At 38.0% G+C, this 144179-nt stretch overlaps 1 long non-coding RNA gene across 2 annotated transcripts; it reads left to right on the forward strand.

Annotated features, from left to right (window-relative positions):
• The first annotated feature begins 23181 nt into the window (after nucleotides 1-23181).
• On the forward strand, nucleotides 23182-98437 carry LOC140696599 (uncharacterized). Of its 2 annotated transcripts, XR_012073096.1 has the most exons (7): nucleotides 23182-23339; nucleotides 35953-36008; nucleotides 68572-68743; nucleotides 68922-69066; nucleotides 91437-91505; nucleotides 97328-97453; nucleotides 98226-98437. It is a non-coding gene; the product is annotated as an uncharacterized lncRNA (long non-coding RNA). The 2 variants fall into 2 exon arrangements; XR_012073097.1 differs by lacking the exon at nucleotides 68922-69066.
• Nucleotides 98438-144179: the final 45742 nt, after the last annotated feature.

Consider the following 144179-nt stretch of genomic DNA (forward strand, 5'->3'; position numbering starts at 1 on the left):
CAATCACATTTATATATATGCTACAGATTAGCTTAAACAGGATTTTTGACTTTTAGGTGATTCCAGCTTATATTCCTTAGATTTTAAAATATCTTCATAATTACTTGCCTCCTGATATATTAAAAACCCTTGTACATTGAAGAGATTAAATGTTACTGTGCTTTTAAAGAGATTAGGCTCTCTCTGAGAGAGAACAAAATGGAGCAATTGGAAAACCGAAGCTTATCGCCCTGCCTGAATCCTATCCCTGTACAAAGAAAAGGGAGGCATACAGAACAGTTCAGTGACCATGCCCCTAATGGCATTTTCTTGCTTTCAGTCATATTGGAAAATAGAACTTGTTTTTTGAATACCCACGTTTAGTTTTAGTGAGTTTGAGTCTAATGTGGAGTGTCTCTCAGAACGTACCTCCAGATTAGATTTACTAGCACAGAACTCAAGGCCTGAGAAGGAACAGGCTGATCTTTGGTGCACCTCAAACTTGAAGGAGGCAGAGAAGTCTCCCTTCACAGGCCACTACTATAGCAATGGCTTGGTTGCCATTCGCCTTTTACAAACCAGGATCTTAACAACAAAACCCTTTGTATTCCTTTAGTGTGCTACAGTCTTCTCCTTAAGGGCAGTGAGCATCTCACAGCGCATATTTGTAAGATTGATACATTTTCTTGTGTCGGTCCTTCTCAAATCCAGTCTTTTAGCTCTCTTCACAAAACCCAATAAAATCGCTTTCTTGGGTTAAGAATTTTTAGAAGAAAAAGGAGCGACTCAAATTAAAAACCTAACCATCACACCGTTTTTAAATTGTACATCCTCCTTTGATGACATTATTCTTTTCATTCCTACCCCCTTTTTCATGATATAGTAAAATAAACACGCAAACCCTCCAAATTGGTTGGAGTTCCAGAAAAGAAGGAATATTCTAAAACATATAACACTGTAGCAAAGGCAGTTAATGGTCCACTTATACAAATTTTTGTCTTTTCTGTGGTAGTAGAATCTCTAATTTTTGTCTGGGAACATGGCTACTCAGAACAAAGATTATTTCCCCCGCCCTGCTTTCATCTAAAAGTGGCTATATGGCTAAGTTCTGGCCAGTGAGAGGTTGTGGAAATGTCTTGTGGCAGCATCTGGGAACCTTTCTTAAAAGAAGCTAGTGTGCATCTTTTGTTCTTTCCTCTTTATCCCTTACTATCGTCTGGATGGAATTCACACATCATGCCTGGACCTGATACAGTCAAGAAAGAACGTTGGTAATGGCACCCGTTTCTCTGAAGATCCCTTTTTTGAACTGCCTGCTTCTATAATTCCACATGAGTTAAAAATCAACTTTTATGTTATTTCAACTACTGTTTTTCAGGTGCTTTTTACTTGCAGCCAAACCTACCTCTAACTAGTGTATTTAGTATTTCTTATCTTTATTGGAAAGCTTTCTCCAAGGGGTATTAATTACAATAATTATTTATTTCAGTTACTGTAATTTGCAAGCTAAAAGGTCAACAGATATTTGAAATGTCAATATTTTTATTTTTGTGCACCAGTAAGAAAATTTGTGCATTCTACACTCAAAATGTATTTGTATGTAAATTTTTATCTTTAAGATAATCTTGACAAATAATCAATTCTTCCTTCCTCTGAAATATCACTATTGATTTACAGATGACCACACTGATACAGATTATCATTGTGAATCTCATAATACCTCACCCCAACTTTATGGTCCAATTCTTCTGTGTCTGTATTACTATTTTTTGAAACATCCAAAAAATGATTGTGTGGTTTCTTGTTCCATGTGTAAGGAACTTGGAAGTCACCATCCTAACAATAAATAAAAAGCTGAACAGACTAAAAAATCAACAACTCTTTTTGTATTCATGAGAGAGATGAAGACCAGGACAAACCACTGATCCTGATGTCAAAGAGAAAGATGGGTGAACACAGGGAGTCATGGCTAACCAGGGCAGAGACTCAGTAGAAACAGCTGTGGGAACGACTGCTAGGATAGGAGAATGTGAATTGTGATTGATACCTTGCTACAGACTCAGTGTGGACAAGTCTGACAGTTAAAAACTCCAGGGGGACCCAGTCCTAGAGTGAGGTCCCACAATATTGTGAGATTTACCTCTAGGAGTTTAAAAGGTTTCCCATGGTAACTATCAGAGAAGAATCCTCTTGAGCTTCTCACGGGGTGAAGGGAAGAGGAACCATTTTGGAATATGCCACAGCATGCTTTTTTCTTAAAAAGTCTGCTCTCATGAGAAACTAGTTACCAGAGCCTAACCTGCTGGGTATTCTAGTAGCCAAGCAAACTGGAAAAGGGAAATATCCAACTCCAGCCCACTCTAGCCCACTCCAGCCATCTCTTCACAACTGAGGAGTTGAGGGGAACCCTGAGAAACACTTGTGAAGTTCACAGTCTTGAGGCACAGGCTCACTAAAAGACTGAGACCTAATTATAGGACTATAAAACACTTCATCTCCCCACATCTCAACTAAAGGCCTATTTATAGCAGCTTTCTTTTTTATCTGATACATTATGTCTGGCTATCAAGAAAAAATTACAAAGCATATCAAAAGGCAAAGAACACAATTTGAAGAGACAGAAAAAACAGAACCAGGGATACTGGAATTATCAGACTGAAAATTTAAACTACTGTGATTAACATGCTAAGGACTCTAATAGATAAAGTAGAAGGCATTCAAGAACAGATGGGCAAGGTAAGCAGAGAGATAGGAAATCCTAAGAAAGCACCAAAAAAGAAATGCTGTAGATAAAAAACTACCATAACAGAAATATAGAATGTCATTGATGAACTTATTAATAGATAGGACACAGCCGAGGAAAGAATCTCTAAGTTTGGGGGTATCTCAATAGAAACTTCCAAAACTGAAAAGCAAAGAGAACAAAGACTGAAGAAAAACTGGAATATTGAAGGACCGTGGAACAACTCTAAAGGGTGTAACATAGGTGTAATGGGAACAGCAGAAGGAGAAGAAAGAGACAAGAAATGTTTGAAACAATAATGACTTAGAAGTTCCCCCCAATTAATGTCAGATGCCAAACCATGGATCCAGGCAGCTCAGAGAACACCAAACAAGATGAATGTCCAAAAATACACCTAGCCATATCATTTTCAAAATACAGTAAATCAGAGATAAAGAAAAAATACTAAAAGAAGCTAGAGAAAAAAACACCTTACCTACAACAGAACAAAGATAAGAATTACATTCAACTTCTCTTCAAAACCATGCAGGCAAGAAGGGAGTGGGGTGAAATATGTAGTGTTGAGAGAAAAAAATCACCAACCTAGATTTTGTATCCTGTGATATTATCCTTCAAAACTGAAAGAGAAGTAGAGACTTTCTCAGACAAACAAAAATGGAGGGAATTTGTTGCCAGTGGACCTGCCTTACAGTAAATGTTAAGAGTAGCTCTTTAAAGAGAAGGAAAATAATATAGGTCAGAAACTTGGTTACATATAAAGAAAAGAGGAGCATCAAAGAAGGAATAAGTAAAGGTAAAATAAAAACTATTGTTTTTCTTATTAGTTGATCTAATAGATAACGATTTGTTCAAACTAATAATAACAAAATGTATTCAATTATGTATGCTTACATATATGTCACATGTATGTGTATATATTTAAGCAGAGAAATACTTAGGTGTAAATCTAACAGCATATGTACAAGATCTATATGAGGAATACCAGAAAACTCTGATGAATGAAATAAAGGAACTAAATAAATGGAGAGACATTTCATGTTCATGGATAGGTAGAGTCAATATCATCAAGATGTCAGTTCTACCAAACTTAAAAATCTATAGATTCAATGCAGTCCTAATCAAAATTTCAGCAAGTTATTTCATAGATATCAACAAACTGATCCTAAAGTTTATATGGGGAGGCAAAAAGACCATTCTACTCTTTTTCTATGAGTTCAACTTCTCTTTTCAGAGTCCACATATGAGTGATATCATGCAGTATTTGTCTTTCTCTGTCTGACTTATTTCACTTAGCATTATGCCCTCCAGGTTCATTTATGTAGTTGCGAGCAAATGGAAGGATTTCCTTCTTTTTAAGGCTGAATAATATTCCTCTGTGTGTGTGTTTGACATTTCCTTTATCTGTTTATCCATTGACAATTAGTTGTTTCCATACTGTATCTACTGTGAATAATGCTGCAATGCACACGAGAATTCAGATCTCAGTTTGAGATAATGATTTTGTTTTCTTTGGATAATTACCCAAAAGTGGGATTGAAAGCAGGATGCATGATGCCTCCAGCTTTGTTCTTTCTCAAGACTGCTTTGGTTATTTGGGGTCTTCTGTGGTACCACACAAATTTTAGGATTATTTGTTCTATTTCTTTGAAAAGTGCCGTTGGAATTTTGATAGGGATGCATTGAGTCTGTAAACTGCTTTGGGTAGTATGGACATTTTAACAATATTAATTCTTCCAATCCATGAGCATAAAATATCTTTCCATTTATTTTTATCTTCATTTTCTTTCAACCATAGTTTATAGTTTTTATTGCAAAGATTTCTCAACTCTTTTGTTAAATTTATTCCTGAATATTTTATTCTTTTAGATGCTATTGGAAATGTTACTGTTTTCTTATTTTCTCTTTTCAGTAGTTAATTGTTACTATATAGGAGCACAACTGATTTTTGTGTGTTGATTTTGTATCTTGCAACTTTGCTGAATTTTTCAATTGGTCCTAACAGTTTTTGGTAGATCTTTAGAGTTTTCTATTTATAATATCATATCAAAGTGACAGCTTTGCTTCTTCCTTTCTGATTTGGAGGACTTTTATTTATTTTTCTTGCTTAAGTGCTTTGACTAGACTTCCAGTACTCTGTTGAATAAAAGTGGTGAGAATGGGCATTCTTCTCTTGTTTCTAATCTTAGAAGAAACGTTTTCAGTTTTTAACCTTTGAGCATGATGTTAGCTGTGGGCGTGTCGTATATTGCTTCTACTGTGTTGAGATACTTCCTTCTATGCCAAATTTGTTCAGAGTTTTTATCATGAAAGGATGTGGAATTTTGACAAATGCTCTTTTCTGTATCTGTTGAGATGATCACATGAATTTTACTCTCTATTATGTTAATATGATGTCAGTATGATCATATTGATTGATTTTTGAATATTGAACCATCAGACAATGAAATATTATTTAGTGCTAGAAAGACATGAGCTATCAATCTATGAAAAGATGTGGAGAAACTATAAATGAGTATTACTAAGTGAAAGAAGTCAATCTGAGAAGGCTACATACTGTATGACTCCAGCTGTGTGACAGTCTTGTAAAGGCAAAAGAGACAGTAAAAAGATTAGTAGTTGCCAGGAGATGAAGAAAGTAGGGAGGAATGATTAGGCAGAACACAGATGATTTTTTAGGGCAGTGGAAATACTTGTTGTGATATTCTAATGATGGATACATGTCATTACATATTCATCTAAGCATATAGAATGTGCAACACCAAGAATGAACCCTATGATAAAGTACGAACTTTGGGTGACTGTGATGTGTCAGTGTAGGTTCATCAATTATAACAAATGTACCTTTTAGTGATGGATGTTGATAAAAGGGGAGGCTCTGCATGTGTTGAAGTAGGGGGTACATGGGAAAATCTCTCCATTCTGCTCAGTTTTGCTGTGAATCTAAAACTGCTCTTAAAAAAATAAGGTCTTTAAAAAATTATGATAAGAATGAAGATAGTTTGGAGTAGAAGGTTCTGGAACAAACAATGCTGTTTGAGTGCCTCTGCATGCAGTAATATTTTTACCCAGATGGTATATGGTTAAAAGTTATGGATCAAAAAAAAAAAAAAAACAGCCTAGAACTTAAAATATCGATTAGCAGGTGTTAGTGATGTAGGGAAGAATTACAGTCAAGAGCGACAAGCTGTCAGAAGGAGATATAATTGAGAAGTTTGGAAGGAACATATAGGTTGGCAGCAGCAGCAGAGTTTTATTCTAGCTCTTTGAGCTATTGCAAACCTGGCCTCCCACCCTCTCTATTTCAAAACAGGACCCCAGTGACTGTTCGAATCTCCTAATCCCTGTAATGTCTTGGAATAATAAAAGTGGTTTTTCTTAAAATCTAAATTCTTAACCTGTCATGGCTAGTCCTTTATGATATGATTCCTGCCCATTTTTCTACCACTGTCCCCCAGGCAACCCCATGCTGGCTGAATGTCCTCCAAATGAGCTCTTTCACATCTGAAGTCCTTGTGCAATTTTGTTCTTTCAGACTTGGATGCCCCACTCTTCCTTTTCTTCTGGTAGACACTCGCGACTCACAGCTCAAACATCATCTTGTGGATGAATGGCTTCTCCAGTCTCTCTTCTCCCTCCCCAGGCAGAGGGAAAAACTACCTTCTCTGTGTGCCCACAACACTAGGTATACACATCGTCTCTATTATAGCACTTACCACGTTTTATTATGATCAAGTGTGGGTTTGGCTTTCTCTCCCCCTATACAATGACTTATTTGGAAGCAGCAATAGTCTTATTCCAATACCCACTATGTTTTCTGTATTATCTCTATGGGCCCCGTTGCTGCAATACATGAAACATGACCCACTGGCAGAAACATACCACAGCAACCACATCATTTAATATTGCATTCCTTAAGCAATCTAATTCTGGGTAGAAAGTATTTGAGGAATAAGCCAGAAAATCTGGAAATGCTCTTCTTAGGGTATAATGTCACAAATCAAGGGGTCCGTTTAGGGTTGGATTTGACCAGATTCCTACCTCATATATTTTCTTTCAGATGCAAAAGCATATAGGGGAAAATGTTTGTGAATGTGTGTATTTCATATATTTCTGGTATCTCCCAAATATAACTACCTGGATATCACCAAGTCCTTAGCTTCTGCTGTCATTTTTGTCTTTACTATTCAAATAAAGTGGCTCTAACTGCCCTCTTCTTCCCCCGTATCTCTAGAGTATTGAGTCCCATATGTTTTTCCTGATTACCTCTGATTCTAATTTCTCATATTGCATTTCAATCTCTGATCTGAGTCACCTTCTGTATCCTTTTTTCACCCTCCTTTACCCACTCCCACCACATTCCTCCTTATGTTGGTATGACCTAGAGTCCTTCATTTTCCTAGTGAACCACTAGCATAGACTTGTGTGTAAATCAGGTTTTACTAAAGTTTGAGGGAAGTAGCATAGCATATCTTAAGTGGTAACTTCAAAGTTAATATTAGGCATCACTGTCATAAAATGTCATAAAGAATGTCAGCATTCTTTCTCCCAAGGGAATTCCTTACTAGCCTGAATTCCTTAGGCCAGAGCTTGTCCTCTTTTCTAGACTCCATTGTTTCCATTGAGATATTCCAGCTGCCAGTTCACAGTTTTCCAATCTACTTATATTTTGTACAGAGAAATTTAACTGTCTCTACACTCATTCAACCTCCAATATGCTTTCAGTCTACTTTTCATTTCTGAAAACTATTGGGAAACTTGGAAAAACAAAGAGTGATCATCTCAAGCACTCAGCAGCACAAAGAACATGCATAAACACTGAAATTTCAGTTTCTATTCTAATTAAGTTCTTAGGTAGAACTCCTTCTCTATCAGTACACTAAAGGGAGAAGGATTTTTCTCCTCCTGTTCAAAGTCCCCAGAGGGCATGATTCATACAAACAAATACACACACACACACAAATACATTACACACTGTAGGTACCAAAATATTTAGTCAGGTTCTTGCCTACGTAGTTTCCGAATGCTTAATGAAGTGATTCATAATCCACATTCTAGTCACATTTGACAAACTGATAGTCTCAGACTGGGGGGAAGGGTTTCTTAGCCAGGAGTCAGAGGCTGAGAATTTCCTTTGGCTTTCCAGAAAAGGTGTATACACCAAGCTATTCATGAGGGTATACAAGATCCATCTCTTTGTGTGGGCTTTGCAACAGCCTTGAGAATATTGTGTACATTCCCAAAGGCTTAGACCCAGCACAGCCTAGAATTGAGCACAAAGGCAATATTTTGTGCCCTGCTATTTTGTGCTAAAATAGTAGACTTTTCTGATCACTGAGGTACTACAAGACAAGCCGGCTCCATTTGGCTGCTTCTGTTGGAGAAACATTATGAGTATTATCTGACTCCTTGTTCCCATTGTCATTGTCTACACGGTACAAGGAAAGTGCAATCAAAGAGAAAAACAATGTTTTTGTGAACTCAGCATCTTAATAACACAGCTGATTTGACTGCTGTACAACAGGAATAAAGCTGAGTTAACAGAGCACTAATAAAGACTGGCCTGAGGCCTCTCTCCCTTGCTGATCCCTGTAACACATAAACATCAGCTATTTATTTAACATGTGTGAGCCAGCGTTATAAAGAGGACCAAGTAGGGACATGTGTACTAATACAACTCTCATAAATATCAAATCAGAAAACAAGCCAGTGAGCAAAACTAATAAGGGTAAGGAATAAGCATATCCTTACAGGTTTTTGCAGAAATATCTTATCAACTCTACAAGTTAATGTGTTATGCTGGAGCAGGAAGTGAGGAAAAAGTGGGGAAAATGCAACATATATTAACCTGACCATTGTTTCACATTTATGCAGCGATATGGAACTTAAAACTTAATTGCCCTAATATAAATCATTTCATTTATCCCATGCTATCTCCAATTCACAGTTGAGTAAACTAAGATTCAGAGAAGTTAGGTAATGTGACCAGGACCACATAGTTGGCAAGGGATAGAGTATGGACTCAGACATTGTGACCTCTATCTAGATTTTCTTCATGTGCATTTGCTGCTTCTGAAACCATGTTTACCCTGCACATAATAGAGAAAATTGTATTATTGTCATCTCATCTAATGCCAACAGTTTCCAGAAACCTCTGTGCTGAACCATATGCTCAGCTTTTAGTTAACCTTATTCCCATTCTTTCTTTCTTTTTTTTTTTGTTATATTTTTGCACATGTTTACAACTCATTACCAGGCATCTTGAATAGATGAAGAAGATTATGGTTTCAAAGAGGATAAATATTTGTTAATTCAGACCTGAGTTAGAATCACCCTAGGTAAAGTCATAGGCCAAATGTAAGCAATGCTAGGAAAAAGTAATCTCCCTGGTTGTGTGGCTTCCAAAAGGAGCAGAAGACACACTAGAGACAGGAGGTGCAGCCCTTATCAGAGCCCAGGTTTTCTGCCTTGTGAATAAACAGGAAAGAAGTTGTCCTCTTTTGCACTTAAATCTAGGAACACTTGGCATTCTTCTATATGTGGATGAAGTGGGAGGAGAAAAAGAATTCAGCTGTCTTCCTAAATCTCATATTTTAAGTGAAATTTTTGCAAAAGCAGTCATTTTGTAGATGATGTTCTTTGAACTTTGCATATATTCAGGATAGAGAGTACCCTTTTTGTTGCATAATTCCAGTTATTTTAAATATACTTCTATGGGGGAAAATAGTTCTGTGAAACCCAGAATCAACATGGCAAGAATTTGTCTCCATTATTCTCTTCTGAGCACATTTATTTTAAGATAAGTTAAATGTGGCAGTGTGGGGCTTCCTGTCTATTCTTTTTTAGCTTTGAGAGTAATAGCCCACAGCAATGATGCAGTAGAAATTGGTGGAATGGGAGGGAGAGAGAGAGAGATGAGGAAAAGATAAGGGCAAAGAGCAACTTGCTGACTTGACCACAAGTTACTGGAGCAGATTAAAGCTGAATACCCTGTGAGAGAGGAGTTGAAAGGAAGAAGCAGAGGGATTTTCTGGTGTTTATGTGATGAAAAGACTACTTGAGGCTAGCAAGGACCCTTCTTAACATCTTATTGGCTCAGAATATATTTATGGTTGTTTCCAATGAAGATGAATTTCTTTCTGATGATGGACTGAATTCATGCATTTTCCAAGCCTTCATTCAGTGTGACAGTAGGATTATGAGTGTAATGTTTGCACAGTTTTTAATTTATGAAATATTTATATTCGAGGAGGCATTTGAACCCAGTAGACTGATCACCCAAGTGAAATGCTAAGTACCTGGATTGTGGAGGTAAACTACCTACCGCGTATTGATGTGTCAGCTTCTCTTCCTTCCCTAGAAGTAAAACGAGTGTTGAATAGTCTCATTAGAACACTAAACATGTGCTTAGGTCACACAATAGCAGAAGCAAAATTCTTGGCTAGAGTCGGGTATTTGATGTTTTTAAAAGCATTAAAGGCCAACAGGTACGTGAAAAGATGCATCACTAATTACTAGAGAAATGAATGTCAAAACCATAGTGAGACACAATGAGATCCTATGAATATAAAAAAGCAAAAAGGCATACTATAAAAATTCTATGTCCTCAAATTTGATAGCCTAAATAAAATGGGCAAATTCCTTGAAAGACACAATCTGCCAAAACTCACACAAAAAGAGGTAAACAATCTGAATAGGTCTGTATCTATTAAAGAAATTGAATCAAAATTGATAACTTTCCAAAACATAAATCACCAGGCATAGATTAGTTCATTAGTGAATTCTACCAAAAATTAAATGAATAGATTATACTAATTCTATACAATCTCTTTCAGAGGACAGACACAGAAGGAATGCTTCCTAAATCATTCTATAAAGCTCCATTACCCTCATACCAAACCAAACAGACGTTACCAGAAAACTACAGACCTGTATTTCTCATGAACATACATTCAAAAATCCTCAAAAATATTAGCAAATCAATACACCAATGTATAAAAAGCTTCATATACTAAAACCAAGTAGGATTTACACCAGGTGTGCAACACTGGTTCAGTATTCAAAAATCAGTTAAGAATCCATCACATCAATAGACTAAAGAAAAAAAAGTATATAATCATATCAATAAATGCAGAAAAAAGCATTTGACAAAATCCAACACTCATTCATGATAAAAATTGTCAGTACACTAGGAATAAAATAGAACTTCATCAACTTGACAAATAATGTTTACAAAAAAACCTACAGTTAATACTCTTAATGGCAAGAAAGTTGAGCTTTCCCACTAATATCAGATACAAGGCAAGGATGTTTCCTCTCACAACTGCTTTTTAACATTATACTGGAAGTCCTTGCTAATGCATTAAGACAAGAAAAGGAAATAAAAGGTATACAGATTTGGAAGGAAAAATAAATCTGTCTGTGTTCACAAACAAGATTTTCTATGCAAAAAATCTGAAAGGATCAATTAAAAAAAACTCCTGAAAATAATAAGTGATTGCAGCAAGGGTGCAGATTACAAGGTTAATACACAAAAGTCAACTGCTTTCCTATAACCGGCAACGAATAAGTGGAATTTGAAATTAAATGCACAATACCATTTACATTAGCAGCTAAAAATGAAATACTTACGTAGAAATCTAACAAAATACGTATAAGATCTGTATGAGGAAAACTATCAGCTCTGATGAATGAAGTCAAGAAGAACTAAATAAATGGAGAGATATTTCATGCTAATGGATAGGAAGACTCAATATTGTCAAAATGTAACTTCCTCCCTACCTGATCAATAGCTTCAACACAGAATATATAATTATGGATTCCTCAGAATATATACAAAGATAAATTCAAAATGGATTAAAGATCTAAATGTAAGACTTGAAACCATAAGGTCCTGGAAGAAAACATAGGCATAAGACTCTAAGGCAAAATAAATAAAAGAAAAATAATCAGGTGGAACCTGAAACTAACACAGTATTGTAAATAAAGTATACTTCAATTTTTAAAAGTCTTTATTCTTAGGAAATATGTGATGAAATATTTAAAGATGTAGTGTCACAAAGTATAAAAATTACTTTTAAATGGTATGCAAATATATGAAGCAAATAAGACAAACCGTTAAATCATTTAACCAAATGGTGGGTATAGAGTGTTCATTGTGTCATTATTTTTACTATGTTTAAAAACTTTCATATTAAAACATTGATAGCAAAAGGGAACTGAGTTCTAATTCTGGATCCAAGGTAGATACATTCCCTCCTGAGCCTCAATTTCCTCATCTGTAAAGTGAGGGAATTGGACTTGCCTGCATCTGTGGTCCCTTCTAGTGTTCATAGTCTATAAATCAGGAAAAGCTAGTTGCCTTTGGATTGGATTTTATTTCTAATAACTGCCTTCTTCTGTGAAATCTGTCACTCCAGGATTTCAAGGGGTGAGTCATCAATCTGGGTGACTAAATCGGGGACCGTGTTCTCCCTCACAACTTCTTAGGCATCTCATCCAAAACAGAAGTCAGGGCAGAAAACTGTACTATGATTATAACCAATTCTACTTCCCATCATAGATATTTCCAATGGAGCTTCAGAAGTTATTTGAAAACCCAGGTCATTCTGTTTGCTTATTTTTTCCCCCATTGTTTTAAAAATAGTTTTAGGTGATCAGAAAAGTCACAAAGATAGTACGGAGGTTTCCCATATACTTTACATCTAATTTTGTCTATTTTTAATGAAGTACATTTGTTATAATAAATTAATGAATATTAATACGTTATTTTTACTTTATTCAGTTTTTCCTAGTTTTCACCTAGCTTATTTTTCTGTTCCAGGACACCACATTACATTTAGTCATCATGTCTCCTTAGGCTCCTCTCGACATTGACAGTTTCACAGAGTTTCTTTGTATTTGATGACTTTGGCTGTTTTGAGGAGTACTAGACAAGATGTCTCTTAACTGGGGTCTGTTCAGTGTTTTTCTCGTAGTTAGATGAGGATTATGGTTTTGAGGGAGGAAGAGCACAAAGGGAAAGTGCCACTCTCGTCACACTTTATCAAGGATGCATGCTATCAACATGAGTTGTATAGTTACTTTCCCCTCCCTGTGGTATATTTCAAATTGGTTACATTTACCCTCACACTGCCCAAAATACAAAGGGATTTTTTCCCCTGATTTTCACAGGAAGAACCTGGTGGGGTTTCTAGAGGTACAACCCATGAAAGTATGATCCCCCCCCAACTCCCATCACTGGGCCTCCTAGAATTTTTAAGTCTCAGCTGGTCCACATTCAGCCTCCAGAGAGTCAAGAAAGTTATCATTAAGTGTCCCTACCAGTTTATGGCTCTAGCGGCTTCTGCTCCAGGAAAGCAGATCGTGGCTGTGTCTTTCAGTATACACCTATCTCTCTAGATTTGGGGGTGACTTTTTGCCCTGCAACTTCAATTCCTTAATAGGTTCAAGAGAAGTCACGGATTTTCAGTTTGTACAGCTTTTACTTGCTGTAAGACTAGGAGTTAAGTCTTCTAGTCTCTTTTCATGTCGAAGTTGACCAGTTCACTCTATTTTAATGCAAGTTTATGCGGCACTGCACCTAACGGAAATAAAATTAGTGGTCTAAAACCCTTGCTTTAGCAGGCAAGTGATCTTTGAATTGAGTTATCCGCTAAGCTGGTTTCACTGTATGAAATTTAGAGTGCCTTGGAAACCAGCTTTCAACAAAGACGTATTCCTCTTGATTAATCATTCTGTTTAGAGTTAAAAAGATAAAAGCATCAGATTTTGGGTACAAAGATATAGATTTTGGGGTTCTAAAGTAAAAAATTACTAGACCATCTCTATGTCTCTGAGACTCAGTTTCCTCATTTGTTAAATTTCTTGGCTACAGGGACGTCATGTAATTTATCTTTTTATCTTAAGTGTCTGGCATAAAACCTGGCCCAGAATAGGCTTCCCTGAAAATTGAATTGAAATGCCTTCTCAATCAATCTCAGAGTGTTGTTATGAGGATTAAATAAAATAATGTACATGAAAGCTCTTTGCAAACTTCAGAGAGCCTTACAAATGCTGCGCCTTTATTTATTTATCAGTCATCAATCTTGAGTGCCTGTCTACATGTAAGAATTTCACATTTCTGTGGAGTTTTTTTTTTTTGACACAGTGCAGATAAGGAGGAAGTCACTATAAAGAGTTAATTTTTACTCAAATTGTGGGGTGATTTCTGCTATAGCAACAACAATATACATTCCTCAACTAGTCCAATTTTAAAACCTGGCAGTGTTTTGATATTTGACAGCTCTGCTGTCAAGTAATTCTGTTCTACAATTAATCATGCCATAACCATTTCTTCTACTACTGCCACAATATAATGGCATCATTGTCTATGCATACATAGTACACTTGTATACTGTTTAAAAGGAGGCAGAGCAAATGAACTTGAAAAATTTACTACTCTGTAGATCGCAGTTATATTGCCAAGATTTATTATTAAACCCATTCTATTTTAATGCTAATACTGCTCCAATCTGAGCTTAGATAAAACCAGTCAGACACTGCAGTTTTCTATTTCCTTGCTTGGGAAATCGAGATTCTGCTTTCTTTGAGATGTTTTGAGTGTCAGCTAGGTGCACTGTACCAACGGTTGAGATCTTTAATGACTGAATGTCAGCTCCCGGGTTTTGATTGCTGTTTTGTCTGGATCAGTGCTAGACGCAACTACTGCATCTACACCCTCTCCTCCCTCACTGTCAGTGACTTCCTGAGGCAGATGAGTTTGCCACAAATCAAGATGCTTGCAACAAACATCTCTATGAACCTGTTCCATCTCTCCTTGGCAACTTGCCACTTTGCCTCACTCTTAACATTGAAACCCCTGCTTTTACCAAATGTCTTGATTTCTTTGTAGATTAACTATTTCATGGGACTCTGAGCCCTCTACCAGAATCATGTGTTTCTCATTGGGAGGCATTTTACTTTTTAAGCAGTCTCAGGCAGTTTTAAATAAATACATCACTACTGTTTTCCATGAGGATCATTTCCTGTTTAGATGTCTAATTTGTCAAGAAATCAGATCACAAATCGCATGAAAGACAGTCTAGAAAGTACAGATTCATGTAAAATAGATTTAATCTTTTACCTTCAGAGGTAATTGAACTACTTACACTGATGATATTTTGTGACTTTCAAACTTTCATCTTTACGAACTTCCACGTGGAACTGTCTTGGCCAATACTTTTATGCAACTGCATAATCTCTGTAACAAGAATGCTGTGAATTGCTACTGAATTACTCAAGAAGAATGTGATGCAAACACAATCATATCCTCATTTTAAGGGTTAAAAAAACCATCAACAGAGAAGCGCACTTTATATGCATGCTGATGAATATCATAATAAGGTACCACACTCACTTAGGGAAGCAAGTGAATGTAATTACTGAGTAAACATAGTCCAGATCACACTGACTATGTGTGAGGAGGGAGGAGGTGGCAGTGCCTAAGATTGGATATACACTGTCAGAATTTTCAAGATCCTAATTTTATATTTTTCCTACTGATTCACAGTCTGATTTCAAGTCTGTTATGAGGTAGGTATTTTTTTTAATAAAAGAGATTATTTCATAATCTAGAAATGCCAGAAATATATGATATAATTTTCCACTAAGTGATTGCCAGCTCTGCATTTGTCAAGAAAAAAGTGAGTTCAGTTTCATGCATCAATCTGGCATGGTCAGAGAGGCTGTATGGTGTGGTAGCCTCATGAGATAATAATATTCCTGGGTCAGTCATTCTTGCTGTGGTCTGCAGGCCTGATGTCTAGTCCCTTCACACCCCTGTGCACAATTGCTCCTAAACCAGTGCTCCTAAAACCGATGTTTCTCTGGCTCCACCACTGAAGGAAAGAAAATGAAATTGCTCCCACTTTCAGTTTTGTTTTCCAATAGTAAAGATTAATTTTCATTGCTGTGCCCTCTCATTCAGTCCCTTTTGTCATCAGTAGCATTTAGTTGAGTGATAATTATACTCTGTAGTCACAGAACAGGGCAAATTGAAAAGCATCTTTCAAGAACCAAGTTTACACACATAGCATCATTAGTACTGATGTCCATCTATGTAAGATAATGCAATTTATTAAAATGCTGCCCCAACTTAGTAGTGGAGTCAAAGTCTTTGCATATGCCTTCCTAGCTACTCTTTCATCCAGAATGTGATGAATTACAGCTTTGAGAAATTAAATCAATGCTCGAGAGATGATTGTACACAAAATAGGTAATATTCAACTTTATCTTAGTCATGTAACTTCTCTGAGTCTGAATTTTCTCATCTGTAAAATGAGATGTCTAATATCTACCCTCTCTGGTAATAATAGCTATCATTTTTTGTACCTCTGCCTTTTGCTGGTCTCAGTGAGACAGTCCACAGTCATCACCATTATCCATTCCATTCTGTAAACTAATGTCCATTTTATAAGTAAAAATCTCAGGTAGAAGCTAAATAACTTGCTCTAAGTTACAGAACTAGGCAGTGGAAGGACTAGGATTTGAACCAGGGTCAGTCTGATGCCAAACCATCATTGCTATCCTATGGGATTATTAAAATATGAGGACATATCAAACAAAAATTCACATGCCATATGTAAGTGTCAAAAACATTCTATAAGGCAGTGTTTCTGAGATTTCAGTCATTTGCCCTCCACCATCATGTCTTTTGCTCAATTTACTTACTACATATGTGTGATGTATTTAATATTTTCTTTAAGTTGACTTGCTTTTTTATTATTATTTTTTTAATTTTGAAAGGAAGCATTATAACCCGGAAATGGAAAACCAGCATTAAGTCTGATTTTAACTCTGTTCCTGAGGTAGGTATTTTTGCCATGAATAAAAATACATTTCAGAAATAAATACAGTAAGACCAAAACAATATTATTAAAATTTGACTGAAATTTCATTGCCTGCCTGCTGAATGTTCTAGGCGTCAATGAGATCTGTTCTTTTTTTGTTAAAAGGAGATATCAGCAAAGGTTAGAAAAGTATTAAATCTAAGACTTTCTCCTAATATAATCAGAGTTGAAAGAGTATTGAAAAGGAACTACATCTCTCAATATGAATTCAGTATTATATAATGTCACGATTCTCTACCACCTAAACCACCTTGAATGTTGGCAGAGGAAGGTGTCCCATACTTGGGAAATGTAGCAGGGAGAAAAGCATCCAGAATAGTTTTAAACTTTTATATATCTGTCAATTTCAACCACCTTATTTTCCCTGTCTACCCAAAAACTTAAAGCTATTTTGTGCTCTTTCTCCACCGAAATTTAAGAACACCAGACAAGAAGAATACTGATTATAGTAGGACCTGGGTTCCTCCATGCTATCCTCTAGCATAGATGGTACCAAATGGCAGACATTGGCTGCTGTGGAGTTTTGTTCCCTTTTTGGCTGTCCCAGAGATTTCTGTGAATGATCTGATAATCCTTAATAGATCCCTTTCTGCTTAAACCAGCTGTGGTGAATTCTGTTATTTGCAAGTAAGAATCTTGCAGATCATTAAGTAGAGTAGAATATCCCATATATTTATAGAGAGTGTTATCTTCTTCTTCATACTCTAGAATGCCAAAACAGCATATTAATCCTTGAGAGTGAAATTTTAAAACTTCAATTGGATGGAGTGGGGATGAGCCATGAAATAATTTAACAATTTTTTTTACAAGACCACTTATGAACAGCAGACATTTAACCATCTATGGAGCAGCAAGTTCATGGAATAAAATGGGAGGAGGAAGATATGTAAAAAAATACTCCTTTAGGTGGCCCTAATTCAAATTATGAATAGTAAGGGAGAAAGGTAAATTTCTACATGTGAAATAATGTGTCTAAGGACTGGGTTTTCCTTGGTAGATTATAAGGAAACATAAGATTACAGCTACACCATGTGTAGGATAATGTGAGATGGGACAATAACGTGAAGTGAAGTAGGAAAATTCATACACTCTAATGTATGTGGGTTGACTTTCACATTAATATCTTTCAGATAGGCTTAAATCATATAGACTGAGGGAGTGTCTATCTCCCTTATACATAGTGCCTTTTAGAAACAGAAGCTTAAGGAAAGAAGGAAAAGACCTTTTCTCTAACACATACCAGTGAGACACAGGCCCATATTATTCCAAATCATTAAAATTTTAAAGGAATTAACAAATCTAAATTATCTCTTTTTTGCTCCATTAAGACTTGTGTTATCTTTCTGAGTTGTTCCTCTTTGTAAGCAATAATCCCTTTGGAAAACTTCTGCAAAATGAAATCTCTGTTGCTGAAAAGTCATAAGTCATCTCCTTCAACCGTATAGCTCAAATTCCATAAGCGAAAGGATCAACATTCAGAGAGAAGATTGGAATCAACAATTTCATCTGTTTCTCTCTACCTAAAGCTCTCTGCAACAGATCAATATTCTGTTACCTGGGTATACCAAAGTATTAATCTAATGCCCTGTCTACTATAAGTGGATTGAGAAATTCTTTGCTCCAAGAGGCCTTTCTTTCTTAGACATTGTTATTTCTCTGTTAGTAAATGTCATGAGTTATAGAATGCTTTCTACTTTTTAGAGTATTTGTTATTCTTTAGCTCACTGATTCTCAAACTCATGGTGGGAAGCCCAATAAATATCTTGCTTTCTGATTTTACAGATTAGCAAATTGGGGTGGCTTGCCCTGTTTCACAGAGCAAACTAGTGATAAGATCAAGTCTAAATCCATTTCTAGCTCAAGGTCCATTCTCTTTCTCCAATACCACATTGAGTGGTCTAGAAATTAAAAAAAAAATTTTTTTTCTTTCTGTTACTTATGCTGCTTTTTTCCTCTTAAGGCTTTTTATAATACTGTTTTCCTGTCCCAAAGAAGCAGCAGTCACAGTAGTGAGGCTGGCATAAATATTGTATATGTCTTCCCAGTAGCTCTAGTCTTTGAGACAGAAAAAAAAAATTGTCCCCTTAGTGCTTTGACCAGTAAGCAAACTTTTATTTCCATGAAATTAAATAGTTTAGGATTCTTAGCATGCTGAAGCATGGCTGAAGAAGCCAACTTGATATTTCAATTAACTAGTTATTCCTCTCTAGAAAACCCAGTCATTAGTAAAGAGAAGACTGGAGGTCAGAAAGAGTTAATATTGCTTCCAAAGGTGAATTTATAACCTAGAAGTAATTTAGGCAGCAAGAGAAAATGTCTCACTTCAAAGATGGGAATGCTGAACCATGCATACAAATGTGACTGCTAACTTGTGTGTGACTCAAAATCAGCAACCATAGATTCCAGAGGCTAAAAAGAACCTTGAGAAGCCATCTGGTCCACCTCCACTTTTGCGTACTTAAAAGTTTTCTCTTAAGTTAAAAATGTGGTACCTGAAGCCCAGAGATGTAAGTGACCTGGTAGCAGAAAGGCTGGTCTGAGAGAAAAGATGCCTAGAATCCAAGTCTCTAGTTTCCCAGTTGTAATTCATTTCTCTTTGCTATGGACTCCATGTCTTGGCCAGCCCAATTTGTTTCTAGAATGAGGGAATGAACAACATAGCAAATTAGTTAAATGGTCAACTAAGAAAAGGCCTCAAGGATCCATTAGATTTAGCCATGTAGAGTGACCTTAATAGTTGGGGAACAGAATCCAGAACAGACAATTAAAGACAACTTGTTAAAGACAGTGCCTCTCAAGACAAAGGAAGAAAGAGGGTTGGAAGAGAATGCAGTGTCCAGGGAGGATACTCTGAGGTTTTGTTTTATTTTTTAAGGAACAAAAGAAAGAAGACTTCCTTTAAGATTGAAGAGTCTACAGTATTTTGAAATGATACTGGGAAGAATCCAGTAAAGAGAAAAATGAAAAAATTAAAGACATGAGAAACAGGATAAATTAAGAGTTCTTGAGAAAGTGGTCATGTGTAAGGTCCAGGGAACACAAGAAAGCACAGAAGAAAGGATGTGTAATGCATTGCAATAGGAGGGAACAAGGGGGATTTAAAAACCTCACAGGTGGAGCTGTAGATCTGGTGGGTAGTATATTCAGCAACTACTGTTTAAAGGCTTCTAATTTTTCAATGATATAGGAGGCAAAGTCATAAGCTGAGAGTAGGGAAGAACATCCTGCTGGGGAGTGGTAAAAGATATGGGCAAGAGTAGAAAATTTGGGGGTGGTTGTTGAAGAGGGTAGTAGAGGTGTTGCCTAGCAGTGTTGGGAACCCAGTTTAAGTTGGGGACCATGAATATATAGTGATAACCTCAATTGCCTGAGTATATGCAAGGAGAGAAGGTATGGTGGAGCTCCTCAAATTGCTTTTTTTAAAGGTGAATGTGATGGAAGGAAACAGTATGGGAAATTATAATACATAAAAAAGTGTTTGAAGTAGAACATGGATGTGAGCTGTAGAGAGAGGGAAGTGAAGGCAAGAGGAGTTTGATAGATTAAGAGAGAGTATAGTTATCGAAGTTTGGGAAATCCTGATGAAGTGAAAGAACACTGGCAGAGGATGTACTTTACCAAACAAGCTGGAAGTTTAGGAAGTTGTCAGAAAGGGGAACGTTCAAATCAGTAATTTCAGAGGTGGAGCAGTAGTGATGACAAGTTTCATAGTGTGACTGAGGAAGAAGGGGCTGGAATGGAATGGAGGAGAGAGACATTGGAAACGAGGAGTTCAAAGGCTTAAGAAACAAGAGGTTGAGTGGGTAGCCTATGTGAAGGTAGACTTTGAGGAGATGAAGCGAAACTGTAGGTTTTCAGTGAGTAAGGATAAAGGAGGATGATCTGAGTATCATGGGAACAGGTGTGTGTTTGTTTGTTAGCAAAGGAGTGAAGTTGTAGTCTGGGGCAGAAAGGTATCAATGTAGTAAAGGCACTGAGGGAGAGAGCACTGGGTTTACCTCCTAACCCTGATGGAGGTGGTTTGTGAGAAGACAAGAAGTCTCAACCTGAGAGGAATCTCAGAAGGACAGTCAGGTTTTAAAGAAGATAGAAATATATCAAGGAGACTGAGATATGGGACAAGTTTTTATCATAAGGGGCTACTTGAGAGGACACAGTGAAAGGGGTTCAGATGGAGAGGAAGATAAGCGGGGTCAGAGGGGAAACCCATCAAGGTCCAGTGCAGACGAGGTTCTCTTATGGCTCCCTACCGGGAGCAGTTGACTAAGCCCTGCTCAGCAGCACTGGGCTCAGTCCCTATTTATCTCTGCTTCCTTCTCCATGTATTTGTAGCAATTACTTCATTCTTTCTTTATGTCAAATATTCCCCAAGAGAGGATCTTTCGGTTAGTTTCCGTCAGTCTGCATGGGCGGAGCTTTCAGGTCTGAGCACACCCACTGGCCAGGAGCCCATCCCCGGTTTCAGCCTGCAGAGTGCATGGTCACATGTACAAGCATGGGAGGTTATTTGACTTGAATCCCCTAGAAAGAAACTGAGGAACTGGAATCCTCACATTTTGTTGATGGGGTGTGAAAGATGGAAGAGCCCTTTTGAAAAACATTTTGGTAGTTTCTTAAAAAGTTAAATATAAAATTATCACACAATGCAATAGTTCTATTTCTAGGTACCTACCCAAAAGAAATGAAAATATGTTTACACAAAGACTTGCACGTGAATGTTCACAGTAGCATTATTTATAGTAGTCAAAAACTGGAAACAATCTATATGTCCATCGTCTGATGAATAGAGAAACAAAATGTGGTATATCTATATAATGAAATATGACTTAGCAGTGAAAAGGAACAAACTACTGGTCCATGCAACAAGAGTGAACCTCAGAAACATTATAAATCAAAGAACCATACACCAGAAATTGACACAACATTATAAACTGACTATATTTCAATAAATATATATACCAAAAAAATTGTAACATTAAAAAAAGAAATAAACCAGATATAAAAGACTATATATTTGATTATTCTACTTATATGAAGTTTCTAGAAAAGGTGAATCTATAGAGACAAAAAGCAGATCTATGATTGCCTGAGAGTGGGAGTGGGGATTGACTGCAAGTGTGTAGGAGGGAGCTTTCTAATGTGATGGAAATGTTCTAAAAGTGGATTGTGATGATGGTTGCACAACTGTATAAAGTTATTAGAGATCATTTATCTATATACTTAAAATGGGTAAATTTTACAGTATGTAAATTATACCTTAAGTAAAACTATTTTTTAAAATTTTTAGAATTTGTTTTAAAGGGTAAAAGATTTGAAGAGACAATTCATCAAAAAAGATACATAGGTGGCATTTAAATATATGAAAAATGCTCAGCATCATTAGTCATTAAGGAAATGCAAACCAAAACCACACAGGCCCATTGGAATGGCTTCGTTAAAAGACAAACAGTACCAAATGTAGTTGAGAAAGAACAGCAACTAGAACTTTTATACACTGCTGATGGGAATTAATGGCTCAGTCATTTTGGAAAGCAGTTCAGTAATTTCTTAAAAAGTTACACATAACATCTAGTGTACAATTCAACTTTCCCATTCCTTTGTATATACCCAAGAGAAACAAAAACGTAACATCCACACAAAAACTTGTCCACAAGTGTTCATAACAGCTTTGATTTTAATAGCCATAAGTGGGAACCATCCAAATATCCTGCAGTTAAGTGAAAGAATAAACAAATTATAGTATATCCATACAATGGAATATCTCAGCAATGGAAAAAAAAAAGACCTGTGGATGCAGACAATATATTTATGTGAATAAATCACAAAAGAGTTATGCTGAGACCCACAATAAATAGACAATAAAGGAGTACACACAGTATAACACCATTCCTATGAAAGCAGATCATTGTTTGCGTGAAATAGGGGTGGGAGATTAGCATGTGAAGGAAGAGATTACAAAAGGTTACATGGAAACTTCTGAGAGTGATGGGTACATTCATTATTTTGATTTTGATGATGGTTTTGTAGACGTAGTAATATTTTTAAACTCTTCAAATAGTTCGTTTAAATATATGAGGGTTGGTTTTTTTTTTTTTTGCATCAGTTATACCTCAAAACACTTATTTTAAAAGTACCAACCACCACTACCTTCCCCTTCCACAGCAGCGTCAGTATGTCATAAGGGAAAAGGGAAGGGTCCCTCGTCAAAGAGTCCTCTGCCCGAGTATTACTACAATACCTAAAAATCCACCATTGACTTTTTCATTCCCTCTGAGATCATGGCTGTCTCTCAAGGCAGGATTTTTCAAGCACAATTTGAAACCTAACTTGAACTATCTTAAATTAAAAGAGGAATTTTATTGACCAAACCAAAGACAGAATGGACTTGGGAATGGCCTCAGGAGTACATCCTGCACTCCGCTGCAGTCACTTACTGCCCCATTCCCTCTCACTCTCCCAGTCGCTCTCACTCTCTCAGTCTCTCTCTCTCTCTCTCACTTTTCTCTCTAAAATTCTGGAATGTACTGGTTTGGCTCTATTCTCTCAGACTGGCTGTCCCCAAGAGACCAGAACAATGGCCCCACTCAGCTCCAGCTTACCTTCTTAAAGGTTCACAGCCAAAGAAGAAAGGGGGCTTTCCTCACAAATCCAGCTCTTAAAAACAAAAACAAAAACCCAGCTTGGATTCCAGGCTTGTTCTAATGAGTGGGTAGGCTCACTATGATTGGGAGGTTAGTACTTGAAAATTTTTTACTGTATACCTGAGGCGGTTGGGAGTAATGGGAGGGTGAGTAAAAGTGAAGAGCTATATGCAGCAAATTTTCTATCTTGCCTTGCACCAGCCTGGATCCCAATCTCTGGCAAGATCAAAAACTGTTGTTTACTTGTTCTGTTTTGTTTTGGCTGGCTGTGGCACCAGGCATGGCTTCCTTTCTCAGAACTGCCTTAACAAGTAGGTGACACTGCCGATAGAGCCCTTGAGATCACCTCCCTGCACATCTAGAACTGTCTTAGGGCATTCTGGTCTTCTCACCTCAAAAACAGAAAACTACAGTAATGCTGATCCTTCTCAGCTTCCCACAAAACAGTGATTGTGATTTTTCATCTTCCAAAGAGATGTCTCATACTCTCCCCATTAAAGAAGCCAAGGGTGGTTGCTTGCAAAATGACTCAGGAAGGAAGTGAGTGTTGGCAGAGGCCGCTGGCTTTTTTGTCCTAGGAGTAGGTTCCCTTCCCCAGAGAAGGAGGTCAGTTCAATCTACTCATGTGGGTGAAGAACTAGTTAACAAATAGTTGGACGTACCCAGGCTGCATTGCCTAATAACAGTGAAAATGATGCAACCTAGTATCGTGTTACTAACAAGTATTGAGTTAGCAATGGGAAACTATTTAGGAAAATGCAAAAGTACAAAGATTTTTCATTTGACAGATGTCAAAACTTTTACATTTCAAGTTCTATTTGGTTTGGACAAGAGTCAAGTTGGAAATTGATGCTTTTTAAAATTTTTAATTTTATCCCATATTGCCATTAGAAGCACAAAAACTCCAACAATAATCTTTTCATATTTTATTTTAAAATATGCTTATTTACCTCCTAAAACAGTCATGAAAATGAAAGCCATTCCTGCCCTTGTCTAACCCCCCACTTCCAAAAGGACATTCTTTGTAAATTATTTTTCACTATTTTGAATTCACTTCAAAGAGTCTGGCTAATATTTAAAAGGTTTTTTCCAAAGTCTTAGACATTACCACATGCATAATTTTGATCTTCCCATAAGCATTACTATTGCAGGCCCATTGGGAATTCTGTTGGAAGATTTCAAGTTTCTCTTGTTCCATATCTACTGACATTTCTCAAAAACATCACACACACACACACACACACACACACACGAATTCCTGGCATAGCTATATAATTTCTAAACCTTGCAGCATTGAAAAGTACATTGCAAAATTTGGCTTTTAAAGCTTTAATGTTATCTAAACCACTATACCTGCAAAGGAGTGAATGGATGTAATTTACAAATGTAATAGAAAGATTTCCAGGAGAGTCATACATCTTTCCCAAATTCATAGACCGCCGCGGAGCCAGTACAAGCCTGAATTGTTTATTTGTTTTTGCTGTCATCATTATTGTTATCAGAAGAAAATATAGTTTTTAAATTTTTAGATAGTTTTATTTTCACCAAAGTCATATATCAAATAGTACTAAAAGACTGACAAGGAAAAAAAACAATCCCTTTCTTCAGTTCCCACACTTCCTAACTTCCCAGCTCAATTCAGGAGAGGCAGCCACTTTGTATTCTCTCAGCTATTCCATCAGAGAGTTACCTTCTTATTTCCAAATAATTGCATACTGCTACTCCTCAATTTTTTTTATTTTAGGCATTAACTTCCTCTTATTATAATCAGGATTTAACTCTCTTAACTGAATATGCAAATATTATTTCTTAAATTTTTTTTCCAAAAAACATCGTAATATCTTTCAACAGTTTATCTTGTTTCTGTTTTGTTTTCTTTTGTTTTTCCAAGTGACCTCTCTTATCAGATGTTCCTTTTCCTGGTGGCCTCCTCCTGGCACCCTCTGTCCTCTGGATGCATTTTGGACCTTTTGCTCCCTCTGCCTGCTGTTCAGCTGTCATCCTGAAACATCTCTTTCCTGTTCTCTTAAGTTTGATACACTGCTTTCTGGATCCCATGTCTCCCTCTTGCTTACTTTAGTACTTCTTTTAATTGGAACCTACCCAACTTCTCAAGAAAGGGATATGGGAAGTAAATTCTCTGAGTCTTAAAGTGTCAGGAAGTGTCCTTTGCTGCCCTCATACTTTATTAATAAGCTGGCTGGCTGTCGCATTCCAAGTTGAAGATCATGTTCTCTCAGGTTTTTGAAGTCTTTGCTCCATTATTGGCTAACATCCAGAGGTGGTGTTGTGAGGTCTAATTTGAATTTATTCTGCAAATATGTATTGATTGTCTGCAAAGTAACCAGCACTGCTGGAAATACAACACTGTGAAAGGAAACATCTCCCACCTTCATGGAGCTGACATTTCAGTGTTGAAAACAGAACCACCCACCCCTCTACACACACAAAAAACCAAGTAATACATAAATGAGATATTACAGATTATGAAAAGTCTGTGGAGAAAGTAAGATGGTATAAAGAGGTGGGAGTAGAGGTGCTGCTTTATGACAGTGGTCAGGGGAGGCTGGACTAGGGAGGCGCCATTTATGCTGAAAACAGGACTGTGACTGAAGGGTCTAGAAGTGGGTTAGTTAATTTGAAGTGGCCATGGTCACTGGACCCTGTTGAAAAGTAGTAAGAGGTGAGTAGGTCTGCTCCTGGTCTTAACCACATGAAGATTCTTACAGAATGTGAGGTTTTTCTTCATTGCATCAGAAAGCCACTGGAATGTTTTAAAATAAGGTAATAAAGCCGTCTGATTTAAGTTTTTCAAAAATCATTGCACTATATGAAAACTCTAAGAACAGAAGCAAAGAGACCAGTCATGAGGCTGTTTATTGCTCTAGTCTCCAGAAAAGGTGACAGTGGCTTGGGATGTGGGTATAGCAGTGGACGTATGAGCAGTGACCAGATTGGGGATGTATTTGAGGCACAAATCCAACAGGAAATTGGCAAACGGGCTGAGGGCCTTCAACTGCAAGTGTAATATTTATTTCTTTAAGAAATACATGCCAAGAGAATAGGCGAAAATGTTAATATATTTGTTAAGTCTGGGTTGCATGTGTTCATTGTATTCTCTGCAATTCCCTATTACCTATTTCATTTTCCCCCCTTCTTAATCATGGTATTAAAGAGCTAGCAAGAGCACCACGTTTGTGGAAAAGGCCTGCAGGCTTGTAACTTCCCTGCTAGGTGACTGAACAGAGGTCAGTACAGGCAGGTCTGCAGACTTTCAGCTGACCCTCTGCTCAGCCCTGCATCTCCTTTGTGAGCCCCAAGCCTCTTTCAGGATGTCTTGACTAGGGACAGACACAAATTTTGTGGAGCCTGAAGGTTTTACATGTGGGTCTTGAATGAAAAGAAGACCAAATTATGAATCCAGATTTAGTATGAAAGTATTTATAATGAGAAAAAGTTACAACAAATAGTACATTTGAAAAAGCTGACAAATTCTACAAATATCGCAAAATCTGAGAAAGAAATGATAGTTTTTATTAATTCACCGTGTAATACTTTTTCTCCTACATTTTTGCTAGACTCTTTGCCTTTTCATATAATAATCATACAATATCATTTCTGTACAGAGGCTGGGAAAATGATTCCTCTAACTGAAAATTTTTTTAAAAATATTGATAGCTGAGGGATGCTAATTTTTTAAAAAATATTGATAGCTTCACAATTCATTGGTGATGTCATGTAAATCCAGATTCCTGGCAAATTTGGAGAACCACCTATTATAATACACATAAGCTGAGAAATTTCAGGGCATTTCAAGGTGTCTTGTGTAATGAGTAGTCTGTAAAAATCTTTAAATTGATGCATTCATTAATGAGCTTGTCATTAGCATCTGCATCATGGTGGCATATTATGAATTCCATGTTATCTTTATAATGTCAATAATTCATGTAAAAGAGCCAGAAATTAAATTTTTCCAATGTGTTCACATGGTTCTCATCCAAAAGCCATTATTTCTATTTAAATTTTCTTCTCTCTGTCTCAATGAATTATTGCCTTAGTATAACCTGAAAATTACTTGCTTCAAGTTGCTTCTTTATCTCAGAATAATTTCTACCAATGTCAGTCATCATTGTTATTATTTTTGTTTCATACTCCTTTAAATGTCTATCTAAATTTTCTTTCAGTTTCTAAATAAATACCCATACTACATATTTGGTCTTATTCTCTAATGTATATGAGTTTCGACACTGGAGCCACTTGTTTTAGACCATTTTACCTTGAAGGCAGTCTGGTGCATTGGGATACCTAAATTGTGTGACTTCACACAAACATACTTGCTGTGTGGATGTGTTTGTGTTCACACATACAGGTATTCTGACTTATTCTATTTTGTGTAATTCACATAAAAATATGTGTGGTACATTTATAATTGTACACATTGCATTATCAAATATGTTTCTGATTAGACAGAATTTCCATTTTGATCAGACATTGATGGGAACCAAATCTTTTACTTACTATTTATAATTCTGATGTTTGGAAGAATTTTCCATAGACTAACTTGTTTATTCTCCATTATTTATTATTTCTTGTGCTGGGAACTTTAGGACACATTCATACCATTGTGTGACTTTTGTCCCTGCATCTTTGGGCCATAAATGCAGATTTAGTTGGTATGCTGGTTTGTAGCTGGTACAATGGATAGCCCCTTCTATACTGGAACAACTAACACTTTAACTATACACAGAAATGCTTGCAAACCAAATGAACATATCTCAGTGAATCCAAGTTAAATGCCTATCCAACTCAATTTTCCCATAGACATATGCCAGAAATGCCTGTAGCCACTCCAAAGTTGTCTGAAATGAAAGAAGAGTGTAATGGAGAGGAACTTAAATTGGAAAGAGATAGCAGTCTTCAATAATTGTAGTTAAAATATTTTAGTTTTGCAAAGTTTAAAAAATATACATGGCCATGTGAACACATTGCAGGGCTTCTTCCAGACCCTCTCTCTTAGAAGGGGCCCACACAGATAAGGAACTTTGAAGTTAAAGCTTTATTACCTTCCCAGTAAATCTGCCCCTGCTCTAGAGGATAAAGCTCTGGTATCTTTCTGTGTGGAGAGGGTGGGAGTGCATAAGAGAGCATCGATCTTATGTTCTGTGCAGGGGGACTGGTGTCAGGGGTGATGGTCTACTCATATAGTCTTTAACTCAGCTCCCATTTGCTCCATCTAGGGCCTCATCTTCTCCTCTGGTGCCTCCAAAGACTAACCTTCCCACTGGTTCTGCAGCACCAATCCATCTTCTTCATTCAGCCATCCTCTATGTTAGCACTATAAATCATGGCTCCTCTGCCTGCTCAGTCAGCTACCATGCTTCCATCTACTCCTTGACTGCTTTAAATCTCTCATGCACCCTGGGTGCTTCAGCAGGTGATAGGCTGCTCTAACAGGACTTAGGATCCCAGGCTGACCAAGCAGAATTGTTTATAGCCTAGTCCTAGAAGTCAGCAATTTTGTTCTGTTATGAATAGACATAATTAAATTGGTATAGATGAACTAGGTTACATAATGGATTAGGTTAGTATGTATGAACTAGAGGGAAAAGAGAGTAATTTGCAATCCCATTGCAAAATAATAAATTGAGAGTTTGAGATTTGCAGATATTAACTACTATGTATAAAATAGATAAACAAGTTTATACTGTTCAGTGTGGTTTACATTCCTACTAACAGAGCATATATAAGCAATATAAAAGGAATAAAAACTGTTTTTATAAAACAGAACACATTCCTCTGTGCCATATGATAGTCCAATCAGAAATATGAACTGAGAGAGAAAAGGAGTCCAGAATAAACTGAAGAAATGATGCTTAAAAAATTTAAATGTATATTGGAAGGGATAAATTGGGAGTTTGAGATTTGCAGATACTACCCACTATATATAAAATAGATTAAAAAAAAGCTTTGTTCTGTATACACAGGGAACTATATTCAATATCTTGTAGTAACCTATAATGAAAAATAATGTGAAAACAAATATATTTTTATATATGTATGCCTGAACTATTATGCTATACACCAGAAAATTATACACTGTAAACTGACTACTTCAATAAAAATAAATAAATAAAACAAAGTAAATTAAAAACAAAAATTCAACTTCATTAATGTTAAGTCTTCCTTTTTCTTAATCTTATGGGTTTATACTTTTCTTACTCCTTTTTTCCTTCCAGTTTTATTGAGATATAATTGACACACAGCACTGTATAAATTTAAGGTATACAGCATAATGATTTGAGTTACATATATCATGAAATGATTACCACAATCAATTTGGTGAACATCCATCATCTCATATAGATACAAAATTAAAGAAATAGAAAATGTTTTCTTGTGATGAGAGCTCTTAGGATTTGCTCTCTTAATTACTTTCATGTATAATATACAGCAGTGTTAATTATGTTTATTATGTTGTATATTACATCCCTAGAACTTACTTATCTATAAATAAGTTTGTACCTTTTGACTGCCTTCATCCAGTTTCCTGGCAGTCTCTCTGCCACCCGACTTCTGGTAACCACAAATCTGATCTTTTTCTATGCATTTGTTTGTTTTTGAAGTATAATTGACCTACAATAGTGTGTTATTCCTGTTACACAACATAGTGATTCAAACTTCTGTACATTTCAAAATGATCACTATGATAAGTACCATCTGTCACCATACAAAAATATTACATAATTATTGACTATATTCCCCACACTGTACATTTCATACACATGACTCATTATTTTGCAACTAGAATTTTGTACCTCTTAATCTCCCTGACGTATCTCTCCTCCCACTCATCTCCCCTCTGGCAACTACCTGTTTGTTCTGTGTATCTGTGAATCTATTTCTGTTTTGTTATGTTGCTCATTTGTTTTAGTTTTTAGATTCCACATATAAGTGAAATCATACAGCATTTGTCCTATACAGTATTTGTCCTCTGTCTGACTTATTTCACTTAGCGTAATACCCTCTAGGTCCACCAATGTTGTCACAAATGGCAAGATTTCATTATTCTTTATGGCTGAGTAATATTCCATTGTATATTCATACACCACATCTTCTTTACCCACTCATCTGTTGATGGACACTTATGTTGCTTCCATATCTTGGTTATTATAAATAATACTATATAAACGTAGGGTACATATATCTTTTCTAATTAGTGTTCTTGTTTTCTTTAGATAAATACCCAAGAGTAGAATTGCTGGAACATATGATAGTTCTATTTTTAGTTTTTTCAGGAGTCTCCATAGTGGCTGTACCAATTTACATTCCTACCAACAGGGCATGAGGGTTCCCTTTTCTCCACATCTTCTTCAACATAGGTTATTTCTTGTCTTTTTGATAGTAGCCATTCTGACAGGTGCAAAATGATATTTCATTGTGTTTTTGATTTGCATTTCCCTCATGATTAATGATGGTGAGCAACTTTTCATGTATCTGTTGGCTGTCTGTTTACCTTCTTTGGAAAAATGTCTATTCAGGTCTTTTGCCTATTTTTCAATTGGGTTGCTTGGAGTTTTTTTTTACATTGTGTTATGTCAGTTCTTTGTCTATTTTGGATACTAACCACTTATTGAATATATTATTTGCAAATAATCTTCTCCCATTCAGTAGGTGGTCTTTTTGTTTTGAAAGGTTTCTTCATTGTGCAAAAGCTTTTTAGTTTGATGTAACCCCCCATTTGCTTATTCTTGCTTTTCCCTTGCCTTAGGAGACATAATCAAAAAATATTATGAAGATGCATATCAAAGAGCATACTGCCTATGTTTTCTTTTATAAGTTTTATAGTTTCAGGTCTCACATTGAAGTCTTTAATCCATTTTGAATTTCTTTTTGTGCATGATATGAGGAGTAGTCCAGTTTGATTCTTTTGCATGTAGTTGTCCAGCTTTCCCAATATTATTTATTGGAGAGGCTATCTTTTCCCCATTGTATATTTTTGACTCCTTTGTCATACATTAATTGCCCATATAAGCATGGGTTCCTTTCTGGGCTCTCTACTCTGTTCCATTGATCTATGTGTCTGTTTTGGTGCCAGTACAATGCTGTTTTGATGACTATGACTTTGTAATATAGTTTGAAATCAGGAAACATGATACCTCCAGCTTTGTTTTTCTTTCTCAAGATTGTTTTGGCTATATGAGATCTTTTTGTGCTTCAATACAAATTTTAGAATTATGTGTTCTACTTCTGTAAAATATGCTTTTGGTATTTTGATAGGACTGGTGTTGAATCTATAGGTTGCCTTGGGTAGTATGGTCATTTTATCAATAATCAATTCTTCCATTCCATGAGCATGGTGTATCTTTCCACCTGTTTGTGACATCTTCAGTTTCTTTCATTGTCTTGTAATTTTCCAAGTACATGTCTTTCATTTCCTTAATTAGATTTATTCTTAAGTATTTTATTCTTTTTGATGTAATTGTAAGTGGGATTGTTTTCTTAATTTCTCTTTCTAATAGTTCGTTGTTAATATATAAAAATGCAACAGGTTTTTGTATATTAATTTTGTATCCTGCAACTTTACTGAATTCATTGATGAGTTCTGGCAGTTTTTGGTAGCATCTTTAGGATTTCCTATGTATAGTATCTTATCATCTTCAAAAGTAGTAGTTTTATTTCTTCCTTTCCAATTTGGATTTGCAAACTTCTTTTTCTTCTCTTATTGCTGTGGCTAGAAACTTCAATACTATATTGGATAAAAGTAGTGAGAGTGGACAGCCTTGTCTTATTCTTGATCTAGGAGAAAATGCATTCAGCTTTTTACCATTGAGTATGATGTTAGCTTGTCATATATGGCCTTTATTATGTTGAAGTATTTTCCCTTCAGACCCATTTTGTGGGGAGTTTTTGTTTATCATAAATGTTGAATTTTGTCAAAAGCTTGTTCTGCATCTATTGAGATCATGCAATTTTTATTCTTCAGTTTGTTAATGTGGTTTATCACATTGATTGATTTGTGGATATTAAACCATCCTTGCACCTCTAGGATAAATCCCATTTGATAATTGCATATCATCCTTTTAATGTATTGTTGAGTTCAGTTTGCTAATATTTTGTTGTGGATTTTTGCATTTATGTTCATCTGTGATATTGGCCTATAATTTCTCTTTTTTTTGTCTGGTTTTGGTTTTAGGGTGATGCTGGTCTCATTGAATGAGTTTGGAAGCATTCCTTCCTCTGAAATTTTTGGAATAGTTTAAGAATAGGTGTTAACTCTTCTCTAAATGTTTGGTAGAATTCACCTATGAAGCTGTCTGGTCCTGGATTTTTGTTTGTTGGAAGTTTTGTGTATGTGTGTGTGTGTATTTTTAATTACTAATTCCATGTCATTACTGGTAATTTACCTGCTTATATTTTCTATTTCTTATCTGGGGATTTTGTACATTTCAAAGAATTTGTCCATTTCTTCTAGGTTGTCCATTTTATTAGTGTATAATTGTTCATAATAATCTCATGATTGTTTGTATTTCTATGTTTCTTCTTCTTCTTTTTTTTTTTTTTATCATTTTAGAGAGGTGCTGGAGGAAAGGAAATTATCTTTCTTTGGGTTCTAAAAATCTTTATTATAATCATCTCTACTTCAAGTCCAAATCAAGTTTTCCAAATTTTCAAAGCCATGTTTTCTTCTTCATTTTGGTCACAGAAGAATTTATTCTAAATGCTATTTAGAGTCAGTCACACCCAAGAGAAGTTTTTGCTTGAAAATCTAAGAAGTCTTTATGGAATATGGGTTGGTCCTCAATTCTTAAGAAGCTCTTATTCAATAATCAGATATATCATCCCAGGGTCAAGTCTATGTTATTCTGCTGCTCGCTATCCATGGTGGTTTGTCCTACTATATCTGTTTTTCCATGAATTGCCTACAGCTCATACAGACTGGTCTGATTTTAAAATAGGAAATGAGAGACCTTCAAGTCTCAGGATTAGGACTTTGAGCCTTGTGGAAAACCAGAGGATTAATATGTACTAAGCAATTAGTTATCAGTTATATTTTTAGCTTTTGGTGAGCACAAGACTGAGAGGAAACAACAAGGTCATTTAGAAGCTCAGAACCTTTCTGGATGGTCTCTGGAAGGTTCTTAGATTTAATTGAAAAGAAGCAATATTTATTCTTTTACTTTTTGTACAGTATTAGTACAGTGGTTGTATTTCCTGACCACTATGAAAAGTATCAACACCTAAACATGCTTCTAAAAAATCTGTGACGGCCCATCCAATTGTTTGGAATTTGTTCTCAAGTTATTACTAGTCTGTAGGGTAAGCCAAATAGCACAAAGTTTCATTTCATCAGCCCAGGTATCATCACCTTGGATCAGCTGCATGTGTAAAACGTATAGTAGTCATCCTGATGTGTATATTTGATTTTCTAGGAACTGAAAAAAACTAATAATAAGAATTCTAACTCTCTGTGAATTCTTCCCTATTCAGAAAATGTGGCATGAAATTTACTTTGGTGTAAAATTTGGGCATGGACTTAACATCTCTGATGAACTATAATAACACCTTTTTCTGTAGAATTGTTCCTTAAATAAAGTGATAAAAATATAATGCCCATAGTTATAAAACTGTCTTAATAGATTTATTCAACAAATGTTTTTAAAAATCCATTATGTGCTAGAAATTATGTTGTAATCTCCATGAGATCAGAGACTTCATCTGTTTTGTCCACCATTGTATTTTCAGCACTGTGAACAGTACCAAGCCCAGAGAAGACCCACCATATGTAATTGTAGTTGATTAAGGAATCAGATATGTAACAGCTAATTGAGGAGACATAACAAATATAGTAACCTACCAGACAAACTAGATAGAGGTATAACTAGTGTATTAGTTTATTATTGCTACTATAACAAATTACCACAAATTTAAGTGACTTAAAACAATACAAATTTATTATCTTACATTTCAGAAGCTCAGTAGTCCAAATTCATTGTGTTGGCAGGGATTCCTTCTGGAGGCTGTAGAGGAGAATCTGTTTTCTTGCTTTTTTCAGCTTCTAAAGGCCACCTGCATTCCTCGTTTGGGGCCCCTTCATTCATCTCCAAAGCCAGCAGTGTAGCACCTTCAAATCTCTTCTCTTCTCTCTCTCTCTCTCTCTCTCTCCCTCCTCACCCCTCTTCTCTCTGCCCTCCCACTTCTCCTCTGATTGCATTGTCACATCTCCTCTCACTCTGACATTCCTGTTTCCCTCTTATAATGACCTCTTGTGTTTACCTTGAACATACCAGGTAATTCAAGTAATCATCCTATCTCAAAAATTTTAACTGAATCACACCTGCTAAGTCTCTTTCACCAGTAAGGTAACATATTTCAAAGGTCTTGGAATTAAAGTGTGGACATATGGGAGGTAATTTATTCTTTCCTTCACACCTAGGGTATACACGAGGAAGGGAGCTTCATTTCAATCTGGGGATATAGAAAACTTCTATAGAGAAGGTTATTGTTGTCCCAAGTCTAAGAACATGACCAGGTAATAAAGACTTTTATAGTCACAGAGAACAGCATGAGTATAAGTAAGAAGGCAGGAAACAGCAGGTTTTGCCTGATGACCTCAAGAGGTTTGGTAGGATTTGAGTGTGGATGAAGATGGATAATTAGGGAGCAAGCGTTGAACAGAAAAATAGCTGAAGAAGTCTGTCATGAGCATTTCATGAAGAGCATTGTAGGACTTGCTAAGGAGTTTGGACTTTATCCTCTACACAAGTTTAATCAATGAAAGATTTTAAATAGCTTAAAACATTTCAAAGGTTTCTCATTGTACTTGGGATAAAATTTAATATCCTTAACAGGGTGCCATGTTGGTCCCCTTTGGTAGTCTGTTAAAAATCTATGAACCCCTTCCCAGAATAATATTTTGACATACATAAAATTAAAGTACATAGGATTACAAATGAAATCAATTTTGTTGAAATGTAAAGTTCTACCTATCAGCCCATTGGCAGTCTGTGGATCCCAGGTTACAAGTCACTCAAGTATCTGGCTTCTGTTCTTTCTCTCTCTCTCTTTCTCTCTCTCCCCACCCCCCACCTCTCTCTCTCTCTTCTATGTTGAGCTCAAAACTCCAAGAACGACCTTTTCTCTGCTCCATTAAAGTGTGAAATTCCTCCTGCCTTGGGACATTGGCACATGCCATTCCTTTTGATTATTTCTCTTCTCCCCAACCCCTTCCCCACCCACACCTGGATAACTCCTATTTGGTTTGAATGTCACTTTACTGGGACAATTCACATGACCCTCAGACTAGATTAAGTCTTCCATTAGTATGTCATATCATTCAGTAATACTCTGTTACAAAACTAATAGTATTTTATAGTCATTTATGGGATTATTTACTAATGCCTGTCCCATTGGCCAAACAATAATTTTCATTGGACTATTATCTGCATTCACAATGCCTACCTCAGTGCCTGACACATTGTAGACACCTCATTTTTTTAATAAATTTTTAATTTTAAAACAGTTTTAAATTTACAGAAAAATTACAGAGAGAGAGTTATCATATAGCCAACATACATTTTCCTATTATTAATATCTTACATTAATATGGTTTGTTACAATAAATGAATAAATATTGATGTATTAAGTAAATTCCATACATTATTCAGCTTTTTCATTTTTATCTAATGCTGTTTTTCTGTTCCAGGATCTCATCCAGGATATCACATTTAATCATCATGTTTCCTTAGACTCCTCTTGACTGTGAGTATTTTATAGACTTTCCTTGCCTTTGATGACTTTGAGAATTTTGAGCAGTACAGGTCAGGTACTTTGTAGAATGTCTCTAATTGGGATTTGTCTGATGATTAAACTGGGGTTATGGGTTTAGGGGAGGAAAACCACAAAAGTAGAGTCATTTTAATCACATCATATCAAGGGTGCATGCTATCAACATGACTTACCACTGTTTGTGTTAATCTTGATCACCCAGGTGTCAGGTTTCTCCACTGTAAAGTTACTTTTTTTGTCCTTTGCATACTGTATTTTTGGGAGGGAGTCACTGCACAGCCCACATGTAAGGAGTAGGGATTTATATTCTAATTCTTTCAAGTTGGAATGTCTGCATAAACTACATGGGTTTTTTTCCGCATGAGACATGTATTATTCTTGCCCATTAATCTATTTATTCAATCATGTATTTATATCAGTATTAACTCATGGCATTTATTTTCTGTTTTGTGTTATAATTCAATACTACTTTACTTTTTACTCAAATTTTTCCAGCTTTGGTCATTGGGATCTTTTTGAGTTGGTTTCTGTGTCCCTCTGACAAACCCTTATTAGTATGTGTGTATGGGTGGGTGAGTGGGTGCACATGGGTGTTTTCCCCCTCATTTCTTTACTTTCTGGCATAACAAGATACTCAAAGCTCATCACGTATACTTCCTGCCCCAGTCCTAGAATTGGCTATTTTCCAAGAAGCCCTGGTTCCTTTTATTGGGAATCAGATTAGAAACCAAGATCTGAGCATTAGATATGCTTATTGCTACCGAGGGGTCATCGCTTCTCTGCTGACAGAGCAAGGAATACTTTTGCATACTAACCCATGTAATATATACGCTTTTCCATAAATATTTCTCTTTGTGACCATCTGGATATATATGGAACTAAACATGAGTTCATATTCATGTCTCCAACCCTGAATCCATTCCCACAGAACAATTCCAGCCTCCTCCCCTTGTTTATCTGTAACTTCACACTGCAACAGTGAGAAACCTGGCTCCAACCATGTGCCATTCATTTACTTATTTGTTTAATTCCATTATACATTATAGTAGTTTCAGAATTGTTAACCCATATGCCCATGGGAAACAACTTCATTAACTAGATTACAATACTTATGTACAGCTTCTTTCACCTTTAATCTTACAGATTTCAATCATTTCCAAAATTACTGAAGTCAGCACCTTTTTCCTTCACCCACTTCAGTGAGGTTGTTTCATATATTTGTAATACAGTTAGAGTCCTTTGCCACAGTCTACATCCCATTCTGGGACCTCCATGACCACCTAAATGACTTTTTAATTTGCATACATTAATATACACTCACTATAGAGTTCTGTGGCTTTTAACAAATGCATAGTGTCACGTGCCCATTACATCATTATACACACTGTTTTCACCATCCTAAAGTATCTCTTGTACTTCTCCTATTCAAGTCTTCCTTCTTCCCAACCCCTGAACTCCTGAGAAACACTTTCTGTTTACCATCTTTATGGTTTTGCCTTTTCCAGAATGTCATATGAATGAAATAATATAATATATAATTTTTTCAGAGTGGCTTTTTTCACTTAGCACAACACATTTAAGATTATCCGTGTCTTTGCAAGATTTAAAAGCTTGTTTCTCTTTATCTCTGAGTAGTATTTCGTGTATGGATGTACCACAGTTTATTCATCCATTCACCTGTTGAGAGGCATCTTGATTCCTTCCAGTTTTTGATAATTGTGAATAAAGCTGCCATAAACACTCTTGTGTAGGTTTTTATGTTGACCTGTGATTTCGAATCAGCTGGGTAAATACCTAAGGGCATAATTGCTAGATTGTATGGTAAGACTATGTTTAGCTTTGTGGGAAACTGCTAAACTGTCTTCCAAAGTGTCTTATACTTCAGTGCATTCTTTAATGAATTACAGAGAGGTCATTCTGGAGGCAGTGTGCAGATATCAGTAGAATTAAAAGCTAGAGGTTAAATTTAGTTAAAAGACTGCTGCAGTGGTTCTGGCCAGAGATAATGAATGTCTGGAAAAAAAGAGCATCTGGGAGGATAGAAGGTAGTTTCATGGCATGAAGAGATAAGGATATAGAGTCTATAGGATCTGGCCACTAACTAGATATGGGATTATGATGTTGGATGGTGGTTCCCAGGTTTCTAGTTCACAGTAAATGGGGATAGAGAAGAGGGGCACTTTGGGAAGACTGGGGATATTTTGATCACTTGAGTCCAAAGTGCCTATGAGACTTGCCAGGGGAATTGTCTAGAAGGCAGCTGTGTACATGAGCCTGAGCTGAGAAATAAAACCCATATACCAAGATAGAAAGAAATAAAATTACTCACAGTTATAAAGAGAGGCCTGTAGTAAATTCTAACTTAGTAAACTGTCAATTTTAGTTTAAGAATCACCATTTCCATTAAATTTAAATCTTTGCCATACAATGTATTTGTCTGTTAAGTGACAGAGGTTTTAAAATGAAGATAGATATCTGAATCTCCATCCTTGTATCCCTGGTTGCTAAATCATTCTACCTGCCAGCCTGTATAATTCAACCTCCATTCACCAACTGTATTCTGAATATTCACTTAGATTACCAATATTTTGTGTTTTAAAGCCAATAAAGAGTTCAGAGACCATCTAGTTCAACTACTTATTCTTGAATATGAACTTAATTGTGTATGTAGTTGAACCTAATCAATTTAATTATTATCATCTTACTATGCTTCCTTGTTTCTTATTAAATCAAGTATCTAGGATCTCTTAAAGAAAAAGCAACATTTACATTGCAATTCACAGGAATAAGTTATTCCAAACCCTGGAACAAAGGTAATGTTACATCTCTTCGTTTTTCTAAATCTAATCAAATCTAACACCAATTTTTTGCCCACCAAAATTGGCAGAAAGTCCAGTTCTAGCGTCAGTGGGTTTTGGGAACTCCTTCTCTTTCTTGGGCATATGAAGTCCTAGAAAATGGAAGCAGGACTTGGTCTCAGGTTTTGAATGCTGCTGCTATTGTACTTTGCAGAGGACCCCGAGAGCTAGAAAAAGATGGCTGCTCTTATAGTGGCTCTAGTCATTTATAGCAAGCTCACTTACTGGAGACTCTTACCAAGGCAGAGCCATTAATTCTCAAGGCTCACAGGCTCCTGCCCCTCCTGCATCTGGCCATCTCAGACAAGTGCCTTCCAGAAAGCTCTCTACCACTTTCCCCTTATCCCTTTTCCATTTCTAGGGAATGCAACTCCACTGGGCTTAAACCACTCCATTTTTTACCTTCAAAGTACAAACCTCCATCCCCTCGGTCCTTCTTGACAATCTATCTTAATTATCTGGATAAGCATAGACAAGGAATTGTCATTTCTGCTGGCCTGACCTTGAAATCAAATGAGAGGTAAGCTGACAAGATGTAAGACTAACAAGTTAGGGACTACATACCCTGAATATACGATGCAGTCACCACTGAACAACATCGAATTTTTTGGTTCAACCAAAGAAGCCAACAGTACACTCTCTTAGAGAAATTCTTCCAAGTTTCAAAAGTCAGTGATTATTGCAAAATATTTTTAAGTGCCCCTCCGACTAAACCAAAAATGTCTATAATCAATTGGTCGTCATTTTGAAATCCTTTACCCAGATCTTCTAAATGCATGTGTACGTTAAGAAAAGATTCTTTCTGGAAAATTCTACTTTCCAATCCTAGAATCAAAAATAAAAATAAAAGATAATTACTCCTAACTGAAGTTAAGGGAAATTCACCATACCTCGGGAACAAAAGCTGAGTAGTGGATTAGGGGACTCAGAAAATATTTTTTTTCTAATGAATGTTCAGCAGGAGAATTTACTTGAAAGTTAAATTTTCTGTTTTCAAAAATTTTTAATTGAAGTATAGTCAAACTTACAATGTTAGTTTCTGGTGTACAACATAGTGATTCACTCATACTCTTTTTCATATTCTTTTTCAATATAGCTTATTATAAGATATTGAATATAGTTCCCTGTACTATATAGTAGGACTTTGTTGTTTATCTAGTTTATATATAGTAGTTAGTATCCGCAAATCCCAAACTCCCAATTTATCCCTCCCCACCCCCTTCCCCCCTGGTAACCATAAATTTGTTTTCTATGTCTGTGACTCTGTATCTGTTTTTGTAAATGAGTTCATTTGTCTTTTTTTTTAGATTCCACATACAAGTGATATCATACAGTATTTTTCTTTCTCTTTCTGGCTTACTTCACTTAATATGATAATCTCTAGGTCCATCATGTTGCTGCAAATGGCATTATTTCATTCTTTTTTATGGCTGAGTAGTATTCCATTGTATAAATATACCACAACTGCTTTATCCAATCATCTGTCAATGGACATTTAGTTTGTTTCCATGTCTTCACTAAATAATGCTGCTATGAACATTGAGGTGCTTGTATCTTTTTGAATTAGAGTTTCCTCCTGATATATGCCCAGGAAGGGATTCCTGGATTATATGGCAAGTCTATTTTTAGTGTTTTAAAGAATCTTTATACTGTTTTCATAGGGGCTGCACCAACTACATTTGCAACAACAGTGTACGGGGGTTTCCTTTTGTCCACATCCTCTTCAATGTATATCATTTGTGGACTTTTTAATGATGACCATTCTGACTGGTGTGAGATGATACCTCATTGTAGTTTTGACTTGCATTTCTCTGATAATTAGTGATATTGAACATTTTGGAAGTTAAATTTTAAATCTTATCACATATACCTTACAGTGCTTCACATACATGACCTAATATGAACATGTGTATGATAAATACCTGTTTTAAAAAATAAGGTATTTGGATTAGGGCTGAATCCCTGGTTTCTCTTCTATTGACTTTCCCAGCGCTTTGCTCAGTGAGTGCAATAACTATACCAATGTTTGATGGATTGGTAGAGAGAAGGAAGTGAATAACCTAGTTGCTATTTTCTGGTAATATAACAAGATGACTTAATAATGCATTTCTGTTTGAATAATCTTTTGATAATGGCAAGTGAGTATATGTGTGTGTGTGTGTGTGTGTGTGTGTGTGTGAAAATTTGGTCATGACTATTTAGTCTTAGTCCATTCAGGAGACTATAACAAATTACTGTAGAGTGGGTGGCTTATAAACAACAGAAATTTATTTTTCACAGTTGTGGAGGCTGGGAACTCCAAGATCATGTTGCTAACAGATTCAGTGTCTGATGAGAATCTGCTTCCTGGTTCATAGACAGCTGTCTTCTCTTTGTGCCCTCACATGGTGGAAGAGAGTGAGGGAGCTCTCTGGGGCCTCTTTATAAGGGCAGTAATACAATTCATTACAGCTCTACCCTTATGACCTAAACACTTCCCAAAGGCCCTATCTCCTAATACTGTCACATTGGAAGTTAGGATTTCAACAGATGAATTGGGCGGGGCGAGGGGGTGGACAAGCATTCAGTCTACAGAAGTATTGAAGTATTTTATGAAAATCATTTGGAGGCATGGGCATAAATTTAATCACAGGACTGGTATAGCAGAGACGTCCCTGCAAAATGAAGATGCCTTTCTCATGGAAGTAAGGAGTAGTCGAGCCCTTTCTTCCAGTTTCAGTTTGGGAAGGCCTGGCTTTTCACTTATTGATGTGAATTAGTAACTCTGTGCCTTGAATTTTCAGAACATAAAAACTCATTCAAATTTACCATGATTATAAAAAGATTCACAGCAAATCACTGTGCACGTTTGTCTCCTTGAAATTCAAAGAGCTCTGTGCTTAGTATTCAATGCAATGTGATTCTGAATGACAGCCAATCCTAGGAGGACCACCATATTCCACACTCAGAGGCCTCCTTAACTCAGTGGTGTGCACTATGCATTCATTTCCTCATCATCTAATCAATTCTGTTAGCATTTTACCCTACTTCACCCCTGTAATATGCTTCCCCAAAACCCATCATCTCATTCTAATCATGAGAGAAATATCAGACAAACTCAAATTGAAAGACATTTCACAAGATACAAAACCAGTACTCTTCAAATTGTCACTGTCATGAAAACCAAGGGAAAATGGAGAAACTTCTACAGAGCAGAAGAGATTGAGAAGATATGACAACTAAGTGCAATGTGGAATCCTAGATGGGATCCTGGAATAGAGAAAGTAAATGGGAAGCTTGTGAAAGCCAAATAAAATCTGCAATTTAGGAAATAGCAATGTACAACTGTTTTGACCAATGTGCCATGGTTATGTGAGATGCTAACAGTAGAAGAAACCAGGCAAACAGTTTAAGGGAACTTTTGAACTTTCTATAATGTCTTTACATTTTCTTGTAAATACATAATTACTCCAAAATAGTTCATTTAAAGCAAAATATATATATTGTCACCCTAAACTTAGCTTCCTGGTTAGCCTGTCTAACTTGGCTTCTTTGATCAAGCAACTTGATAATAGACTTCAGACATTAACACAAAGCTCCAGGTAGTTTTGTTTTTCATTATCTTGTGGCCCCAAGAGAGTCTTTCCTGAGTCAATATATCAGTCCGGAAGGAATGTTTTGGTTGCAAGTGACAGAAATTTCAACTTAAAACATCAAACAAAAATGGGAATTTCTTGGTTCATGTAACTGAAAGTCCCAGATTATACTAGCTCCAGAATAAAGGGAATGATGTCACTGGTTCTTCCTAATCTCTTGGTCCTGCCTTCTGCTTTGTGGCTTCATCTTGAAGCCCTTTATCATGACCCTCTGCAAATGCAGGCTCACATCTTCGAAGTTCACCAGGAAAGAGAGTATGCAATCCAGGTGAGATTAGCAGAGAAGTGCATGTGGAGAAAGAACCAGGAGGGCCAAAGACTGAGCCCTGGACATTCCAACATGAAGAGGGGCTGAGGAATCGTGGTGAGCAGGGAGGTAGGAGGCAAATCAGGTGCAATGTCTGGGAAATCTGTGATTAAGGGAGGAAAGAATAATTTTGTGGAAAGTTGCTGGTAGCGTCGATTAAGATGAGGACTGAAAAGTGGCCATGGATTGAACAGCGTGGAGGTTATTGGTCCTGTGCACGGGAGCAGTATGTGCAAAGCGCGAGGTTACACACCTGGCCGAGGCAGGTGAAGAAGATAGGGGATGAGGGGAGCCAGCTGAGCTAAGTGCTATTTCAAAGCATTTTTCTGCTAAAAGGAATAAGAAATAGGATGGGAGCCAGCAAGGGAAGCAGAGTCAGGAAAAGGCTTTGTTGTTTTGTCTTTAAAGAGAGAAGAGGTAACACCGTGTTTGTCTTCTAATGGGCACGATCTATTAGGCAGCTAATAATTGATGTTGTAGGAGTGAGAGGGAAGAAATGCTGAACCAATGTCCTCCCACTAGACAGAGGAGAAGTGATATGGTACAAAAGCACATGTTAAGGAAAGTATTAGTATAGAATTCAAAGGCCTGCAGTGAGGAGTGAAAGAAACAATGCATGAAGAACAGTTGTTTCCAGCATCATCATAATAATATTTTGTAATTAATAATTTTAATAACTAATAGTAACATTATTATTAACTTATCTGGGCCTCATTTTTCTCGTCTATAAAAGGAAGCTGGATATATTTCTAAAGTGCTGTGCAGCTCTGACAAGCTGTGAGATGAGATTACTCAAGGAGTTGCACGTGATGTCTAAAGAGGACCTAATTTCCAGGCTGAGATTATCTGAGCTTACTTTAGAATAGTATTTTAAAATGAAACCTAGATACAGCTTAAATGTATACAACCATTGTGAAAACTTAACTGCACGCACTAGGAGGAATTATAATGCCACTGGGCCTATTGCTACAGTAGGAAAACAGTTCAAAAAAGATTCTCGTAATACCTGAGTCTCTAAGACTCTCTAAAAGCAATTGAGTCGTGTAACTCCAGTCCTAGACTGGGTTGCTATGTAAACTGTGCTCCATAAGGCATTTAAAGACTTAGCACAAGTGGCTTGAGGTTTAATCTTTTAATTCCATTGCTCCGTAAGTTCCTTGTAGGTTCAGTGAACAAGGAATTTAGACACAATATTAGAAACCTATTTTCAGGAAAGGGCTTAGGCATGGAAAAAATGTGCTGCATTTTAGTGCACAAAAGAGACTCCAGACTAATCTCTAGATTTACTCAGTCTAAGGGTAATTCTCGTGCAGGGATCCTGCTGAAAAGACTCTTGCTTACACAGTAAATTGTCTGAGGTATGCTCCTCCATCATCAACCCTCCTCCCTGAGCACCTCCAAAGGCCTCCTTCATTAAAGGGCTTGTGTAGATGGAAAAGCTCACAAACATGCCAATTTAGGTCATTTGCTCTGTGATGAAAGCCTCAGTTCACTGTGAAATGTTATGTGCCACTTATGGACTTGGGACATTTGCACTTTAGAACAGTAGGAATAATCACATGACCACGTTATCAAACCTAGCGTGGATGTTCAAACCACTTGCTGCTTAGCCAAGCAGAATGAAGGTCGCCGCCTCTCCTGAGGTCCCCCTGCTACCTCAGATGCATGTGCAGTGCTCTGGCTGTGACACTGCTTCATGCTCACACACACAGAGTTTAAGCCATTCTTTGACCATCTCAGAGATTGATGGGATGAAGACTAATTAAAGTCATATAACCCTTGGAGGCAAAGAGACGTGTTTGGATGACATTTAGGAACCACTTCACATATTGAATATGTGTGCATTAGCAGCACTGTGCTAGATGGAGAGATAGTGTTAGGAAAAACAAGTCACAATTTATCCAGCCTGAATAACCAGAGCTATTTACCTATATCAGATTAAATTTTATTTTTCACGAGTCACTTGAGGGCAAGGCACATTTTATATTTGAGCTTTGAGGAAGTGCCGGATTTGCTCTCCTTACCCTTTCCCTCCTCCCCTTGGGAACTTGATGAGTTACTTGACACTTTAATAAAATAATTTACCAGAATTTTCTTCAATTTTTAATTTTCAGTTCCTTTAACTGTTTAGTAACTCTAGGCACTGGGCTCAGGATTTATGACACAGGAGAGTCATGAGTTCAGTCACTGGGTCAGGAGAGGTTGTAGTGAGCTTGTGGCCCACACATGTTGTCCCAAATGTCTTATTTGGATACAGGTCATTATCTCCACTTACATTTTTTCCGTCTGGAAAATCCAGACAATGATAATCCCTTCAAAGTCAGGTTGGATGAATTAGTAAAATGTTCTAAAATCTCTTGGCATTTCTGGATGATAAATTCTACTACTATTTTACATTATCATAAGTATTATGTTTTATTTTGATAATGGCACTGTCAGGGACTTTTCTTTACTCTCTAGTTGTGGGTATCATAGAGTTATTATAAAAGAAAAAAAGAAAAGAAAAACTCATCTTAGGTTGCAGTCAAAGAGAAAAACACAAGAAAAGCATCTTTGATATAGTAAAGCAATTTTACTTTGAGTGTCATCAAGGCAGAAAGGAGAGAGATCTATTGTGGCATGTTTTATCACTTCAAGATAATTAAGTCAAATTTCACTGGTGCTTATAAACGTTTAACACTGAAATGAGAAAATTCCTTTAAAGTTTTCAATTAGAACTGCTATTGTATGTATTCTGCTATGACAAGAATTTGGAATTTCTATCTCCCTTTTCCCACATAGATGCTCAGACTTGCCTGATCTTGATGATTTAACATGCTGAGGTTGCCAGATTTAGCAAATAAAAATACAGGTCACCCATTTAAATGAGAAAATCAAATAAGTAACATAATTTTTAGTGTAATTATGTCCCATGCAATATATGGGACATGCTTATGCTAAAAAAAAATCACTCATTTATGTGAAATTACTATTCAACTGGATATCTTGTGTCTTATCTGCCAACCCTAAGCAGTCTGAGATTTTCTAATAGACCTGTGGGAGAGAGAGGTTAGCTGGGTTTGTCAGAGTTAAGAGGAGTAGGGCTGAATGCCTCGCTAAGAAACACGTCACAGTGCTTAAGGGCTGTAGTTACCCTTGGTGAGACTTGATGTGATATGAATACACCAGACAGTAGAGCTGGTGGGGGTGGGCAGCAGAGGCAGGAGAAGAACAGAAAAGATGGAGCTTCTACCCTCTCTGTGCTCATGCTCAGCTAGGTGACCTCACCCAGTGTTCCTGGGACCTGTGTGGGGTTGATGCTGGGGTCCGGAGAGCACGGCATGGGGACTCACCTGGGAATTCTGGCCTTGAACAGCAGAGTGATTCCAGAGTGATTACCTTCCAGGTCGAAAGTCTAACTCTTCCAGCTAGATGGAGGCCAAGTGGCATGACTTACAACTGTTCTCACATTTTGAACTTCAGCAAGGGATTATTATTTTCACATCATGCTTGATAATTTCACCTGTATAAAATCAGGATGCAAAGCATGGGCTTTCAAGTCAGATTGACGTGGGTTTGAATCCTGGCTCCATCTTCTAGCTGTGAGACTTTGAGCCAGTTTCGTGAACTCCCTGAACCCTGTAAAATAAAGATAATAATACTACTTGACAAGGGATGCTGGGAGGATTAAATAAGAAATTTCTAAAATTGTTAATACAGTGTCTGTCATAGAGTAAGGTCTCAGTAAATAATATCTATGTGTTACTACAAACTTTCTAAAGGTCAAATTCTTAATCTGAACTGAATAGACACAAGAAGCCCTGTTGTAGTTGTGGACTTAAGGGTATTCATTGACAGTCTCTGATGGAAAATCCATAGCAAGTGTTAGAGTGGACCTTAATCATTATCATCCTATTAGGGCCAAAAAGCCATTAGAGTCCAATGATTAAACTTTCTGTTACTTAAGCTGTAACCCTGTAATTACTGACAAGAAAAAGCTTCTCTGATTAACTAAATGCATGAGCTCCAAACCAAGAAAATCCTTCAATTCAATATAGGTATTTGTATTGATCAAAATGAGCTACTTCGTTGATTCTTCAATAACAAATGTCCAAATGTGATACCGCCTGTCTGTGATACTGTCACTCTCCTGACACTTCTTGGGTTCTGAGAGTCAGCACATGTAGAGCAGTGCTTCTCCTCCTGTTTGGACTGAAGCATTGTCTGGAGGGCTTGAAAAAATAAAAATAAAAACAAAAAACAAAAACAAAAACAAAAACAAGGGCTCCCCTACCAGACCAATTTGATTAGACTCCTGAGGTGAGGCATGAGCAGCACTGTTTTAAAAGTTTTATAACTGGTTGTAACAAGAAGCCAATTTGAAAATCCTGGGTAGAGGAGAGAACATGGGTTTTTAAGCCATTTTGAGTTCAGATCCAGGTCTCTGTTTTATTAGCTATGTCACCTTGTACAAGTTACTCATTTACTAATTTCTCAAAAATTGAAACTATTTAGTCCTCCAAGGATCCATGAAGTTACTCCAAAAATGGAAGTTATTATTCTAGGGTTTGTATGGAGGAAGATGGTCTTGTTTAGACATATCCAGCCAACCAAAGTATTTCTTTCCTTCCATTCACAAATACTGGCAAATCACAGGGATTCAGCTGGGAATTCTGGCCTTGGACAGCACAGCCTTTACCTTTCAGATCCTTACCTTTCAGGTGGAAAATTTTTCTCCTGCAGCTAGATGGAGCTAGGCCAGGCCGAGTGGCATGATGCGGAAATGTTCTCACATTTTAAACCTCAGTGAGGGATTATTATTATTCTCATATCGTGTTTGATATTTCACCAGCATAAAATCAGGCTCAAAAGCAAAATAGCAAAATAGTCAATATATATATAGTTGATATATAAGTATTATCATTTTTTTCAGTATTTGTCTTCCTTGACTTTAATTTTTTTATTGCATGCTTGGAATCTGGTTCTTGCTGTAAAAAATTTTCTTAATTATATTTTATATATATTTTGTGTGTGTGTATTTCTTTTTCTTTTTTTTTTAATCTTTGTTTTTATTATTTATTTATTTGTTTATTTTTCCTTACAAATACAGGCTTTTCTATTGAGGTAAAATTACATAACATAAAATTCATCATTTGAACCATTTTTAAGAGTACAATTCCATGGTACCTTTGGTACTGAGGTTTGTAGTAATTTCCTTACTTTCACTTCTGATTTTAGTAATTTGAGTTTTCTCTCTCTCTCTTTTTTTTTTTTTTTGATCAGTCTAGCTAAGATTTTATTATTATAAAATAATGGCTATAATTCCCTGTGCTACACAATATATCCTTGTTGCTTATCTATTTTATACATAATAGTTTGTATCTCTTAATCCCATATTCCTAGTTGCCCCTCCTCCTTCCCTCTCCCCAGTGGTAACTTCTAGTTTGTTTTCTGTATCTGTGATTCTGTTTCTGTTCTGCTATATATGTTCATTTGTTTTATTTTTTACATTCCACGTATGAGTGGTATCATACAGTATTTGTCTTTCTCTGTCTGACTTATTTCACTAAGCATAATATTCTCTAGATCTATCCACATTGCTACAAATGATAGAATTTCATTCCTTTTTATGGCTGAGCAGCATTCCATTTATATATATACCACATCTGCTTTATCCATTTGTCTGTTGTTGAACATTTAGGTTGCTTCCATATCTTGGCTGTTAAAAATAGTGCTGCATGAACATTGAGGTACATGTATCTTTTCAAATTAGTGTTTTCATTTTTTCTAGATGTATACCCAGGAGTGGAATTGCTGGATCATGTGGTAGTTCTATTTTTAGTTTTTTAAGGAATCTAGATACTGTTTTCCATAGTGGCTGCACCAATTTACATTCCCATCAACAGTGTACAAGGATTCCCTTTTTGCCACATCTTCACCAACGTTTGTTATTTGTAGACTTTTTGATGATATCCATTCTGGCAGATGTGAGATGATATCTCATTATTGTTTTGATCTGTATTTCTCTAATGGTTTGCAATGTTAAGCATCTTTACATGTGCCTATTGGCCATCTGTATGTCTTCTTTGGAAAAATGTCCATTCAGTTCTTCTGCCTATTTTTTGACTGGATTTGATTTTTCTTGGTATTAAGCTGTATGGGCTGATTATATATTTGGAATATTAACCCCTTGTTAGTCATATCATTTGCAAATATTTCTCCCATTGTCTTTTTGTTTTGTTGATGGTTTCCTTTACTGTGCAAAGCTTTTAAGTTTAATTAGGTCCCATTTGTTTATTTTTGCTTTTATTTATTTTTGCCTTAGGAAACAAATCCAAAAAAATATTGCTATGATTTATGTCAGAGTATTCTGCCTATGTTCTCTTCTAGGAGGTTTTTTTTTTTTATCATTTGCTTTTTTTTTTTAACCCTTTACTTCTTTGTGTAGATCTAAACATTTTTTAACCTTTACTTCTTTAAGTCAATCCAACTTTCTATCTGATATAATTTTCATTCTGCCTAAAGAACTTCCTGTAACATTTCTTGTACTACAAGACTACTGGCAATGAATTTTCTTAATTTTTTGCTTATCTGTTTCATTTTTGAAAGATACTTTTGCTGGCTACAGAAATATGGACAGAATTTCTTTTTTTCTTCAACACTTGAAAGATGTCCCTCCATTGTCTTCTGGCTTACAAAGTCTTTGACAAGAAGTCTGCTGTGATTGTTTTATTCCTCTGTCTATAGTTTTTCTTTTTTTTCTTCAATATTACCTGCAATATTTTTTCCTTTATCTTTGGTTTTCAGCAGTTTGACTATGATATTTCTAGAGGTGTGTGTGTATGTATATTTAATCTTTGGGTTCTTAGGTCTGTGATTTGTTGTCTTTTTATTAATTTTGGAAAATTCTTGATTATTATCTCTTCACATGTTTCTGTTGCTCAGTTCTGTCTTTTTTCTTATGTAACTCAAATTACATGTATGTTAGACTGTTTGATATTCTACTTGAGTTCTTGGATAATCTCGTCTCTTTTTTTTCACAGATTTATCTCTTTGTGTTTCATCTTGGATAAATTCTGTTCTATTATCTTCAGATTCAATGATACTTTCCACCGTGGTGTTCAACCTGATTTGAAGCTCATTACAGGACTGCTTCATCTCTAATATTGTGGCGTTTTATTTCCAGCATTTCCATTTAACATTTTTATAGCTTCATCTCTCTACTGAGATTCCCCATCTATGTATGTATATTGCCCACTTTTTCCACTAGATTCTTTAATATTAATATTGATATTTTAAAGTTCTAGTCTAATAAGTAGTTCCAGCATTTAAGTTATCTCTGAGTATGGCTGTGTTGATTTCTTATATTTCTTTATAACAATGGGTCCTGTTTTTTGATGCTTTATTACGGGTCTTGTCATTGTTGATCGAATGTTGGATGTTGTAGGTGAAAGGACAGTAGAGACAGGTAAATAGTCTTTTTGTCTGAAAATATCCACATGTCATTCTCTGTCAGACTTTTAAGGTGAGAATTCAGTCACTCAAGCAAACAATAGAGCTCATGTGGGTTATATTGTGACCATTGCTACTCTTAGTTTACCACAGGTTTCACATTCCTCCCCAGATCAGCTGCTGTTGTCTTAGGCTCAGTGTGAGCTCTTGAGTGCCGGAGGGCTTTTCTCAGTGTTCCTCTCTGCCCTTAGCTGTCGGCATTCTTTGCATGTTGCACCACAAAATAGGGTTCCTCTGCTCATTCTTGCCTCTCTCCAGTGGACTGTCACTACTTGTTACTCAATATGAGGCCCACAGTGGGGTCAATGGAGAAATTTTAGGTGCTGCTCTCCCAGCCTCTGTATTAAACCAGTCAGCCTAGGCTTTGTGCGGAAGGGAATTGGACCTTCTCATTGTTCTTGCTGCTCCCCCACCCTATCCCATCGCAGCCAAGCTGCACTGTATATATGATGTGTCTTGGGAAGCAGAGAGTTTCCTGCCTTTCCCCAGGAGTGGAAGTCTTCTTCTTTGTACTGGTTCAGAATCCCAGGTCCAAGAAGCTGGGACTTTTTTTTTCCCTTCACTGTATCAGAAGCAAGAGATTTTTTCTTCTACCTTTTCCCCAGAAGTAATGGCTCTTTACGTGGTTACTCAGCTTGGGGAAAAAAGAGTATCCTAACCCATCCCTACAAGCAGATGTGTTTTATTTCTGTCTGTCCCCGAGAAGCTTTGGAATCGAGAGTTTTTGCTGCTTAAACCCAGTGACTTAAGGCTTTGTTTCACATGAAAGAAGGGGCAGGAAAATGGGCAGTGCTGCATGGCTTTTTTCCCCAGTGGCATCCAGTCACATCCTGCAAATGTATGTTATTGAGGAAGGCTTTCTCTAGTCTCCTTTCCTACCATCTAGTTTTTCTCATGAGCTCACATGTGGAGAAGAGCTTAAAACTGAATATGAGCGCCTGTGTGTCTGGGGCTTCCAGGTATTTTAATTTTATGTGTTGGTCCATGTTTGCCTTTAGAAATTTACAAAAATCGTTGCTGATTTCTTCTAATTCACTTCTACAGTGGCTACCTTTCCCTCCCATTCCCTGCCAAAGGTGAAATAATTTATGTATATTCATGAGTGCTACCTCTGAGACCTCAGACCTCAGATAGCTTCTGATTGTGATTGTGTAGATTATTTGACCTTTTTAGGCTTTTACTTATATTAGGATGGAAGTGAAATTTCTTGTGACTTTCACAGCCTAAATGAAAGCAACACTCTTGTCTTAGTGAATTTGTTAGAACATTCATATATAAGTAGGCATTTAATTCTACAATGAGATATAGCATGGCCCCCTCCTAAATTTATCCCAAATGGTTCAAATAAAAAGACTTTAATGAGGGACTCTTCACAGAGGTGTAGACAGGTTAGGGGAACAGGCAACTTCCTGAGGATCCTAGTATTTGTACACGTTCCTTAATCCCTAGAAGTATGTGGAAGAGGAGATATTATAAGCATAGAACAAGTGAGCCTGCTGTTGACTAGATTTCTTTTATTTAAGGCAGTTGTATTAGGGTTCTCTAGAGAAACAGAACCAATAGGATATATACATAATAAAGAGATTTATTATAAGGAATTGGTTCACACAATTATGGAGGCTGGCAAATCTCAAGATATGCAGGGTGAGTCGGCAAGCTCGAGACGACAAAGAGCTTATGGTTTTGTTCCAGTCTGAGTCCAAAATCCTGAGAACCAGCAGAACCACTAGTATAGTTCCAGTCCAAAGGCTGGAAGACTCAAGATCCAGGAAGAGCAAATGTTTTGTTTTAAGTCCAAAGAGAAAAAAGCCAATGCCCTAGTTGAGGCAGTCAGGCAGGAAGAATTTTCTCTTGCTGGGGGTCAGCCCTTTTATTCTATTCAGGCCTTGCACTGATTGGATGAAGCCTACCTATATTAGGGACAGTAATCTGCTCTACTCAGTCTACTGATTTAAATGTTACTCTCATCCAAAAACATTCTCATAGAAACACCCAGAATAACGTTTCCTCAAATACCTGGACACTGAATAGACCAGTCAAGTTGACATGTAAAATTAACCATCACAGCTGGGAATAGGCCATCTGCTTATTTCAATTCATGAGGCACTTTATCTTTGAGGATTGTGACTCTTTCCAATTAAGAGCTGATGGTGATGTCCTGTGTGGGTAATATGAGCGTGTGTGCATAATGAGTATGTGTGCACATGTGTGTCTAATACATGATATACACACACACACATAGCTAACGTATTTTTTCACAGGAAACACAAGATCTTCGGAGGACAAATGACTTATTATTGACTGAATGTCTTAGCCATGAGCTTCAATTCCTATGGAGTAATTCAATGAGGCCTTGGTGTTACTCTGCACAAGCAATGGAATTGCCTCATAGGAGAGGAACCCTCAAGTTATGAAATTCACAGCTTTTATAAGTTGCTCACATATCTGTTCATCCTACTTTCCAGAAAGGAGTAAGACCTTTACTCTAGAATGTAAACAAAATCTTCTCTGGAGAGGACAGAGAAATGTGTCTACCTTTCCTTCACTGTCCTATAATGCAAACAAATGGTGCCATGGAGATAAGTCTGTAGCTTCTCCAGGGCAATACACTGTGTCCAACTTCCAAGGCAAATTTTCCTTTCAAACTTTAAATGCAATGATCTTCTTTTCTGATTTCCTCAGAGTGATCATTAATTACTAAGATTTCAGTTCAGTTGGTAAAATAATCAACTGTAAGCTGCCAGAGATATTTATGAATCACAGATAAAGATAATTTTTTTCTTTAGTTGGTTTTTCTGATCCTTTTCCCCACTGTTGAGCAATGAGTCTAGATGGCCTTAGAAGTTTATCTCCTTCTTTCTTTCAGTACCTTAGCTGAGAGCTGGCTTAGCTGGACTAAGCCAATGTGCAAAGGGATAGCAAAGAGTGTTGATGTCAACACACTTGATAGGTGGGGCTCTTCCCAGGGTCCAGTGTGCATACTCCCAAGGGCTTTTCTTATGCCTAGAGGTCCCTTGATATATTTATTGCAGTTCAGAAAAATTAGATGTTTCCGCAGCCCCCGCTAGGCTAACTTACAAATAAGTACTATGGTTTGGGGGTGGGGGGGACTCATTTTTGTTCCTGAAATGCTCTCTATGACTGTTGGGCAAGGCAGGCCCCTTTCTGCTGGGACCTTGTCCATGGTGGAGACAGGAATGTGCTGTGGAATGAATAAGGGATTGAAGGATTGCATGCACTTTGCTACTTCTATACTTTTAAATTTTTTCTCTCCATCAGTATAATTTTATATATGCACTATGGATTGATAGTTGTTGTATATAATCATTATCACTCTGCCTGGCAGTAAAAAGTACAGATCTTATATTTTGAAAGCCAAAGACAAGATCTTTTCTTTAATCGTTTTTGCCAGGTCCTTTTCCCAGGAGGTAGTTTCCTTGTGATCAGACAGCCCATATTCATTCTCTTCAGGCTGAAACTACCTCATACCACTTATTCTAATTGGAAGTAATGAAATTACTGTTCTCTCTGATATTCTCATTAAAATATTTGTCATTTAGCTTTCATCTGTTTCTAGAAAGTTCTGTGAGTGAGATTTCATCCTTCTAATTGTCTTCATTTTATGGGATAGGATTTTAAATAAAAAATTTTTCTTCTTCATGATTATAATTTTTGGCTAAGGACTGTGAAAACTGAAACACAAATCTCTGTATCACATCTCAGACTTGATATCCTTCTACAACAGAAAATATACTTAAAATGCGAGTGTGCTAACCAAGCAGGTGGTGTTTGATAACACTAAGAAGTAGCATGATAATCATGTCTGCCCGGTGAAAAGAGGAAGGTCTGTTTCTCATCTTATATCCCCAAACTAGAAGCTACTTTGCTGTGAAAAGGAGGGGTTTATATAATTTTTCCACAATGGCAGCCAGAGAAAAGGGACTAACTTAGGTTTACAGCACCCAGACAGGCTGCCCAGCATCACAGAAAGCTCAGAGCAACAGAATAGATATTGCCAAAAATACAGAGTCTCTCAAACAGAAAGAGAGGCTAGACCCTGATCCCAAGAGCAAATGTGCAGACACGTTTGCAGTATACATGAGGAAAGCATGGCCATTTTAGCAATAAGGTTCCACTTGGGGAAGTGCATGGGGTAATATTCCCTTGGATTCCAGGGAGGAGGTCTTGGAGGTTGAGTTTTTCACCAAAATATAATCTTATCTATATCTAGAAAGATGTCATGTCATCTATTTAACTACTGTCTCTCAGATTCAAATCCATTCTTCTGTGTTCTGCTCTGTGATGCCAGGACTAGGATTCTGAAAAACACTGCCACCTGATTCTGCCAACAGGAGGCACTAAGCAGTGGATTTCACCCATCACTCTGCATCAGAATGCCCTGGGGACCTTTTGCAAACTACAGCTGACAGGGCTCATACTAGAGACTTTTTTCAAGCTGTCTAGGGGACCCTAGGCATCAGCATTTAACATCTCCCACAGATAATTCTAACGTGCCAGAAGGGGTCAGAGCCACTGCACCAGACAGATTGAGAAGGAGGGGAGAAGTGAATCTCTTCTTTCTATTTACTTGGCGTTCCTGACATTATGGCCCCAGCAGCATTTGTGATTTCTGTCTCCAGCCAGGGCACCTACATATTGTGGACAAGGCATCCTCTGTCAGGAGGGGCAGCCACCAGCTGCAGCACAACATCTAACTGTTCCTGAGCTCTAATGGTTCCTGCTGGGGTTTTATGTCCAGATTGTTCATCTTTGACACTTCTTAACACATCTTCTCAAAGAAGGGACACTGACTACTGCTCCTGCATTCTAGAGATGTAAAAGCCTTATCTGCCTCTGCCCTTACCTTGACCTGTCTCAACCCACCTATTCTTACAGCATTTAAGCCAATTGTTTCTCCAGCAGTCACAGAACTCACTACTACAGTCAGTCCAGATTGCCTCCACGTGGGCTCTTTTGGAGAGACCAGTTCCTGCCCCATTCCATTAAGACTAGAAATTACTAAGGACCAATAAGACAGATAGCAAATGAGGGTGGTGGGAAAATCACTGACAGTTTGGGTGGTCAAGGCTTCCTGGAAGGGATGGCCTCAGCCAGGTCTTGCAGGGGGAAGGGGTGTTGATAGGAAGGAGGAGGGCATTCCAAGCCATGGCAATGGTGGGGGCAAAAGCAGGACGAAGAATGCTGTCTTCAGAGGACAGTCAGCAGACTATCAGACAGAAGATATAGGGGCAGGAGAGGGATGGATGGTGGGTGACAGGGTAGGAAAGGTTAAGAGTGTTGCAGCTCAAAAAGGGTTTCAAATTTCAGGCTTAAAATGAGACTTTTTTCTGTGAGCCAGAATATGAAAATTTTAGGTGAGTTTCACAATGAAACCAACTTCTTTAGCAAAAATAACAGGATATGGTCAATGCAATTTGAAAAAATAAGTCCAAATATCTTACCACAGCCTCTAAGACCCTCCATGATCTGCCTACCTCCCCAAACCCCTCTCTCTCCCTAAGGAAGGCTGTCAGCTGAGAACCATCTTTCCCAGCACTCCCAAAAGCTGCAAAATAAATCCTTTACTGAAGGGCAATCAGGATGGTATATCACTTCTGGATTGGGATCACAAAGTCCACCATACACATCAACTTCAGGGTAGTGTTTACCTTGAGCTGTGGGGGAAAAGAGATGGAGTGGTGTGGAACATAAATTGGATCTTTAAAAAGTTTTTTTGAAGACTAGAGGGTGATCTGAGGCAAATATGGCAATGCTAACATCTTTTATGTGTACTGATTGATTTACTGATGTCTATTGTATTATTTTCTCTATTTTTCAATATGCTTATATACTTGAAATATTCTATAATTATAAATATTTTAGTGTTCAGTCCAATACATTTTGATCACATTTCTAAGTAGAAATTATTAGTGAGTAAACAAAATGATTCACCCTTGTAATTAATATCACAGCTATTTTAAGGAATAAATATTCTTCCCAATTTTAACTGTTTTTCAAGGATGTACTAGAAAGTCAGAATAGTTGTTTCTGACCTTCAGTTTCATAAGACTAACATCTCTTTCCCCACAAATGTTCTGTACTCCCCTGGGTGGAGCTGTGTACCCAGGATGAAGAAGGGATGTTATAGGCTAAATGTTTGTATTCCCCCCAAATTAATATGTTGAAGCCAAACCCCCAGTGTGATGGTATTTGGAGGTGGAACCTTCAAGAGGTAGGTTTAGATGAGGTCATGATGGTAGGGCCCCCGTGATGGGGTTGGTGCCCTTATAAGAAGAGGAAGACAGAGATCTCTCTCTCTTTCCATGTGAGCACAAAAAAGGTCACATGGTGGGAGCAGGTATAGCTAGTGGTAGAGCACATACTTAGCATGCAGGAGGCCCTGGGTTCAATCCTTCATACCTCCAAAAAAAGAGGTCATGTGCACACACGGGGAGAAGGCAGCCATCTGCAAGCCAAGAAACAGGTCCTCACCAGGAACAGAATCTGCCGACACCTATCAAGGTCTAAGGTTTGGAGCCAAGGACTTCCCAGGCTCCAAAACTAAGAGAAATAAATGTCTGTTGTTTAAACCACCCAGTCTATGGCATTTTGTTATGGCAACCCAAGCAGGCTAAGACACAGGCATTGGGGTAGAGTGGGAGAGAGGAATCGCTGCTTTCTTTCTCTCTTTTAAACACACACTGTGGCTTCTGCTGTCTAAGTTTAAAAACCTCTTCCGTCCTCCCTGACACCAGCCTTCTGATTTCTAGTTCTTTTTTTTCTTCTTTCCTGATACCCTTTTCTCTTGCCTTGTCCCAAATTGTGGTGGTAGGTAGGTATGTTTAAGATAGGGAGGCAGGAAACATTTGAGTATTTATTTTTCCCCAACCATCTGCACTGCCAGAAACACTGACTTTTGTTTTCTCAGCTCACTCTCTTGTATCGGTAACCAGATTTTATGTGTAATCTTTTTTTTCTTGCTAGTTCATGAGTTACACAGTAGGTAGGCTGTGTCCCTTTATATCATGCTTACTTGTGAGTTCCTTTGGTAATCATATAATTATCTTGGGGAATAATCTGTAGTTCTTAAAATGAGCCATAAAAACCTGGTGTAACAGGTTGGCCTTAAACCTGAGATAAGGTTCCAGCATTTGGAAAGAGTAATATTTGGCACTTGAAGATGCCACCGAGTATTTCACATTCTCATTTTCATTCATCATTGTCAGCTATTTATTGACACCCGGAGTTCATAATATTGTACAGTAGAGCCTAGCACAGGGTCTTGAGCAAAAGACAATAAATCCTGACAGTTTTTAAAGAGTGACTTACAAGCTGCAATCTCTTAGGAAAAGGCAGAATCTTAAAACACTTTTTTTTCCAAGTAAGTCCACAGTGATTATCCCAAGTATCATAATTATATCATTAATTTATGATGATGCCACTTTTAAGTCAAGTAGAGTCTCATAAATTCCACCTGAATTTGTAGACGTAGTGTGTGTTGAGGGGTGGGAGGGATGGATGAGGAAAACATGAAAAAAATCTGCTGAAAAATTCAATCAGCACAGGTGAAAATAGAATTAAATCCCATGTTTACTTTTAAAAAGGTCATTAAATCCTCGTTTGAGACTAGTTGGAAATTAGTTAATTCTGCCAGCAGTTAAAGGTTTAAAGCCTAAAGCCATTTTATTTAACACTTCTATTTAAGGTCGTGGATGAGAACGGGAGCAGTGTGTGTGTGTGTGTGTGTGTGTTGGGGATCTGGGTGGTTGAAATGCAAGATGTTTATTTTGTGATTTACAAGGCTGTGGGAAGGCTTTTGAATCACCAGCTGGGGGGTCCAGGCATTAAATGTGGGCTTCAGCAGGGTAGGGCTTCAGTTCACTGATGGGCCAGTAGTTCCGGGGTGTGAGTGCTGGATGTCTTCATGCAAGATTGGAGGGTCATATGGCCTGAGGGCCTTTGAGCCCTGCATAATCTTGAAATCCTAAAATTCTTTGCCTTATTTGGACAATATAGAGTCCTAAAATAAAACATCAGAAGTGGAAAGAATTGGTGGGACTGTAGGATCCAACCTTTTTGTTTTGAATATAAAGAGACCAGGTCCAAGAATCAGAACCAAAGAACTCAGGACAGTTCTGGTAATTACTGCAAAATCAGGCCTAGAAACCAAAATTGGTTATTCTCAGGCTAGTGTTCTTTTCAGCAGCCCAAGATAGGTACGAAGGAGCATCATAGAACCCCAAGTCCATGTTCAGGTCTCTCCCTCAATGTCCAGCTTTCATTTCATCCCCCCCCTTTTTTTTATTGAAGTATAGTCGATTTACAATGTTGTATTAGTGTACAGCATAGTGATTCAATTATACATATATATATATATATATATATATATATATATATATATATATATATATATATATTCCTTTTCACATTCTTTTTCATTTTAGGCTATTGAAAGGCTATTACTATTGAATTTAGTTTCCTGTGCTGTACAGTAGTACTTTGTTGTTTTTCATGCCCCTCTTGACACTTACTTTCTCTCCCAGCTGAAATGTATGTGCATACAAGAAGTACCTCTAATGGAAAAAAATCAGAATTTCTTCTTAAAAAATAGCTTGAGGCATCTACCTGGGTAGACTTTTAATCTCATTATGAAGCTATAACTTGTTGTGATCGAAGTGTATCTTAATGTGGTGATAACAGAGTAACATTCTGGTGTGATGAGATCATCTTAATTCACTATAAAACATCTGTGTGGGGGGCATTGTCTGATGCTCTTGAGTATGAATATTGCTTCTCTAGGTAGAATTCTCAGCATCTCAATTTTCTGTCTGGCTTTTAAATTGTGTCTAATTAAAGGATTTCACATTCCTTCATAATATCGCCTCCTCAAGCAGAAATAAAATGACGGAACCACATTTTGTGTTTTTCCCTATGAAAGACATTCTGTTAATATTTGGGTGGGTTATTTTGCCTGAAATGTGTTAATTACATTAATTAGCCTTACTTCAAGAACAGTAGCTAGGAGTTGCTGGAATGAGTCTGAACTAGATCACTGTCCTTGGAAAACCTCCCTTCCCTTCCCCACCCCCATCCCTCCCCAGCTTTCTCACCACAAGGAGACCAGGATATTGGAAAGCCCTACTCACTTGGAATTGCTGTCACGCATGTGATACTATTTTTGAGATGAAAGCATAGACCCTACAAAAATAATATTCAGTAATTTTATTAATCTTATAAAGAATGATGAGGCTCATAGAAGAAAAGCTCCTCAGGAATCAAGGGCACATAATACAGGATTCTAATCTTAATGAGGCAAAGCCATCTTATTTTTCCCCATATGTATTCCTTGAGTCACCCACCTGGAAAAGAGAAGAAAACAAAAAATCCTTCTGTGTGGTGGTAGCCCCGAGCAGGCAGTGGACAGTGACTTTCCAACCACCTTTACTGAAGCAGAAAATACTGTGGGCTAAACTCCTTCCCCAGACATTACTATTTTGTGGAAACTAAAAAGGACCACAATTTTGTGTGTGTGTACCCTGGCTGCTGATGGAAAATATTACAAAATCCTGAAAGTTCTGTCATCATTTCCAAGGCAGCCATGACCTATGGACTCTGACAAGGGTCACCTCCTATTAACGCAGGCAAGGAAAAACAACCGTGATGCCAGGTCTCTCTTCAAACTTTGCAAAGGTCATTGCCCTCACTCCAGCTCTCAATGAGATGCAGAGATTGTGTTTTACCCTCTTGCACACTCAGTGAAGCTCTCTTCCAGGATGGTGCTTCTCAGACTTCGATGTACACTGAAATCATCTGGAGATACTGTTTGAAAATACAGAGTCTGGTTCAGTAGGTGGGGAGTGAATCTGCATCTCTAACAAGCTTCCAAAAAGCTGGTGCTGTTGGTGCATAGACCATGCTTTGAGCAGCAAGGGTCTCAAGACAGTGGCTTTTAAAGTGAGTTGATCATGCACCACAGTAAGAAATACATTTTATATTATCCATTATATTTATCTATTTTATGACATAATTTATATACATGCATATGATATATATGTGAATATGGATATAAATGAACTTAAAACTGAAACAACAGTTTCATGGAACAACTCTTACCTTTACTAGCTGTGATATTTTCTAGACTAATTTTTTTAAATTTTTTATTGAAGTGTAGTTGATTTACAATGTTGTGTTAGTTTCAGGTGTACAACAAAGTGATTCAGTTATATATATATGTATATAATTATTTTTCAGATTCTTTAAATTATAGGTTATTACAAGACATTGAATACAGTTCCCTATGCTATATAGTAGGTCCTTGTTGTTTATCTATTTTATATATAGTAATGTGTATATGTTAATCCCAAACTCCTAATTTATCCCTCCCCCCCATCCCCTTTCCCTTTTGGTAACCATAGTTTGTTTTCTATATCTGTGAGCTTATTTCTGGTTTGTAAGTAAGTTCATTTTTATCTTTTTTTAAGATTTCACATATAAATGATATCATATGGTACTTGTCTTTCTCGTCTGACTTCACTTAATATGATCATTTCTAGGTCCGTCCATGTTGCTACAAATGGCATTATTGTATTCTTTTTTATGGCTGAGTGATATTCCGTTGTGTATATATACCACAACTTCTCTATCCATTCATCTGTTGATGAACATTTAGGTTGCTTCCATGGCTTGGCTATTGTAAATAGTGCTGCTGTGAACATAGGGGTGCATGTATCTTTTCCAATTAGAGTTTTCTCTGGATATATGCCCAGGAGTGGGAGACAAATTTTGTATCTGGAGTTATCTTGATTGTGTTGGTGGTTACACAAATCTACACCATGTGATAAAATTGCATAGATCTGTACATATACACACTCAAGTACATGTATTGCTCAATCTGTAATGGTAATAAAATATACTGTAATCTGAATAACTCTGAAGACTGTACCAATGTCAAGTTCCCAGTTTGATATTGTGCTATTGTTATGCAAGACATCAACAGTAGGAGTGGCACAGCCAAGGGTGTGTGGAGCCTCTCTGTATATTTCTTTACAACATCCTCTGAATCTATAATAATTTCAAAAACAAAAGTTTAGAAATAGAAAGTGGATTGGGACCTGTGAAGTTGGTTTCAAGGTCACTAATGCATTAAAAGTCAGAGTTTGGAAAACTCCAGGTTGTAGTGAACTTTGGTGGGTGTTTCCCCAGAACAGCTGCTGTAAGTGGGTGAGGCTGACAGGAGCCTGGGATGCAAAGGTGGCAGTGGAATGAGAGGAATGTGTAGAGGAGGGGAGGGGCCTGAGAAGAGGCTCTCTGAGGACCTGCTAGGTGGGAGGTGACACAGATAGTGTATCACTGAGCTAGTGGGAAGCCCTGGAGCTTGCATATGAGGGGAAAGAAGAAACACTTGCCAGTGTCAACTGGCCGCCAAAAATGTATCTGCTGACACTTCCAACCTTTCAGAGAGGAGCCCATCCAGGCTTTTGTTTTTGTTTTTAAAGGTGCAGTGTAATGCCGTGTAAACACAGGCCCAAGAGGACTTGAAGGAGATGTTTGGGGAGGAGAGAATCTGGAGGAGCTTTGGAACATAAAAAGTGGGAAATTCTTGAATAGAGGCAAGCCTGAAGAAAGAGTCAGGACTTGGGGAATGGCCATGATTTTTAGCCCCAAATTCAGACTAAGGAATCCAGGAGGCAGTTTGATGTATTTAACTCTGATGCACTATAATAGAGCAACAGTACCATGCAAACCACAGCATGCACAGCCTCATTTTATTAAGAGGAATATAAATCACAAGAAAAACACAGAGGAAGGAAAAGCACATTCCTTGGCCAGAGGCATATGAATGTAGAATGGGTGAGAGGTGTGTTTTAATTTAATCAACTCTTACTTTAATGTCACAAAATGCTGAAAATAGGAATCATACGATTGTTTCAAATTAATATCTAATTGATTTGTTTAAATGTAAGAATGAACTTACACAGTTTTAGAAGGCTTCCTTTCTGTCATTCACTTCATTTTTGCTAAGATGCATATTCCTTTGCTAACAAAATAATTCTGAAGCATTATTTTGCTCTTGTAATTCAATTGCAGGTAAATCAGAGATATCCACAAAGTCTAATTTAGAAGAGAAGGCAGCTTTTTCTGCCTGGTATAATAATTCATTTCAATTAGCATGATGAAACCAAGTACAGAGCCATTTTTCACTGAAAATGTTGTGGTGTTCAGGGAAATATTAAAGACATTTCTAGAAGCACAAACAAGCTTACACATGCACTTAGTTGCCCCAAGGAAAAAGATAAAATTACAAATTATCTCATCAGACAGATAAGAATGCTCTGTCCTCTTCAACACTTTACATGAAATGGGATCATATGTGGTTTACTTATAGTCACTCATCGTATGATCCCAGGACATGTCCCATAAAAATATTCCTTTTATTTGCATTATTCTTCTCTAGTGCACTTATCTAAGGAAAAGATAAAATAGAATCTATTGTGGATTTTAATGAAAATATGATAGATAGAAAAATATCCCGAAGAACAGATACTGTTTTTCAGGGATGAAATGATACTGAATAAAACTGATATAAGTAAAAATTACCAAGAAATTTCTGATATAAGCTTAAGGGGATTTCAAACTCTGTAACTAAGAAATGTAAAAAAAATCAACCTATTTAAGGTTGAGTGTGTTTTGTATGTGAATATATGTGTTTGTGAAGGAGATTAAATGAGTACTATCCGTTGACTTGTAACAAACTGAAGAATGAAGTAGTAGGCACATAAGACGAGCTGTAAAACTAATTGGGGTCCAATATGTTTGGGGCTGCATTTAATTTTCTGGAGGGGAAAAGAGGTCAGGAATGGAATGAAGTCAGTGAGAACTGGAATAAGACTCACCGGAAAAAGTAAAAAGCAAAATGGCCAACATTGAAAGGTCAGTGAATATCCTAGAGACAGGAAATGAACGTTGCACAAAATAGAAGAGGATGTTTCTATCTGTGTTTGAGAGCTGTTAAAATTGTTATTTAAAAAGGCAACATAAATTGCCAGGTATTGCTTGCATAGAATCTAGTTTGGCATATATTTAATGTGTTAGAAGTATCAAGAGTATAGATGTTTTGAGCTAGGCAATAAAATAGATATTTAAACTCGGAGCAAAATTGTTGCTATTTACCAAGACTTATTTCCTGTTTTACTATAATATTTTTTCTTGAAAGGAAAAAAACTCAACTCCTAAATCATCCCTCTGAGAAGTCTTCATTATGCTAATGACTATTAGTATAAAACTTTATCCATAAGTGTGAAATTGAATAGGATAATTTCCTTCTTTTGTTAAAAAGCTACTGCCAGTCAAAACCATTTGGGGTTGATATTTGACATGCAGCGTTTTATATAGGAAAAATGTGAGTGCAAGGTAGGTTGCTGCTCACATGTACCCACTGTCTTCAGCAGTAGCAATGACTGAATAATGCAAATGATGAATTAGCATTCCAATGCTTTCCAAAGTAAAACTAAAGCAAATAATTGCTACTTTGAATTGCCACATCCAGGGCATCTTTTGATTCTACAAAGACTGTTTTTTAAAAATAAACGCTCATGGTTTCTTTGAAGGTTAATAATCATTAAAATTAACAACAATTGTTATGAGGGTTTCTCTCCTCAAGGAGGCATTCATAAGTGTGATTTATTGGTCCCCTTGTCTTCCCCTGCCTTCCCATCTGATGCTGTGAGATTCTGGGAAAGACCATATGATGTAGCAGGATGATGCTGGGGTAACAGACAGTATAAACAGGCTTGTAAAACTCAAACAGGTCGCCAACAAACCCGATGTTGTGCCTAGAGCTTCCAGTAACACTCGAGTTCTTTCTTTTTCCCCCAAGCAAGCGTTCTGTTAAGCTTTTCCTCATATATCACTATTGCGTGTAAATATTTGGACTGGTCTTTCTGGCACTATACACCTATGTTATGCTTTTAAAACTGTGACTTGTCCTCTTCCACCCACTTGTGGCCAAGACAGTTTTGCCTACATTTTTTCCCCAGTCACATGTATTCTGAATTTTTTTGGCATCGCTGCACGACAGTTCAATTTGGCTCCGCGATGGAGTGTTACCAAGGCTTGCTTTCCCCCTCCCTTTAAGTAAAGGAATGAGTTGGAATACATGCTCTACTTTGCTGTCTTGGTGAGAGAGGAGGAGGGTTAGAAAGGAACCTGGAAAGTTCTTTGCCCATGCATATGGCTCTCCTATAGAAAGTTGAAGTTCAATGGAAGAGCACCCTGGTGGCCTTCATTATAAAGACATATACCCAAAACTCTTCCAAGTTGCTTAAGGGCAGCACTTCAGTTGTGGAGGGGACAAAGGCACTTGCTTTGAAGCTGCATTTGTTCCACAAATGTGCCTTTTCACTTTGATTGTATGTTTATTTGGGGAGAATGATGGGGTTTGTGGATAGGATTAAAGACCTAGAGATCTCCCCTCTCCACCACTACCACTGCAAAATCCCTTCCTTCTGCCCCACATTTGGCCATCACAAAAATCTCCTGACATGTATTTATAAGGTATTTGAACTATGAAAGTGCAATATATGTTTACACACTGTGTATTTTTTTCCCCTTTGGTCCTTCATTGAGCACATGAATGGCAAGCAGAAAGAACTTATCTTAAAAAATCAGCAGGGTAGCACTAGTTGGAATGTAATTTTACAAAATCTGGCCATCTTTCAACAAGAGTGGGTGGATTTTTAGCGCTACAAATGTTTGTGTATTATAAAGTATTTGCCATGGTGACAAAGCTGGGAGAAACATCCCATTAGCCACAGACGGGCTACAGATTGTTCTGATTATCCATGTCCAAAACTCAGTCTGGCTACGGCTTTGTGTTATTTTCAGTATTTATAAGGGCTCCGTTTTTTTTTTTTCACCCCATGCACTAACCTACAACTTAGCCAATATGGATGTACGTAGGCATTTAATTTAAAGTCCTCTTTAAACATGTTCTTAGGGCTTGTTCATATAACCCACATGTGGATTATGTGTGTGTCATCATTACATTGAGAGTGGATGTGTTTATAGTGTTAAAAATAATAGCTCCGAAAGAATGAAATATTTGTGAGAAGCATCTTGGAGCACTTATTAAAAATAAGGGGGGGTCATGGAGAGAGAATGCAAACAAGAAACAGTGAAGTGTCTGCCCTAATTTATTTGCAGGGATTTCTGACTATTGATTTCAGTTTTAAAAGTTATAGCCTCTGTTTTTAAAAGTGACTTTTATCTCAGGTACATGGGGAGAAATGTGAATTATAAATAGCCAACAGAAAATATGCCCCTGCATGTTAAGAATCCACATTTTCCCTCTTCCAAACATTTCCCTGCTAAGAAAAACATGGGAAAAATTTTAATGACTCCTCTTGCCCCTGTTTTTGGGGAGAATATTTATAAGCAAATGGTGTTTTATGTAGTAGAATGAATCGCCATGCAATAAAACCTGGTACCAGACAGAGAATTGCTTTGAAGTTACTCATGGCTGTGCCATGTAGAAGGCAGGCAGGAGAAGAAGAAAAGGTAGACCTAAAAAAAAAAGAAAAAGAAAGAAACTCCTTAAGGTCATATAAAGGTTAAAGAAAATAGGTCACAGAAAATTAATCCTTATCATCTTAGCAGCATTGCTGCTAAATTAAACTGCAGTGGAAGCTGGAACAGCCTGAAAATTTAGTGAAAAGACGTTACACAATTAATTCTGCAACTGCCACATCCCAAACTTTTTCTCAGTTTTGTGGGTGATTTTTAGTGGAAGTGACATTGATGTTTCTTTCTCACATAAACAAGGAAGAAATTCTACTTCAGTTATTTATCAGTCTTTGATTCAGGGCAGGCAGTGTAGCAGATCATTTCACTAAACAGGACTGAGGAGAGACATTTAAATGAGGAAATAAAATGCCTGTTACAGGTATTTTGTGCAAATAAAGTTTTGCTGACTCTTTCTAAAAATTGTGCTTTCTGCATTCATTTTGAAAAGTACTAATTCAAGTGCACATCTGTGCAAATTGCACAGTTGTTTCAATAAAATATGATAAAGTTTTCATATTCCCTAAATATGCTGTGTTCAAAAGTGGATCTACCAACATGTTACATAATTTTGGAAAAGGCGAATTAGAGAAACTTAGTTTCACAAGATCAAAGGGTTCTAAAGTCTTATTTCTAGGGTATTGACTATGTCTGTATTAAACATTTCTAATAATCCTATTTCCAAGGTTAGTCTGTTTTGAGGTATGATCCTAATATCAGTTACGTTTGTTCTTGGCAATAAACAAGCTAGTTATGGTTGGGAATATGCATTGAAGACTTCAGCACACATGCGGCCCAGGTTCCTAACACAGCTAAACAATTTCAATGGCCAAGGTATTGAGAGTTAGAATGGGACATGGGCATCGTGGGCAGTACTTTACTTAATAGTTGGCCTTCATCGTTTATTTCTAGCCCACATTTGCTTCAGAGTTCATGTTTGGCACTTTCCGAAAGACAATCTGGATCCCTGCCTTCCAAACTTGAGCTAAGATATTCGTTGGGGATTTCTCTGTCATATTTTGCTCATGACTAAATCAAACTAGACAGACATAAAAGGCTAAATTCCTGACACATCTCTTATAACGGCAAATTTTCATATTTAAAGAATGCCCGGCACATATTTGTGTTTCAATGGAGCCCTACACATCTGTTACTTATTTTGGAGCAGCCTCTATCACATATGCAAAAGTCTTTTGCAGATAAATTACTGCATTTCAAGCTAAAATTACATATAAAGGATTTCATTCTTTAGAAGAAAATTCTTTACACAGTTATCACAAAAGGATCATGTGGGTTCCCCACAAAGGAGTTAGGCATCACACTGTGTGTGCATAAATGTGTGATCAGTTACTGGAGTCGTTGCTATCATAATAGTATGCATGCTTCTTTATTTGAAGACAGAGATGCACAGCAACATCCATTGAGGGTCTAGACAAACAAAGGCCTCCTATTTGCCTCACAACTGGGAGCCTAGGATTTCTAGGTTCCTATTTGGAAAACGCATTGTGTACCCACTTCATCCCACAACTTCTCTCCCAAAGCCCAGAGAGTCAGCAGGAAGATAACGTGCAAGAATACTTGCTCTGTATTTGCATTTTCCGCGTACCAGCTTCTTTGCCCCTCCTTCCCACTTGGTTAAGTAGAGCACTAGACACATAGCACCCAAAGACCAGCTTTTCAAATCTGGACAGTTTTAAAATCCTGGAGTGTATGGCAGCACTAGAGGACCCTTCCATCCCTTCTCTCTGCTCCCATGGGAAGAGGAGTGACTTATCTGAGACTGGATACAAAACTATACTCCCTATCAGAGACCCAGCCTCTTGGAAGTTCCTTGGACCTGACTCCCCACAAACAAACCACATTCTCCTTTTTGCTTCCTGCTGCCTTGTCTGCACTAACCAGAGAAGCTGCTCTGCTTACCGCCAGGCAAGGCCAATTCAGGGGGAAATAAAGCCCACTGGCCTCAGGTTCAAGCCCCATTCTCCAATCTTTTACTAGCAAGAAAGCCTTTTTTTGATTCACTATCTGACCGCTTTTATTTAGTTACCTATCTCAAATTCAGAGAGGAAAAGAGGTAAGTTGTCGGGGAGCTTGCGAACAACAACTGCCCTTGATAGCAGTTAACTTACTGTATTTTAATGTTTGCTTGGTCATATAACTTCTAGCTAGAATATAAGCAACTTGACAGCAAGCCCTTTTCATCTTTGTAAACCCTGGCTTAACACATAGTATTAAGCCACAGTTAAACCAATGTCATTTGTACCTAATAGAATAGTAATGATAACCTAGTGTTAAAAGATTTCATTCAAGCAATTAATCAGCTGTATTAATAGATATAAAATAATTATCTGGGGAAAAATGCCATATTGTTTGACTGATTTAATCCAATGGCTATTAGAAGGACTGAAGTGGGGGGATTAACCTCCCCTCCTGCTTACCCCCACCCCACTACCTAATTTCCTTCTACCACATACACACTATTCTAATTTAGAGAATGCTATAATTTTCAACTAGCTATTGTGGATACTGAGTAAATAATAAGGTACTGAGTATGTAAATATCACATATATCAGCACTCTCTAGTCTTTTCTTGAAGAATAACACTTTGTTATTTCCCTAAAGTGTTTTCAATTATTTTAGACCCAAGGACTAAGCTGGGAGGTGCTTCCCTGTTTTTGCCCTCACAGAAAGAAGGGAGGCCCCAGGAGCAAGATGATACGGACCTCTGAAAACCTTCACAGTCCTGGTAGAATCTCCTGAAGTTACACACACAAGCTTGAAAATATTCTCGACATAAAATCTGAGTCACGCTGAACACTTTTCCCATAAGTATATGTGGCTTTCAGAGGGCTGTTTCAAGTAAGTTGTTGTTCTTAGTAATAAGCATTAAATTGTCATAAACAAACTGGAAAACTTAATTTTAGAGTCACTTTAAGACAAACAGGCCCCCATGAAGGGAACCAGACCAACATGGATTATGATATCCAGAGAGAGGGCTGAGCAGCTCTGAGTGAACAATTCCTATTTTTTGTTTCAGCTACCCAGGGATGAATCTCTGTCACCTATTTTGTTGTTACTGTCATTGCCTTGAGGGGTTACATAGTTTCTGATAACAGGTTGTTATGGTCAAGTCCTTTCATCATTACGCCTGTGATGCCCATGTTCTCTCTCAGATAATTGGAGTAAGTAACATTTTTTTTCTTGCTGAAAGAGACTACTAAATAAACCTTAAAAACCGTTAACAGCACCAATACTTTCTCTTGTGTATTCTGACCCATTAACTTGACTAAATCCACGAAACTAATCCACTAATCTAGTTAACTAAATCAAATCACTTCAAATAACTTGTCTCTCATCTTCTTCTTTATTAAAAGCAAGCATGGGTTTAGTCATACATCTTTTTGGGTAGAAGAAACGATTGAGGGAGTAGAGGTGTTTACCTAAGGTCTGGTTTAGTGGTGGGGCAGGGGAGGGTGGATCATGGAAGAGCAGTAATAGAATACAGATGGTCCCTGACTTAACAATGATTTGACTTAATGATTTTTCAACTTTAAGATGGAGCAAAAATGATAAGTATTCAGTAGAAACCATACTTTGAATTGTGAATTTTGATTTTTTCCAGGGCTAGCAATATGTGGTACAATACTCTTGTGGTACTGGGCAGTGGCAGCTCCAAAGCAGCCCCACGACCAAGAGGATAAACCACCCATACATTTACAAGCATTCAGTTTTACACTTTCGGTATATATTCAATAAAGTACATGAGATGGTCAACATTTTATTATAAAATAAGCTTTGTATTAGATGATTTTGCTAAACTGTTAGCTAATGTAAGTGTTCAGAGTACATTTATGGTAGGTGAGTCTCAGCTATGATGTTACAGGTAGTAAATGCACTTTCAACTTATATTTTCAACTTATGATGGGTTTATAGGGACATAACCCTATCTAAGCTAAGGAAGATCTGTAGAAGGCTTTGGAGACTGAAGAAGATGAACAAGATTGGCCAAAGACTGAGAGGAAGACGGGAGGGACAGTCAGTGAGAGGAGGCAGGGAACACTGGGAATGTGACCTATTGTTATCGGGAGGATGTAGGGTTGGCTGGCACTGATGTTCCATATAGCATGACTTGTAGACTGTTTTGTAGCTTTTCTAGCAAACTTCCCTCCTAGGCCACCTCCATATTGAAGTGAGGTAGAACTCCAACTGAGGGAGAATAAATAACCCAACTTGTTTGGTTTTCAAAACAAGATGTCCCTTTTGCTGCCTGAGATTGAAAATATATGCATCTGGCTTTAATATAAACTATATCTAAACTCTGGACACTTGTCAGAGAGCTTAATCTAGCCCATTGTGTGCAATTTTCTTGTATTTTACCTTGAGTTGTTTTCAGGAGTAAGCAGGATATAAATTATAAATAACACAAACTTAAAGAACAAACCCTTCAGCTCCAAGGTTGACAGCACTATTAGATATCCCAGGATCAGAAAGAAAATTTGCTTGTACTTTCTTTGCTCTGTTTAACCAGGCAAGAACCTGTTGTCTATTTTAAAAAGATTTTTTATCCACAATCTTACCTTAAAATGTAAAAGTGTTGGCGTGAAAAAGAATTGGCTCCAGTTATCTGGAAAACGTGTTTATGTGGAACTCCTCATTCCCCAGCAATGTCAACCAAATGATGTGTCGTTACAAAAAGCATTGATGCATAACATCAGAGACAGTTGGACCCACGACATTTCATCACACGTATGCTAGCATTCCACAAGACCTTGTTCTGCCTTCTTTACCACTGCTGCAAGAGCCGAATTAAATATCCGGAGCTACCCCTGCCAATTAAATGGATAATATTTTGATTTTTGAATCTCTGTTAGAAATTAATGCATGGCTACATGGCAAAGGAAAAGGAAGCAATGGGGGAAAGCCTAGGCACATCAAGACACTATCATTTTATATAAAAGTACTTACATTTTAAAATAGACCGCAATGAGTCATTAGAAGAAAGATACTGCACCTTTGTATTACAGTGTTACTGCCCTTAATGCTGAATGTCTTCATCAGCAGCAGAAAGGGAGGGAGAAGGTAGCATTGCTCTTCACTGACCTCTCAGGCATTATTCAAGACCATGGCCGCATCATGCAAATATTTAATCAGTCCCTGAAAATTGTCAGCAAGAGGCAGTTAGAGGCAGCATTCTTCATTTATTACTGGCATTGCCGTAATAGCACTTAAGAAATATAGATGGGCACACTAATCCCCTGTCCTTCAGCTAGACGACTAGGAATTCTCACTCCATCAGCAAAATGTTTCTGCCCAAATCAAGATATAAAGTCCTGAAGACCATTTCATTTGAGAAAATGTGAAAAAGGACTAAATGATGGGCACAAAACCTTGAAATTGTTGATGGGGGTTGGCTTACAAAGGGCTTTTGCTGACCCTCAGATTGTTAAATGTCCCTTTTTCTGATGATAAAATAACAGAGCTCCCTAAAATCATCACCTCGATATTTTTTTCTAATCTGTCCAGGAGACCTAATCCAGACCACCACGGAAACCATCCAGACAGAGAGGCTCAGGTTCCAAATCACAGGACCTCTTCTTATCATGTCCGTGTTGTGGGTTCAAGTAGGTCGCTGGACAGCCATGTCAGATGAGGACACAGTGGAAGGGCAAGGCTGCATAAGAAATAGAGTTTTGCAATCCAGAGAGGCTTGTTGATCATAAATTTAGACAAGTCACTTAAGAACAAGGAGAACATACAAACTGCTTTATCTACACAGCTACTGTCCCAGAATAATTGTAAACAATGCCTTGCTACTCTGAAATGTCCCAGTTTGGGTTCTGCATTATCAGGGAACACCATCATTAGAGACACCATTTATAAAAATGACCTTCTGACTGAAAAATGTATACAAAAAATTTTATAGAAACACTATGGAGATAGCTAAAATAGGTTCTGTTCACTAAAAAGCCAGCTCTGGTAAATTGGCAATAAAAGGTAGAATATTAGAAAAATGTTAACCCTTTTAAAATTGCTATCTTAATTTCTTCATCTGTGGGTTGGCAATAGTGGTAGTAGTAAGGAAGTTTTGTGTGTGTGTGTGTGTGTGAAATTATTAATACCTTCTAAAAGGATTTAGAAACTCTAAGTAACATTTTATACAAAGTAGTATTATTACAACTTGTTGTAATTGATTAAAAAGGGCTTTTTTAAATTGAAGTATTGTCGTCAATTTATAATGTTGTGTTAGTCTCTGGTATACAGCGTACAGCATAATGATTCAGTTACACACATATGTACCCATATATTCTTTCTCATTACACGTTATTACAAAATACTGAATATAGTTCCCAGTGCTGAACTATAGGCTTTGTTGTTTATCTACTTAATATATAGTAGTTAGTATCTGCAAATCCCAAATCCTCAATTTATCCCTCCCCATTTCCCCCCAGTAACCAAAAGTTTGTTTTCTATGTCTGTGAGGTCTATTTCTGTTTTGTAAATAAGTTCATCTGTGTAAAATTTTTTAGATTCCACATATAAGTGATATCATGGGATATTTATTTGTCTTTCTCTTTCTGGCTTACTTCACTTAATATGCTAATCTCTAAGTCCATCCATGTTACTGCAAATGGCATTATTTCATTCTTTCTATGGCTGAGTAATATTCCATTGCATATATATACCACAACTTCTTTATCCAGTCATCAATCTGTTGATGGACTTTGAGATTGCTTCCATGTCTCAGCTATTGTAAATAGTGCTGCTATGAACATTGAGGTGCATGTATTTTTTCAAATTAGAGTTTCCTCCAGATATATGCCCAGGAGTGGGATTTTAAAAGGTTTACAATGCATTTGAAAAGGCTTGAGGCAGGAGATGCATTTCTGAATGACTGTCAGACACTGTCTTCTGTCCCAGGAAGAATGTGTGGGACAGAACATACACACACACACACGTGCACACTCCCGATGAAACCAGACCCCAACAAGTGTATCAGGGCACAATGAGAAACTCGAAGTTTTGTGTTTTTGTCCTTTACTTGAGGGAATGCCGCTGGTCTGGTGGAGCATTTTTGTCTTGGGAAATTGTGGCCAGGCAGAGGAAACTCAATAGTGTTTAATTCCTTACAGAGAGCTCCTTGCTTTTCCCTGGAGAGAGGGCCTGGAGAGTTGGCCTGGAGAGAGTAGTTGTCCTACCAGACTGGTTGGGAGTGAAGGGTCCACAGTGGGTGCCTTTGGAGCCTGGAAGCAAAGCATGGATGCTCCTCCTGGAAGCAGAGCTGTGCGATGGTGAGCCTTTGGCTGTTTCAGAGTCCTGCTGGGGTCTCTTTAACATCCCCTGGTCACTCTCTAAATCACACCTAGCATGGAAACCACTTCACCACCCTCATTTTATTTCTCCCTTTTTTGTCTATTGCTGAAAAATGCATGAAAAACCTGTGAAGTATAACATAAGAGGGCCTCGGATGATGGTGATTTTGTTCCTCTTCATTCAAGAGGTAGGAGTGAGCCCAGAAAAGGGTAACAGGAGACCAGGAGGTGGAGGCCCCATTTATTTCCTGGTAATGGCTCCAGCCTGAGTTGCCTTGTATCCACTTAGACCCACACAACAAGTTCACTCTGGAAATCTCTTCAGCTTGGCTGCGTGCGGATGTAATCGGACCTGCTCTGGGCAGCCCTAATTGCAAACACATTTCTCTCCCTCCGCGGCCATTCCTAAGCAGGCAGTGGTCAGGGCCTTGCCAGGGTTTTCTGGCATCTTTTGCCTGCTTTGTTTCCAAATCTGCATTTTTCTATGAGAAAAGATGTACGAGAGATTGTAAACAGGATAATTATATGGCAATATGATTTCCAATGCAGGCTTTCCTTGTGGATTATTTCAAATGTGTAGGGGTTTGTTTTGGTGTGTTTTTTTCCACTCTGCCTGTGAGTCAGGGAGATGAAATGCTGTTTTGAAAGCACAAGTATATGGATCCACTAGAAACCTCCTACGATGTTAAGACGTTTTATGAAAGATTATTGGGAGGAACCACAAACAAAAGAGGAGAGAAGGGAGGGAAGAGTAGGTACACAGACTCTGACGTCTGGCTCACATCGCTGTGGACATGGGGGCTGGACAGTGTGTCCTCTCCTTTCCAGAACAGCCTGGAGAAGTAAGAAAACATGCAACAGCTGCAAGTCCAGAATGTTACAAAGTTAAAAGTTATCTTGCCAGAGGTTGGTGGGTAGGTGGTGGGGGGTGCTGAATATGATGATTCTTTAAAAGGACACATCCTCCTGTCTGTCCCTTATGCCCCCACTAAACTTTCCTCTGCAGTTTGCGCAGTCCAATGACATTACTCATCCCAGGTAATGTCAAACACATGCTCAGCCTCCGTGTTGCCTGTATAGACACAGCACATTGGTTTATTTGGGTACATGAAATCATATGATTTGTGGAAGTTCGAGGGAAGCGGCATATCAGGGCCCCCATGGACAGCCATGCAGGCTGTGGGACCCAACCCCAGGCTGCACTGGGCATGTGGACTCTGGCGTGGTTGATGCCCCTGGAGCTCCATGGCAAAGATGCCCTGGGATGATCCGCCTTTTTTTCACTGATGGTTTGTCTCCTGTGCCAGGTTCACAGCCTGGCATATATTAGGTGCTCAATACATATTGTTTAAAAAATTGCTAATCTGCCACCAGAGAATTGAGCTTGTTAGTAACTGAAGTACCTCTGAAAAACAAACTGTTGGTTCATTCCCGCAACAGCCAGGGGTGCAGGGACAAAGAAAGCACCATCCTGCTCTCAGGAAGCTATAGTTGAATGAGAAAACCCCATGTACAGAAGTTGTGTGAACACACGGGGAGCACAGAGGAGAATCAGGAAAGGTTTCACACAGCGGACGATCTGGGCAAAGCACACTTGGCAGTCTACAGTCCCAAATGGCACAGAAAACAATGCCAATATCTGATCTCCGTCATTTCCTTCATTTTCCGGGAGAGGGGGAGACAGCAACTTCAGATATATTAGTACCTCGAGTAGTTTTTAATAACAGAAACTACCATGATGTTCCTGTGTGTCTCATTCAAACATAACAAGTCCTCTTTCTGAAGAATTCTTCCTTCACATATTGTGCAACAGCGTCCTGCAAAAAAGTCAGGCAATCCAAGGTGTATGCTTATTACTTGAGCGGCCTTGACAACATTACTTTTCATGTGTGGTGATCCCTGAACTCTAAAATGGGGTAGTAAATGTCAAGTGCCCATAAATGCCATTCCCTCTCTCATTGTCCCCACCTGAAGGTACCCTTGGCATGTGGAATATTTTGTAAATAACCTACTTGGAGAATGGTTGGTAATCATCACATGCAAACAAACAGCTGCAAAAATTCTTAGATGGCTAATAGCTTGCCTCTTATTCTTCTCAAACCTCAACAATAGCACAATAGCTCTTTTTCAACGGCTTCCTGAGGGAGGCATGGAGTGAGACTCTAAAACATCAACCGGGAATGTCAATGGTTTACCATTATCTTTTCCAAAGGAGCAGACTCTTAATACTATCAATGACCACCTCAACAACTACCAACTGATAATGCAAATTTTTGTAACCAGAAGTACTCTTTAGGCATTCCATTTTTAACATTAGTAAGGTAAATGAACTCTTTCACAGAGTTGTTAAAATTAGGTATATTCAATAAGTTGATTTTTTCATGACTCCAAATTATGTCTTCATTTTAAAAGTTCTTGACTGCTGTCTAATTTCGCTCTAGGAACAATGTAAAAATTGCTGAAAAGAGTTTCAGGAAAGTACGTTTGAAGGAACCACTTGAAAGATGTTTAGCAATCTCCATCATTCACAAAAGTAGAGGCAATAAGAAAACTCAGATCAATGACATTTTAGTTGAATCTCAGGTCTCATTTACAGCAGTTCAGTTGAATTTACTTCAGCTTTCTTCCTGGAAGACTTTTCTCATGGCTGCTAAGTAACATATTCCCTTTCTTAGTCTGGTGGTTGTGTTATTAATTGTCATCAATATCCGCCCCCAAGTAAAACAGAATAGGAAAATAAATTAGAACCTTATGTAATTAGACCCTAGCTAATACATTGACTTAATAGCTCAGCTATTGTTAATTCTAGATTATCCATCTGTAGATAATGCATAAGACAATAATAATAGAGCATTTATTGTGTGTCATTTGCTTTAGTAGGTACTGAGAAATAAAGACAAAGCTATCTGAAGACACTTTTTTTCACTACTATATCTATCCTCAGCACCTAGGATAGCAGCTAGTACATTGTTGGGTCTCAATAAATGTTTGTTGACTGAATAAAAGACCAAAGAAAGGACAACCTGGATCTTTCCATGTGCTCACAGTCTAGTGGGGAAATGGACATATACCCCATTAATTAAATACCTCACTGCCCATCATGGTCTCTTTCCAACCCCTCTTCGTGATCTCTAGACTTTCTTTCAGGCACCTTATAAAATCATTTTTTAATTCCAGAGTAAAATGGAAAAACAGTTAAAGTGAAAGAGGCTTGGCTTTTAGTTTCTGTTTCACTGCTAGATGTGTGAGTTCAGACAAATTATTTACGAACTTTAAACTTTAGTCTTTGAGTTATCAAATGGAGGTAATAGTACATGCCATGTAGGGCAGTCTGGATAGTTAAATGACATTGTATAAAACCCCTAACAGGGGTTTATCACACACTAATTACTTAACTAACTCAGTTCCCCTCATGTATGCCTCTCTTTCTTCCTCCCTAAGCTTCCTCCCCTAGGCTGCATTCACCTTTCCTAGGGATCATTGTCTTGCTAAGCACTCTAAGCCAGTGGTTCCCCACCCTGGCTGACCTCAGAAGCACTGGGTTCAGCCCAGAACTATGGAATGAGATTGTCTTGAGCAGGTCTGAAAACCCCCTGGAGTCTCACTCTCATCCCAGCTGACTGACCAGCTGTCTGGGAACCAGTACTCTCCATCAATCAAATGAAGGATGAAATGAAATGGTTCTCAAACTTGAGTGCTTCAGAATTAACCAGAAGGCTTGTTAAACTATCAGTTGCTGGGTCTAACTCCCAGAGTTTCTGATTCAGTAGGCCTGGAGTGTGGCCTAAGAATCTGCATTTCTAACAATTCCCCAGGGGATGCAGATGCTTCTGATGCAAGGACCACACTTTGAGGTCTTATTTAAGGTCTTGCTACTCATAGTGTCATCTGCTGACCAGCAACGTCAGCATCTCCAGGGAGCACCTTAAAAATGCAGATCCTCACTCCCCATCCCAGGTTGACATTAAGGTTTAAGAAGCACAGATTGAGGGAAGAGTTACATTTACGGAGAGCTTTAAAATGTAGGTTCTTGGGCTGCATGTACTAATGGTTCTGCTAGAGTCCAGGAATCTGCATTTTAATAAGCTCCCCATGGCATTCGGATGTGTGCAGTTCCTGAACCACACCTAGAAAAGCACTGCTCGAGAGCTTTGCTGTGGCCATTTGTTAGCTGCAGAGTCAGTAATGGTGCTTGCTACTGAATATGCTGCATTGAGCCTGGCCAGCCTTGCTAGGTGTCTTGCTGTAGCAAGGGTCCTACCAACCAGACAATCACATTGTATTTATTTTTTTTCTACATATCAGTCAGAGAGATTATCTGTGCTCCCCAGCAATCTAATCATGGCCTGTTAGAATAAGATAAGGATTGAATTGGATTCATTCTGAAGACATATATTGGAAGAATGTCTGAAATCATGACTTATACCCATTAGTCAAGGCTCTTTTGATTCCAACAGAAATCCACTCTATCTGGCAAGCACACAGGCACAAAATGAAAAGGTGAGTCTTCTAGGAAGATACAAGCCGTATCTAACAAAAACAAAGGAAGGCAGTACAATTGGACTTCATCTCTTGATGGTCTAGAATTGAGATTATTCTCTGTAGCAGACTATATTTTCCAAAATTGCCATGGCAATATTCCTGAATGTTACCACTCCTACACCAAGAGTTGTCTCTTCTTTTGGAACTGCTTGGGCTTTTGCGACTGCCTCAAATGACAGAGGACCATGGTGGAAGAGTGCCATGACTTGAGAAGCAAAGCCGTGTCACAGAAGGTGAGGTGGCTTCCACCTGGCACTTTCTCGTGGAATTTGCCTCTCTTACGCTGAGCCTCGATGTAAGAAGTCCAGATCTCCTGAAGCTGCTTATGTGGGAGAGATCATTTCAAAATGCCACGTAGAGATAGAGATGCCGAAGGAACCCCAGCTCATAGCTGTTTGAGTCTTCCCAACCCAGGAGCCAGACAACGTGAGACAGCAGTCGTTAGGATGATTCCAAGGATACTGTCTGACTGCAACCACATGAGGAATTCCAAGAACCACCAGCTAACCCCAGAACTGCTAGAGATATGAATAATTGATTGTTGTTGCTTTATACCATGAAGTGCCAATAGTAATGGGAGTGCTCTCACTGTTTGTCTAGAGCTCTGTGATTCTGCCCCTCTGTTTCTCTCTGTGCATCTGCTTTAGTCTCCCCATTCTGTCTACAGATCAGGCTCATGCATGTGTTTAGGTATACAAAACAATATGGCTGTCAGGTCAGACCACAGGCCTTACAGAATTGCTGCTTAAGCTTTACTGTGCATAGTAATCACCTAGAAATTTTGTTAAAAATCAGATTCTGATTCGGTAGTTCTAGAGGGGACCTAGAAGTCTGCATTTCTAATAAGCTCCTAGGTGTGATGTTGTTACTGATCTGGGGATCACCTGACTTTGCCATTTGCTCACTCACTCTCTCTCCCCCTCTAACTATCTTGAATCATTTGAAAGCAAACTACAAACCTCGTGATAGTTTACCAGTAGATCCTTTGCATAACTCTTCCAAGAAAAAGAACATTCTTCTATATAATAAGGATTCTACTACTTATGCCAGAAACTTAATTTATTTTTTAAAAAGCCTTATCTAAAATATAACCCATATTCAAATTTTCTCATTTGTCTCAAAAATATCTTTCAGAGGAGTTTTTTTCCACCTTTGATCCAAGAGTCAATCATGGATCATGTATCTTTGATATCCTATACTCTAGTATAGTTGTTCCACCTTTTCCTGAAATGCCTTTGATATTCTTGGAGAGTCCAAGCTAGATGTCTACTAAAATGCCCCATAATCCAGATTTGATTGCTTCCTCATAAATAGACTCAAGTTTTACATTTATTAAAAATACTTCATAGCTACCAAGGATCTATGTCATATTATAACACATCAGGAGACTCATAATATCATTTTGCCCCTTTTCTGGTGACTAGGTTGGATCACTTAGTTATGGTGATCCTTAGTTATGGTGATGTCTTGTGTTCTTTTTTAAGTACAAAGAATTTTTTTCAAAAGAGGCCCAAACTGATTTCCTTTTTCATCTTATTGGTTAGAACAGATCATACAGTCACCACTAGCACACTCATTGACAAGGAGAAGAATATCTTATGACTGGTTTAGGTCAATCATGATTCCATCCCTGGGGATGAGGAGCAACCCAGCCTCCCTGGAGGTGGAGGTTGTTAACCAGTGGGTGAATTGACAAATGAAGGGAGTTATTAGCCTGGAAGAATGGCATTTGGGTAGACAACCAAGAGTGTGTGCCACACTTACCTAATGTTACAGAGCTAGTTAGAAGAACTGCTCTCTGATTCCTAGTTCAACATTGCATGCTGCCTCCTCAGGAGATTAAGGATTTATTGCTTATAAAATACTTTATAGGTCTCTTGTGAGAAATCCAATATTTATTTGCTCTGTAAGATAAAAACAGAAATTTATTTTTTCTTATTTTCTTCTCAGCTTGTCTTAATCCATGACTCTTTATAGTGTGATAATGATATAGCCACATATATGCTCTGCAGAAAAAAACCACATTTTTCCTTATAAAATGGGCCAATAAGTTACACACAGAATAAGTTCATGAAATGTAAATAGTATAATTTAAAATCATTTTGCACTCTATTATTCTTTTAAGAAGTTCTAGAGATGGAAAATCAAAAAGAGCTATAATTCTATCAGGAGAAGAAGCCAAAATTGTGGATGCTTTTATAAAGTTTATCAGGATCATTAATAATGATCATCCAAACTTCTGGCATCTGCAGAATTGGGTTGGATATTTGCAAAATGTAGTTTTCTTATGAGAATTCTGGCATTTTGGAATATTGCTCCAGCTGGAAACTAGATATGAAAAACATTAAGCTGATTCTGGATCTCAGAAAAGATTTAATTTAATTCTGAAAATCAAATGTAGTGACTTGGGCTAGGTACAAGGGCCACTGGTTGTGCCATCCAAGTGATACTGTCTTCCAGCTGTAGTAATCTATTGCTCTTTGCCTTCAAAGAAAGTAGGCTAGGCAACTCTCCACACCTTATGATTTAAAGGGTTCAAAGACGGCTCTTTTAATAGCTTGTACCAGTCCCTAAAAGCTTTATCAGGAGTCTTAAAGTCATTCCACACCCCACTTCCAGCAAAGATCTCTACCCTCACCTAAACCCATCCTCCCTGGGCCAAAGCGATTTCCTCTCTCTTTCTATCTATATAATGGGCCCAAAGTCAACTCTACATAAGCCTGAGCCACAGTTACCTTTCCTATCTCTCTGAAGTATCAGCGAATATTTTATAGCAATAGAACTTCAGCTTCTATTGAAAGCTAAGTGCATAGAGGCCCAGGCAGCCATGTGTAGAATGGGCTTTAGGTGGAGGAGAGGAGTAGAGGTGTGTGGGGAGAAGAAGAAGGAAGAATATTGAAGGCAGCCTTTACCTGCTTTACAAATTTGCCAAAACCGGGCTTCCATTTTTAGAGCTCACCACCCTTTCTGTTTTCAATAACCCTGACCTCGACTGTTGTGAACCCTTTCTTTCTTTGTTGTAATCTTGACTCCAGTAGAATGGTGCTTGTGATTTATCTAACCTTGTTTCACCCTGAAACAAAGAAACAGGAGATGGCCAAACACCACAGAGGACTGTGGGGTTATTTTTGTATGGGCACCAAACAAGATTTCCACATAGATTTGTCATCTCTCCCATACAATGAATGGGTTTTTAAAACATGGGGAGATTTCTCAAAACTATTATTCCAGCTATTTTGTTCTTTGGCATTTACCCATATACCCCAAGAGAGGTAGATATGAAAAAAAAAAAAACAGTATTTGACCATGTAGCTATAGTTACAGGCCACAGACTGCCAAGGGAACAGAAATTTAAAGATGAATGTAATATGCAACTTTGCCCTGATTCTGTCTCCCTGGATAAACTCTGCTCACCACTTAAATCTAAGTGTTTCCCAGCCCTAGATAATTGACAGGCAGTGGGAGAAGGTAATATCAAGTAGAAATTGAACACTGAATAAAAAAGCAACTCCTTTCCAAGAAAAATTCCATTTTATTGTGAAATGATAAAAATGCCCCTTTCTTTTGTTTAGATAAATTCCAATAGTGTTTGTGCTGATTTCTCCACAGGGAGAAAAAGAGACTCCTTGAAAAGCCATTGATACAAAAAGACTCAAGTTCAATTTGGTTTCATCCTGCAGGTTTGAAGTAAAACAATTCTTTGTGAGGATTTATAAATAAGATATTCATTAATTAAGCTTTACAATATCACTTTGAAGTGAACACTACTGAATCCATTTAACCAGTGATGAGATTCTGGCAGAGAAATTGAGCAATTAGACTTGTTCAGTAAAGCATTTAAAAGCCTAGGAAAAGAATCCAGGAATTTCCAATGCATCGTCCTCCATACTGAATCCTCCTCAGTTTTAGAATCAGATATTCAGCGTGTAATTGCAGTAAAGGACTTCTACTGTGATGGAGATAGAACTGTAAGTATAACCTAGACGGACTGTTTATAGTCCCAGTATTTCGCATTTGAAATAGCTGTCTAATACACATCACATCTGGAAGAAGAGCGTTCTGGGAAGTCCATGAGTGCTTTCAGAGGCCTTCCACAGAGCTGAACATCTGTGCTGACCTCTTCTCCAGTTCTGAGACTACCTCTGTCCACCATATCAGGGCAGCTGCTAGACAGTTCTGATACGCATGGCCCTAAAGCATCTCAGACATCAAAGGCTTTTCCCCAAGGCCAGCCTAGTGCTCTAACTCTGATGTCACTCTGCCTGCCTCTGAATCCTTTCTTTTCACACCCCACCGAAATCCACGTATGTCAACTCACTCTTGGTCCCAAAGTCCAGCTGTTTTTTTTGTTGCCATGTCCCTTTCAGTCTTATTCAGGACCTGATTATAGTTCTTTGTAATCTCTTCCTTCAGTACGGCTTTCCTCCCTGTCTGTCGTTCGGTCTATTGCAAAGATGTCTTTCATTTTGTCATGACGAACACCTTCACTGCCTGCCCGTCACCCTTTGGTCCAAGTCACTTTTCCACTTGAGCTTCAGGGTCTTCTCCCCTGATGTCCAGGACCCCTTAGTCTCATCTCTTACTCAGGCAAGCAAGTCCTCTCCGAGTGTCCAGTGGCACAGCCATCTTTCTTTCACTTCTGTACCAGTGCTACTGTGACACATCCCTCAGATTTCTTTTTGTGTCTTCAAGATCACTGCATCTATTGACCTTTAATTGATCTTAATGCCCCATTTCCTGTCCATGCTTTCCTTGTGCAACTTTGCACAATGATTCAATAACTATTTATTGCAATGTCCTATGTACAAAGCATTGTATGTAATAAGGAAGATCCAAGGATAATTTAGATACATCCTGAACTTGAGGACCTTCCTGTCTTGTAGAGAGGTCAGACAGGGACAACAAATAATTCCAGTACACAGAAAGTATTACACACCACTAACATGATACTGATAAGGTGATAATGGAGTTCAAAACCAGGAAAAATTACTTCCAAAAAAGGTAAACAAGAACTGAATTGGGAAGATTTCATGGAAGAAGAAGCTTCTTAGCATAGCCTTGTAGACAGGTATACCAGACAAAGAAAGCTATTTCAGGTATTAAAACAGTACCAATGAAAGCATAGAGTAGGGAGGAAACCAGGAGTAACAAGATGGGGCAACGTTCAGGCTGGCTAGAGCCTGGAATATGTGGAAAGATGTTGGGGAAAGAAATATGGACCCAAGTGTGCAGCTTCGGGATGGTATGCTAAGGTGTGTAAACTACTGTTTTGAAGCCATTAAAGCTTGTGATGAGGAGCAAGATGATCAGAGCTGGACACGAAGACTAAGCAGGCACTGGGACAGGCACAAACAAGAAACAAGGAGTTTCTGGAAACTATTACAACCACTGAGAACTGGAACTCAGATAGTGACACTGGAAACAGGAAGGAAGAAAGATCTAAAAATGATTCTAAAAGTAGAATCAACAGAAATTGGCAACTGGCTGAATTAGAGGATAAGAAGGACTGGGGAGGAAATTGACTCCAAAATTTTATAATAGTGCCGGTATATGGATGCACTAGGTAGATAGTTGCTCTTTTATTCAGTTAACAAATACTTACTGAGCACCTAATGTGTTCCCAAAATGAGGCAAGAATTTGGAGATACAGCAGCAAATGAGATAAATAGGCTCCTACCATGAGGGAACTGCCAATCTAAAGGAAGAGCTACATACATAGAAAAAGTGTCAGAAACACTGTGAGAGGTGCTGGCTCAGACTACAGTGGGTGCCCAAGAAGAGGCTGGTTAAGTCACTAGCTGGATGGAAGTTATCCTCGGAGAGCAGGTTGAGGTTGTCTCAAAGCTGGCTACCCAGGACCATACGTGCAGCTTTGGAGAAGCCCTCTTCCTCTGAGAAAATTCCTCTCCCACCCTTTGGATTACATGATTACATGGATTACACTGAATTCTTTCTTTCATTGTTCACTATTGCCCAAAAGATTTCATTTCACTTGTACTTGTATCAGCTTATGTGACCTGTGGTGGGAAAGATAGGGAACTGGCATCTTGATGCCTTGCAAGGAGTTCTAAACTCAGCCAGTAAACCAGACTTGCTCTCTGATTCTCCCACTGACCAGCGAGGTGAATGTTAAGTATTTGACTTCTCTTAGCCTCAGTTTTCTTATTCATAAAATGGTGATTTTTGTTAATAAAAAATCTGCTTTACTTATATTTTGTTGTAAAAATCAAAAATAAATATAAAAGCAATTTGCAAAACAAAATATTATCAGTTACAGAATATTACTAAGTATTTCTGTTTTAGTCAGGATTCCTACAGAAAGCAAATGGCACATTCACATTAGATCAGAGAGGAGTTTATTTACAAAGGGACTATTTTCAAAGTGCAGGCAGGGTCCGGGAAGAGAGCAGTGCTTCAGGACAAGGAACATCAGAGGAGCTGTTGCCACATCTGGGCTCAAAGGGACAAGGAGTGTGAGTCACTGTAGGATAAGAACTGGGAAAAAGAAAGTCCTATGGATTACAGAAGGCTGTCTGCCGGCAACACAGCAGGGGAAGCCCAGGAATTAAATACCTCTGTCATGCTTCTTTCTGCTAATCAGTTTCCAAGAGCCACTGGCCAGACCCAAGCAGAATGCAGAGAGGGAGAGATCCTGGTTGATGTAGTCCATCTAGATCAGCCTCTGGCGTCCGTGAGCTGGGTGGAGAAGGCATCTGGCCCAGCATTAGTGGTTATCTGTTAGTCAACTTCAGTGAACATAAGAGTCACTGGTGGAGCTTGTTACACGTGAAAGTCCTATGCCCTCAGCAATATGGCATCTTACTGAGCATCCCACTGATTCAAATGCCCATAGTCAATGGACCACATTTGGAGAATACTGAAGTAGGTAGAATAATGTCTAGCTAGGCTAATAAGTTATTTCAAAGAGCTTAATCAAGTTATTTTCCCATATGTTGGGGGGATCTTATGGGTAAGATCAGACTAACCCATTAGGGAAGAAAACATTTAATCCTCTTCCCAAGTGACCTGTGTATCTTGAAGACTGATGTATGAGCCTTGAGAATTGCATTTTTCTAATATTTGTCCCTGGCACAGTTCAAAAGGGCTCTAAGACCTTCCTTTGATTTCAGTGGGACCCAAATCAGCTAAGAAGAGAGACTTTGGTGCCACAATGTTATGTTTCCTTATGCATTTGTTTAAGGAAATTATACAGAGTGTCACTCCATAGGGAATAGTTTTTTTCTTTTTTTTTTTTTTTCAGTATCCTGTTACACTGGAAATCACTGCATTTTTTCCGGCTTTGTATCTCCAGCACCAGTACACTATATAGATGATAAGGGCTCAGTAAATGTCAGTAAACATCATTTTATTACTGGACAGAAAGGGAAAATGAATACAGTTTAAATGTATGTCATAAAGTCTAGTGTGTGTTACCAAGAAAAAAAAGCAAAAAAAAAAACCCAAAAAACCTTTCTTTTAAAAAACTATCCTCTCCACTTCCACTTAAAACCAAACCTAACAAAAGTTCAAACAGGTTTTTGAGATTGCATGCAGTTGCAGGATTCTCCCAGCATACTGAGCAGGTCCCTGGGAGAGAGAAGCCTGCAGATCTCATTCTGTCACGCCTCCCAGGCTCCCACCTAATGTTTTGCACGTCTGTGTAGTTGTAATTCAAAGTAACTGAATTTTTTAGAAATGATTAGCTTGTGAAGATAATGCCACTGTGGAAATGTAGGCTTCTCTTTTTAAGAGTCTTCCCGCGTTCCTGTTGTATACCTGTTTTCCTGTGTGTGTAACTCAAAAATCCAATCTTAGCAACTAGATTACATGGCTTCAGACTAAGAGTAAATTTATTTCACTCCAGTGGACACTGTCCATGCCACACCTGTTCCCTGAGTCGGATATTAAGCATTTCATGCACACCTACACATACTCTTGGGTCAAGAATCACAGCTGTTTGTGATTTAACTATAACTGTAACCCCCAGTGTGAAATTGAACTAAAATAGTCAGTTATGAGACGTTAAAATAAGGACTCGTGCAGATGATCCTTTCATGGTCAAGCCTTAAAAGTGTAAAATAAAGAATGAGACAATTATTCCATAATTTTCAAAAGTAGTGAGCACAGTTTTATTATTTTCTGAATACGAATCAAGTTTTCAAGATTTCTTCTGTAGAATGAAACAACCTGTGACCACTGAAGATTTTTTTCCTGCACTTTTTTCCTACTTTTATATCAGTCTTATAGAGAGAGAATTATTAGTTTCTGGAATCTTAAATGCTTTCATTTAGTCTGACCTAACCAGTGAGAGTAAGTTGTTATCTGAAAGAAAATGACCCTGAATATCAATATGTCTTTCTCTTCAACTCTCTGGGCTGACTGTTTGTGATTCTGTATGGTACTGATTGTCCTCTGATGGTTTCTGTATTAGTTTGGTTGCTTTCAGCTTCAAGTAATAGGCGACCCAACTCAAAATGGCTGAAAGAATAACAGGATTTATTTTTTTCTCATCACAAAAAGTCCAAAATAAGGGAGGCTCCAGGGCTGATTAATTCAGAAGTTAAATCACATTACCAAAGACCCAGGTTCTTTCCATGTTTTTACTCTTTCATCTGAATTTCCAGACTGAAAAAAAGGACAGTGGATCAGACAGTGTTCTCCAAAAAGCAGAACTAGAAGGCTCGCTATCTAGAGAGACTTCAAATAATTGTATTATGTGATTGTGGTAGCTGCCAAGCCCAGGCTCTGTAGGATAGGCTGGAAAAATCTCAGGCAGGAGCTGATGCTGCAGGCTTGAGGTCGAATTTCTTCTCCTCAAGGGAACAGTTTTACTCTTAAGATCTTTCAACTGATTGGAAGCCCACAGAGATTATCAAACATAACTCTCTTTACCTAAAATCAACTGGTTGTAGATGGTAACCACATCTATAAAATACTTTCACAGCAACATACAGATTAGTGTTTAACTGAATAATTGGGTATCATAGCCTAGCCAAGTTTACACATAAAACTACCACAGTTTCTTCCTCGTGCTCTTAAGAGCAAAGAAACCTTTCCCAGAGGCCCCTGCAACAGACTTCCTCTCAATTTCTGTTGGCCAGTGCTGGGATCTGTACCCTTGGTGAAAACAACCCTTTGTAAAAGAAATGAACTCAAGATTGCTTTAAACCAATTGCATTTTAGCTGAGCCATGTGGGGCAAGAGTAGGTATTAGGACTAAATTTGAGTTGTGCCATGTGGAGGAAGGGGAATGTTGTTGGTGGGTGGGCAAAAGGAGATTCTGGATCATAGCAGGCGCACAATAAATATTTGAATGAGTGAATTAGTCAGTAAATGAATGGTAATGCATGCTGAGGATAGTGAGTTCTACTGATTTTTCTCCAAATCTATACCCCATTCAAGAAACAACTTGAGCCAGTAAACAGTGTATATGCTGTATGCATGATGTGTGACTCTAGTTTGTGTGATACCATATTCAAATCTTTGCCACACGCTGCTAGGGATTATCACTCATAAATACTAAATGAATACTAAACATGCTCACATGGATGAACTGAAAAAGAAAGACAGAGAAATGCTATTCTAAGTTTATAATCTATTTAATATAGTACATTAAATGCAAAAGATTTCACGTTGATGTACTTAAACTCCTAATTCTAGAACACACACCAAGATATTGTTTTTTGATAAATAAGGCTACAATTTAGAGAAATCACCTAGGAAAACAGAGAACCTCACGTGGGGACTGTGCACCTTTCCAGGGAGCATCGAGCATCAAGATATGCTCAGAAAAAAAAAAAAATGATGCTTTTTTTTTTTACAAGATTTTTATGTTTAACTATCTACTCGGGGCTTCTTTTGACCAAAAGTCTGAGTTCACATAATACATGATATAAGTACACACATGTGGAGATACGTTCAGAATAAATGGGATACTGATTTATCACACACACAAACACACACACACACACACACACACACACACATAAAATAAGTACCACCACTACACCTAGTAGTTACTATTTTCTCAATAATTTAATAACCAGAGACTGTTTTTTTTCAGGGAAAATACTCAGCTGGTCAACAAGAAATTATTATTTTCCAGTTGTCAAGCTAAAGTGCAACTTTATGTATTAAAAATATTATCAGAAAATTGTGAGGTGCTCCTGTGAAGAAGAGGAAGTCTGTGGCTAATATTTTCTTCTTAAGCACTTTGAAAACCACTTCCCCTTCATCTTCCTCCTCTCTGGTGGATCCTGGGCAATCTGCTGCTCTGAATTAGTCTTGTAACCCTGGCACAGTCCTTTACTCTTTCTAAGATTTAGTTGGTTTCTTTCCATGCAAAATAAGAAGAACAATAGTTTTCTGAAATGTCTTAGAAGAGTCTAGATTTCTGTTTCCAATGTCAGTTTTTTCCACTAAAATGTGATATCCTTGGGGACAGGTAAAGAAATATCCATGCCACATCAATTAAGTTTCTACCTCAAGTTTTTTTTTTTATTTTCAGTTGAAGTAGTCAATTACAATGTGTCAATCTCTGGTGTACAGCACAATGTCCCAGTCTTGAATATACATACATATATTCATTTTCATATTTTACCTCAAGTATATTGAAAACATTTCCTTCTACCAGCCTATCTTCTAATGGGTCACTTGAGCTCTTGCTCCAGTACCACTTTTGTATTGGCCTCTATGCTTCTTCCCAGAGGAGTTGTGTTGAGTGGGAAACTCTTGAGAAGACTGGTTTTGAACCTTGCTTTTGGTCACCATGTCTTACCATTAGCTAAGACTGTTTTACATACGGACAAGATACTAAATGATGCTTATACCAGATAGGAGGTGGCTAACAAGTATATATTGATAATTATATTTGATAAATATTGATGATGAATCACACATATTACCTGTCATGATATGGTGGTTATCTGGAGGTTTGAATAAGAAATTGAATAGTTAACCAAAAAGACTAAGATTTCTCTGGGAAAATGGCAAAAAAGACCAAATGAATGTGGGAAAAACAATAGTAATTGAATCAGTTATATTAACAAAAAAGATAAAAATTAGGCTCATGCATACTATATCCATTATACCAAACAAAGTATATAGGAACAGTGGCAGGTATGTATTTTAAATATTGTGTGTTGGGGGAGGGTATAGTTCAGTGGTAGAGTGCATACTTAGCATGCATGAGGTCTGGGGTTCAAGCCCCAGCACCTCCACTAAACAAACAAACAAACAAACAAACAGACCTAGTTACCTGCCCCCCCCCCAAAAATGTGTGGTGTGAACAAAATAGCCCTCTCCCTTTGGATTAGTTGAAAGGCCTTCTGGACGTGGTTAGAATACGGAATGGCATTTTAATGAGATTTGAGAGCGTGCCTGATGACCTGGAAGTAAAACTAGGGCTGAGAAAGGCCATCCAAGATGAGAGCGGATGTGTGAGAAGGGAGAGACATGGCAGTGAGATCACAGATAAAGAAAGGCATGAGAAAAGCTCAAGGGGCAAATGTCTCAAGTAGGACTGTAAGCAGCCCAGGTTCAACATCTGGATACTAAGGAAGGGGAGCAGGCTCATTAATGCTACCATCTTGAATTTACTTCTCAAAATTTTGAGCATATAAAGGGGATTTAATTTTTTATTGAAATATAGTTGAATTACAATATTATATTACCTTCAGGTGTACAACATGGTTATCTGATATTTCTATAGATTACACACCACACAAAGTTATTATATTATTGACTATATTCCCTGTGCTGTACATTACATCCTCATGACATTTATTTTATAACTGGTAGTTTGTGCCTGTTAATCCCCTTCACCTATTATTTCACTCATTTCCCAACTCCTCTCCTCGTGACAACCACTAGTTTGTTCTCTACATTGGTGAGTCTGTTTCTGTTTTGTTATATTCATTCGTCTTATTTTGTAGATTCTATATATGAGTGATAACATACAGTATTTGTCTTTATCTCTCTGAGTTATTTCACTAGCATAGTACCCTCCAGGTCCATCCATGTTGCTGCAAATGGCAAAATTTCATTCTTTTTTCTTTGGCTGAGTAGTATTCCATTTATATATATATATGCACATAAACATATATACATACATATACATATATATATATATATATTACATCTTTATCCATTCATCATGGAAGTTCCTCAAAGAACTAAAATTAGAACTATTATGTGATCCAGCAGTTTCACCCCTGGGTATGTATCTGAAGAAAATGAAAACACTGATTCAAAAAGATACATGCAACCCATTGTTTATAGAAGCATTTTTTACAATAGCCAAGATATGGAAGTGACCCAAATGCCCATCAACAGATGACTGGATAAAGAAGATGTAATATATAAGTGGTACTGGACATGGTATGGAAAATAGGACAGCTACATGTAAAAGAATGAAACTAGACCATTCTCTCACAGCACATACAAAAATAAACTTAAAATGGATTAAAGACTTAAATATAAGACCTGAAACATAAAACTCCTTGAAGAAAAAATAGGAATTTAATATTCTTAATTTAATTTCCTGTTAGAGACCAGAAGGAATAGTATTAAAAATGCACTCACTATGTCCTTTTTGTGGGTATGCCTTTAAAAGTGTAGAAGACAAGAAAGAAGTGTTTAAGAGGTGCAGATGCTACAAGACTGAGACTTTTGAAAACTGTTGAAGTCTTCTTGTCACTTTCCAAATCTGAAGTGAGAAACTTTCCAAAAATGCAATACTAAAGGGACCGCGAGTATCTTCTAATTTACTAGATACCAAGGAAACAGTAGACACTTATTTTTTTAAACTAATGTATTGTCTGTGCAGAGGAGTTTAAACTATTTGGCATTCCTAAAAATTGAGAATAGGGGTTTGCAGTTGTGTGGTGGGCAGTGGGCCCTGATAGGGATAGGAGAGAACATAGCATGGCATGTCATTGCTCTACCCACCCAGGGGATGAGTCAGGAGAGGAGAAACCCACCTAGCTTTCTTGCTTTGAGTTTGACTTCTAGATTACAATCACAGAATGCAGACGGCCCTCAGCAAAGTGTTGTTTGAATTTACTGGAATTAGATGTGTACATGCAGACCTAGGACCAGAGTCCACCTTGACATCTATAAAGTCGGTCTGGTTTTTGCTAGATTCCACATGATTTGAGGTTCTTGTCTCAACCTTCCGATTTCCATCATAGTGTGAAATCATCAATCCCCCAAAATACAGTTAAGATAATTCGCCCCTTGAAGCCCAAATGCGTCACTCTAGACATTATGAAATATTCTTCTCTTCGGGGTACTTGAGATAATGTATATGAGCATGCTTTATAAACTGTAAAGAGCTATCTAAATATAAGTCTTGTGGCTATTGCATGGTTAGACTAAACTTGGCAGTGAAAGGAGGATTGTGATTGAACTGCAATGCTCAGTCTGGAGCCTACTTTCACTTCAGTTTACAGTTTCATCAATTTGCTATTTAATTGCTTTAAGTCATCCAAGTGCCAGGCAATGTTCTTGTATTCTTTCTTCCATAAAGCATTAGAACAAATATTTAGTAAGTTTAATGTAAAAGTTGACATAGACAGGGGCAATATTTTTGATTTTAGGACAGTGGAAGACAGATATTTGGAGAGATGCTTTTAAAAGATTTTGGAATCTGTCAAAGTCCATGGCTTTCACCAGCTGTCCCCCTGACTTGTCTCTCTCAGCTTCCTCCCACCTTCAAGGAGCCCGAATGTAAGCTGTCCTCACTGACATCAGTGGCTCAGCAGCTCTAGGTGAGTGAAGTTGATGTCACTTTACTCCTAGACTCTGAGTGACTTTAAAAGTTAATAAATACCATAATAGGCTTCACAAAATCATGGCACATTTTAAGTGTTTACACTTGACAAATACATGCCCTTAATACACAAAAACTGATACATCAAAAACAAGTTGGTGCACTTAAGTTTGACATACTGGGCATAAAGATGAATAAAACATAATACCCTCCCTCAAGAAATTCTCAGTCCAGCAAACTGTGAAATGTTATATAATAAATAATTGCACGTAAGTGTTGATAAGATCATACAATCAGAAAGTACTTAATGAATAGTCTTTTTTCATGAATAATGTCAAAAATTCAAACCAAAGGGCTTTCCTATGTGGAAGCCTAGACCAAGGCACTTTTCTGACCCCTTCATGGGCCCTGAGCACACTGGTCTGGCTGTTCATCTCCCCAAGGACCCACTCTCTGAGACATCGAACTTGCTGGGTGTATATGCAGCCGCACCCTTGTTTGTCGTTGTTTTCCGGTGACAGTGTGAGTTGCCGTTTCAGAACTGGGAAATGTCCATCGTCTCCTGGCCCATCTGTGGTGCTGACGCTTTTTTCAGATTGGTTCTCTCACTTTGAAAGCTCTTTTCATGTTTCAAAATACCAGAGAGAACAAACTGATGCTAAATTATGTAATCTGTAGAGCAATCCGGCGGACTAGAAAAAAAAGTTGGTGTGGCTATTTTGTTCCAGTCTGCACAGATAACACTCATCCTAATGGAATTAAAACACATTACTGTCTAGGAGAGAGAGAGGGAGAATGAGAGAGAGACTACAATAACAGGTAGTCAGTTTTCCCTCCTGAACAACTTCATTTTGAGAAGACATATATTCTATACAAATCTTAGTTCCTGTTTGCACATTGTAATGTTTCCATATACCTGAGGGTTTTATGACCTAATGAGGTACCTCACAAACCCATCCACTATATACCTCCTGTCTCACCATCAACTCAGAGCAATTGGAAGAGACTGAGAGATTAAATTCCGAAAAACAAGCTCATCATAATGGAAAATCCAATTAACTTTAGATATAGTAGCCGCATGCCAGCAGCAGTGCTGTAATTTTGCCTTCTATGAAGATGGCTTAGCTGTTCATTAGGTAGCATGTCAAAAATTAAACAATGCCAATTATTTTCCTGGTCTTCAGATCTAGCATTATCTGGGGAATTAGAAGACTGTTGACAGAGATACATTTTAACTAGATGTAATTTCTGGTATCTTTGTTTTTTTGTTTTTTGGGTTTTGTTTTTTTTTTTTTTACTGTTTTATCTTCTATGTAAGGGAAAATCATTATCTCTGGGGAACCCAGACTGAACTCCTGTTCAGCAGTTTGGAGATTGGGCAATGATGATGTTGATAATGTTGATGTCATTTTTAGCTTTCCTAAGTGAAAAGTGATATGAAGCAGTGATGTTATCATGCTTACTCTCTCAGCTGCTTTGTGAGAGAAATAAGACACTGATTGTTATCCCTGCTTACAGGGAAAGGACTAGGATGCTGTGTGACTTGCTGAAATGTTCATATATGGGTGACTGGTTGAGATTAAACTAAAGACGAGTCTCAACACCAAGCTCAGTATGCAGCCTCCAGACTGTGCTCTCTCACACTGGCAAGGCTGACACACTCCAGGTTTCTACTGCCAGCCTTATTTTTATTACTTTATACAGATTTGATTTAGTTGCAGTAAAAAAAATTCATTCTTTACCACAACATAGTGAAGGATAGAAAAATGGTTAAGTCTTAATCCTTGCCCTCTAAAGGGTTAAAACAGTACCACAAATATAAAGCAAAGAAATAATAACTAGCATATTAGACATATAATAAAAATCCTTCTGAAAGTAGGTAAAATATAAATTATAGGCATACTGATAAGTACACGAATGACATGGAAGTGAAAGGAGGCCTCATTTGGTTGGGGGCAAAGAAAAACCAAGGAAAGCAAATGAGGAAAGAGGGGAGGAGGACTGGATGGCTTACCCTTCCCCTGTGCTTTCTTTTGGTTTAGCCAGTGTGCTTTTTACCAGGCAGTGTCTCAACTTCATGCTGAATGTAAGACTTACTGAGGGAGCCTTTTACAAATGCAGATTCATAGGTTCCACCCACAATTCCATGGGCCTGCCGTGGGATCTTGAAATCTGTATTTTTAGCAATCCTCCAGTGGCTGAGAGTCAAGCTTTGGGCTTCAAGGTGGGAAACAGTGCTTTGAGATCATGCCATTCAGCAGTTTTAAGGAAAGGAGAGCACTGACTTGGAAGATCGGGATGAATCAGGCGTCCACAAAGGGTGGTCTTTGTGATCCCTGTCTGACATCGTGGAAGAATAAGGAAGGAAAGGAAAGGAAAATTGCTCTCAGTAACTGACTAGTACAGCCTTCTTCCAGCCCGGGTGCACTTGGGTGCAGCTCCGTCTGCATGCATCAGGGAAATATGACTCCTGACGGTGCTTCCACTTTCCCTGTCCATCTCCTCCAGTTCCTCTGACCCTCCTATTATGCTCCATCTGGGGCACGGCTGCTCTCATTTTCCATTTATGAATAATTTGGGGCTATAATTAGGCATCTCCAGTCATTAGGTACCCACATTTCTGTATACAGCCTGTAAGGTTTTGTTTTGTTTTCTTTTGTTTTGTTTTGTTTTAGAATTCAAGAAATTCACGAGAAAGAAAGCTCTTAATATTAGGTCACTTAGTCAATTACCTCCTTTCCTGCCTAATGCAAGATGATTCCCAATAGTCCTGTTTCTAGTGCTCTGTTGCCTATTTTTAAATGTACTATCTGATGGTGATTCTGCCACTCCCCTCAGGAGACCATTATCCTGGCTCACCCCTCTCAGTGTCAGGGGGCTTTCCCTTCCCTGGTAATTAGCTCCAACTTGCTATTTCTTCCCCTTCCCATTATCCTTGGTTATCAATTCCCTTGGAACAACATTATTTCTCTCACATTAGTTATATATTTCTAGGTAGTTTCCACAGTTTCACAAGCCACTGTTAAAAAGCTCTGAGCTACTTAGCATCAGTCCATATCTTAATTAGTCATGCTGTTGGAGGATGAGGATGGAGCTAATGGAAACGGGCATTGGGTTCTGCTGTGTCCGCCACTGGCAGCATTATCTTGTGCCCGCATCTCTGTGCTTGTCTACATTGATTTTATCAGTCTCAGGTCATCCTTCTCTACAGAGCAGTGTATCTTTAAGCATTGTGTGTCTAGGTCAAATGAAGATGTATAAGAAAGGGCCACTTCATTATCTGAAAAATGGGAATGAGACTGCCCACTTGGTTAGATTTCTGTGAATGTTAAGTGATACCAGGTACACAAATAATTTAGCAGAAATTCTAGCATGCAGTAAACATAACAAAATCCTGAGGCATAGCTATATAGTACTACCATGGATACACCTCATTCTGCTTTCAGCATTGTCACTTGCTGGTTGTATGACGCATCAGCACGTATGTGCAATGACTTATTATATAATACCCTACAGTTGCTGGACTAAGTATTCCTTGAGGAGGGGAACTGTGTCTTACTCACTTTTCTTCCCAGTGCATTAAACGTAAATGTATCACCCTAAGTTGTTTTACCTTCCTGAGCTTCAGTGTTTGCTCCTGTGAAATGAGCACATATGATCTACCCTTGTGTCAGACACATTTTATGCCCTGGCTCACATCTTCTTAGCCCAGTCTTGCTCCAGCTGCTGCAGCTACCACACATGCACAGGAATAGACTGATGACACGTCACCTCATCTGCACCCCAAGGAACCCTGCCATCACCCAGGGGACACCTGCAGGAGCCTGGGTCCAATCACCCAAGCAGTGGTTCTCACCAGGAAGATTTGGTTCTTACAATTGTGGGAGGGAAGTGTTATTGGCATCTTCTAGAAAGAGGCCAGGGACACTGTTAACAACCTACAGTGCACTGATAGCCCCTCAACGATGAAGAATTGTCCAGCCTATATGCCAATGGGGCTGCCAATAAGTAACTCTGACCAAGAGACCTCATCTGAGAAAGATGCCTTATAAGACAGACTCCTTCCTTTCATGTTCAGACCATGTCCCCTTCACTGCTCCAGGCGGACCCATCAGGTTATTTCTCTATAAGTGTGCACACAAAGAGAGCAGATTTATATTAATAAAGACAAGTGTAATAGCAGAACCATACACTGGCTCCTATCCTGTGGAGTAAGAGCTGTAATGATAGAAATGTTTAGGTCACAGCCCCACCCCAGGGGATATATTCTCCCTGCTCTGGGAGGAAACAGCACAGCTAAAGACTTGTCAGACAGAAACCAGGGGAACAAGTGTAGGAGTAGATCTTGAGGGTGCTCATACATGAGGTTAGAGTTTAAGGTCAGAGAGGGGAGAATTGATTGACATTGGAACCCTCTCCCACGATATAGGTTTCAATGTTTTAGCAAGGACGAACAAAATTGGTCCTAAAACATTGTTGAAATAGTCCTTCAAAGCTTGTAAATCAGGTATAGAACTGCCTTGGCAGAGTATTGGGGAAAGGATCGAAAGGCTGAGAGAGGTAGGAATGTTTTGTAATAGATTTTTATTAGATCAAAGAGCCCACCACCTGACCATGTTCCCTGAGGAGGCCCAAAGGACACTCTTCCACCTGCTCAATAAGGAATGCATGGTGAAGGGGAGCTCAGCATTGTGGAGAAGCATGGCCATGGCTGCTGGCTGCTGGAGGGAGATACTACATTGGCACTGGTTTCCCAGGGATTACTGGAATTGATAGGACTCTAAAATAGCAGAGGCTGTTTTGTCTTTACTGAAGCAGGGTGAAGATAATTATTGAAATGAGCAGCAAGGCCAGAGTGACAGAGTGTCTTAACCCATAGAGATCTGTGGAAATTGTCAATAGAACATAGGAGCAAGTAGATTTGTTTTCAGTCTGTATAACCAGAAGTTGAACTTTGGCAAGCAAAACACTGGTGTCAGCCACCACAATGGAAAAATCCCACTCTCACCCACTTTCCAGATCTAAATCAATTCTCAGACCCTGAGCTCAGTCTCAGATCCAGAGCTCACGGACTGATGAAGAGGCTATGTCCCCTTGAAGAAGTATCCTGAAACACCATTGTATATATATGTAGTAAATATTCCCTGATTCCCAAGGGAATCTGAAACCAGTTGCTAGAATAAGTATGTGGTGGGGAAAGAATACTCAGACCATTAAAGGGCACAGAGTCTGAGCTGCCTCTAATAACAAGGAATCTAAAATGTCATTGTACCCTTCCTTAGAGAAAGGCTTATGTAAGCCAGGCAATGAATGAAATCCTGGCCCACATCCATCCCAGCGCAGCCCAATGGGTCCGCAGACCATCTGTACAGTTATTGTCCATTTCCTTATTGAAATCAAGATTGGCTCCTTGGCCAATGGAATATGAGCAACAGTGTTTAGAAGGGACAAGAGGAAGTCCGTTAAAACTGCAGTTATGTCTCGGGAAGAATTTCAGAAATTAGTACCACTCTCAAAGATCTGAAAGTTGCAGGGATACCCCCAATGCAGTTTACCTGTTTGGCCACTGCAAAAATTAGAAAGATCATGGTGAATGACATGTGGGCCCAAATACACATAAACAAGCGTTAGTCACAATCACAACTGCCATCCCAGCTGTAGTATTTTCCTAGAACAGAATATCACAGCTTCTGGTGCTTAATATGCAGCTTTTGAGCAGAAAAAATGTATTTTTCTCAACCACCGTAAATAAGAAGGGTCAAAAGCAGTTTTTTTGTGATGTAAAAAAGACCGTAGTATTCATTGTCTGTCTTACTCCAGGACCAGGGTAAGTCTCCTGTTCTTTGTCACAATATGGTCCACAGAGACCTGGATTGTCTTGATACTCCACGAAGCCAGCACGATCGCTGGTTGACAACACTGATGACGCCATGGCAATTGGACCTGGTGAGCAGGAAACAGCAAGTATTTAGACTGTCCAGGGAAGACACAAATATGCCAGAGGATAGATGATAAAACCCTCAAAGTTTCAAGGACCTACCACATGGGTGATGTTTTTGAAGATCCAAGGAATTGGAACATGTAGGAAAATCTCCTTTAATATTGTTGACCTGCATGTCCTATCACTAAGAAAGAGGCACAAACCATGAGAGTATCTATTTTGTGTGCCCACCACAGTGCCAGGGACATGGTTTAAGTATTTAAAACCAATTAGTTTTATTCCCTACCTGTTATTTCTTGTCATCAGAAAACACACAAAGAGTGTATATATAACACATGACATAGATAGAGTTTAAAAAAATAATAATAATAGGAAAAAAATCTGTGCTTCCTCCACCTAGCTTAAAATGTACCTTCATGCTTTTTCAATATGCTTAATTTTTGTAGAGAAACCTTCTGTTTTTTACTATGAAAAGCTCTCAACATCCTACTTTTTAAATTTTTTTTAATTAAAAAATTTTACATTGTAACTTTAATAACTTTTTATTTTCTCACGTAATTAAGGCTGTAGGAAAAAATCCCTGCTACCACCTTTGGCTGTGTGGAGTAGGCCCAGGGAGGAGATCTCCTTGAGCCTCAGTTTCTCCTTCTGTAAAATGGTGACCAAAATCCTCACTTTCCCCGCAGGAGCAGCACTGGAAGTATGGAGGGAGGATATAGTGACTGTGAAAGATGTGGTCCATAATAGATAACTATTACTGTCATTGTTTTGCCTCAGGTAGAGTACGAAGGAGCATAGATGTAAGAGAAGCACCTGGAATAACACCGTGTATCCACAGTATGTCTGCTTCCCCCAAGTGAATGCTATCCATTCTGCAGAAATGCTGGGACAGGACTGGTTTTCTCTGGCTAACCTTTCTTTAGTCTTCACGATCTAGGATCTTCACATCCTATTTCACTTTCTTAACCATTAAAAACTGTGTTCCTCAATACATTCTCTTTCCAACACATGAAGGAATCACCACCAAGTTCAAAAAACCACTTGAAGGAAAAGCTAAAATATACAAATGTAGCTGCTGCAAGGTGCCAGCAGTAAATTTTCAAAATAGCTCCGTGCACTGGACAGAATTAACTTTCCTTTTATTCTCTGGCAGTATGTCTCTGTAGAGTTTGGCAGAGACATTGAACAGGACAGAACAAAACTTTATTTTCTCCTTGTACTGGTCTGACGCTGTCAGCCTGAACATCTTTTGGAATGCCCCGGTGCCCTCAGAATGGGCTCTGGGAGCTCACGGGAGGCAGGAACAATGGCCCACAGACTGCTGAAGTGGGCAGTGCCGTAACCTGGAGCCCCACCAGCCCTGCTGGGAAGGAAGCCTATCCGTTTATCAAACTGACAGCCAGGCAGCAAAGGGAGCAGCTGAAGCCTCCTTTGCCAAGGACAGGCATAATACAGAAAAATACGTCATTGCTGCTAGTGAATAAGTATATCTCTGGTTCAATTGTTGGACCATATCACTAGTCATCTAAGGTAATGGACAGTAAAGAATGACCAAGAGTCACATCCTTCAAACAAAGCTGAAAATAGGTTTATCTAAAGTGAGTTATTGGTTTGGAGTCAGACTTGCTGGCCTCATATAAGGAACAGAACTCTGACTGGCATCTTACTTCCTTTCCAGAATCTATTAAAGGCTTCACCCTATAGAAAACCCCAGGTACCATGGCCTTTTCCTGATCATGAGTCAAGGTGACCCAGCTTCAGCTTAGAACCTCCTTTTTCCCACAGGATTCAAATTACACTGGCAAGGAGCTATTACTGTTTAGACAGATTTCAACTAAGCAAATTCTGCAAGACAATACCGGAGCTATGAGTGCCTCTCAGAAGAGTAGTTTACAATGTATTTTTAAATAGGATGAGAAAAATTTGCACTATTTCTAGCTCCTATTTCAGCATCACTACAAAAAGCCATTTTGCTTGGGAAAGCCAATATTACTACTAAAATATTGAAGGCAGAGTAATCTGTTGTCACTCATCTCCATATTTTATGCTCTCCTAAAATCAAATAACTCTCCCTATTGCAATATTACAGTGTTGCATGTATTTATGTGATTATTTGCCTGATGTTATTCTACCACCAAACTATAAACTCCATGAAGCCAGGTGATGTCTCTTTTTGCTCACCTGGTACGCAGAACATAACCAAAACGTATTTGTTGAATGAATATTATGTAGTAGGATCATGTTTAATGATTTTTATGTTAGTTGCCCGTGGTGTGTTAAGAATTGGATAAGACAGAAAAGAAGCAGCAGTGTAGGCTCCGACTGTTGTAGGTAACAGTGAACTGCTAACACCCACACACCCCACCCCAGCATTCCCAGTCCCCTTCTGTCCCTTTCTTTCCCATTGCATTGATCCCCTTCTAACACACTATACAATTCACTTTCTTGGTTTTTTTTACTCTATCTCCCCTCACTAGAATGTCAACTCCAGGGGCAGGAGTTTTTCATCTGTTTTGTTTGTGGATGTTGTCCCTGTAACCAGTAATTGGTCACGTCCTCCTCTTTGGAGTACCTGTGTACTTCTGACTTGGCCATCATTTCTCTACCCCACTACGGCAGAGTATCTCCTACCCGATTCACAGCATCCCAGCCACATGGAGGTCTTCACTGTTCCTCACACAGGCCAAGTAGCTCCATCCTTGTGGCCTTCGCACTTGCCAGCCCTTCCTGGTAGGAGACTTAGAAGGAGACTCGGGGGTGGGGGGTAACTCTTCCACCGGTTTCCCCCATGGCTCACTCCCTTACCTCCTTCAGATCTTCATTCAAAAGTCACCCTGACAGCAGGGCCTTCCCTGATCATCTTAGTTAAATTTGAACCCCTTCCCTGCAAGACACACACATACCCTTGGAACTTGCCAACTTCCTGCCCAGCCTTTTCTCCACAGCACTCATCACATCTAATACACAATGTTAGTAGCAGTTGTCTGTTGTCCTCCTTCCCCACCTGCAGACACTAACATTCTAAGCTCTGTGAGGGCAGACGTTATCTTCTCCTTTGCTCGCTGACCTACCCCCGAGAGCTAGAAGATTGTATTACTCTAGGCACTCAGTAAATAGTTGCTGAATAGATGAATTATCGTTAAGGCAATTTTTATACATGAAACACTAGATTTTCGAATGTTCCACTTTTGTTCAGAGAGCATACACGTGATTATAATAAGATGTTTGAATTTCAAATAAGAAGATGAATATGAAAGAAAAAATATAATAAGAAGCAGGTGGCTTGGAAAGGTCAAGAAATACAAGGCATACATCTTTGCCTTGTGATGAATACACTGCTAGAGTTTAGGTTGTTGATAAATTTTGGCTTGAAAATCTCTAAGCAGTTGTTTGCTATCATATGCTATTTTTGAAGGCAGCAATCAAAACATATACACACACATACACGCACACCAGCCTTTATATACAAGATTGCGTCTGGTGCCCAGGGAAAATGAGAGGAAATGACTTTTAAATGGCTAAGAAAAGTATTCATGATTTATTAGCTCAGTGAAACAGCAGAGCAGGCATTCACTTAACGAAGCAGGCAGAACAGAACCAGCCTTAACCAGGTAGATGTCGACATGGAGACTCATTGACTAAATGCCTGCAGTTACAGCTGTGTGATTACGAATGACCCTGAGAATCCGAAACCTCAGAGTAACACTACAAGGTCTCCCTCTTTCTCACCCATCAACCTGAAGACAGGAGATTTGCAGGGAATAATTTTCTCCATGTGAAACGCAATTCAAAATATACATTCTTTCTCCATCCAGGGATTCCAGAGTAGGATCTGGAACTGTAGAAGTAGTTGTTGGTTCTCTCTGTGATTGGCATAGAATCACATCACTCCAGAGAGCAGATTTTCATAACCATGCCCTGTGATCGCAGCACTTTATAAAGAAAAGAAAAAACTGAACCAAGCCAAAAGTTCCCCAGCTAACTTGGAGGGAATACCCCAACAAACCTCAAGATCTCTGAAGCCCGTACCAGTGTCTTCTCCCCAAGATGGAGTGTCATTGCTGGTGTCTTAGGTAGACCTCCAGAGCAAGCACTCATTTTAGCCAGAATAATGCATGCATTCAAATCTCTATATATATGCATGGGAGAGAGAGAGAGGGATAGACATAGATAAATACAGATACACTATATGTAGAAAGTCAGTGTCATAAACTTCATTGATCTTGTTTGTTTTTTAATAAAGAGAAGAATGAAGGAGAAAATAGAAAGTTTCTCATAATTTCATAGCCCTGATAACACCTGTTGATATTTAAATCCCTATATTTTTAATTATTTTATATCTTCCATCTTACTAATATATAGTCATGATTTCTTGACCAGTTTCTATATACCAGGTTCAGTCCTGGGTGACCAGGTTCTGTCCTAGGTAACATTTACTTCCACTTCACAACAACTCTATGACGTAGGTATTAATAGCCCCATTTTATAGAGGAAGGGATGGGAGTTCAGGAAGTTTACTCAGAAAGTAACTTGGCCAAAGCCAAACTGGCCAGGTGTGGCAAAGTCTGTCCTCAAACTCAAACCAATCTCCAAGGCCAGTGTTGTCCCTACTGCCCCACACTGCATCCCTGTCTTCCCACCAGGAAATAAAAACCCGGTTTCCTTCCTCACCCAAGACAGATACTTAAGCTCGGCATTTATAAGGACAGCTAACAATATCTCAATTACGGTCACTCTATGTAGATAACAGTGAAGTAACATCATTAATGTTGAAATAACAAACTTTACTGCAGTTTAAAAAGCATTTAAGACGACTTTATTTTCCAACTATGCATTTGACAATCCGCCCGAACAAACCCCTCTGGGCAGGGAGCAGTACTTGTCCTGCTTGCCAGTTGAAGACTCTTAGCCTCGTGCAGAGAAGCAAACACCTCAGTGATTTTTCTTGTCTATTGCCTGCCTAGAATGGCTTCCTCCAAGCAGAACAGATTTGTAGATTTGTAAGGGAAGGCTGGCTGGACCAGGAAGACATGGTGGCTCCTGTGGAATGAACAGGCAGTGCTGGGAGGAGACTCGGCCACATTCTTCCACGGAGGTGGTGCAGGTGAATCACCAGGGCTTGGCCCCCAAACGTGGCTGGGATTCCAAGCACAGCATCTCTTAAGAAAGGGCACAGGGGGCAGGCAGAAAGATCCCTGCTCCTTCAGGTAATTCACTCCTGGCTTCTACACTCTGCCCCCAGGTCAAGGAAAGATTTCTTGTCAAGATCTCTGGCAGGCCAATAATACAACTATAAGTGGTTTCTGGAGTCTTTCCAGAAATAGCCAGAGGGCCAGAATGGGGCTGCCAGTCAACCTCCTGGGATCCAAACTCTGAAAGAGCAGGAGATAGCGTTCCAGAACTCCACCTCCCAGCTCTGATCCGCTTCGGCGTTCTCTCCAGGGAAACTTGCGGGTGGAGGCCCGCAGGAGGGAAGGAAACCTCTGGGTCCGCTCTTTATCCATTGTCCCATCACTCTGGGGCCCACCAGTCTTTATTTTTTTAAACATTAAACTCGTAAACAGCGTTGCTTTATTTTTCTTTAAAGGCTCTATTACGAAAGGGGGGAAAAACTTGTTTGTTGCTTCCAGAGGAAATGAGATGTTTAGTTTTGACTTCAAACTGAGAGGTTTCAGAATCTGCAAAGTGAGCGCTGCCTTTCTAACTTAAGTTATCCTAGTTTTCACTTTCCTATTTTCCCACTGACAGAGAATGCACTTATTGCCACCCTTTTCTGACTAGAGGACTGGCTCTTTCTTACGAAAATGTGAACCATAAGTTGAAGAGGCTACTTGGCAGGTCTGTCTAAAGCGAGCTTTTCCATGCCACAGGTCACTAACTGAAACGCTCTCGGTAGAATTTCCTTGTAATGTTGCTGTTGTACTGTTCTCAGAAGCCACAATCTATTCAGCTGCTTCTACTGGGCTACATAGCATAATTCGTTCCAGGAGGCTTTCTTTTTAATAGTTTTCACCTCAACCCATTTTATTTCTATTAGTTATGTCCACATGTGTACACATGACAATTCACTGTTGATTCTCAGTAGGCAAAAGTCTCAGAGATGCCACCACCACATACATTTATACATATACATGCACATAGAGAGAGAGATCTAGTAAGGCTGGCGCCCTCAGTCATCCAGCATCAATGATCTCTGCTTTGAGGAATTCAGAATGATATTTGTAGAATGTTTTCATAAATGGAAACATAGATAACCATTATTCTGTAGAATACAAGATATTATCTCAATATTAACTGGCAGAACAATTCAGATGCTAATAAATATAGTTCACTGAAGTTCAGCATTATTCATGTTCTTTTTATTTTCTTTGTTCAGTTTCTTCCTCAAAACAAAAATGCTTTGCTAAATATGGCTTTGTTTATCAACTTCTCTCTCAATCATTTAGAATGTGTGTGTACATGTTCCTGTTTCCTACTTACTGAATTCAATCACAGGAATTTAAACATGTGTAGAAGCTAAGAAGATAATACCTCTTTGTATTATCTTATCTTTAAACACATTGTCTTTCTAAAACCCATTTTATCACCAAAAAACACTTAGAGCATTATGGAACAGAAAGCATCCTCCTCATTATAGAGAAAACAAGCCACAAAGAACTCAAGCAAGTTGCTACACAGTCATTGATAAGTTAACAAATGGAACTCAAAAGTCCTATTACTGTTATATATTTTTTCCATGTGCAGACAGATGGAAAGCTGTAGCAAATTTGGGTCAAAATGTCAACTCTCAGAGAGAATACAGTCGGTCCTTCGTATCCACAGGTTCCACATCCACAGATTCAACCAACCAAGGATAGAAAATATCTGAGGGGGAAAAAAAATCCCAGAAAGTTCCAAAAAGCAAAATTTCTCCATCACCAGCAACTATTTACATAGTATTTACATTGTATTTACAACTATTTACATAGCATTTACACCGTATTAGGTATTATAGGCATCTAGAGATGATTTAAAATACATGGGAAGGTGTGTGTAGATTATATGCAAATACTATGCCATTTTTTATAAGGAACCTGAGTATCTGGGGGGGGGGGTCCTAGAACCAATCCCCCTGCACTACCAAGGGACAACTGTAACTTTTAAAATGTAAAAGCCTACACCTGGTATTTTGTTCAGTATACCACTGTGCTTAATGCTAAGAAGAAACAGAATGTTCCTTCATGTAGATATATTCCATATCATTCTAAATAATTCATGTTCCTTAAGACACATGTAGACCAAAATCTAACTTCCCTTATAAAGTACACAGTTTTCCCAAAGCAAGTTGGAAACTGGCTTTGTGAAGCCCTGGAAGCTTCTGGAAGATTTCCTCTATGACACCTGCATGCTACGCTTTGCCTTATGGCAGTATACCACTGCCAGTGAAGACGTGTGGGTAAGTCATCACTCCACAGGCTCGCAAGCTCTGCCTTGCCTAACTCACTTCTGCTGGACCACTAGTGTGAAGAGAATAGATGCCAGAATTCTGAAAGAAAGCACAGACTCTCTAGGTCATCCGAGACCATAAATTTCATCTGGTCACACCACACTGGAGTAAACTGCAAGCGTCCTTGAAAAGCATTTTAAAGTAAAATAATATCACAAATTCAGGAAGGACAATGACAGACAAACCACCATAGCAACTATAGGTAAAATGCTTTAAGTACACCAAGGAGAATGTGCTCAGAACTCAGAAAAAGCACACCAGAAAGGTCTTGTTTCTCTTTGAAATTTGAGAGGTAGCAATCCCTTCAACACTTTCCAGTTCTGTAATTCAAGGGCAGGTGTCACAGATTTTGGATTCTTCTTTCTCACTCGTTTATTCAATAATATTTACAGAATGCCTATCATGTGAAAGAAAAATCTATCAAAGTGAAGAATAACATTTATGACCACTACAAAAGTCATTTCTGTTCCCAGAAAAATCTCCACTCAAATTTTTTTTTTACCATGTCTGCATAGGTGACCACAGATCATTTCTACTTTTCTGAAGAGGAAAGTATTTCATAATAACAAAGATTAAAGGAAAACCTCATGAAAATGATTTTTAAAAATTTACAAATCCTTAACAAATGATGACTAGTTACTGTTACTAGAGTAAACAGTCACCAAAATCTAATAGATATCTGAACCCAAATATAAAACACCAGAATATTGGTCAGTATAAATGAAGAGAATTAAGAGAATGGGGAAATGAAATCATGTGAAAATGTTAAAGGAGGTGCTGAGGAAAGTTTCAATTAATGACCTGTGGGAGAAAATGAAAAAGTAAAGAGCAGAGAGCAGGAATTTTGTGAGGAGGTTCTCCGACGCAAGCTGAGCTGTGAGTCCCCATCACCCTCTCCTTCCCCGGCAAAAGTGCTAACACTTCTCTCCAGGACTAGAGGTGAGGGCTTCAACAAGATCCCTCAGAGATGTAAGGTCCTTGAATTTGGAAGGGGTGGTGGACCAGAACTAGACTCACCTAATAAACTTCAAGCAGCCCACAGCAGCACCAAGAGAGGCAGCACCGAGAGGATGCAGCTGGGATGTAAATACACTTCTCTGCAGCATTGCGTCAAACAGCATGTTCCTGGGACCTTATGTAGATCTAGCCCAAGATAGGAGTGCCAGGATGAGGGAATGTAAAATGGAATTCTGCCTAAGAGAGCAGACTGCCAAGCTGGAGGGACCACAGGCGTAAGAAGCTGAAAGCAGAACATGGTGAGGAGGAAGGATATCATAAGCATTCTCAGCAAGTTTATGTACCCTGAGTCTTAGACCTTTATCATTAATTCTCCACGACTCTAACTTGCAGACATTAGAGCCAAGTCCATTCTGTCAGACTGGCACCTCCAGAGACTCTGAAATGTAGTGGTAATGAGATCACTGAGGTTGTCCAATCAACATGGCAGATGGAACTGACAGAGAAGGTCTCTCCCTTATGGAAAAATTAAACAAAAAACAAAATTTGGATGCATAGTCAAATTTCAGATTCAGACTGTAAAAATCTCTGAGTGTAAAAAGAAGAGCCAAAGTCAGAGAACTGAATAAGAGTTTAAACCAAAGAACCTCGTAGTTTATATCATTAATGGATATAGAATTTAGTAGGGACCAGGGCTTTAGAACCGTCACAAGCAGTGGCATTCAAAATGTCATTCATGTGTGCAGAGAGACAGCACAGACTGACAGAGATGTCCCACTGGTGACAAAAGATGCCAGAATGCAATGAAGTCATATTTTCCAAGTGGTAAAGGGAAATTACTACCTACCAATTAAACTATGTCAAATGAAGATAAATAAAGACTGAAACAGTTTATTTACTACCCATAGGAGCTTACTAAAAAAAAATGACTAAGTAACATTCAGCAAGAATAACAGTAACTCTAGAAAAAAAAGAGTGGATGAAGGAAATGATGAGAAAAAGAAGCTAGTAAGCACATTGGTAAATCTAAATGAACATTAGATGTAAAACTATAACATTAACTAATTTGGTGGCTTCAATGCAAGAAAAAGCTGAAATACTAGATAATAATTTGGCATATATTGTTCTAGAGGAAGATAAAGGATTTGGATAACTTTACATTCTGTTAAGTCAGATATACCTGTTATAAACTTAAAGAAAACTACTAAGAGGAATAAAAATCAATGAGTTGGGAGAAGTAAACGGAATAAAGAAGATTTGGTCAATTAAATAAAAATTAAGAAAAGAACAAAAGCCCACAAAAACATAAAACCAGATAGTGCAAATAGGCACTAATATATTAATAATCACAATATATATATAAAAGATTAAAATCACCTCAAAATAAATTTTATAAAAAGAGAATAACATCAGAAATTTTTTTAATTTTAAGAGATATATACAAAGTGTAATGATACAGGAAGAGATGAACAAATATAGGCCAGGTAAACATTGGTCAGAAGACAGCTGGTGTTAAAGACCTAAATGTAAGACTAGAAACCATAAAACTCCTAGAAGAAAATACAGGCAAAACACTCTTTGACATAAATTGTAGCAATATTTTTTGGATCTGTCTCCTAAGGCAAAGGAAACAAAAGCAAAAATAAACAAATGAGACCTAATTAAACTTAAAAGCTTTTGCATTGCAAAGGATACCATCTACAAAACAAAAAAACAATTCTTCTACTGAATGGGAGAAAATATTTGCAAATGATACAACTGAGAAGGGGTTAATATCCAAAATATATAAATAGCTCATACAACTCAACATTAAAAAACAAAGCCTGATTTTAAAAAATGGGCAGAAGACCTAAATAGACATTTATCTAGAAAAGACATACAGATGGCCAATAGGTACATGAAAAGGTGCTCAGCATCATTGATGATCAGGGAAATGTAACTCAAAACCACAATGAGATATTACCTCACACCTGTCAGAATGGCTATCATCAAAAAGCACACAGATAACAAATACTGGCAAGGATGTGGAGAAAAGGGTACCTTTGTGCACTGTTATTAGGAGTGTAAATTGGTGTAGCCACTGTGGAAAACAGTATGGAGGTTCCTCAAAAAACTAAAAATAGAACTACCATGTGATCCAGAATTCTACTCCTGGGTATATATCTGAAGAAAATGAAAGTATTAATTCAAAAAGATATCTGCATCCCAATGTTCATAACAGCATTATTTACAATAGACAAGATACAGAAGCAACCTAAGTGTCCACCAAGATGAATGAATAAAGATGTGATACACACACACACACACACACACACACACACACACACACACAGAGGAATATTACTCAGCCATAAAAAATGAATGTTTGCCATTTGCAACAGCATTGGTGGACTTGGAGGGTATTATGCTTAGTGAAATAAATCAGACAAAGACAAGTACTGTATGATATCACTTATATGTGGAATCTAAAAAAATAAAATGAATGAATATAACAAAATCAAAAGAGATTAGAGATAGATATATCTCTGTATCTCTATATATACCTCTATATCTCACAGATGTAGAGGGCAAAACTAGTGGTTACCAATGCGGAGAGGGATGAGGCAAGGGGCAAGATAGGGATATAGGATTAAGAGGTATAAACTACTATGTATAAAATAAGTAGGCTACAGACATACATTGCACAGCACAGGGAATAAAACCAATATTTTATAATAACTATAAATGGAGTATAATCTTTAAAAAAAAAAGATAGCCAGTGTTGCAATATTCAAATCAAACAACATAGAATTTTAAGCCAAGAGGCACTGATAGAAATATAGATACATAAGATAAAAAGAACAACTCAACAAGAAAATAGAACAGTCATGAAATTGTACTTAACATAGCCTCAAAATATGTAAAGTAAAAAATGACAGAATTATAAGGAGGAATTAACAAATCTACAGTCATAGTAGGAGATTTTCATATACCTCCCTCAGAATCTGATACATCAGGCAGACCAAAAATATATTAAGAATTTAAAATATATTTGAACCACCCAAAAAGCTAATCTGAAAGCCTTGCTATATGTAAAAATCTACATGTAAAGAACAGAAAATAGAAAATACACATTCTTTTGAAGCACAAATGGAACTATCAGAAGAACTGGCCACACAGCAGATCACAAAGGAAATTTCAAGAAATACCAAAGAATCTATATCACATCTCTGTATCATAAAAAAGCTAGTAGTCAAAGAGGAAACCACATGAGGATATCATTCAAAATTTTTAATCTGTACAACAATGAAAGTGCTGTATGCCAAAATAGGGGGATGTTTCTAAAGCAATATTCTAGCCTTAAATGAATTCACTTAAAAACATGAAAGACTGAAAATACATGAGCCAAAGATTCCACTGATGATTAGAGGGGGGGAAGAATAAGCCCAAAGTAGAAGAAAGATATAATAAAGATAAGAGAAGAAATTATTGAAATTGGAAACAAACAAAATCAATAGAGATGATGAGGCCATCGAAATAGTCCATCTGGCTCCTAAAGAGTCCTTCAGAGTGCACTGTGAAGGACGAAGCTGCCTCATTCCTCAGCTGCCTCTGGTGTGGATTATCTACCAGCACTGCCTGACAGAAATAAAATGTGAGCCAGGTATGCAATTTCAATTTAATGGTTTTCTAAAATTAAGAAATTTTAGAAAATTTTAGAAAATTAAGAAATATTCTAAAAGTAAGAAGAAACAGATAAATTTAACAATGTTTTATTTAAGCCGATATATCAAAAATATTATTTCAACACATAGTCAATATTAAACAATTGTTGAGCTATTTTACATTCTTTTTTCTATACTAAGTCTTTAAATCTGGTTTGTATGTTGTAATTGCAGCACATTTCAGTTCCGACTAGCCCTTTTTCAACTGCTCAGTAGCCACATGCTACTGGCTACTGGGTATCAAAATGGACAGAGCAAACCTGTTATTAAATACCGTGTCCTATAATTTCAGAATTCTTCCTTCATAAGCACTGTCAAATATTTGTTTCTTAATTTGGCCTTTAGGACAAGATTAGTATTTGTACAAGCATCATCATTTTGTCTACATTCTAGGTGCTACAAGATGGTGGCAAAGCTTCAGTTACCTTGCTGCCGATTTCTGGGTCTTTTCTGGCCGGATGTATTGGCACCACCTTTGCAACCAAAGTTCTGATGGCCAAGTAGTTGATGGCATCTCAAAGAGTCACCTACTTACTTTTCATATCAGTGTTTGCACAACAGAGCGTCTCTACAGTCATCTCTATTCCCCAAATGTTTCATGTTGAAATAACAAAATGGCCTAGATCCTCCTGAAGATAAATTGCTTTAATTATTAGGCAGATTGTGAAGCTCACCGTTTCAAATATCAGGTCAGTGCAGTGCTCAGCGTTGGCAGTGGTTTCACTGTGATATTTCTCTAGGTGCTACTGTGGAGCCTTAATATCAATGAAATACCTCCCTTCAAGACTAGCTTTATCTGTGGGATTTGTCCACTTCATTAGAAAAAAGTGATCTCAGTAATTGTGGGAGGAGACTATTATTTTCCAGTGTTGCAATATTTGCTATCTGACATCTTAGTTTAATTGGTAGCACTGTTGCTAATATCTACGGAAATCTCACAGGACAATTTTTTTTTTAGACCTTAGAATTGATATAATGAAGCTACATAGATTTTTATCAACTTTTGCATTTTGAGCACTTGATGTGAGGTCACAGAAGAGAAGACAGTGGTTAAGACCAACAGTATGTAGAATGACGTTGGACTACCTGGGTTTGAATCTCATTTACTACTTAACCAGTTGTGTGTCTGAACGTCAGCTTCCTCGGTTTCAAAATGGGAAAATATTAATAAAAGTTGCAAAGAGGATCACACAAAGCAACATATAAGGTGCTTAACTCAGTGCCCAGCAGGAGTACCAGAAGTATTTCATAAATGTTGCCTAGCTCATCAGTAAGTTCCTAATTCAGGCAAGTTTGGGAGCATTAAAAAAATGACCATCACTGAAGACAATTCTTTCCAAAGGAATGCCAGTTGACCTGCCTCTCTCTAAAACCTTCATCAGAAAGGTTTCCCTAAATGTGATGATATGGACTTCCATTCTAGATACCTATATGCAACTATGCTAATGTTTTGGTTTGGAAACTCCCCAAATCAGTTCCATTATCAAAAACCAAGAACCAAGCCAGATTAAAGTTCTCTAAACATAATAGTGAAGTAACCGAGTTTTGATATGTCACTTTTCCTAATCTTTTTACTCTGAATTAGAAGGCATTGTAAAGCCAAAGATTTTTTCATAACGCTTTTGCTCAGGGTAAGAGGAGGCCAAGTCTAAACTGAATAAATGTAACAATAGGATTCATGCAACCAGGGTACTCAGATAAGAGTTTCATCCCAAGGCATTTCTTCCTCTTTCCTTTACTGTTCGGATGAAGTTCGCCTTTAGATACTCCCTCATCTGGGTGGCCAATTCTCCCCTGTTTTGCTTTTTACACTTACACCTCCTCTCTTTGAGGTTTGTGTTCATTAAAGCTATAAACTTCATGCCCACACTATCCATCTGCTGAAGATTTAGTATTCTGGATTTAAAATTGCCCTTTAAGAGCTTTTTATCAATTAATTGATAATGTGGTGTAAAAGTAGACAAGTTTTTGCATTTTTTCTGGTAAATCTGCTTTAATGCTAAAATATTTTCATTTGAAAATACTGATTAATATTTAATATAAAGATTAATGTGTGCCAGGCACCATTCTATTTTGTTTAACATAATTAATGCTATTACTCCTCACAACAGCCCTGTAAGGTAGATATTCATTATTATTAGTCCCACTTTATAGATGAGGAAAGTAAAGGATAAAGAGGTGAAGAGCTCTCCTAAGTTCTCATAGTTGCCAAGTGATGAAATCAGGATTGGAATGCAGCACGCATTTCAGAGCCTACGCTTTTAACCATGATGATATATTCTGCTTCTCACAAAAAAATTATTAGTAGCATATTAAAATGAAAAAGAGGACTTTGTGCATTAAAAAGCAAGTTTGTCACATCTTAACATATATTGGGGACTAAAAATAAATAACCTAATTTATACATGTCTCAGAAACCATATGCCTTATAAATCACCAGGGACACAGGCAAGGATATCAAATAATTATGAAAATTAACCAAAAGGTCAATGTAGTTTCCACCGTGGTTACCGTGGTACTTTGGTGCTCTTTGTTACAAAATTGATGTTCCTCCTTTACCTGTATTTCCAAACTGTAAAAAGGAAGAGAGGAGATCTTGTGCTTTGGACGATGTTTACTTTTTTTGTTTCTCGGTTGAGCAGGAAATCATTATCCAAGCCTAGTCGCAAATATGTGCTACAAAACAATTTATCTACCAAGAGTTCATGGGCAGCTGGATTGGGGGAAAAACACATTAATTATCATTCAACTGGAAATGCCCCCATAGACATACCATTTAATTAACAGAGAGGCCAGTATTGGAAATGAATAATTTGAGACAAGGCAGAGAGAAATGTGTGAGATAAACCCTTAGGTGATACTATCTGTGGATAAACATTAAAATATACACATATAGATGAAATTTATCTCCACCTTATAAACTTAAAAAATAAAAATGTACCTTAGAAAAAGACCCTTTCAAGCCCTTTCTTTGCCCGTGTTAAAAGTCATCGTCTGTGAGCAGGCGCAGAAAGCTAGTTGGAGTCTGCAGGAACATCAATTCCTTCAGAGGCTGGAAGATTCCACTCCCATGAATTCAAACTCTGAAGAGATGAGAGCTAAAATCACTTCGTGTAGCAGACTTCCTCTGTCTCCGAAAACCCTTGAAATTTGTAGCTCTGCCAAGATTATAAATAGAAGTGATATGGCAGCGGCGGATTGATCGTTCTGCTAAATGTGCTCATCCCATTTGGGATAGTTTTATGAAGCATGGAGGCAGCTGGGGCAGTGGTGGCTGCCGCCGCCGCCGCTGCCGCCGCTGCTCCTGCTCCTGCTGCAAAATGCCTTTCCATTTTTTATTTCTTTACTGAGAAAAGCCAGGAGAGATTTTCCTAACGCATAAAAAAAAAAAAATAAAATAAAATTACAGCCTAAAGGCTGGTTTCTGGAGCCGTCCGAGAGGCAATCAAAGAGCCTGAAATGAAATCAACGTATACCCATTGACTCTCAGCAAATAAGCCAAAAATCAAAATTCTGGGACCCAGCTTGGCATCATTTTGTCAATTTTGTGTTATGATTCTTGAAAATATCACCCTTAATAATATAAGCCAAATGCCATATCCAGCGGGGGTGGCAGGTAGGCGTTTTCATTTCTGACCTTGGTATTTCCTTGAAACCATCCATACAGAAAGACAAGTGATCTTTCCTTTTTGTATTCTCCTCTTGACTTTAAGCTTCTCTGTTCTTTAACAGCACTAGGGTTCTTTATTTAATTCAAGAAGTATTTCTTGAGCACCTACTGAGTGCCCAGTATTGTACTGGATATTTGGAGAAGATAATGTCCTTAAAAAACCAGCATCTTCATAATACGCTCTCACTAGCACTGGAATAAGAACTAGGGTGGAAAGAAGGGTGGGGAGAAGGAGTTTTGTGACCTGATTCCTGCCCCTGTCCCAGATTTTACCTTCACGGTGGAGGCCTTGCCCTCTGGATTTCTCGATCACCTCCATGGCCACCTCTGGGAGTGATCTCACTGTCAGCAAAAACTATTCCCATACCCCAGATGAGATGCTTTCAACAAAGGTCTTCAAAATATGGAGAATGTAGTCATCAAAATAATCTAGACTACGAGAGAGACTGGTTTGCTCCCCGAATATTTTTTCAGCACAAAAATCTGTATTTCAAACCAAATCTTAACACAAAGCTCTAACAGATAAAACAGAAAACCTTGGAGCTGCTCTAGTAAGTGCAGAGGAAGGACACTCCTCTAGGCTCTTACTTACTACTGACCTGCACCCCAGAGAGACTCGGGAGGCTCTTCTGTGGGTCTCTAGGAAGTCTCTGAGCATCATTCAAAAACAGCCTTAAGTAGATCACCATGTGGCAGATACTGTCTTTAACACACTTCCTAACCACAACACACACACACACACACACATACATACATACATACATACATACATACATACATACATATACATATACATATACATACATACCTCTCACATCCCAACCCTCCTTCAAAGTCAAGATAAAAACAGTACTCCACTCTTCTCTCCTGTACCATCAATGCTGGTCTAATATATATGCTCCATCCGCAAGTGACAGACATACTAGACCTTATTTTTCAGCTGCAGCTAGGTCCCTGGTATGAATGTGAACTGTCCCAAATATAGCACCTGTCCCATAATATAACACCATTTTCATATAAAACAATAACCTTGGGGGGAGAGTATACCTCAAGTAGTAAAGCGCCTGCTTAGCATGCATAAGGTCCTGGGTCAATCCCCAGCACCTCCTCTAAGAATAAGTAGGTAAGTAAACCTAATTACCACCCCCCAAAAAAATAAATAAAATAAAATAATAACCTTGTATTCATGTCTTAGTGAAGTGAGACCTAGAGGAAGTAGTTTCCTCACAAACCAAAGTGGTTCCCATCTCCTATAAGATTATAATATTTTAGAAGGAACAAAAAATGTCTACACATGAAGCAATCTGACTTGAAACAGAAAATAAAAGAAGGCAAGGTGAATGAGATTTCTAAACTGAGAGTGAACAAATTACTAAATGTGTAAGTACTGAGGTGGTAAGAAAAGAGAGGGGTCAATATTGGCTGGAGTGATCAGGGAATATTTGACAGTAGTTTAGACTTAAGATGGACCCTTGAGGAGGGATAGAGAGAGGAAAGAGGGAGAGAAAGGAAAGGCATGCCTGGCAAGCATCTGGCAAACTAAGGTTTGTTCTCCAGGAAGTATTTATATTCTAGGGAATCAATGCCCAAGTAAATCTAAGCTTTGCTCATAAAAATAAATTTCTAAGAAGAAATTTAAATTACACTTAATCCTTGATAGAGGAGGCATTGTCCCACCAAGGACATAGGTAGAGTTTCTCAAATAACTTTCGGCAACCCAGAGCTATCTAATTTCTCTGTGATGAGATCTCTGCCCAAGGCATGTTAGGAAGAAATAGGGATAACCTAGTAGTTTGTATTCCAGTGTGTTGCTATAATAATTTTGAGACACTAACCGATGTATTTCCCATCCTACTTAGACCTCTCTTTGCCTCCCATCCCAGCTGCTCTAAGCTTGTTGCCTGAGAAAGAGAATATTATTGCAGAAAGTAGAAAAGAAAGTAGCCTTTTTCTGGCTCTTGACTTTCAAAAACCTAGATGAAAGATTTGGAAGAAAATAGGTTGACTCCTAGGAGGCTGTCCTTATCCATACTTCCTCCTTCCATCTCTCCACCCTCTCAAAGCTAGAAAAGAATTCCCCCGGCTTGGAGAAGGAGTAGGATAGTACACGAGAGGGAAGTGATGTGAGAGAAAGGCCCTGGAAGAAGGCATTGGACCCAGTGAGACCTCAAGAACAAGAGTTGTCCAAGTTCAAAAGCCAGCCTAGCCCAAGGACTGCACTAACTGTCCTTCCCACTGGCAACGAGTGAGTATTTCTCTTCCAGAGCGTTCAGCACTTTGGCCACTGACTCGCTCATTTGAACTCCATCTCTTTCTTTCAAATTACGTATAGATGACTGCTTAGCCTAGTGGTTTTCAAACATGAATGTGCATCAGAATCACCTGGAAGGCTTGTTAAAACACAAATGGTCAGGCTCCACCCCCAGAATTTCTGATGCAGTAGGTCTGGGCCCAGGCCTGAGAATTTGCATTGCTGACAGGTTCTCAAGGAATGCTAATACTGCAGATCTACAGCTGACACTTTCAGAATGACCACCCTAGGCAATGTTGTAAGGTATTCATAAGCACAGGGAAGAGAAATGGGGTTCTGTACTTCTAGGTTTTAATGACAAAGATGAAAGAGAAGGTCCCCACATTTGAACTGGGAGAGGGTTAAACAGAACCAGCTTGAGATGGCCTCTGGGCTTGGATGCTGGTATGAAACACTGACGAAAAACACAGTTTGAAAATAATGATGTGTTTTATCCTGGGGTATCTAAAAATACAATCCCAACTGGGTATCCTTGGTCTCCCTAGTTTTATTAGTAAATCTTTGCCCTAGAAATTCTCTAAATAGATCCCACTGGAAAAAGACATGTTGGGTCATTTAGGTATGCTGTTCCACCTTGAGAAAAGAGTTCCACGTGGAGCTTCCCTGCCCAAATGACATACCTGTTCACAGAAGGGCTGGCTTCTTTACAGCTGTGTCAAATGTAGTAGAAGGAAAATAGTACTGGGGTCTAGGTCTCCCCTTCTCAGGAATTCGTTGGTTTTTTTTTAATTGGTATATAGTTGATTTACAGTGTTGTGTTAGTATCAGGTGTACAGCAAAGTGATTCAGTTATACATATATATGTATTCTTTTTCAGATTTGTTTCTATTATAGGTTATTATAAGATATTGAATATAGCTCCCTGTGTTATCTAGTATGTCCTTGTTTATCTATTTTATATATTAGCGGTGTGTATGTATTAATTTCAAACCCCTAATTTATCCCTCCCCCAACCCTTCTCCCCTTTGGTAACCATAGTTTGTTTTCTATGTCTGTGAGTACATTTACAGTTTGTAAATAAGTTCATTTGTATCATTTTTTTTTAGATTCCACATATAAGTGATAGCATTATGATATTTGTCCTTCTCTGTCTGACTTACTTCACTTAATATGATAATCTCTAGGTCCATCTGTGTTACTGCAAATGGCATTATTTCATTATTTTTTATGGCCGAGTAATATTCTATTGTATGTATACACCAAATCTTCTTTTGTCTATGCAACTGTCAATGGAAATTTAGGTTGCTTCTGTGTATTAGCTATTGTAAATAGTGCTGCTATGAACATTGGGATGCATGTATCTTTTTGAATTAGAGTATTCTCTTTATATATGCCTAGGAGTGGGATTGCTGGATTATATGGTAACTCTATTTCTAGTATTTTAAGGAACCTCCATACTGTTCTCCATAGTGACTGCACCAATTTACATTCCCACCAATAGTATAAGAGGGTTCCTTTTTCTCCACACCCTCTCCAGCATTTATTACTTGTAGACTTTTGAATGATGGCCATTCTGACTTCTGGCATTCTTAAATGGGTACCAAATATGTTAACTTGAGAGCTTGAGTATATGCTATGCCATCATCTATGAATCAAAATACAAGGCAACGACTGATTACACAGGCTATGGGGTTAGGGGGCTTGACTTTGAATCTCAGCAATTCTGCTTGCAACTTGCGTGACCTGAGCCACATTTCCTAACCTCTCTGTCCCTTAGTTTCCTTATGTTAAAAAAAAAAAAATTGGTCATAGTACCCACCTCATACAGTTCTGGTGAAGAGTAAATGAAAAGCTGCTAAAGCATTGGCAAGGGGCTGGCTCATAGCACATAAATATTGCTGGCTATTCTTTATAACAGCACTTAATATAATGCCTTTCACATAATCAAGTCTTCAATAAATGTTTTCTGGCTAGTTGAATTCTCACCAAATTTTGAAAGTCTCAAAAGGAAGCTGGATGTATCTGCGCACTCCCATCCTCCTCTGTTTTCGTGCCCACACCTTAACAATGACAAGACCCAGAAACATATATTGCCTGGGGCTTGAGCATGTGTACCTCTAAACCCATATTCCAGACCCTGCTAACGAAATTTAAAGAATGTCAGACAGCAGGCCTCTGTTATTGAGGAAACCCGGAGAAGCAAGCCCCCAGTGATGTGGTCCCAGTAGACATTCAAAACCTCCGGTATTCTCAGCTCCTGCTTATCTTGGGTTGAGCCTTTGTTAGGATTAAAAAAAAAAAAAAAAAAAAGCTAAGCGGTCTTGTGAAAACCAGCTTCTCAGTAAACTATATAGGCACTTCCTGGTTACCGTGATATGGGAATAACCTTTAAACTATTTCCATTTCTGATCTCGGCTGGAAACAGGAAACGCATGGGGTACAGCTTTAAACAAAAACAAAAGGACCAAAAGATAAACCAAATTGTCCCAGGGTTCAGAAGAGGTTTATGCTAAGTGTTAGAAGGTTCAGATTTAGCGAATCCTCCCCCAGTTTCTGCCATTCCAGAAATTCCTTCTGAGGGGGTGGGGGAGTGAAGGGTTGTACTAAATTGCACAGCACTGCCATCTTCAGGGCCAGTGGGGAAAATTTCTCAGGGTCAGTCAGATAAATTATCCTCCTAAACGCTTCATTTAAATATAATCAGATGGTTAAAAATTTGACAGCAGACAGACTGGAACAGATTTTTCCACTGTTTCCAATGTTTGAAAAGTCAGTAGACACAGCTTTTTGGTGGTGTATGCACATTTAAAAAAATATTTGCTGATTGAAAAGCCACTTACAATAAATAGGAAAGTTTAAATAGCTCATACTGCATTGCCAAATGATGGGAGTAACACAGACACAAACATATTGTTCTGAAAAAAAAAATTCCTTAAAGAGAAAAGTATGAATCAAATGATTTCGAAGTGCTGTTTGAACAGATGGTGTGATTAACAACTAGCAATGTTAGCCATCTCAGGAGCTTACAGAGAAGTAAACAAATGCAAGGGGAAAAATCACTTTATTCCCCCAAAGAGAGTTTAGTTCATTTCATTAGGAAAATTTGAAAGTCTGCAATTTGAAAGTTGGGTCTCCCTAGGGGATATTGGGAGTAAGGAGTGAAGGGAGTCTTTTCGGGAAAAGATCACATCAAGACAAATGCTGTTGCTCCATGCACTGCCACGGATGCAGTGGGAGAAGCTTAGGCTGTCGCTGTCATCCAAAATATTGGAGGCAGGGGTTGTGCAGCGCAGAATACACTAGCCTTGAAGTAAGAAGGCTAGGTTCTCACCCTGGCTCTAGCACTAGCTGCCACTGGCCTTGGGGCCATCCTTCATCTCCCTGGACCTCAGTTTCTTTGTTTGGAAATTAAGAGGGAGAACCAGATGAGCTGTACAGCTGTGCTTGAAAATGTTCATGTGCACCTGGGGATCTCATTAAAATGCAGATTCTAACTCACAGGCCCTGGTAAGTTCTGAGAGTCTGAATTTCTTCCAGGCTCCCAGGTAATGCTGATACTGCTGATCCACAGACCACATGTTTATTCCCGGGGCTCTAAAATCCCTTCCAGTGATGATACCTCATCTTCTGATGTACTTGGTGTGGCTCAGAGCAAGGTAAAAAAGACCACGTGTAGAATGACTCAGAAATGTGTCTGGATTAAAGTACATAACATGCCAAATATTGAATTGATTTTAAAAGCAAATCAAGTATTTATTTACAATACATGATCATTTGAACTGACTTTTTGAGCAAGTGATGTGAGGAGAGAGTCCTAGGAATTGGAAGGTGGAGACCAAGTACATGAGGATGAGATGAGAGGGAGGTTGAGTAATCCAACCAGCATCCACACAGAGTATTCAAGACCAATCCTGAGACTTCTTCAGACTTTAAAACTTTTGCTCTATGAAAGACACTGTTAAGAGAATGAAAAGATGGTCTAAAAACTGGGAGAAAATATTCACAAATCACATATCTGACAAAGGGCTCGTATCTAGAATATATAAAGGATTCTCAATATTCAAAAGTAAGAAAACAACCCATTTTTTAAAATGGGCAAGAAACTTGAACAGATACTTAGCCAGAGAGGAGATATGGATGGAAAATAAACAAATGAAAAGATATTCAACATTATTAGACACTAAAGAAATTAAAATTAAACCCATGATGAGATACCACCATTCACCTAATACAATGGCTAAATAAAAAATACTGACAATACCAAGTGCTGATAACGATGTGAAAAAACTAGATTAAGCATATATTGCTGGTGGAAATATAAAAATCATAAAGACACTCTGGAAAACATGCTCAGCAGTTTCTTATGAAGTTAAACATAAATTTAACATATGACCCAGCAATCCCACTTTTACATATTTACCCTAAAGAAATAAAAACTCATATTTGTACAATAACTGGTACAAAAGTGTTTATAGCAATTCTACTCACAATCACCGAAAGCTAGAAGCAACCCAAATGTCTCTCAGTAAATGAGTAGATAAACAAACTGTGGTATATCCTTACAGTGGAATATGACTCAGAAATAAAAAGGAGCAAACTGTTGATATATACAACTTGGATGAATCTCAAAGGCATTATGCCGAATGAAAGAAGCCAGTCTCAAAATTTTTCATACTGTATGGTTGCATTTATATGACACTCTCAAAAAGACAAAACTTCAGTGACAGAAAACAGACCAGTGGTGGCCAGGGGCTGGAGGTGGGAGGAGAGGTGAGTACAAAGGCATAGCACCAGGGAGTTTCAGATTTCCCATCCTGATTGTGAGTGTGGTTACACAGATCTACCCATGTGTTAAAATTCATGAAAATACACAGCCAAAAAAATCTCAATGTACTGTATGCTAAATTAATTTTTAACTAATCTGAAAAGTTAACTCATCTGAAAAATTAATTTTTTTTCTTTTTTAAATTTTAAGTAGAAGTGTGCAGCCAGTATGGAAGACAATATGGAGGTTCCTCAAAAGGCTAAAAATAAAGCTGCCATATGATGCAGCAATCCCACTCCTGGATATATATCCAGAAAAAAACAAAAACTCTAATTCAAGAAGATACATGCTCCCAATGTTCACAGCAGCACTATTTGTAATAGCCAAGACATGGAAACAACCCAAGTGCCCATCAACAGACAATTGGCTTAAGGAATTGTGATATATATATATATATATATATATATATATATATATATATATATATATCATATATATATATATATGAATTCATATATATATATATGATATATATATCATATATATATATATATATATATGAATTGTCACACACACACACACACACACACACACACACACACACACGATGGAATATTACTCAGCCATAAAAAGGAATGAAATATTGCCAATTGCAGCAACATGGATGGACCTAGAGAATATTATACATAGTAAAGTAAGTCAGACAGACAAATACTATATGATATCACATGTGGAAACTAAAAAATAATACAAATGAATCTATATGTAAAACAGAAACAAACCCACAGACATAGAAAACAAACACAGTTACGAAAGGAGAGAGGGAGATGGAAAGGGACAAATTAGGAGTGTGAGATTAACAGATACACACTACTATACATAAAATAGATAAGCAACAAGGATTTACTGTGTAGCACAGGGAAATATATTCAGTATTTTGTAATAACCTATAATGTCATGTAATCAGAAATAAAATTCAATCACTATGATGTACATCTGAAACTAATACAATATTGTAAATCAACTATACTTCAATTAAAAAAAGAAAAACTGAGTAAAAGTGAAAAGTTTTTGAAAGCCTGATTAATAAGGTAAATGTTTCCCAAACACCATTATAAGACTTATATACAGTGAACTTTTAGGGTTAACTACCTCTCTTCTATCTCTATACACAACCTTATAAAGCTATACCTGTATTCAAGGCCCAACAACTTATCATATACCCTTTCCTTTTCAGATAGTTTATAAGAAATCAAACAAATATTTCCCTACAAATTACAACCCAATGCTTAACATAAGTCAGTAGCAAGTCCAGGAGACCAAATAATTATCAACAAAGCCTTGCATTCCAAGAAATGTAATATTTTTGTAGAAATAAACTGAATCAGTTGATTCTCCTGTTGTTTTCACCATATAACACTCTCTCAGAAATTTTACAGAAAAAAAATACAATTCCTTTATTTAAAAAAAAGACAGACAGACATATAGCTATAAGAAAATATTCAACTTCATTAGTAATTTAAGAAATGAAAATTAGGGTGAGACACCATTTTTTAACCTATTAGCTTGTAAATGTTAAACAGAATAATGCTACACTGCTTTGAGGAAGGTGTGGGGAAATGGGATGTGGGAGTAAACTGATTCACCTTTCAAGAGGTCTGTTTAGCAGTATGTATCAAAAGCCTTAAAAATGTGTATCCCCTATGGAATGGAAATTCAACTTGCAGGAATTCATCCTAAGAAATAATCAAGCAAGGCTATTCTGCTTAACATTGTTTTAATGGTAAAATACTGAATGCCAAAGTTCTAAAATCCCTTCCAGTGAATGAATAAAAATAATCTGTCATTCACTGTTGGTGGGACTGTAAACTGGTACAGCCACTATGGAAAACAGTATAGAGGTTCCTCAAAAAATTAAAAATAGAATGACTATACGATCCAGCAATTTCACTTCTGGAAATATAGTCAAAGGAAATAAAAACACAGACTTTAAAAGATATTCACACCTCCATGTTGATAGCAGCATTATTTACAATAGCCAAGACATGGAAACAATCTAGTTGTCTATTGATGGATGAATGGATAAAACTGTGGTATGTATACAATGGAATATGATTCAGCCATTAAAAATGAAGAAATCCTACCAATAAAACTATTTCTAGAAAGAACTAGCAGATTCGTCCAAGACAGTTTTTTTTTAATATTAACATTGTGGCCTTTCTGCCCAAGACGGATGTGGATGGATGTGCCTCTTAGGGGTATGGAATCCTGTCTTTCATCACAGATTCCACAGGCTTGCCAGGTCTTCAACCACTGCCCCAGAGCATTTAGAGTCACATGGGCAACCCCCCCAGCCACTGGCACAGTAGAACAATTAACAGCTAAGGACAGCTACTGAATATACCTGACGTCCATTCTAAGATCTTGGGTGGGGATCAGTCATTCCCAGTGATCTTGCTTCATCCTGACTTTTTGCTTAGTAGCCCACAACTATCTGCTTCCAAAGTTTACTTGGAAGCGGGATGCAGGCTTAACATCCTTCCATAACATCTTCCTTTGAAATTTAAAAAAAAAGCTATGAAACTATTTTCAAACAATTTTCCTTAAAATTGGGTTTCATTAAAAATTTGGAGTGTTTCTAATTTTTTCAGGTTATAAAAAGTAAGACAGCAAGAGGAAGAAAATCAGTCTTTTCTAAATTAATTCTTTTTTCTTTTTAGATGCTGTTCACATTTCTAGTCAAAGGAAGAAAGGAGTAAATGAATTAACTAGGTTACATGATTTCTTTTCCATCCACATGCATAACATTTTCATAGTTACATAGTTTGCTGGTTTGATATGTCTAAAGACAATCTTGTTATTACTAATTTCAGAAAAGTTTGCAGCGTGCTTCTAGAATCATTTAGTCACTTAATTTCTAGGTCACCCCTAATACCTGGACATTTTATCTTTGGCAAATAATTTTCATGTGTTTATAATAAAGTTTTTAGTCAGCCCTTAGGGTATTTTTTTAGAAGTTGCTATAAAATGTATTTCAGCCAACTCTTCCTATCAGTGCTTGAATTTTATCTAAAAGGGTGATTTTGGCTTTACCCTACCTGCTAAAATGTTGAACTGATTGTGCTATCATTACATAAAATATCACTCATAACCATCTGACTACACCAGTTCCTGTTCATTACGCAAACACTCTATGTTATGCAGGGTTATTTTACTTTGCTAGAATTAGTCATTTGTCTCATCCTGAAATCTCATCTCTACATTTCATCCTGAATTAGGTAGCCTGACAACTGATGGGTAGATAATTGAAGTTTTTAATTTCTTACCTGACCTAACTTTTCAGCTTCCCCAATTTGATTGGGAAACTGATTTTCAGTACCCTGGTCAGGTACTTTTTTTCTATTTTTATTGTTTTTAATTTTTGTATAATTATGGAATTCATGCTAGCAGAGACTTCAGAGAGAGCACTTGCTTAGAAAAAAATTTTGATGTCATTTCTAATGGTATTTTTCCTCACAAAGAATGATACAACTCCCTGAACTCTAGCCTAGGTATACCATTTGTTACCCATCTTTCTCCAATTATATCAAGACCCCTTATTTCACACGGTTCCTTCCCTCATATACCGCCAAGCATTCCATTTCATCCAGCTAATGGTTTCTGCACTTTTATATTTTGACCTGCCTTTTCTCCCATTTCCCACAAATGTCAAATGGCTTCCTACTGATAAATTGGACACCATTTTCCTCAAATAAATCATTGACTTCCCTCCAGTGACTCTAGCTACTTATCATGTGTTTTTCTTAACTTGTTGGTTTCTCTGTAATTTAGAAACTACTCTATCACCTTAAAAATATTTAAACCAGCTTCCTGATATTCTTCCTTCCTAATTTATCCCCCATGGCTCCAAAAGTCCCCTACTTAACAACAGTAGCTGCTGTTTATCACCTGCAAGGTACCAATCACTTTTGAGACATTAGATCTTATCCTCATAAGAGCATTGTGAAGAAAAAATTGTTATTACAGTTTTTCAAATGAGGAAACTGAGGCTTGGGAGTTTCAGTACTTTTCCATACCAGCTCAGCTAGTAAGTGACAATCGGAATTCAGATTCAGGTCTCTCTGATGCCAAAGCAACTTCTTTCTTTATGCCACAACGTCTTCCATGAATCTAACAATCCGGCTCAGGCACACGTGTCTGACCATCTTGTCTGGTTCATTTAAGGACCACTGCTGCAGAATCACTGTGGATTCCTAACTTCCTGCCTGCAATAATAACCTATGTCAAATGAGACTGGCATGGGACCAATCATATGTAAGTTCCTGTCTAATTTCATTTATATGGTCTTCTCTTTGGGTCCTTAATGGTCCTCCCAAATGCATTATTTTTTTCTCTCAAAAACTTAATTCCCTTTCTAAAGTCTTTTGTGGTTCCTTAAGCTAACACTACTTTTCCCTGCTTTCTCAACAAAGCTGATTATTGATTTATTACTTTTTCAGTGTGGCAGTAAATCAATACACCAGGAAGCAGTTTGTCAGATGATCCAAAGAATGCAGAACAATTATTTTCTTAGGGAAATGAACACCAGGGCTTCCTGTTTGGTAATTGTGGGTGATCCCATCTTCCCAGCCTTTTTGTTCTGGAGCAAAAAAAGCTGGTCTGGTGATTACTCACATCATATTTCCAGCTTTGCCATTCCCTTGGGCACTAACTTATTTTCTGGCATTTGAGAAGATTACTCCCCTAGGGTTTAATTGCAATTAGAGGAACAGGTTGGAGGGAACATCAAATTGCGTTCTGGGAATTTTTTTTTTTTTTTTTTTACTGTGGAGAAAGGGAGCTAGATGGTAAGAAAAAGTTATTAATTTCTAAAATACATTTTACAGAAACACAAAGCTTATAATTAATACTTGGAGTTCGTTCTATTTTTGCTATTTGGCTCTTGACAGGTAATTTTATTTACCACTTTCTAAATTAATCATGAAATGCAACTGCTGCATGCCACATCCTCACTCCCCAAATCATTTCTGTGTCCGCCAGCTGACAGTTCTGACATGCGCAGATAGCCCCTGACTGAAATGCTGGCATACGTTAATTTGAGGTATTGACACCTCCTCTCCATCCTTTTAAGGGAAGAGTTACCCCTTCTGCAGAACAAATCACTGCTGTCTTAGCTACTTAAACTTCCCATGGGGTACCTTTAGCCTTTCGGGCTTCCTGTCTTTTGAAGAGATAGCTTTTAAAATATAAATACTAGCCACTATATATAAAATAGATAAACAATTTTATACTGTATAGCATCGGGAACTATATTCAATACTTTATAGTAACCTATAATGAAAAAGAATATGAAAACAAATCTGTGTACGTATATGTGTGACTGAAACATTGTGCTGTACACCAGAAATTGACACACTGTAAACTGATTATACTTCAATTAGAAAGAATGCAAATGAAAAATAAATCACTGTTCTTACGACATTTTGACTAAATAATGTGTGGGGCGGGGGGCGGGTAAAGTATAAAGGAACTCTTTTAAACATGCCAAATTTGAGGTCAAATTCATTAACCAAGCACCTTAAAATTAGATTCAATCACAGACTGAATCTGCTTACTCTTCAGAGCTCTGAATTATCTACTCCCACTTGCTGTAGTCCTGGCTCCTTGAAGCGATCGCCCTCACTTCCTGTATGTCTCCTATTTTATACTTATTTTTAAAAATTTTTATTCTGCTATATCATTTTTTATATCAATAAGCCACTTTAAATTCTCTTTGAAACAAAAGAAGGTCTACATAAATAAAGTTTCTGGAAAGAATCCTAGACCAGAAATTAAAATTTACCATTAATTAGCATCAGGACCTGGAACAGGTCATTTAAATTTTCTGGGTCTCAGTTTCCTCATCTGTAAAACTAGAAGGTTAGAAAAAAATGATCTTCAAGGTTGTTTTTCTCATTCTGATTTTAGTGTAATAGAATTGTCAATCAAAAGAAGAGATAAAAATAGAGGGGATATCTCAACTACCAGGGCTGAATGTACTCAATTAGCACTTCACATCCATTCCCACTCCCTTCCTGTGTGTGTTTCTGCACTGCAGAGGCTGCAAAGCTAAAAAGTACATTCCCTAGTTTTGCAGCTAGGGTCCTAGATATGAATGAAGTTCTATAATTAGATGTACTTGCATGAGATTTCAAAGGTGAAATGAAGCAGAAAGTACCTTGGTGCTTTTTGTTGCTGTTGGGAATCAGTATCATGGAAATGCCAGTGTTCAGTCTCTAGCTTCATGGGGCAGGAGGAACTGTAAGGGTGGTGGATGTCACATTGTGTGTCTCAGACTCAATCACTACATTTCACTAGGGGTTGTCAAGAAGTGTTTGTGATAAGCAGTGTTTGTGTCTTCCTAAGCCTGGCTTATTTGTTTTCCCTATTTTATATTCTGTTATTGAGAGTGCAGGACCCTGCAAGGGTCATATTGCAAAGGTGTTCTGGATGCCTAAAGACAGGGTATAAATTTCCTTCTATGAAGGTGTCCCCTGTCCCCTCTCCCCTCTCCCCTCTCCAATAGGAGGAAGAGGAGACAGCTCTTATCACTGGAAAAAGCACTGACTTGAATCTGCATAAATAAACCTTACTGAGATAACCCTTATCTTCCATTAGTTTCCCCCTACCCCTATATTCACTTTCCCACAATTATCACTCCTAGAAGCCCAAACACTTTTCCTCTATCTTGTCACTTCTCCACAAATGCATCACTTTTTGTTAAAATGGTATACAAGCACTCAGGCCTAACCTCTTCTTTGAGTTTTCACTTCCTTATCTATGAGATCCCAGGGTAGACCTAAAAATTAAATTATTAACATGAAATAAAATTTGTATGCCTTTTCTCCGATTAATCTGTCTTTTGTCGGTTTAATTTGCAGGAGCTCAGTTCATGAACATAACAGGATAGAGGAAAAAATTTTTTTTACCCTACAATACCTGGAGTAGGGCTTGATTCCTTTCCTCTAGCATATATTTATTTTTAAGTTCTATTTTCTTCTTCCTTGGTTCTTGCTAATTTTTGTTGTTGTTATTTAATTATATTTTGTTTACATGATGCCAAACCTGGTCCTGTGAGATCTTGTTTTAACACTCATTCCAACTCAACCTTTTTGTTGTTGTTGTTCTTCAAATCAAGCCAAATGTTCCTTCAGACCTGTTCAGTTCTCAGCGTGACTGTCTCCTGACTGTCTTTTGTACCATGGCATGCATGACCCCAGGATTTTCTTGGAAACTACATATACTGTTTTTTCTGTATTTCTTTGCCTCTGGTTTGATCTGTTATTTTGAATTTAGGCTTTTACCCTTCAAATATCTGAAGTTAAAAAATATGAAATCTCTAAATACATCTATTTTAAAACTTTTTCTTTAAAATAATTGTAGATTCACTGGAAGTAGAAAAAAATAGTACTGAGAGGTCCAGTGTACCCTATAATTTAACAAGTATTTTTTATCATCAATAAAATTTTAGTCGCTAACACTCCAACTTTTCTAACACATATCACGCCACATTATTTTCCTCCTCAAAAACTTGAAGTAGAAAGTTAACATCACTGAAAATGGTAGACTGGAAAATCTCACAGCTCCATTCCTTCATAAAAGCAACTAATAAGTAGTGATGGTTACACAACAATGTGAATGAGATTAATGCCACTGAATTGTACACTGAAAACTGGTTTAAATAGCACACTTTATGTTATATATGTTTTACCGCAATGAAAAAATGATTTCTTTTAATACACAAGAGGAAAAAAGCTGGCACAAATTGTCAGAATCAAGTTTTGCAAAACACTAGAATCTAGGCAAATGGTTACAACAACCAGGAAAACTTTAATGATGAAAGTAGCTGCTGCACTGTGGTAAGAGCACTGGGGCATTTTGTATTGCCCGTCTACCATCCCTCGTCCCTCAGAGCAGCAGTGGCCATGTAGATAGTAGTATGCACGCCTGGTCTAAGTCACTAGTGGCAGAGGAAACAATACAGATATTAGTCTTGAAGAATTGTGGTTGCATGTTTCAACTTATTTGGTGGCTCCCTAAAGGACCAGTGCAAGGGTATGCCTTTGTTTTACTCTACTCAAAGCATTCCCAGGGCTAGAGTGACTTCCCCAGGTGGTATTTGCCAAAAGCATTTAAAAGCAAAAGCACTGACCACAGGAACCTGGGGCAAGGGATAGCAGTCAGGACAAACAATAGACAAACTGAAAAGCCTGGGGAAAGAAGAGATAAGGAAAGAGATACAAAGGAGTATAAGGGCATTTAGAAGCTCCTACATATACGGGGCGGGGCGTTGAAAAGACCACACACATTCCCAGAGCTGAGTGAATGCTCAGAAGAGTCCTGAGAAGACCCTAAGCTTTCACCTCTGACTGACCTTCACACTCTGAACAGGCAGGAAAAGGTAGAGTTGTAAACAGAATGGCTAGCTCTCTAAAGTACCCCCTACCAGAGCCAATCTGCAAAGACTGGAAGAGGTGGGGGGTTTTTCCTTTTCTTTTCTTTTCTTTTTTTTTTTTTTTTTTTTGCCTCCAGCCATTTAAGGAAATCCTTTCAAAACACTGACTGACCACCAAGCTATTAGAACACAGATTTCAGTAGCTACACATGACAAGAATACAGACTTTGTATTTTATTTCTAAACTTGTATTTTATTTTTAAAAATAGTTTGGAAAAGCCACTAAGCAAGCAAACAACAGCCCAAAACAAGAAGCATCAACAAAGCCCAGAAAAGGGAGGGAATCTGATTTTCAGAGTTACCACATTATAATATTTAAGATGTCAAGTTTTCAACAAAAAAGTATGAGGCACACAAGAAAATAAGGAAATATGGTCATTCACTGGGAGGGGAAAGAGAAAAATTAATAGACACTGCCCCCAAGGAAGCACAAGCATTGAACTTACTAGACAAAGACTTTAAATCAACAATCTTAAATATACTGAAAGAGATTAAAGGCTTCATGGACAAAGAATTAAAGGAAACTGGGAGAACAATGTGCCACAAAATTGATGTACAGACTGAATGCCATCCTTATCAAATCTCAGCAGCACTTTTGGCAGACATGAAAAAGCTGATTCTAAAATTCATATAGAGTTGCAGTAGACAAAATCATCCAGAAAAAGGAAAGCAAAGTTGAAGGAGTCATATTTCTCACTGTCAAAACTACTAGAAAGCAGCAACAATCAAAACAGCATAGTTTGACATAAGGATAGTCATGTCATCAATGCACTAGAATTGAGAGTGAGAAATTACACATACATATATGGTGAATTGATTTTTGACAAGTGTGCAAAGACCATCCAATGGGAAAATAATAGTATTTTCAACATATGATACTGGATATCCATATGCAACACACTGATGTTGGGTCTTCTTTTCACACTATATACAAAAATTAATTCAAAGTGGATCAAAGACCTAAGTTTAAAAGCTAAAACTATAAAATTCTTAGAAGAAACCATGGGGGAAAGTCTTAATGACCTTGGATTGGCAGTGGATCTTAGATATGACACAAAAAGCACAAAGAACAGCAATAATAGTAATGGACTTTTATCAAAAATTAAAATGTTTGTGACTCAAAAGTTACTATCAAGATATAATGAAGAGACCAAGAAAGTGAAAAGATAATCCACAGAATCAGAGAAAATATTTGCAAATTTTATCACTAGTAAGAGTCGAACATCCAGAATATGTAAAGAACTCCTACAACTCAACAACAGGAAGGCAATCCAATTAAAATATAGGTAAAGGACTTGAATAGACAATCCTCCAAAGAAGATATACAAATGGCCAACGAGCACATGTGGCTGTGGAGAAATTGGAACCTGCTTACATTGCTGGTGGAATGTAAAATACTTCAGTCATTGTGGGAAACATCTTGACAGTTCCTCAAAAAGTTAAGCATAGAATAACTGTATGACCCAGCAATTCCACTCTTAATTATATATCCAAAGAATTTAAAACAGGCATTCCAACAAAAACTTGGACATAAGTGTTCATTGCAGCACTATTCACAATAGGCAAATAGTGGAAATAACCCAAATGTCTATGAAGTCATGATTGGATAAATATGTTGTGATATATCTGTTCAATGGAATATTATTCAGCCATAAAAAGGAATGAGGTACTGATACATACTACAACATGGATGAGACTTAAAAACATTATACTAAGTGGAAGAAGCTAGACACAAAAGTCCACATATTAAATGATTTCATTTAAACGAAATATCCAAAATAGATAAATCCTTAGAAACAGAAAATAGATTAGTGATTGCCAGGGGCTGGGGGGAAAAGGGAGTAGAGAGTGACTGCTTAATGAGTACAGGGTTTCTTTTTTGGATAATGATATGTTTTGGAATTAAATACAGGTGATGGTGCACAACATTGTAAATATACTATGTGCCACCGAATTGTATGTACACTTTAAAATGGTTAGTTCCATGTTATGTGAATTTTGCCTTAAGTAAAAACAAAACCTCAGCTTTCCCTTGTCTTGTCTGCAGAATGAAGTACAAACTCCTTACTTAATCTGGCATTCACCACTTTTCATTATCTAGCCCTGTCTCTCTCCAGTCTCATCTCCTTCCACATCCCAAACTCACCAGTGATGTACTAGCCATTGCTTGAATCTTCTAGGCTCTCACTCACCTCCATGCCTCTACACGTGAAATGCCCTTGCTTCCCCTTTCTTTTGATTGGGTAACTCTTACTTCTACTTCAAGGTTCTACTTCAGATTTGCCTTCTCTGGAAAACATTTCCTAATTTCCTCTGCCAGTCTTATTCCTTAGCTCTAGCTGGAGTATAGATTTCTACCCATGGGCTCCCATAATACCCTTTGCAGACAGCATTTATCATACTGCCTTCTAATTATCTCTCCTTGCAAACTGTGAGATTCTCAAAAGCAGAAATAGCTCCTGACAGTGGTCCTGGCCCACAGCACATGCTCACAAAGTGTTGAATTGTTAAACTGGATCACAACTTTCTTCAGCATGATTTTTGCTCATGTGTTTCCTTGTTTGGGCACCAATCTTCCCCTGTTTCTTCACTTCAGACCACAATCTAATATAGTCAGTGTCCTCATCCTTGTGGGCCATTGGTTACCAGCAGCCCCAGGAGGGTGTGTGACTACTTTCTGACAAATACATGACCTCTGGAGAAAGCTCAGCGTTCACACACTTTTTCTGTGGATCAGAAATTCCCATCTTTATTCAATGGCATACAAGGGGAAGAACATGAGGGCCTTGGAGTCAAAAGAACAAAGTTCAAGTTCCTATTGCACTGTTCACTTGTGGAACCTTGGCCAAGTCACCCATGCCCTGTGAGATTCATTTTCCTCTTCTATAAAACAGGGATAAAAATAACTGCCCTGCCTTAGTTACAGAAACTTTGAGGATTAAAATGATAGCAACCAGTATATTCACATAAATTTTTGTTTTTTAAATGTTACAGGCCAAGCATTTCAAATCCATTCATAGTAGCAATTTAGAGTCAACCAAAATTGATCACCTTCCCAGTCCTGGTCAGCAATTTTTCACAGAATGCATATAAGTAAATAAAAATTCTAACATGGTATATAAGAATGTGGATGATTGTGTATTCATCTTCATTATCTCCCTAAAGCAGCATGATTGAGACTTATTCTTAGAAATAATAATGTTATGGGGAGTCTCTGTCCCACGCACATAAGTAACTGAGTCCATTGGAACAGTCTGGATTCTGGTACCTGACCGATGACGTCATTGTTAGAAAACGAGACCGTGTGGGGTGTCATGTCCGTGCTCATCACAACAGAAGCTGCTTAAACTCCTGCCTAGACTTGACAATATATTTTTTTAAATATCCCAATAAATAGCTCCCTGGCTTGAGACTTGAATTAAAATTCTTTAGAAATGGAGTTGTTTGATTTTACCAAATTGGGGAAATATTGCTGTATGTTTTTCCAATAAGCTGTATTTTTTTTAAATTATTCTTGCACTGAAATACTTTACGACCCCAGTTTGTAACTCCCACTAGTGTTAACTTAAGGGTCACGTTAACCTGTCCATTCATCATAGACACTTAGAGTCAACTAGGATTGACCTCCTTTCCCAGCCACAGCCGGTATTTTTTTTCCCTCCCTGTTAATGGCTAGCCCATAATTATAATAAAATGGGTAAATAAGGGTGATAATTAAGTGGGTACTTAAGGCTCCTTTTGTATTTGCCTGCTATGAAATAAAAGTTGAATTTAAGTAAATTTATCTTGTCATAACTTACCATGGAACATGAAATTATCTAAGAAAAATTCCAAATGGTCTAAGAAAAATTCTTGTGAGTCACAAGAGCCTAATAAAGTGAAAGGGAAACCGCTTCTCAGCAGAAATATTGTCTTCTACTTTCAGGTACCAGACAATCTGAAAGCCGTTTTCTTTTCCATCAAAATTAAGAGCGGCTTATATGGTTCCCTTTTCCTTCAGCCTGTCCCTACTGACAAAGCAAAGCACAACCAGAGAGAGAAAAGTAAAAGAGACCTAGAGACAAACCTTTCCTGAGCAATAGCAGCTTGCAGTTGGCAGGGGCTCTTCTGGAAAAAAGCAAACTTTCTTAAGTCCCAGCTTTGCTTGAATCTGGGCAACAGTAAGCTGGGGACAGGAATAGCTTGAGCAAGAGAAAGATGATGCATGAAGGCTTAACTAAGTCTCAGCTTAGATCCAAGTCTAAACATTGAGCAATTACTGACTCTCCACAAAATTAATATGAAAAACTTATGCAAACTGGCATGGAGCAGGGAAGAATGATGGACTGGAATGACCAAAGTAGATGGAAGATGTTTATTTTCTGAAGGAGAGATTGGCAGTTAACATTTAAAATGCATTATGTATTACGTTTAAATTAAATGTTCAAGAAACCCCAAAATATGGCAGGATAAGGAAGACTTTTCCAACTAGTCCCAATTGCTTGGTCTCTGGCCTCGTCTCCTAGCACCCCATCCCAACCAATCACAGCCTCACTGGCTCAAAACACGCCTTTACCCAGGCCATACCCTTAGCAAATACCTACTCTTTTTTCATGATCCAGTTCACGTATCTCTTCGGTGAATCCTTCTTTAATTCCCCAGGTGCTCCCTTTTATAATATCACAGAGCATTATTCTGTTCTCTATTAAAGCTCGAGTCATATTAAGTTGCAATTCCTTGGAGTACTTATCTGTTTCCCATATCTTATATCTTTGTGCTTCTGGGATATGTAAACTGTCCAGCATTGAGCAGGGGTTCATAAATATTTGTTGAACAGTTAGTGAGTCTCCTATTCCTCTTCCAGCCAGCCAGCTAATTACCTCCACCACAACCTTGAAAGCCCAGTTCCTATTTCCTACACAGAGTCCAAGATTATAATCCCCTCTGAGATACTAACATGAAGGACCAGTGAGGGAGTTTTGGTTGCAAGATCTTAGCATCGTTAACAGTGACTGTGGAGAACATGCTAATTGCCTAGCAAAGGCCAGAATTGGCCTCGCAGTCTTTGCTGGTGGTGAATTTACAACAGGGAAGTCTGAAAACAAGTTGGTGCGTGTCATGCTCTACTTACAAGTGGTAGGAGAAAGGTAAAGCAACTAAAAGAGATAAGTACTACCCAGCATGCTTTAAGATTCTTTGGCAGGGTTGTTAGTGAAGATGCATTATGAGGATTTATAGTGAAGAGATGGAGTAAATATCTGATTATTTTAATTGCTTTTTCTAAAAAAAAAACAAAAACAGCTCATATACACTGTGCTCTGCTCTCATGGTCTGTAGTTCCTGAAGCATAGTGGTACTGGTTAATTTTTCCTTGCCACTCCACAGCCATGTTCTGCCCTGTTCTCTGCCTTGCTTTCTGCCCAGGGAGGCTGACTTGGACTGACTGCATCATCAGTTGCTGGCCCTCTGGATTCCAGGTGGTTTTAACCCATAGAAGTCACAGACTGAGGTCAGAGGGCAGGAAATAGACTGATGTCTATTCCCCCTGCCCTCTCCCTACTCAGCATTCTGGCAGTGCCTGCATTCGTGGTAGCCCTTCTTCCATGCCTCCAGCTCTCCCCAGACTCATAGTCCTGTTCCCTGCTAAGGGTGTCTTCTGTTTCCTAGAAGAAGCCTCACTGACTCCCCACCCACAACTGGGAAAAAAAAAAAAAGAACAAAAGAAATGCTTGGGTGCTTCCATTTCTTGCTCTTGTGTGTTTCCCACTGGACAATCTCTCTACTTATCATTTTGAGGGGAGATTGTTAGGCTTCAGAAGGACAATGCTAGAAATCTCAGTTATAAGTCCATTGATTTTTGCCCATCCAGAAAGATTACAAGCTTCAGTGGAACAGGAGATGCTTCCTCCTGGTGATTGTTTTGAACACTGACAATTAGACTTCACCAGGAATGAATGTCTGAAGCTGTACCCCAGACAACAGCTGTGCAACCATGGCTCACTTCTATTCAACTCAATAAATCTGCCTTAAACATCATCGATGGTTCATTGGTGTCATTAAAAAAAAAAGAGTGAATATCTAGGGAGGCTTGTATGGCCATGTGCTATGTGGTATCTGTGCAAACTTTTACTTATGTTCTTCAGTTTAAAAACACTTGGATTCCCTTGAGATGATTACTGATGCAGAACCACATTTTCAAAAATATTTAATTCTTGATGGTAAAAGTAGCTCACCTGGTCTCTGCTCATTTTTCAAAATGGCTTGAGTTTCCATTGCTGGTACCCATCTCATCCTTCCCTCCTCTCCAGTTGCTGAACTCTCATGGCAGATCCCACAGGCATGGGGATGATGTTGTCTGTCATTTATAAGTGACAATTCTAAGTGCCTTTCTCTAGAAAAGCAGATTTCTCTGGGAGTTAAAGGTAATGAATGCCAAAAATTGCTTTTCAGATGTTTGGGGTTTAATGAAACACAGGATGTGCACTGCCAGGTAGCATCAATGTTCATTTTTAAGCTTTCCTTATGTTACCATATATTTGCCTGAAACACTGCCTTATGTTCCTTTGCCTTTCTGTTTGCCTACATTTCTGTGCAGAATTCCTAGGACTCCAGACTTTTTAAAGCTCATTTTAAAAATAGCCGCCAACAAAAGAAAGATCTAAAAAAAATTTTTTAAGTCCTCAGGCAATTGCATTCAGGTAGAAGCAAAGAATTTCATTTAACATTCAGAAGTAATGAGGTTTATAGGAATTTCAAACATGACCCAGTGCTGCATGCTTGAGACTGTCTTTGTATAAATGTCCTTAACGTCCTTCTCATTGTATTAAAATAACAGTTTGAAGGGAAATGGGTGAACTGTTTTTGGTTTTGTTTTTTTAGTATAAATTGAATTTTTTAAAAAACAAGTAGAGGAGGCTGGAGCCTTAGCTCAGGCCTTGTGCTGGCCAGGAGACCTCTGCCCAGCTGTGGGCCTTGGTACTGGCCCTTGCTCCATGTACCTCAAGAATTTTCCTACCAAGAGGTCTCCACCACCGGAGGACACTGGGAAGGGGGGAATCCAGGTGACAAAGAAAGGGGCTCATTTGACAGTGACTCTGAAAAATAAAATAAGTTTGAGTTACCAATAATCTCTACAATATCAACTGTATCCAGAGCCACAAAGACTCGTGTTGAGGTGAATGGCTGGTCTCAGCTCTGGGCCCCTGAAAACCTGAGTTTGGAGGTTGATGGCTTGGAGTCAGCAGGCACTCTCTAGGTTTCTTCATAACTATGGAGGCCATTGGCCCCCACCTGTCTCAGAGGGTCAAAAGACAGTATTTACTCAGTCCTTGCTCTATCTTGAGTTCACCGTTAGCGTTGCCTAATGGTGTAACGAGAGGGAAGGAAGAAAAAGTAGCGTCCCTGCCCTCAAGAACATGTAAGAAGTCAGAAACAATCCAGACAAAGTGAGCCCGTGAAAGCCAGGTCCATATAAAGAGAATGTTTCCCAGCTCCATTAGAATGGCGTTCAGGCATGCAGCCTAAAGGAGTTTGTTTTCATCCTCTGTATCATCTGTCTAGGAGAGGAGCGTGATCAAAATGAGCTTGAGTTCACTTTACCTCGAAGCCCTTCTCCATGGCCATGGCATGGCCAAAGCATGTCAATTACCGTCATGAAGTCCATATTACTGCCTTTCAACCATATTGGATTGTAAGTTAACTAAGCAACTGTATAAAACTGTATCTACTGAGCACCCTACCAGGTACGTGGGTGAGAGAATACAGATAAATAATCAAATTGGTTCCTGACCTCAGGTTTGCCACCTGGCTGAGAAGAGCAATCATAGTCAGATAATACAGTTGGAGGGAATAAATAAATTCATGCCCCCAAATGCAAAATCCCACAGTACATGTCCACTTCACTGGAGCCAAGGTAGGCAACCATGTTAGTAACAAGCATGGGGTTGAGATCACCAGAATGCCTGTCACCTAATCATTTGGCACTGTAACTTGTGTCTCTCAGGCAAAACCCAGGCCTCCTACCAAGCCCTTCCAGAGAGCTACGGTTTTATTCCTTTTCTCATGCTGGCTTAGATAAATGGTGTATCAAGCTTTAAGACAGATGTGATCTCGGTTTTTTAAATAATTGTACTTTACTCAGTGCCCAGTGCCTTTAAGACCTGATACAAGTTCTTCCAAATCTCAGGAAATAGTTTTCACAGTGTGTTTTAAGGGCCTCCTACATCAAAATCAACTGAGTGTGTGTTAAAATTCAGTTTTCTGGGCTGCACCATGCCCAAGACTTACTAAACTAAAATGTCTGGTAGAACAATCCAAGAATCTTAATCTTAATAAGTATCCAGGTTATTATTATGCCTCCCCCACCAAGAGTTTGAGAAGCACTGGTAAAGGGCATGTGCTGATTTTTTGGGCATCTTCCTAACCCTATTCTTACTGATGAAGTCTGTATTAAGAATCACCCTTCTAGTTACATTTGTCAGTATTTTGCAGGAATTCTTAGCCCCCCATGCCCATAGATTTTTATGGAATCCCTGGATGGGCTTCAAGACATGCTTAAAAGCCTCTGAATATGTACGCAAAATGGTGTGCGAGTGTATGCTTTTTCTCTGGTTTAAGAATCCATAGGTAGCTTCAGATTATCAACGAGGCTCCAGGACATAAAATAATTGACCCACTGCTTTATAGGACTGATTATATGTAAACTCTAGGTCCCCATCGCTGAAATGAGTTTTCCCTTTGACACACATGGATACTATGAAACCCAAGCAACAGGATTATCAACCTAAGTAATAAAATGAACAGATATTGGGCCTCATGAGTGATTATGATATAGTGAACACATTTACATTCTTCCTATAACTCGTCAGCTCTTTAGGGTGGAAAGTAGTTTTATCTCCATCTAGGTTCTTAATAATAATAACAATGATTTATTGAGCACTTACTACTTGCCAAGTACTATTCTAAGGACTTCACATGTAGTAGCTTATCTGAATCTTACAACACCTCTATGAAGCAGGTTATTCTGTTGTCCCTATTTTACAGATAAGGAAACCGAGACTTTTTATTGTCCTCTTCCCTCATCTCTGTGTCCTAATAATAATACCAACAACAACAACAACAATAATAGCTAACTTTCATTGAACCTATTAGGTGCCAGGCACTATTCTAAGCACTTATTTTATTGAAGAGGAATCCAAGGGGCAAAGAAGTTCAGTAACTTTCCCAAAGCCATCCAGCCAGCAGTAGACAGAGCCAGGATTCAGACTCCAGACTGGCTAGAGGGCCCACACCCAGCCATGCTTTCTAACTGCCACAAGTTTTAGCCTCCAGCTTACCGAATAATTATTGATTCCGTGGGCCTTAGTTTCTGTGGATGCCTGCCCACCTCTAGTCTAATGGATTTCTTTTCTTGCCTCATTTTAAAGCTCCATTTCCATCACAGGCTTGGAGTGGCGCCCACGTTTCCACAGGCATCCCTACGGTCAGCTCAGGCTGCATCTGGGTCCTGGGTTACAGTGTGCCTGGCCACCCTTGCTCCGTTCCGGGTGTCAGACCACACAAGGTCACACCAGTTGCTCAAGGGTGGCGGGGCCCTCAGATGCCTTTAGGATCACAGACACAATAGGACCCGGCAGCCCTGCTGGCTCGCAGAACTGGGCAGTATCACATTTCAAATATTGCCTCTGCGTAATGCTGAGACCATTCAGAGCCCGGTTAAAAAAACACAGTCACGACTCTCCTCGGGACTGGGGCTGTTGATTTTGTTAGCTGAGATCACTTGAGGAATATAAAACACAAGAAAAAGAGTGGCAAAGAGGAAAAACAATAGGTAGGCAGAAAGGGTCACACAAAAGTCACAAAGCGGTGGAGGACGAGCCTGGCCGCAGCGTTCCGCTCAGTTTAAGGGTTTAAGAGGCTAAGGAATAATCAATCCCTACTTGTTTCAATTCCTTCCCAGCTGTAAAATGTTTACTTGCTTGGTGGTTTCAATTCAGTGTGTGTGTGTGTGTGTGTGTGTGTAAAAGAAGCTAAACTATGACTCTCTTTAAAAACCTGACAACAGACAATGCTCGGCACACACACAGCAAAGGTTTTATGTTCGAAGCACACATTGTCTGAAGGGCTGAGCATCTATTGATGCTGTGCTTTTAATGTTATGCAAGACTTTTTCCTTCCTTTACTTGCCACTGAGTGGCTGTGCTGATTCAACATTTTATAGATGTGTAAATTTTCCTTTAGAACCTGTGCCGAGACTCTGTGCCTCCCTGGGCCAGCTTCTTATTGAAATCAGATGATGCAGAAAATATCCTCTCACATTTCAGTGAGAGGCTGCCCCCTAGTGAAAAATTTCAGCTACACATTCAACCCACAAATTTGTTGTTGCAAATACTGCAGAGGTTTCTTGATACAAGGGAGAAACGTCCTTCAGTTGCCAAGGATGTGACAGCATTGTGTAATTTAGCCATCAATCAGATGTTGCTTTCCTTTCAACTTCCCCCAGCCTATTTTCGGTATGTTTCAGTGTTCTGTAAAGTTTTCTTTGATAGTTCAAGATATCTCTGATTTTTAAAGATACACACAAAATATAGTCTTTCCTAAGCCAATAAAAATATTTTCATGGAACTAAATGTAAGATGCTGATGACAAGAGTCCTTTTCTTGTTTTGACATTGAGTTGTATGTGAATTTCCATTTCCACTTATTTGATTTGGCTATTTCGGGGTACTTTTTTTCCTACCTAGGGTAACTACACAAAGTAAATAATTTTTGCTTTCAGAAGATGACTGTATCAGCATGCTAAATACTTTTTAGTGTTGAATGCCTCGATTTTAAATGAATGTTTAATATTTATCCCCATGCAGTTCTAGGAGATAATTCAGATGAAGCATTTTGAATTGTGTCTTACATGATAAGCCTTAAAAGTAGTCATTACTACTATTATCACAGAATTGTCCATTGCAGGCAAAAATTATTTTGAATGTTAAACAAGAATACAGTTAGTTTTTTGTCTACAGGTTATTTCTCCATCGTTGTACAGAAGTGAAATAGTTACCATGACAAGGCTAAACAGTCTCACGATTAAAAGCTAGTATTTAGAAATTTGAAAACAGTGGCAAATTTGTCCTTCTATGCTATTTTATTTCTCCATCTCCCATCCCTCCCATCCATCTAACATCACTGAAAGGCATAGTATGTTGTCTGAATTAATCTTTTTGAAACTTGTAAGACTTAAAGGTGAAAATTCAATGACTGTAAACAATTGTTATAACATCTGGGCGTTTCGAAACACTCCTCTCTGCTCTTCTGCTATCTAAATTTGTACAGATGTCATCCAAGATTAGAATCAAAGGGTGCTCTTCATTTTATTTTGGTAATTCCTCCATGGATTTTAAACTCTCTAGAATCAAAGTTCTTCTGGTTTCTCCTACTCGTGTGAACTAATGAATACCCTCCATTTTGCAGGTAACTGAGGACAGATTTGTGTGAAACTTAACGATAATGCTGTGAGGGAGGTATCTGTATACCGTCTTTAGAGTTAATGAAATTTGGCTCAGAGAAGTAGTGTCACTTTTCCAAGGACACACAGCTCATTATTGGCATCAGAATTCAAACTTTGGCCAACTGAGGGCAAGCCCTATGCTCTTTCTCATCAAGGTCACTCCACATTCTGCCCTTGGCTTATTGTTTATTAAATTTTAGAGACATAGGCCATGTTGTCCCCATTTTAAGAGAGAAAATTATATCGAGAAGGAATCAAAAGCCAGGAAGTACATACAAACGTCAGCATTTTTCCACTAAGTCTAGCCGGATGTTCTAAATTAAGGAAAGCTACTCTCATTGATTCTTGGAAGAATGAGGGAGAGCTGTCCCTAAGGGAGGGAGGACTGGTAGTGCCACTCTGCAGTGCTTCTCACCAAGGCTGAACCTTTATCCCAGCCATGAATAAGTTATGAAGGTGAAATTTCTCTACTTACACAGAAACGCTGTCATAATGGGAAAGAAGGGCACTTCAGATAGACACTGCTCAGAGCAGATGGTATCATCTGGAATGACAAACAAACTGCCCCTTGTGGTATTACTGCATCACGGGAGCTCAAAAATGCTGTTTGGACAACAATATCCATAAACTGGGATTCGGAATTGGATTTGAAATTTCATGGCTGAGAGAATATTGGCAATTTTTTTTCCTTCAGTTATTAAATTGAGTTTGTTTTCTTCTTTTTTTGTTTTGGTGTGATTTTTTGGTCCATTACCTATACTCTTAGGATGAACCACAACAAAGAGTTCTTGCATCTGAAAGTTTTGGAATCTTACTAGAATGCTTAATCTGCCTTTTAAAAACCCATAGCAAGGTGATCTGGAGTTATTTTTCTTTTTTAAAAAATCTGAACTTACTTATAAGAAGGAGCAGCTTGGGGTCAATTAAGTAATTGTTCAGCAAATATTCACTTGCTCTCTTTAAGGGGAATATACTTACTTCCCTTCCCTGATGTTGACTTTGACCATGTGATTTGCTATGGCCAGTGGAAGGTGGGTGGCAGTGGAAATATGCCAGGTCCAATCCAAGGTCACGAGAGGCATCCTGTGTCTATGCTCATCCCTATGGTTCTCTCGTCTTTGGGATCAAATATTTCCTGGTCCAAGAAGATGTAATAGGACAGCCCTATATCCAGTCCAGAGTTTTGAGCCAAGCCCAACTAAACCCACCTAGATTAGCAAAGCTCTAGCTGACCTACAAGCAAAGAAAAATAAATGCTTATTGTTGTATGCCACTTAGTTGTGGGATGGGGTGTTATGGGATATGGTTTGGTTGTGGGATGGTTTGTTATGCAGCATTACTGTGGCAATAGTTGACTAATGCAAAACCTAATCACACCCTAGTGGACTCTGTGTTGTATAAACAATACATTTACCTACCTCTCAAGTATCAGGTAATCATGTAGACTTGGCCATCTAGACCACAAGTGAAAAATGGGAAGAATGCAAATCTGGTCCCTGACTTACCAAAACAGATGCCCACAGTCTGTGCACTAACACTTGCACACTTTACTCATAGGGAAGATTCTCACTAAAAACCTATTTGGTCTTCTAACAAACTCTTATATAATTTCCCAGCCACTTTACAATAGGCAGGGAGAAATTCCTAGAAGCAAACTTTTCTGATAACAAGAAAAAGGTAATTGATGCATCAGGCAAGGAGGAGACATAAATACTATTAAAAGACAAGGATACATTAATAGGAAAACAATATCCCTAACTCTGTCATTTTTCCAATAGGTGACAAATAAAATAGGAGAGTTAAATCAGTTTTAAAAAATTACTTCAACAATTGCTTAACACAGTAGTTCTTAGGGTTTTTTGGATTATGGTCCATTTTGAAAAACCTATAAAAATTATGGATTCTCTCTTCAGAAAAATGCATGTGAGAAAAAAAAATCTTCCATATAATTTGAGGTGGTTCAAAAACTCCCTAGAACTGATTCATGAACCCTCGGTTATAAACCACTATTTTAAAATAAAAAATAGTCTTACTTCCAGGTGGGGTTTAATTTAATTATCTGATTTTTTTTTTCTGTGAAACACAGTTCCAGATAAATAGGGTGTCCTGGAATTCATAAAGCTGTAAGAGGCTCTGACAAGCATCACTCTATTACTGGCAAGACTGACCTTGGAAGAGATTAATGACCTTTACATCTCCAAAGACTCTGTGATAGCCTTTAGAAATACATTTCCTCATCTCTCAAAATTCTCTTTTAAACTTCAAGTTTACAAGAGCTTCAAGTTTACAAGTTTACAAAATTCTCTTTTAAACTTCAAGTCATTGTTCTATATGATCCAAACTTTCATGTCACTGGTACATTGCTTGTTAGAAGAATCAAAAGCCATTGGATCCATTTTATTCTTTCTAATGATACAATAAGGGATTTTTTTTCCACATCTGCCCCTTAACTTTATGTGAAATATGAGGGGTGTGAAATATGAGGGGTCCATCTTGCCTTTGCTTATAGAGATTCCTACTACCTGAGTAGTTATCAAGTTTTCCATCTCAGATCCCTGAACATTTATTTCTACAACCCCTTATTCTCTCTTCCAAGAAGACAAAAAAAAGCCCCAAACTGGCAGTTATTGTTGAAGACGTAACAACAGCTACAACTGGTAGTTCTTAGGATCAAACTTACAGACTTTAGAAACCAAGGTGGAAGTACAACAATGATTCTTAATAAAATTACCAATATCATGGTGCTGTTATGACTAATCACACTTTATTATTATTACATTTTCAGAACACATTTATATTCTAAGAGAAATTATGAGCAATTATGACGTTTTCCAAAAAAGGAAGAGAAATGACACTTATTATATGCTTACTGTGTACTTAATTTGATTCCTTAAACATGTGTGTCATTAAATCCCCAAACACCTTATAGGATAAGAATTATTACCTTGTTATACAGATGAGGAACCTGAAATCAAAGAAATGAAGTGACTTGCCCAAAGTCACACTACCTGACTGTGCAAACACTCACACCCAGCTCTATCTCATTCCCATATATCATTTTTGGAGAATAGAAGTGACAGGTTTTGATACCCTTCCGGAAAAAATCAAAAGGATGGCCATGTAGAAAAGAGAATAGGATTGTTCTTTGTAAACCTCAAAGATGGGATTTATACCATTGTGTGAATTTAGTAGGAAGGTAGATTTGGGTTGAATATTAGAATGTTGATGAGTGTCTCTGAGAGGATATATGATGCCCATGAAGTTATGAAATTGATTTAAAAAAAAAAGCACCCTCATACACAAAGCTGGGGATCTGAGATTGATGGGACTGCATTTGATGACCTACCTTCATAGTGTCCCTGCACCAAAACAGCAACAAGGAACAAAAATTGCACCAGGAGGGGCCTACGGCAGCCTGATAGATTCCTAGTGCCCCCATCAAAACATCGGGCACAAATGCACAAACCAGCAACTCCCTTCAAGGTGGAACATTTGCACACAGCTCAGAGAGGCTGGAAAACCTATGGGCGCTTCAATTAGAATGGAGAGAACTCTGTGTCTAGGGCAGTAACTGTCAAAGTGTGGCCCACAGATTCCTGGGGGTCACTGAGACCCTTTCAGGGCATCGTGAGGTTAAAACTATTTTCATAATAATATTAAGATATTGTTTGCCTTTTTAATTGTGTTGACATTGGAACTAAGGACACAAAAGCAATAGTGAGTTAAACTGTTGATGCCTTAGCACGGGTCAAGGCAGCAGCACCAAACTGCACTGGCTGTCTTCGTGTTCTTCATCACATCCTCATATTTTTTCATGACAATTTCACTTAAGAATGTCCTTCATGAGACAGTACAAATTGTTAAATTTTATTAAATCTAGTCCCTTAAGTATACATATTTTTCATATCCTGTGTAATGAAGCAGAA

Source organism: Vicugna pacos, chromosome 5, assembly GCF_048564905.1.
Source record: "Vicugna pacos chromosome 5, VicPac4, whole genome shotgun sequence".
NCBI lineage: Eukaryota > Metazoa > Chordata > Mammalia > Artiodactyla > Camelidae > Vicugna > Vicugna pacos.